The sequence below is a fragment of the Choloepus didactylus genome, chromosome 14 (genome assembly GCF_015220235.1).
Source record: "Choloepus didactylus isolate mChoDid1 chromosome 14, mChoDid1.pri, whole genome shotgun sequence".
NCBI classification, from domain to species: domain Eukaryota; kingdom Metazoa; phylum Chordata; class Mammalia; order Pilosa; family Megalonychidae; genus Choloepus; species Choloepus didactylus.
The window spans coordinates 34,606,897-34,728,792 of NC_051320.1; the positions used below are offsets into that span (position 1 = coordinate 34,606,897).

Here is a 121,896-nt window from a genome sequence, read left to right on the forward strand (position 1 = left end):
TATGCTATGACCGTTCGTGTGCATTTGCATGGACATGTGTTTTCATTTCTCTTGAGTAAATACCCATGAGTAGATTAACTTCATCAGATGGCTGATATATGTTTAACTTTTTAAGAAACTCACCAACTGTTTTCCCAAGTGGCTGTACCATTTTATATTTCCACAAGCAGCGTATGCGAGTTCCAGGTATTCTACATCCTCACAAACACTTGGTATGGCCAGACTTTTTTGTTTCAGTTTTTCAAATATTTGCATAGTGGTATTTCATCATAGTTTTAATTTGCAGTTCCCTAATAACTAATGATGTTGGCATATTTTCATGTGCAGTTTTGCCATCCATATATCTTAGGTGAAGTGTCTGCTCAAGTCTTTTGAACACTTTTTATCAGGTCATTTTCTTAGTATTGACTTTGAGTGTGTATATATATGTGTGTGTGTACATTTATATGTGCATGTGTGTGTCTATATACATATATACACATATATGTGCATGTAAAAATATATATGATAAAGGTCCCTTTTATAAGATATAAAATTTGAAAATATGTTCTTCCACAGGCAGTGATTTGTCTTTTCATGTTCTTCCAGTGTCTTTCAAAGTGAAAAATTTCTTAATTTTGAAGAAGTTCAATTTACATATTTTCCTTTTATGGAAAGTTCAATTTATATGCTATCCTTTTATGTTTTTGGTGTCTTATTAAGAAGTCTTTGCCTAGCCCGAAGTCACTTTCTCCTGTGTTTAGTCCCAGAAATTTTATGAATTTTGGTTTTACATTTAGGTCTAGGATCCATTTGGAGGTAATTTTTGAAAGGTATCAAAGTTCATTCTGTCACATATAGCACCATTTTGGTCTTATAAAATGGTCACTCAGGCACCTTTTTTTTTTTTTTTAAAGACTATACTTTCTCCACAAAATTGCCTTTGCAGCTGTATCAAATATCCTTGACTATATACACATGGGTCTATTTTTTGAATCTCTATTCTGTTTCACTGATGCTAATACCATATGGTCTTATTTGCCATGGCTTTTTAAGTCTTGAAGTCAGATAATATAAGTCTTCCAATTTTGTTCTTCTTTTTTCAAAATTCCTTTGCTATTCTAGGTCTTTTTTATTTCTAAATGCATTTTAGGATTTGTTTTTCAATTTCTAAGAAAAAAGTGCCCTCTCAGATTTTGATTGGAATTGAGTTGAATCTATAGATTAGTCTGGAAAGAACTGACATATTAACTATAGTTAGCCTTACTATCCATTAGCATGGTATATCTCTCCATTTATTTATATCCTTTGTCATTTATCTTAGCAATATTCTATAATTTTCAGATAAAATTCCTGTACAACTTTTGTCAGATTTATCTCTAAGAATTTTATATTTTCCATATGATTGAAATGATAATGTATTTTTAAATTGTTGAAATCTAATTACTCATTCCTTGAATCTTGTGTCTTGTATTCTGTAACTGTGCTGAAATTACTTTTCAATTTTTAAAACAAGTTAGTACCAAAGTAGAAACTCTAAATAGCAACAATATGCAGGATTCCAATGCTTGCATTGTAGCATGAATACAGTGTCTTGATAATGCGCACATTGTCATAGAATGAGAAGAGAGTGAGTATCCAAACCATTTGTCATCAAAATATAAACAGAAACAAACTTTCACATGATTGCTAAATAAATGAGGGGGTGAATCATGTGAAGATTAAGTGCAACAGCTGTGTTTTCAAATTGTGATAGTTCATTAATAGAAACTTACTCTCTAACCCAGTCAATTTGTCTATTGATTGGATATTGTTAAGATCTAGTATCTGAATCAAAATCAATAATGAGGGTAGATCACCTAAATAATATCCACTCTAAAATAATGATCTATTTAGTAATAATCTGCTTTGGTTAATCAGTCCAACTCTTACAAGCTTGGAAAGAAAGGGCAAACAAGAGATAGTAAAATCTTGGAGGGCTTGAAATAGTGCTACCAAGAGACATAAAATGAGGCAGAAAGGGGAGTGGAAAAATGACATGGAGATAGAAAGACAGAAAAAGTCCAACACTGACTAATTGATACGGGGGTGAGGAGGGGAGTGGCAACAGCAAGATCGAGAGTCCTAGTATGTTTAGCCGGAGGTAACAACTGTCCTGGGTAATAGACGCGCAGTTTCCCTGATTATGTCTTATCACACTGTTTCACAAGATCGTTATCTGTAACAAAGGAAGAATTTATCTTTCAATTACCTTGTGAGAGGAAAACACATAATCCTCCTAAAACTCAATCCTTAATTATATCTTTACCAGATGAAATACCATTTGACATGGTTTCAGTTTGGGAACATGAGATTATAGACAAGAAGAGAATATCATTTTTGGATTTCCCTAGCCAACCTGGATACAAAAGAACTTTATGTCAATTAAAAGGAAATACCACAAAATGACAAACATCACTTCAAATCTCCAATAAAATAAGATGTTTAGGATCATCACTATTTCTTCATAGCCTGATATTTCTCATTGTTTCCCCCCCTTTTTTAGAATCTAAGGTTTTGGGTTCTATGTTAATTTTAGGATTATTAAACCACAGGATACATACAATTTTTTGTAATATAACACTGATAAATTTTATTCAAAATCTGAAAATTGAGGAAACAAACAATGAAATTACAAACCACTCAACATGGTTTTCTAGACCAATATACTTTTTAACATTATAAAAAATGCATAAGAGATCTGAGAAAATGTCTGTTGAAAAGGGCATATACTATCGCTACAATATGTTACCATAAAGAAGTGATTATAAATATGGCAATGATAAATTTAAAACTGAATGATTTTGGTCATATATCTTAACAATTATTTTTAATAATCTATTAAAAACATAATCTTTTTTTAAAAAAAGAACAATGCCTACCACTAACTTTGAAGTTAATGGAAAATTAAAACATAAATGCTCATTAAATGTAGCACTTGCATAGACTCATAACACTGGAGTGGACTTCAAAGAGTAATTTTCTTCAAATCTCCCCACCTTTCAGTTTCATCAAATATCCCCCACAATGAGCTTTTGATGCCACTAGATCAGATGACTCAATCTGCTAGCTACACTTTAAGCAGAGAGTAGCTCTGGAATCTAAATGCTTTATCAGATATAAGTCACCTTTGGATGTGCTCCTCAAAAAGGAGTAAGTCCGCTATGGACCAATTGCAATTTAAAACTATTTCTTCTAACTCTACTCTCAGTGGAGGGTGGATTAACGGGAATCTGTTTCATCTAATATACCTCCCTTAAAGCAGCTTTAAAGGAACGTCAGTCCTTTCTTTCCTGAGAAAAACTCCATGGTCTCCATCAACTTTTAATCCAAGGAACCATTTTCTCCTATTTAGTTATGATGTCATTTTTTTTCCTTCTTCAGCACCCAGCTCAAGTCCCAACTTCAACATTATGTCTTCTCCTCCCATTTTAAACTTGTGGATAATTCTGTTTTGTGAATTGCCATATGTTCCAGTTTGCTAATGCTGCCATTATGCAAAATACCAGAAATGGATTGTCTTTTGTAAAGGGGGTTTATTTGGTTACAAAGTATAGTCTGAAGGCCATAAAAGTGTCCAAACTAAGGCATCAACAAGAGGATATCTTCACAGAAGAATAGTCAATGGCATTCAGAACACCTCTGTCAGCTGGGAAGGCACGCAGCTGGCGTCTGCTGGTCCTTTGCTCCCAGGTTCTGTTTCAAAATGGCTTTCTCCAAAATGTCTCTGGGCTTTTGTCACAGCTCCTGAGAGTCGTTGCTTCTGTTGCCCAGGACATTTCTCTCTAAAAGTCTAGGGGTCCTCTCTTAGCTTCTCCACAGAAAACTCTGGGCTTCATTTCTTGGCTTAGCATCTCCGAACGTCCTTCTGTCTGCATCTCCAAGCATCTCTAAGCACCAGCAAACATCTGGGTCTGTGTCAGCTCTTAGCTTCTCTCTTAAATATTCCAGTGAACTAATGAAGACCCACCCTGAATGGGCAGGGCCACCCCTCAATGGAAATAATCTAATCAGAAGTTCTGCCCTAATCAACAGACTAATCAGTCTGCCCCCACAAGATTGCATTAAAGAATATGACTTTTGGGGGGACATAATATATCCAAACCAGTATACCATAATACTTATTCTACCTCATATTGCTATCTAATCTTATAAATTTCTCCAGAAAAAAGATACTCAATTTTCCATTTCCCCCCATAACAAATAAAGGAATAGCAAGCATATAGTAGAGATTAATTATTTATTAAATTAAGAAAAACAGTTTATATTTTGGTAAACCCAAGACATTGGAAGTCTTCCATGTACATTGTAATAATCATGAATTCAATCCTTTCCATGCACATATTTCCTGTGCTCTTATTATCATCCTCTCCCAAACTCTCAAACCTGAACTCCGTCTACTTGACAAAGCATTATTCATCCTTCAAGGCTTCACTCAGTTGCTCAGTTACCAGCTCAAGAAAAGAAGTGGAAGGGCAGTCTAGAGTGGTAGTGGAAAAGGCAAAGACTTTGAGTTATCTAAGTCTGGTTCAAATCTTGGTTCTACTATTATACACAAATATGACTTTAGATGATCCACACTGATAGACTCAGTTATTTGTGAAAGGGGGAAAGCAATACTAACTTCATCATCATCATTATTTTAATAAAAATTTTTCAGTGTTTACACTAATAATTATTCCAAGACCTTTACATATATTATTCAATTCTCAAAATAATCCCATGAGTACATGCTAATGTCAACGTAATTTTATATATTAGGAAACTGAGGTACAAAAAGCAGCAAGTTACTTCACAGACTTGATATAAGTAGTACTAAGTATGCAAAATACTGAGTATATAGTAAAATTTCTAGTTCCACCCTCCTTGATATGCAATAGGCTGTCAAGGAAATTAAAACAGTAAGTATCTGTATCACCAAGAAAAGAACTGTTATGGCTAGCATTCTTTGCCAAGTCAAAATATTAACCTCTAAAAATAATTTTTCTTTACTTACAGAATACACAAATGAACATATCACATAATAGTGTTAGTTTTTAAGCAAACTGATAAAATAGAAGTAGGAGGGATTTGAGATTTTCTTCCATTTCCCATGATCCTAAACTTCAAAGTTTAACAGTGAGAAAATCCTTATCAGCTTACCTATCTACTATATTTCCTCCTAATGGTAATTGCTTTAAAAAAAATTGATGCCAATATTAGAATATCCCTACTTTACTTGTATACTTAACTGCTTCCATGCCAATTTACTGATTCAGAAGCAAAATACCCTAATGATTGCCAAAATAAAAAGAAGAAATGGGGGGGGCATTTTCTATTGAAAATGTTTATTTCAAAACATGCTTAAATTCAGGGCATTTTTTATACATCTAAGCAACTGCTTACCCCAAATTCTTTCCTTTAAATTTAGGATAGTCTCTTATATGCACTTCTTCAGCATAGTGGGTAGGAAATCAACTTCATAACCTAAATTAGAACTTCAGAACTTCTTGATCCTGCTTGCATATTAAAATTTCTAGGAAGCTTTCAAAATATACCCAGGCCCTGGCCTCACTTAATTGACTTAAAATATCTGGGTGTAGAGTCTAGTTGTAAGTGTTTTGTTTAAAAAAAAAAAATTAGCTGATTTTTATGTGCAATGATTAATTTAAATTTTCAAAATAAACAGCAGACACATAAAATTAAAAACACTCCTTTATAAGTAACTACATTGACATCTGTCAGTCAGAAGGAGAGACACTTAAAGAGATGTCAGTTTGCTTTAATACAGGTGTCAGGGTCTCTAGCAAATTCATGACTCACACAGGCTCTGATGGAAAGATGCTTTACTCACGGAGAAGATGCAGAACAAGGTCAGCTTCACTAGTGCACATTGGTTCCCCATAGAGGGCTACTCTCAATCCCTGGTTGATGCAGGAAGATGTTCTATGCACAGCATCCCTCTCTTGTGTTTTTGTGCTGCTGTAGTGGAGGAATCTCACTCCCTCCCCACCAGGGACAGATATACAATGGGGATGTGAGCTGGTTGTCATAAAACATGCCCACCAGTCTGTCTCGAATGAATATTTACAAATGCTCCAGATAACAGGGAAAAGAATGTACCAGCAGTCCCCTTATCTACTATGGAATTGTGTTTTATCCTGCCAGGCTGACATACCCAGGATGTATTTGTGGGTCCCAGGGAAAAGCAGTAGGCCACAGTAGGACTTCCTTCTACCATAACATCTATGACAAAGTACTTGTTTGCTTATGCCTACCCCTAAACCTTGGATTAAATAACAGATATAAAGAATGTAGCCTTTAATATATCCTATATATGTTTCCTCTTATAAAATCAGAGTCCTGATATAACAAGATCTGATATGGTGAAAATCGGATGAATATATGTAAAAATCTTGAACCCCAGATTCCCTTTAACTTTCTGAAATACTTTCCTACTTGCAATAGGAAAGCCGCCTCCTCTTTCCTAAACAAAATGTAAAGACCTCACATGCAATGAATGCCTTGCAATTTATGCTTGTTCTCTTCTTAAACCTTCCTACCTCCCTTCAGCGTGTTCAAATGAATACTTAAGACTGTAGCAGAGCCTGAGCAGCAAAATAATTTCCCTATTATGGGAAAAAGTAATTTACCCAACAAAGGAGTTCCATGACTCATCTAATATGTACTGGCAGAAACTAGGGGACATGAGAGATTGAGCATATTACAAGACTGAATAGTTGAAAGTTTATAGACATGGATATACTCTGTTATATCTCAGAATGTGACCTGAAGTTGATCATAATACAATGCTGGGATGGCCTCCTGAAGCTTGAACATGATAAGAGCCTATAGTAAATGACATGACATGGTAGTACTGCTTTAGCTACCTCTTTAGAGAAAAGATGGTTTCAGAAGACTCAGGATGGTGGAAAAATTAATATGTTATTACATGAGAAGAAAAGATCCACCACATGACCATGTCTATCAGAAAGGCGCAAAGCATGTTTCCTTCACTAAGACAATGAAGAGTTCACCAGTGAGAGGGACACAAGCATCACTGAGAAAATCAGCACAAGTTTATTATGCTAGAGTTAATTATACATGCTGCTGCTGTGTTACTAGGTCCTTAAAACAATGATACATTTTTGGAATAGTGAAGGCTAGGCAATAGCATGTAATTATCAGGGACAAAGTGGATATGATTACCTTAATAAGAAGCAAGGGCAGACTATATTTTGTCCTGAAGACTTCTTCCATGGTAGCTAATAAAACATGAGGTCTCTAGGTATGAGATAGATGTGAAACTTACTACAATATTTCATGATTTACAATAACAAAAAAATCAAGAATTAGTCTAGTAGAAGGATGGTGTCACCCAAATAAAACATTAAGGTCACTCACCCTATGTATTAGTCAGGGTTCTCTAGGAAAACAGATATCTCTTAGATAAATAAATATCATGAGGTTTTATAAGAATTGTCTCATGCAACTATGTGGATGCACATGCCCAAGCAAGCTAGTAACTCCAATGAGGGTCCTTGATGGATTCTCCAAGAGAAGCTGGCTGACTAAAGTAGAGATGGAAATTCTCTCTCCTGACTGCTGAAACCACCACATCTCCTTTAAAAGTCTTCAACTGCTTGGATGAGACTTCTCTCATTGTGGAAGGCAGCCTCCTCAGTTGACTGTAGATGTAATCATCCATAGATGCAGTCAACTTACTGATGATTTAAGTCCACAAGATGTCTCCACAGTAACACTTAGGCCAATGCTTGCTTGACCAAACAACTGGACACCACAACCTCACCAAGTAGACCCATGAACCTAACAAACACACCCCTTCCAGATCTGAGTCAGTCCTCACACCCCTGTGCACAATTGAAGGGGAATCTAGCTCCTCTTGAGAAAGGATTCTGTAAATCTGAAGCAAATATAAGCAACAATATAAACAATGGCATATACAATCTTCTTTTTCAAAGAGACCTGTGGTAGTTTACAGAGTAACTGCACTCTGGGAAAGGGGTATACCCTGTTCTTTTGCAACTTTTGGATATAACCTGTTCTAGTTTGTTAATGCTGCCAGAATGCTAAACACCAGAAATGGATTAGCTTTTAAAAGGGGGTTTATTTGGTTAGAAAGTTACAGTCTTAAGGCCATAAAGTGTCCATCAACAAGGAGTACCTTCACTGGAGAAAGGCCATTGGCATCCAGAAAACTTCTGTTAGCTGAGAAGGCACGGGGCTGGTGTCTGCTTGCTCCTAGGTTGCATTTCAAAATGGCGTTCTCCAAAATGCCTGCATCAGCTCCCAACAGCCATCTTCAAAATGTCTGTCTCAGCTCCAGCTCACTGTGAGCTCCTTCTGTCTGAGCTTAGATAGTGCTCCAGTAAACTAAACAAGGCCCACACTGAATGGGCGGGGCCACGCCTCCATGGAAATTATCCAATCAGAGTTATCACCTACAGTTGGGTTCACATCTCCATGGACACTGAACCAATAGGTTCCAACCCAATCCACACTAATACATCTGCCCCCACAAGAATGCATTAAAGAATATGGCTTTTTCTGGGGGACATAAATATACAAACTGGCACATAACTTCTGAGCTGACGCCGATGATAAAATAACTGAAATGTCACATGGTTGTCTGGTTAGAGTGTGGGTTTACAGAGACCAGATAATAAATGGATTCCTGACCCAAGTGCATCTCACAATATTACTTATTGGTTTGTGGACCTAATGTGTGGACATTTTTCTGGTTCCTGAGTTCATAAATGGGAGCTGTATACTTACCAGCTGACATACACCTCACATTGGATCTCAGATCCATGGATTAAGAGCTATTATATTAGAAATAGTATAAAGTCCATAAAATAGCATGGAAGTCCCTAAAACTACCCCTTGCTCAGGAAAAATGGTAAATCACAAACAATGTGGTATCTAAATTTGAGTAAAAATCTTAAGATTTAAAGGATTCTGGAGGTAATCATCACCTTCATGTGCTTTTTCAATTCAACTGACTATCCCCTGCAAAAAAAAAAACAAAAAAAAACAAAAAACAAAAACCAGATAGATTGAAGAGTAGTAGTGGGCCATTGTAGACCTGACTATGTGGAAGCTCTAATCGCAGTTGTTGAATAGATGTGTGTCATCTTTACTGGAATGAAAAAATACAGTCTCTGACACCTGCTATGTGACCAATAATCTAGTTAATGTGTTTTTTTCCCAATTCCCAAGAACAGGGATCAAAGCAGTTGGCATTCACATATGAGAGATAGCAAGTATACATTCACTGACTTGCCCTGAACCCAGGTTGACTCACCTGCTCTTTCTTTCAATATACTCTACAAGGCTTTAATTATCATGCTATGTCCTATTCCATATGTTATTAGAATTTTAAATAACCTAGTTACTTTATATAAGACAAAAATGATTTTGTAGCCCAAACATGTCCTTTGGGAATTCACAGCATAAAGCATGTATATTTCCGTAATGACAAATGTATAAAGCAGCAAGACTCAATATTCCAAGCATAACCCTATTCTTCACATTTCTCATCACCTCACTCATTACCACCATGGTCTAATCTACCTCCATCTCTTGCCCTGACTAATGGAATACCACCAACGAAACTAAATATTTCCACCCTTGAATCCAAACCTTCAAACGTGTGCCAGAGTGATCTTTGCAAAATGAAAATTAAAGTATAGCACTCTTTTATTCAAAACCCTCCAGTGATTCCCTATCCTTATTAGAATGCAATCTAAACAATTCAGCATGGCTCCAATGCCAAGCTTCTTTCCTGACTCAGTCTTCTCCAGTCATGTTATTGCTTCCCCCCAAAACACACCAAGCTAGTTCCAATCTCAGAGACAGTGCACTTCCTGTTCTCCTTGCCTGAAACCATCTTCCCCTAGATTTTATTCAATCGTTTTATTAGGCCTCTGCTCATATGCCAGCTCCACAGACAGGCTCTCCCTGACCCTAACCAAATTAGCCATTTCCATTTCCTTTCATACTTTTATCTTGTTTATTTTTACAGATCAGTTTTTTGGTATAATTTAATAGCATTAATTTAAAGAATAGCATCAGTTTAAATATGATTACATAAAGCATGGTGGAGAAAAGAAATTTTGCTTCATAAAAAGAAAAACCCACAATAAAATTGCCAAGAAAAGTAGTCAAAAATACCTATTTGGAAAATAAATACAGTCCATGCCAAAGTATGAAGCTAGAAGTCTCTTTCAAAAACAAAACATTCCTTTTCTTCCCAGTATTTTTTCACTTCATTATGGTTTCCTGAAATTGGTGAGACTCTCAAATTCAAGTAAGGATTGCTGAGCTGTTCTGATTGGCTCCTTTGGTGTCTGTTTTGTCACCACTATTGTCCTTGGACTTAACTTCGGTCCTCTGTTTTCCATCATGTCTTCTTTGGTTCTTTCTTACAATCCTTTCTTATGAGTAGCCAATTTCTACAACCTCCTCCTTTATCCTCAGAATCTGAGAATATTTTGTCAAAGCTATCCACTTGTCTGATGATGAAATAGAAATTCACTTATCTGTTCTTGTCTGTCTTCCTCTCTCCTGCCTTCAAGAACAGCGTCTTCTGGAATACCTAAATTTGGACATCAGCTGCATGAGACAACATGTGAAAATTTTCAAATAAGCACCATTTTAACTTTTCCAAATACTCTGAAGTGTTCTGGTTTGACCTGTTTGATGGACTAACATGCAGTTTGAAGTCTGGTCCAAAACAATGAAAGTACTCATTATATGGCAACTCATTAGGAATCTCACAATCAAGGGCAACTGTAGTCTCATGTGTTCAATCAACATCGAGCGAAATTATGGATTATGTATCCACCTCCCCCCAGCAGCACTAATGCTAATTTAAAAAGGTTTTTTTTTTTTTTTTTCACAACTTCTAGACTTCTAGCATGACCTTTGACTGCTAGATTGAAGCAACCAAGTCTATCACCAGAAAATGAGCCCACACCACACTGTAACAACACAGCACTAGGTTGATACATCCCTATCACTGTTGAGATAATAGGGATAAGTATCTGTCCCTATCACTCATCATCATCTATACCATTCTCAATGGAATATTGATACAGTATTTACCTTTTCCTGCACTAATATCTCTCAAGTATCCTGTGCCAGAAAAGTATTCTCCATATTTATGGAATGATATGGTCATTACAGGATCTGTTCTATAAAATTAGCTTCTGTCACACAATCACCATGATAGATATAAATATCATTATATAAGATTTTCTGATGACACTTTAATAATTCATGGATGGCAAGCACAATATCATTAACATCACAGAACCCTGATGCTTCTGATATCTTAATATGATATAACCCTCCAGTCCAGTTAAATGCCATATCAATTTGTTGTCAGTTTAACTTCATGGCCCCAGTAACTGAGCCACAATTTAAGACCTGATAAAATTGAAAGAGTACATAAAACACTGGACAGCCTTTTCCAACATTAAATCTATGCATTTGCTTACTATACACAGGCATGTTGTCTAGTCTTATTGAACATAGAGATTTTGCTGTATTCATCACTGTGGAGTTTTATCATTTATTCAGCAGTGGCTTCATGGTGCCTATATATTTCTGTTTTTCTGTATAAGCCATAATTTTGCAGCAAGTTGTATGTCATGCAGATTCTGTGAAGTTTCACAGGATGACCCTGTTCATAATAACAATTTCCAATGTCACCATCATAATACTAGCAGACTTTCACCTTTCCATCCCCTGACTGTACACCCTGGGCAACATAGTCACCTCCAGGCCGTGGCCCCTCCTTCTGCTGCTGCTGATGTCGCTGCAGCTCAGTAGGGAGAGAAAGAGCTGGGGTAGGGATGGCAGTTCCGCGGGAAGGGTAGGTCAGAGGGAGGATACTAGGGGGTATAGGGAGGGTTCGGTACTGCCCAGCTGAGAAGTCCAAAGCATGGAGCAAGATGTGACAGCAGTGCTTGCTCATGATACTTTTTTCACTTTTTATGCCCCGAACCCTGCGTTTATTTAATCAGATAAAACTATTGGATATTATATTATATATTTGTTTGTTCATTTGTTCTTTTCTTTTTTTAATTGAACCCACCTTTTAGAATGTGTGCTCCATGAAAGACATGGAGGTATTGTTGTTGCCATTCATTACTACATCTCTAGGGCCCAAGGTAATGCCTAGAGCAAAGGAGATAAATATTTGTTGAATAAGTAAATGATTAAGGTTATTATATAACAAAATGAACACAGTAGACTTAAACATTTACATCAGCTTATGTTCAAAGTATACTTGGAGAAAAAAATAGCTAATTCATTTTTTCTGATGAGTTTTGCTCTTTTCTATAAAGCGTCTTTTGATTATTATGATTATTAGGATTTCAGAATGGAAGTCACCCCTTTCTTCTGAGTTCCTTGTTGAAGAAAAAATACATGAGAATCATTGGTGAAACAGGGACCAAAGAATAAGATTCATTAATGACTTGAATGGGTATCACAAAATCTGTAACCAGAACTCTGAGAAAGCTTAACTTGGAGACAGAAATGGAGGTCTCTGATGCTATATCTTGGGATTTACATGTTCAGGTGTTTCCACATTATGATTGTGTTGGTAGAGCAAATAAAAGCCATAGACTTGGCTCACATACCTAATAACCAGCAGATCAAGGGAGCCTGGAAGTTCTGCCAAAGTAAGCTCTGCTGATTTCAAGCCTTTTGCTCTCTCTTTAAGCACTAACACCCCCAACTTCCATATTTCTTTTAGAAAACGACTCCACTTCCTTATTTATAGAGAAATAGAATCTATATGACAGAAACGCCATGAAATCTTTTTGCCAGACCTGCAACTTTTGCCACATCTACATGCATTTTCTTCACCCACCCCCTCCTTAAAACACAAAGTGCTCGTTCTAAAGTAAATTCCTCAGGCTGTGGTCAGAACCCTTCTCCCTTTTGTTTCCTCAGGAGACTTAACTCATCATTTAACCCTTTCGTGTTCTATATTTTCAGTTATGTCCTCTCTGCTATAACCTTTCCAAATCTAACATGTTCTCCAATATATGCAGGTCCACCGAATATTTTTCAAAAATTTAAATAAACTATCTTGCTCAATATTTCCTCTTCCAGACATCTCCCCATCCTATTTATTTTTACCTTCACAATAAATCTGCTAAACAGCTAATTTTATTCACCATCTCTAATTCTTTTTCCTCACTCCTCTACCTACTCAAATCTGGGGTCAACCTCTTCCACTGCATCAAGGGAGGTCTTGCTAAAATAACTGAATCCTATGGACTTTTGTAAATCCTCTAGCTCAGCAACTCTCATCACTGGTTTTTCTCTCATTTCTTGCAACCATCTTATCCTTTTCTTCTCTATACCAATTCTCCTGATTTCCACTGCCTCACTGCTTTGCCTTTATTCCAAACTCTAGCCTCCCCCTCTAGAAATGTCAGTTGTTCACAAAGAACAGATAAATTTCTACCAGTATGCCTGTACCTTTTTACTTTTCTGCTTTCTTTGCCAATTTCCTTGTTTTCCTACTGACTCTCTTACCTTATCCCTCCGAAATCTCCTTTCTCCAACTTTCTCTCTTTGTTCCTCTCTCCCATTGTTTCTCCTATTTCTTTTATGCATTTCACGTATTTTCTGTGTTCTCACCATATACAGTAAGAACTCAAATTCCAACCACAGTAGCAAAACCTTAGACTGGAGAAGAGAAAATCCCTGCAGCTGAGTCTTGTTTACTGAATGAGTTGGTGGCTTGATTTGACTTAGTAGGGAATCATCTCTGTGAATCTATTGTATTGTATATGATACTGAGTTTTAAGGTCACTAAACACTAGGATTGACCATAAACTGAACCAGACGTGAACTTCATTTTCCTTGACTTTTCAACCTCTTTTCTTTGTCCATATTCTATTTTTCGGTCCTTCCAACCACCTATCACCCTCATTTCTGTAACTTACTGCTTCAAAGGGCCCTCACCATAGCACTCCACTGAGCCTTTACCTCGGAATTTCATGTATTTGTCTCTGATGACTGGTTGGGCTATGATATAACTTTTGGCAATATTATGTAGCTTATCAAAAATTTCAAGGTACCTTCCCACATTGTATTTTAATTTTAACAATAGGCCTTTACAGAACAACCCAGTAACCTATCTAGAAAGTTAAATTGCCCTTACTGCACTCGCCAGTAAGGATTATACCAGATGGAGAAGAGAGGATGGCCTTCGGTATTGGGATCTGGAGGTAGGGACCAGAAATTTGCATTATTCATATGCATTCTAAAATTTTATAACTAATTGTAAAATTATATAACTATCACTATAACTATGTGGTAGATGTGATTAGGAAATCTGGTAGATGTGACTGGGAAAGCTGGTAGTGAAGCTCACACAAATCATCACATTGGATGATAGTAAGATTATGTGGATAAGAAACAATAAAACATGAACAGAATAAGGTAAATTTGGAAAATAGAGTTTTGCTTCAGGAAAAGGAAAGTTGTGTTGGGACCTGCTAAATATGACTTTTTTTCCCAAGAAATGAATAATTTAGGCTATCATAATGGAGGCAAATTGATTTTCACATGCATGCATGACCAGGATAATAGTTACCCTTCAGGGGAAGGTAGTGATTGGGAGGGAAGGCAACAGAAGTTTCTAGGGTCCTGGTAATATTCCATCTCTTGATCAGAGTGGAAGTTAAATGGATACAGTCATTCTGTGACTCAATTTAATTGAGCTGCACTTTATGATTTTTGTATACATACATACATATATATTTCAATTTTAATAGTTATTTTTAATGCGACAAGAATTTCAAAGTGGGATCTTGCTTTTTAATCAAGCTTGTTGGTTTCCCGTGAAGTTTTGCCTTATACATTCTAATTCCATATTCCTTTTATCCTTTGTTTTTCACTTGTGAGTTTTTTGCATTTATTCATTTCTGAGTGGACAGTCAGCTAGTTTAGCAGAATTGATGAATTGAAAAATCAGTAAAATACACAGTGGTAAACTTGTCTGGAGAGGATAAGTTAATAAAACATTGCAGCCTCTCTGCCCTAGGAGACAGTGATAAGCACTACATGTGCCTGAACACACACAAAAAACATTTTTACTGACTTTAAAAGCTCAAGCTCCTACTACTTCTTCCATCATATGGGGAGAGGGTGAAAACCAACAGCCACACAATTTTGTAAAAAATTATAATTTCAACATACTTAGATCAGTAACCCCAACCCTTTCACTTCATAAATGAGTAAACAGTAGCCAAGAAATAATGATGTTTAAGGACTCCCCCAATTAATAGTGATAGAAATGGAAACAGACCTCAAGTCTCCCAATTCTGAGGCTAGCCCACTTTCTTTCTCTGGTTTCCTCCCCAGAGAAAACACTTTCACACTCAAAGGTATTTCCTGATCTATAAGTTCAGTTTTCATTCATTCATTTGCCATAGAATCCTCTTCAATAATAAATAGCTTCATTTGCTGTGGAATTAATCACCCCCTCCCAATAACTCCCCTATAAATGCCTTAGTCATTTATGCTAATAGAATGTGTATGCCTTTGACTATGAAACAGTTGCTTCATTCATTTATTTGACTTTATTGAGAATCCACTCTATGCTTCAGTTGGTGTTCAATTTTATACGATGGGTATTCAGAAATAAACAAAGAAATGGTATTTGCTCTTGTGGTACCTTAGGTCAATTGAGAGGAACAAACCAATCTTAAGGTAATTATCACAAAAATAAATGCATGTAATAAAGAGTCTGACTCCTTTTTGATGTTTTACTGCTGACAGCTTTCAGGTCCCACCACTCTGCCTTCCCTCTCTGCTCCACATCTGGACAAGCTAACAAGAAATGCCCTTGGGAAGACTGTTGCTGCAAAGGAGAGGCTAGGCCTGCCGATAATTGTGCCTAAGAGCCTCCTCCCTAATGCCTCTTTGTTGCTCAGATGTGGCCCTCTCTCTCTCTAGCTAAGCCAACTTGGCAGGTAAAATCACTGCCCTCCCCTCTAACATGGGATCTGACACCCAGGAGAGTGAATCTCCCTGGCAATGTGCAATATGACTCCCGGGGAGGAATCTAGACCTGGCATTGTGGGATGGAGAACATCTTCTTGACCAAAAGGGGGATGTGAAAGGAAATGAAATAAGCTTCAGTGGCAGAGAGATTCCAAAAGGAGCCGAGAGGGCACTCTGGTGGGCACTCTCTTACAATATAGGCAACCTTTTTAGGTTCTAATGAATTGGAATAGCTAGCAGTAAATACCTGAAACTATCAAACTACAACCCAGAACCCATGAATCTTGAAGACGATTGTATAAAAATGTAGCTTTTGAGGGGTGACAATGTGATTGGAAAAGCCATGTGGACCATACTCCCCTTTGTCTAGTTTATGGATGGAAGAGTAGAAAAATGGGGAAAGAAAAAAAAAAAAAGGCACCTGGTGTTCTTTTTTACTTTAATTGTTCTTTTTCACTTTAATTTTCATTCTTGTCATTTTTGTGTGTGTGGTAATGAAAATGTCAAATATTAATTTAATTTGAATGCACAACTATATAATGATACTGTAAATAATTGAATGTACACTTTGTTTTGTATGACTGCATGGTTTGTGAATATATCTCAATAAAAATGAATTTAAAAAAAGATTGCATAGATACAGTTATAGATATAGATAAGACAAAGATAAGTCTACATATATGTATACACACACACAAGAAAAATGTCAATGAAAAAAATGGACTTCATTTTTAGCAACCACTGAATTATTCCAGAATCTTTGTTATTCTGGTACCTTCTTTGGGCTGAAGACAGTAGTAGGCATTAGCAATTAAAAACTGAACAGGATAGACATGGCCCCTACCCTCCTAGAACTTACAGAAAAGAAGAGGAAATAAAATGGGTAAGTATCATAACAAGTAAGTATGGGGATCCACGGGAGCTTATGACCAGGGTAACAAATCATGACTAGGGGATCATGGTAGGCTTCCTAGAAGAACTGACATTTAAACCTGGATGTGAAAGTTGAGAAGAAGTGGAAGGATAAGAGGGAAGTTAAAAAACCTCAATCTTCTCTTTCTCCCCCAAAAAGTTGATTTCTCCCTTACAATTCTGCAAAAGGAATTTGGCTACAGTAATGGGGAGAACTGCTTCCCTTGGAGGGAACAGAAAATCCTAGTGGACAATAAAGAAGAAACAGAAGGAGAATTAGAGGGCTCCCAGGTACAAAATATGACTTTAAAAGATGTGACATTGGGTTTATGGTTGTTCTAATTTGTAATGCTGTGGATGCAAAACACCAGAAATGGATTGGCTTTTACACACAGGGTTTATTTAGTTACACAGTTACAGTCTTAAGACCATCAAGTGTCCAAGGTAATGCATCAACAATTGGGTACCTTCACTGGAGGATGGCCAATGTTGTCCAGAAAACCTCTGTTAGCTGGGAAGGTATGTGGCTGGTGTCTGCTCCAAGTTCTGGTTTCAAAATGGCTTTCTCCCGGGACGTTCCTCTCTAGGCTGCAGCTCCTCTTCAAAATGTCATTCTCATTTGCTCTTGGGGTATTTGCCCTCTCTTAGCTTCTCCAGAGCAAGAATCTGCTTTCAACAGCCATCTTCAAACTGTCTCTTATCTGCAGCTACTCTCTCAGCTTCTGTGCATTCTTCGAAGTATCCCTCTTGGCTGTAGCAAGCTTGCTCCTTCTGTCTGAGCTTATATAGTGCTCTAGCAAACTAATCAAGGCCCATGCTGAATGGGCGGGGCCACACTTCCATGGAAATTATCCAATGAAAGATCTCGCCCACAGTTGAGTGATCGCATCTCCACCGAAACATCCAATTAAATTCTCCAACCCAATCAACACCAATATGTTTCCTGCCCACACAAGACTGCATCAATGACAATGGCATTTTGGATGTATTATGTATGTACAAAGATAATGGCATTTTGGATGTATTATGTATTTTGGAACAGTGAAGAGCATGTATCTATAAATTATAATATATTTGAAGAAAATCAAAATCAGCAAAATCATACTATTACTGTATAACTTATGTTTTGTGTGTATAATACATCCAAACCAGCACAATGGTTATGAGAAATGTACACTTACTTCCCTCTTTAAAGTCATAATTAGGGTAATGAATCCCTTTTCAAAATCTTCTACTTAGCTGAAAAATGCCTTTCCAGGGTACAGGAGTCCAAGTGTGACATATGAAGCATTTGAAACATAATATAAGTAAATTCTTGAAAAATTGTGTAAAGCATATCAGAGATGCCTAATCCAACAAAGGTTTACAGTTAAAATATGATGAAAGACATCTAGATCTTTGAGAATATTTCAACAAATAAGGTCTGAGAGCTGTCAAGACACTGGAAGCAATTTTTCAAAGTCCAATATTGTTCTTCCATTTAAAAATGGAATCAATATCCATATATGCTTTTTGAAATTATATTGTAAAAATCTATAATCAGATTAGTCCCCAAATATGTCCAAAAATGTGCTTAGCCAACACCCAGATACATTCCAAAGAGTGTTTGGCCAAATTGTCTCTATAAAAATAGCACTTATAAAACTTTTTACAAATATAGTTATCATTTGTTCCTTTGTTATAAATTGCAACAAATTATCTACATTTTATAATTTTAAATGTAAAAGTTTTATTTTTTAGTGCCTGCATCTCTTTTTAATTTTTTCCATTGTTTTTGCTCTTTTTAAAAAGATCCTAGACATAATTTCATACATTTGTAAAATCCATATATGTTAAATATTTCTTTTGAAGTAAACTTGTAGCTAAACAGTGAAGAGCATGTATCTATAAACTATAATATATTTGAAGAAAATTAAAATCAGCAAAATCATACTATTACTGCATAACTTATGTTTTGTGTGTATATTACTTACCTCTGTGTCTTGATGAGTTTTATTTATAACAAAGGCAATAAAGCTTTTTAAACCTATTCAAAAGGTCATTAAAAACATTTAAATTATGATAAAACTATTGATAATAAAAGGGATATTCAGAAGTTTGATAGTAAATTTAAACTCTTTTCTTTTGAATCAATCAAAATTTATGCAATTGTTTATTGTAGTGTTTTGACTTCGCTGTCCACTGATTTGGGCAGGAAAACAATGAACAAGATATTTTATTCAACCATCTATCAAGAGAGTAATGAACTCCTTATTGCTTTAGGATGTAAAATGTGTCTTGTGAAGGATTCATTGACAAATGCATTTATGCTTTTCTGCTTTATTGACAAGGTTTTAAACATAAAGTAAGGATTGATCTCTAAAATTGATATTCTGATTTGATAATTTGACATAGAAAAACAGTCTACACTCATTAAAATTTAAATGCATCTCTGATGCTTTTAAGCTAAGTGCACATATCCATCTAAATCAAATTGTGACTTCCCATTTGACTAGGTAGGAATAAAACCAATATATTCAAATATTCAAGTTAAATAAAATGTATATTCATAAACATAAGCATATTTTGAAACAGCACAATAAAAATAAAGGAACAATGGTAGATATTATTTGTCTATAATACTACTGTGAATTGATTTTTTCCTTAATGCTTTCATATCGAACAAGAAAATGTCCTTAGTGCTTGTTAAAAAGCAAGTCAGTACAAGAGTACAATCTTAATATAAAACCCCAGTGATACAATATAAATAATAAAATGTAAATATAATATAAACAAGTACAAAATGCATATAAATTTAACAACATATAAATATCATAATATAAACCCTGCCTGATACAGGATTTTCTTTAAAAAAGAAATTTTTAAAAGTATTGGAAGTGAAATACGGATTTGTATCTATCAGGGCATGTTGCCTGATAGGTTAATAAATTTCCCTTAACTTAGATTTCATCATCTATAAAACGGTTATAATCATTCCAATCTTAAAAGATTGTTAAGGTGATTAAATTATATAATGCATATCAAACACCAGACTGATAGTAGTGAACCAGTGGGGGTATGTTTTTATTCCATTAATTAGGACAGAGCATGACTCAATTTTTTTAAATTGAGAGCCCCGTCTCTCATGTATTCACAGTCATTCATTCCTTTTATCATGAACCTATAAATTATGTTTATTAATTCAGTAAGTATTTGTGAAGCACCTTCTCTGTGTCAAATCCTGTTAGGGAAATTGTGGAACACAGCAATGTAGAAATACATACAATAAAAATTTCATTGACATGTCCTAAATATGTCCTCCAAATCTCTCCAGAATCTCTCTAGAATTAGATAAAAGGAGGGGAAACTACAAAGAAATTATTTAGATGAATCCAAGATTGCAAGAAATGAGGTTATGTAATGTGTTTTTTTTCAATTTTTGAAAAAATATAACATAATGGTATAACCAATTTTAATGCTGTAGGAAATGCATAATATTAGCTGAAAATATGTAGGCAATATAATCTCATATATTTTAATGTACTTCTATATGAAATTTAGTATGATTTTTAGCCACAAATTATAGAACCCTCGACTCAAATTGTCTTAAATTATAAGGAAATTAGTTATTTCACCTAAGAGGAAATCCAAAAAATGGTAGGTGTGATGGCCAATATCATGTGTCACCTTGATAGTTTATGGTGCCCATTTGTTTGGTCAAGCATTCACTTGCCTGATTTTTATTGTGAAGGTATTTCACAGATGGATTTAAATCATTAGCCAGTCTGTGGCATCTATGACTGGTTCAATCCACAATCAACAAAGGAGCTCGCCCTCGTCTATGAGAGCAAGCACCTCCAGTCAGTTGGAGACCTGAAAAGGAGAACTGAGGACTGCAACAGTCAGAAAGAATTTCTGTCTTTACTACAGACAGACAGCTTCTTCTGGAGAATTCAGTCACATTCATGGAGTTTCCAACTTGCAGCCTGCCCTACAGAATTCAGATTTGTCAATCCCCATGGTATCCTCTGGAGAACTAAAATACAGTAGACTTCCAAGTTGATTGACATATTAGATTAGTAATGTCATCAAAGAACATAGTGATTTCCATTTGTCCCTCTGCTATTGAGTCAGCAATTTGTCAACTCTTAGCTCCATTCCTTCCCTCTGGTACTCTCCTCTGTGTCACAGGGGCCTGGAAACCTCAATTTACAGTTCCTAGGCTTCCATGCCAATGAAGATCTTGGTGAGAGATAGAAAAATGGGAAAAGAAAGAATCCATTTTGTTTCTTTTGGTGATGCTTTTTTACTGCAGCAGCATCAGTGGGTGACGTTGGGTATCTTTAGGCCAATGCAGAAAATGTCAGGGCTTTATTAATGTTTGGGGAGTTTTCAGCAACATGGTCAGGAGTGCAGACTCTTGTTTTACTGCTCCGTGGCACTGGCACTACCTTCAGCAGATGGCTGGCAAGTGCAAGGTCATGCTTGTGTAAGAAAATAAAGACAAAAAATAAATAAATTATCAGGGAAATAAGTTGTATGGGATGTTTGGGGTGTCCTTTTTTATTTTTATTTTTTGAAGTAATGAAAGTATTCAATAATTGTGATGAATGCACAAGTATATGATGATACCTTGAACCATTGATTGTACACTTTGAATGATTACCTGGTATGTGAATATATCTCAGTAAAATAATAGTAATAAAATTTTTTAAAAGATTAGTGCAGTTCTTCTGGTACTATTCAAGACAGTCTACTTCTGCTTTTTATGCAACCATCCCTAAGATGCAGTTCTAATTTTCATGATCCGGTGTGAAGCATATTGCCTGCTCCAGGATGGAAGAATTAGGGAGCAATGGGCATGATCCTCACTCTAAGAGTGAGCACATCGTTTCCACTTACATACCTTTGGACAGAAAATAAGCACTTGACCATATCTAAGAAGAGGTACAATGCAAGTTGTCTTGTTCTAAGAATAAGAAGAAATTAGGAATTCTCTTAAGGTATAAGAAGAGAAAAATAGATAATGTGGGAAAGCTATTAGTCCCATCAGTCTGCCCCTAGGCCATTCAAATATCAATGTGCACCCTTCTTTACATTTTCACTCTCTTCCTAAGGAAGGCAAACGCCAAGTCCCATCACATTAGTGCATACAGCAAGAAATCCATGACCAGATAGTGATTCAGTCTTCTCCACATTGTCCAAATGCAACTCCTCCTGGGCTTCCCCCTCAGTATGGATTACAGGTCTCAGACAGATAGCACCTTCTTTAACAGGGCAGTGTTCCCTTTCTTCTTTGTTCACAGGTTGGATAGCTCTATCCTGAGTTCATCTCTTTCCTGAAGAACTTTGCTGAGAGCAGCAAGAAGCAGCAATACACCTGCATTGTAAATATTTCCCACCATACTAGAAGTATGGGTTAAGTTGGCCTATTTTCTGCCTTTCAAAATGGGGGAAGCAATAGTTTTACCAAAAATTTTGCCAGAACATAGCAAATATCAACCCTCCTTGTAGTTGCTTGTGTTTCTTAGGGCAGGACCTCTGGATAAAGAGGTCTAAGGTCTGGAAGAGGAGGAATACCCAATGCAGGAGACCAGATGAAATGACTAGCAAGGTCAGAGGGAAACTAAGAGAAGGTGGTGGCATCAAAGCCACAGTCAGCAAGTGCTTCAAGGATGGAGAGACTGATTGTGTCAAATGCTTATAACTGGTCATAAAATGAGTTCTGAGAACTGACTAATGGGTTTGGCAATGAGATGACCATAAATGTCAGTCATGGGAAATGCTTCTTATGAAAGTATGTCCCCAGGCTCAGAGAGTGTCCACCAATCCCATGAAAAACTCCTACACAGTCTCAAAGAGTGTTTGCTCTTTAGTATAATGGAGAAGATTGGGGACAATAGCACTACTAACAAAATTAGTGAAAAATAGGCCAATGTACAAACCCAAAGACATTGTTTCCTCAACATACAATTTTAAAAGATTCATACATTTAAAATAAAACTACTAGAGAGAAAGAAGATGGTGGCATAGAGAGGAGTGGAAGTTAGTCAGTCCCCCTGAAACAACTAACAAACAGCCAGGAACAACTAGAAAATAATCTGGAATATCTGTGGGGGGACAAACATAACTGTCCACTCATCATACACCAACCTGAATTGGGAGGAATGCCCTGGATCTCAGCATAAAATCTGTAAGTAAAAACTGCGGACCCAAGCCGGGAGACCACTCCCCCCATGGCCCGAACTGCAAAGCCTCATGGCACTAGAGAGCATCTCTCTCCCAAACTGCAAAGCCTCATGGTGCTAGAGAGCAGCACTCTCCCAAACTGTAAAGCCCCACTGTGCTAGAGAGTAGCACTCTCTGAGCAAGCAAATACAGCTCAGCTGAACTCCAACTGGGGTTTTAATTAGCACACGCTCAATACAAGCTACGAATCCCCAACAAGCAGACAGGGGCTTTTGACAACTGATCTTGGAGAGCTGGAGGACCTCTCTGAGAGGGAGGGGGAGCCCAGAGGACCGGGTGCTGTCTCTGGTCGATGGGTGAAACTGAGGGGGGCTGCAGACTGACCCTGAAGGGGGGCTTTCTGTCCCTTTTACAGCTCAGTGGAGAAAGCCTCCGCTATTTTCAATTCCCAACACTCAGACCCAGACAAGGGTGGAGACAGCAGTGTCAGAGACAATTCAAATGCAAATGACCTCTCCCCAGGGGGTATATCTTCCCTAAGAGGAAAGAGGTGGTATCAAGCTCTACTACCTGCTTTCCATTCAGAACCAGACCCCAGAGTGTGGGGGAAAACAGCTATGGGCCACACCTCCTTACACAGTCTGGAGCTACAGGCTGACAGGCGCCACCTGCAAGGCAGAAAAGCACAGTGACTTGAGGTCTCACAGGGTGCACCAATCCTCTAAGACACTCTCAGGGAAATCTGAAACTATTGCCTCCTTCTAAGACCTGAGCTCGTTCTGGTCTAGGAAAACCTGATTGGGGTAACCAAGGAGGCCAGATGCCTGGACAACAGAAAACTACAACCTACACTAGGAGGGGTGAAGTTATGGCCCAGTCAAAGGAACAAACTTACACTTCAACTGAGATACAGGAATTTAAACAACAAGTGCTGGATCAATTCAGAAAGTTTAGGGAAGATATGACAAAAGAGATGAAGGGTATAATGAAAACACTGGGTATACATGAGGTAGAAATCAAAAGTTCAAAAAAACAACTGGCAGAATCTATGGAAATGAAAGGCACAACACACATGATGAAGGACACGATGGAGACATACAACAATAGATCACAAGGGGCAGAGGAAAACACTCAGGACTGGAGAACAAGGCACCTGAAAGCCTACACACAAAAGAACAAATAGAGAAAAGAATGGAAAAATATAAACAATGTCTCCAAACTTAAGGACAAAGCAAAATGCAGTAATGTACATGTCATTGGTATCCCAAAAGGAGAAGAGAAGGGAAAAGGGGCAGAAGCAATAATAGAAGAAATAATCAATGAAAATTTCCCATCTCTTATGAAAGACATAAAATTATGGATCCAAGAAGCACAGCATACCTCAAACAGAATAGATCTGAATAGGCCTATGCCAAGACACTTAATAATCAGATTATCAGACATCAAAGATAAAAAGACAATCCTGAAAGCAGCAAGAGAAAAGCCATCCATCACATACAAAGGAAGCTAAATAAGACTATGTGCAGATTTCTCAATAGAAACCATGGAGGCAAGAAGGAAGTGGGGTGATGTATTTAATATACTGAAAGAGAAAACCACCAACCAAGAATCCTATATCTAGCAAAACTGTCCTTCAAATATGAGAGAGAACTTAAAATATTCTCTGACAAACAGACAATGACAGAGTTTGTGAATAAGATACCTGCTCTACAGGTAACACTAAAGGGAACACTGTGGACAGAAAGGAAAAGACAGGAGTGAGAGGTTTGTAACACAATTTTAGGAGATAGTAGCACAGCAACATAAGTACACTGAACAAACATGACTGTGAGTATGGTTGAAAGAGGAAGGTTAGGAGCATGTGGGACACCAGAACGAAAGAGGAAAGATGAAGACTGGGACTGTATAACTCGGTGAAACCTAGGGTGCTCAACAATTGTGATAAAAGGTACAAATATATTTTTACATGGGGTAGAACAAATGAGTGTCAGCATTGCAAGGTGTTAAAAATGGGGTGAGATTGGGGGAAGAATACAATCAATGTAAACTAGAGACTGCAGTTAACAGAAGCATTGTGTTATACTTCCTTTAATGTAACATACGCAATATACCAAAGCTAAATGCATATGGGGATGGATGTAGGGGAAGGGTATGGGACTCCTGGCATTGGTGATGTTGTCTGACTCGTTATTCTACTTTAGTTTAATGCTTTTTTTCCTTTTGTTGCTTCCTAGCTGCCATGTTTTTTTTTTTCTTTTTTTCCTCTCTTTCTTTTTTTCTTTTTCCCCTGTCTCCCTAACTTCTTTGACTCTTCCTCCTCCTTTGTGGAAGAAATGGAGATGTCTTTATACAAACAGTGTCGATAGTGGTGAATACATAAATACATGAATATACAGGGAACCATCGGTTGTTTACTTAGGATGGAATGTATGGTGTTTAAACAAAACCATTTTTAAAAATGGGTTGATGGAGAAAGCTTGAGGGCACTATATTGAGTGAAATAAGACAGATATATAAGGACAAATATTGCAGGGTCTTACTGATATGAACTAATTATAATATATAATCTCATAGACATGAAATTTAAGTTATCAGGATATAGAACGAGGTTAAAGAATGGGGAGTGGTTGCTTATTATGAGCAGAATGTTCAATTAGGGTGAACTTAAACATTTGGAAATGGATAGAGGTAATGATAGCACATTTTGAGAATAACTAACAGTGCTGAATGCTGCGTGAATGTGGTGGAAAGGGTAAGCTCAGAGTCACGTATGTCACCAGAAGGAAAGTTGGAGGTTAAAAGATGGAAATGTATAAAACAGTGAATCTTGTTGTGGACAATGTCCATGATTAGCTGTATAAATATTAGAAACCTCTCTCATGAACTAGAACAAATGTATGACACTGTAACTAAAAGTTAATAATAGAGGGGTATATAGGGAAAAATATATACCTATTGCAAACTGTATACTACAGTTAGTAGTATTTTAACATTCTTTCATCAACAGTAACTATACCAAATGTACTATACCAAAACTATGAATCAGTAATGGAGGGGGGGTGGTTAGGGGTATGGGAGGATTTGAGTTTTCTTGTTTTGTGTGTCTTTATTTCTTTTCTGGAGTAATGAAAATGTTCCAAAAATTGAAAAAAAAAAATTAACTGTGGTGATGGATGCACAGCTGTATGACGGGACCATGGGCAAGTGATTGTACACTTTGGATCTTTGGATAATTTTATGGTATGTGAACAATCTCAATTAAAAAAAGGATTTAAAAATAAATAAATAAATAAAACTACTGCTTACTGAAACACTCTTTAAATCACATATTTGTCAATAATAGGAAAGAACATCAAGTTCTAATTCTTAAAATGATAAATTCATTAATATAGACTAGTTAAAGGTCACAGGAACCTAGACAATACTTAGCAAATAGAAGTTTTATTAATAAGTAATGTTAATGACTATAAAGAGAGTCAATGAGGAAAATGTGATCCTACATTTTGATTTTCTAATATTTCTCTAAGTATCTCAAGAGTATCGTAATGTTTACAATCAACTTTTTCACTTCAATTAAAAATAACCATCACTCAGCATTTGGAAATGAAGGGAAATACGATCACTATAAGGAGCCAAACTAAAGAAGTGTGGATGAGTTTCCTTGCTGATGTTTTATATACATATATTGATATATAAATATGTACATAAATCAGTCATGACAGACTGTGAACAGGACCCTTAAATGAGTATGATTCAGGCAGTTAGTAGAACTGCCTCACCATACGCAAATAATCCATTCGTACTCTCTACTTTTTTATGTGAAGGGCAGACCAGTTTTACCAAGGAGAATTCTAAACTCATTAAATACCTGGTATTCATTATAACTGGTTTCATTTAACACCACAACAAGGACTTGCTCACTGACTGTTTTACTATCTTCTTCCTCTCTAGATGATTAGCTAGATTCATTTTTAAATGTAAGCTATACTCTAGATACTTAAATGTAGGGCAACTATTTCTTTCAGCTCACAGAGAAAAGCATGCTTCAGTTTCCCTATGGAGCCATCTGGTACCTTACCCCCCTTTTGAAAGAGGTACTAATCCTGTTTTCCCTATTCTCCTTTGCCTTCCTCCTTTCTTCAGGATTGAATCTCTTAATTGTTTTCCAGAGAATTAAAAAATTCTCTTTAGAAGAGACTCTGATGTGAATAAAGCAGATCCGGTTAAGACTAGAACAAATTGGGCCAAAGGATAAAGGTTGAAACTGAGTGTGTGTTGAAACTTCAACTTCCATGTGAGCCCAAGGGAAGAGATGTTTATTTGGTGTAGGATCTATATTTTCTAAACAATATAACTTCTACAGTCAGTTTGTTCAAACACTACAATTACATGGAACTTTGAATAGGAAGTGAGCTATGGTAGGTCTATATGGATTAGAATGAAATAGCAACACATCCTAATGTAATTTGGCTGGTGAGTAAAAACATATATTCGGGGCTCCCCTGAAGAGCTGGAGGAGACTACAGAGGTGTTGGACTTCCTCACCTGGATTGTTGCTGATGTTCTTACAAACATTGGGGACTGATGGCTTGATGTGCTGAGCCCTCTGTCTTGGGGCTGGCCCCTGTGAAACTGGTTGCTGCAAGAAGAGGCTAAACCTGCTTATAATTGTGCCTAAGAGTCTCCCCCTGAGTGCCTCTTTGTTGCTCAGATGTGGCCCTGTCTCTCTAACTAAGCCACCTTGGCAGGTGATCTCACTGCCCTCCCCACTATGTGGGACCCGACTCCCAGGGGTGTAAATCTCCCTGGAAATGCAGGATATGACTCCCAGGGATGAATCTGGACCCGGCATCGTGGGATTGAGAATATCTTCTTGACCAAAAGGGGGATGCTGAGAGATGTCAAATGGAGTAGAAAGATTGCTCTGATGGACGTTCTTACACACAATATAGATAACACTTTTTAGGTTTTAATATATTGGAATAGCTAGAAGTAAATACCTGAAACTACCAAACCCCAACCCAGTAGCCTTGACTCTTGAAGACGATTGTAAAACAATGTAGCTTACAAGGGGTGACAGTACGATTGTGAAAACTTTGTGGATCGCGCTCCTTTTATCCAGTGTATGAATGGATGAGTAGAAAAATGCGGACAAAACCTAAATGAAAAATAGGGTGATTTGGGTGTTCTTTTTTATTTTTATTCTTTATTCTGATTCTGATTCTTTCTGGTGTAAGGAAAATGTTAAAAAATAGATTGGGGTGATGAATGCACAACTATATGATGGTGCTGTGAACAGCTGATTGTACACCATGGATGATTGTATAGTATGTGAATATATCTTGATAAAACCGAATTTAAATTTAAAAAAGCATATCAGATTGAAAATGTTACAAGACATGCAAGATAATGTTGATTGAGTAAATGAAGACCATCAGGGATGGTGCAAAAAAAACTGAAATTTTACAAAATGGAGAATTAGTACATCTATGTAAATATGATCAAAAGCAATGTAATACAATGGTCATAGAGGATGGATTTCAAACTAAAACAAATCAGGTGTTAAATAAAATGTGCACAGTTTGAAGCACTTAATAGAAGAATAGGCTTCCAAAATGTGAGGATAAATCCAATTGCTATTGTGTTGATGTGATAGTAAATCATGCAGTCACAGTCACCCTTGGGTGAGGACCATGTTTGTACATGGGAGTTTGTGTTCAGAGTGTCAGTTGGCTTCCTGGTAGCTCAACTCCCAGTTGCAAGTTATTAACCAACCTCAAAATCATGTTATCTTTATCAAAATCTCTGTTGCTGCTGTTCAACTGGTGAAATAAAAGTACATGACCCATGGGAAAAAAAAAAGAGAGAGAGAGACTCTGTCTCATTCCAGGCCATGCAAAATTTGCACTTTAGGAAGAATATGGAAAGAACTAATCTTTAATAATAAAAATAGAACATTTATGGCATTACTTCTTAAGCAGTATAAAATAATAATCTCTCATTACATCAAAAAATAGTCTTAGGGTTCAATGAAAGACAATAAACAAAAATCCACTAGTGACACATTGACAACTTAATAATAGGTTTTTATTCTTGTTGGTGAATATAAGGCATACACTTGTGGTAGGCAATGAAAATTAAATATTTTTCAAATATTTTAGATTGCCTTATTAATATTAGGCAAATAATTTAAAAACTTATCTATAGGTAAAAGGCACTTTTGCACTCTAAAATGAAAAAATCAAGGAAATACATATAACATTCCTATATGCCAAGAAAATATAATAATACTACTAACTAATATTAACTGGTCACTTTCTTAAGCTTCTGATACAGTACTAAGCACTCACATGCATTTTTCATTAACCCTTAGATATCAGTGCTTTTAATACCTCCATTTTTTAAATGAAGAAATTGAGGCACAGGGAAGTTAAATAATTGGCCAAAGGTCACAAAGCTTGTAAGAAGCAAGGTTAGACTAAAGCTAGATCTTTCTGGCTCTAATCCCCAAGCTTCTAACCACTGTGGCATATGCACATTATTAGAGTAGGGCTTGAATTTAAAAGCTCAGATTCATGTTTCTAATGAGAATTCATTTCCAAGAAAAAAAAAAAAAGGTATGAACTGCCATTAAGTTTACTACTACTTTAGAGAAATGTTCTGGAGGAAAAGGGTAGTATTTGAATTTATTGTTAAATTTTTTTTTTTTTTTTCTGCTTTGACTATCTTTCCTAACTTTCTCATGCTGGGATGCAAGGGAAAACAAAGACTAAACTAACAATACCAATTATGTATGTATGTTTATTAATATGAGAACACAGCCTACAAAAAAATGCAAGGTCCAGGTATGTATTTGTGGAAATAGTAAACTGCATGGAAATAGTGACACCCAAGTTAAACCTTGGGGTATAGTTAATAGTACAATAAATAAAAATGTGATTTCATCAGTTTCAATGAATGTTCTACATCAATGCAAGTTGCTAATAGTAGGGTGATATATTGGAATCTTGGAATTTATTCATGATTGTTCTGTAGACCCACAATTTCTCTAATTAAAAAATTAAAAAAAAAAAAAAAAAGGAAAGCCCACACTGATTGAGAAATCCAGGGAGAAAAAAAGGAGCAGTGACAGAAATGAACTGATCAGATTTCATGCTTGTTTCCCTTAGGTAGATGTTGAACAGTTACCCACTTTGAACTCCATAAAACACTGGTTTTAGAACCATTCAGGGGAGAATTTCTCCAACAGGGGGATATTGGTATATAGGGTAATCTAGCAAACAGGAGTTTCAGCTCATTTTGATGTAAAAAACAAAAGATACAAAACAGCAGTTCTCCCTCAATTTAGTGGAACACTTCAGAAAACTTACACAATTCTTTCACTAGTGTTTTGGTTTGGTAAAGCTGCTGGAATGCAATATACCAGAAATAGGTTAGCTTTTACAATGGGGATTTGCTAACTTACAATTTACTGTTACCAGAAATAGGTTAGCTCTTACAATGGGGATTTGCTAACTTACAATTTACTGTTCTTAGGCAGTTGAAAATGTCCAACACAAGGCATCAACAGATGCTACCTGGACTCTGAAGACAGGCTGCCAGCATCCAGAACACCTCTGTCACAGGTTTTGTTGCTTTCAGCTTCTGGCTTCAGTGGCTTCCTCTCTGTTTTCTGTGCATCCTCTCTTAACTTCACCAAGGCTTTTCTCTAAACTTCTCTGGGGCTTTATTCTTTCTTTTATCTTCTTATAAAGTATGCTAGTAAAAGTATTAAGACCCGCCTTGGATGAGGTAGATCACATCTCAATTGAAATAACCTAATCCAAAGGGTCACACTCACAATAAATCTACACCCATAAGGTAAATGAACATGATCTTTTCAGGGGTAACAACAGCTTCAAACTACCACAACTGGTATCATGTTTTTTCAACTTTTGCTAAATCCTGATACCAAAAAAAAAAAAAAAATTATTAATGTATATATATTTTTTTATTTACAAGTGTTGCTGTGAAAGAAACAAACTGAATTAGATAAACAATGATCAAAGGGGAGTGACCTATTTTAGGAAAAGGAGGTAAAATGATAGCTAAGACAAGAGGATGAGAAAAGGCAAGTCAAGTAAAGAGGAGGAATAAGAAAGTTACAAGAAAAGGAAACTACCTACTCAAAAGCTGTGCAACTGAAAATTTGGGTAAATTATAGAATACCAGCCTGGAGGAGATAGACATAAGATGCAGTTGGGCAGATGGATAGGCACCAAAATCTACAAGGCTAAACAATTTGATTTTATTTTAGATGCAAGAGAAAACCATTAAATTGTTTTAAGAAGATAGTTGAAATGATCAGATTCGTATGGGATAGGTAATAGGAGGCTGTTCAGGTAGAATAGGGGAGAAATGATTGTGACTGAGACCAAGATGGTGGTAAATGGATAAGGAAAGAAATGGAGAAAACTGCAGATATGATTGGACATAGACTCTAGAGAACTTACTGATAGACTTTATTTAGAAACTGAGGAAACATAAGGACCAATGATTATTCTTTACTTTTGCATTGAGTTAGTCAGTGTAGCATGGTGCCATTTATTGAAGAGAAGATTTGCAGGGTGGAACAGTTTTGAAGAAGGATCAATTGAGGCTTGCATTTTAAGCACAGTAATTTTGAAGATGTCAGCCAGTGTTTCTCAAAGTTCCCCAATGAAAAGAATCACCTGAGAGAACTTATTACACATATGGATTGCCTGTTTTTTCTGCTAGAAATTCTGATTCAGTAGGTCTGAGTTAAGTCCAAGGTACTGAGTTTTTAAGCACTCCTGGAATATTATGCAGCTATAAAAAAGAAAGTAGAAACTCTCTATCAACCAAAATATGATTTCTGCAATACATTTATGAACAAAGGAATATCTATGTATGCTACCTTTAATGTAAGAAAAAAAGATAATATAAGAAATGCACATGTATCTGCTCATCTGTGCAAAAAGAAATGCAGGAAAGGTAAGCCAGAAACTAATGCAATTTATTATCTACAGGAAGCATATGAAAATTTGGTGAAAAGAAAGGAAGAATGGGAATGGAGTCAAAAGGATGAGGAGGATCTAAGAATATGCCATTTTTACAGTTCTGATTTAAAACTGTGGACATGTTTCACATGCACAAGTAAATTAATAAGTCAAATCAAGCAGGATTTGGACAGAACCCAAAACAGATTACAAACAGGAACAAAAGAATCTAACTTTATTACAAACTAATAATAATACCACACTGAAAGAGGTGGGAAGAACTAAACTAAGTAATGTTGAAAACCAGCATTTTTATCACACACATAATATGTATTGTAGGGCTAAAGATATGAAGAACTGTATGAGAATATTATGTGAGCTATAGAATTTGTTTTTCACATGGGTAAGGGCTAGCAATTTTTAAACTATTCTAGGATTGAACAAATAGTAAACTATTCCAGGATTGAACAAATAAGTAAATATACTGTGGATAATGAGAGCAGATTTTTCAATGTGAAATAAAGGAGCTACAAATAAGGAAGGAGGGGAAACTATAATAAACCCTCTAGTTTTGGATTGGAATTGTGGTATCAGCTTGAACTCATATTTTAATACATATACACAGATAGATAAATATAAAAGTAGATAGGAATGTCTGTGTGTGTATGGTGTATGCATGTGTGTGTAAAAGAAATGGGGTAGCTGGAGTAGCGATGAGTACATCTCATGCCAAAATACTGGTTTCTAAATATCACTATTTAATAAAAGGATCAGAATTCCTTGGTGAAATGACTGAAACAGAGCTGGGACAGGGGAAGTAAAAGAAGGAGCTGGAGAATTTGGGGATGGCAGAAATAAGGTGGTACTCAAAAACGTGAGGGCCATGTAAAAAGACTAGAGTCACGTGAAAGAGGACCAATGACCAAATCTGGAACAATTTGAGCAACAAATCTAACATGATTCATATGTACCAAACAATAAGTAAAATGAAAAATCCTGAATTATTTCATTCTTAAAGAGAGACTGTAATATGTACCAATCTATAGTGTGCAGGCAATCTGTAATTTTTTTTCTATTCATTTTCCTGTGGTAGGGATAAGGGTGTGTGTAGGTGTGTGATAGTCTAACAATATGTATGTGATAGTCTGCTATGATCATATATTCAACAAGATTCTTTGCTCCCAATAGACAGACATAATACATTATTTCTCCATTCTTCATGTATTTATCATTTTTATTATTCATCCATGAATTCTTAAGCACATTCATGAAACTATAATAAACATCAAAGTAGACTACTTCACCTTACATTTTATGAGATCATTATACTTGTCAACTAACATTTGAGTGCTTACTATAAGCAAATAATCCTAGCCAGTAAAGAAGAGGTTCAAAGCAGAGAGTTAAATTTTTGCAGACCTCAATTTGGGCAAATTACTTAATTTCTCTAAGATTTCATTTCCTAATGTGTAAATTGAGAATAATTTCAATACTGAACTCATAAGATGGATGGCAGAAAACATTTAAGTACTATTTATAAGGAGCTTATTTGATTGCCTGGCAATAAATATTCATTCACTAATTTTTAGCATGATGATGACGACAATAATGATGATGATGTGGAAGCTATAAGCAGGTGTTCTTATTGTACCTGTAAGAGTGGGTGTATGTACTTCTGTGTGAGACCAAGGGAAGAGAGGTTTATTTGGTGTAGAATCTATATTTTCAGCAGCACACTAATAATTTAATTTGTACGGTCAGTTTATTCAAACACCATAATTACATTGAACTTTGAATAGGAAGTGAGATCTGGTATGTTTGTACAGGTTAGTGTGAAATCCTGATACATCCCAAAGTAATTTGGGCAGAGGATAAAAATTTATTTGCAGGCCCCCCCTGAGAATAAAACTGGGGAAAAATGCAGAAATGCTGGACTCCCCCACCTGGGTTATTACTGATATTCTCACAAACACTAAGGACTAACTATTTAGTAGGATGAGCCCTCAATCTTGGGGGCTTGGGCTTGTCCTAAAGAAGCTTGTAACTGCAAAGGAGGGGCTAAGCCTACTTATAATTGTGCCTAAGAGTCTCCCCCAGAGAACATCTTTGTTGCTCAGATGTGGCCTCTCTCTAGCTAAGCCAACTCGGCAAGTGAACTCACTGCCCTCCCTCATATGTGGGACATGACTCCAGGGGTATAAACCTCCCTGGCAACATGGAACATGACTCCTGGGTATGAAACTGGACCCAGAATCACAGAATTGAGAAAACCTTCTTGACCAAAAGGGGAAAGTGAAATGAAATAAAATAAAATTTTAGTGACTGTGAGATTTCAAATGGAGTTGAGAGGTCACTCTGGAGGACACTCTTATGCACTATATAGATATCCCTTTTTAGTTTTTAGTATATTGGAATAGCTAGCAGGAAATACCTGCAACTATTGAACTTCAACCCAGTAGCCTTGATTCTTCAAGATGATTGCATAACTATGTAGCTTACATGGTGTGACTGTGTGATTGTGAAAACCTTGTGGTTCACACTCCCTTTATCCAGTGTATGGACAGATGTGTAGAAAAATGGGGACAAAAACTCAGTGAAAAATAGAGTGGTGTGGGGGGGAGGGTGGAATGTTTTAGGTGTTCTTTTTTACTTTTATTTTTATTTTTTTTTATTTTTCATTCTTTTGGAGTAAGGAAAATGTTCAAAAATTGATTCTGGTGATGAATGCACGATATATGATGGTACTGTGAATAACTTATTGTACACTGTGGATGACTGTAGGGTATGTGAATATATCTCAATAAAACTGTATTTAAAAAAAAAGAGTGGGTAAATGTGCCATACTGCCATGCTTATGTACATTTGATTTCTCAGGCTAGACTGCCTTTGGCTTCGTGACCATAGCTCCCACTCCTCATTTGTTTAAAGATTTTCCAAGACAGTTCAGGTCCTCCCTTTTATGAAGTTTTTCTGATTCACTCCTCTAGATTGAACTTAAAACATGCTTCCTTTTCTATCATGGATAAATTTCTACAATGAAATTTATGACATTATTGCATATTTTTTGACTCCACATCAGACTGCAATTCCTTTGAAGAAAGAAACTGAGTGTTATTCCCAGAATCCAACACAGTACCAAGCACATAGTAAATGCTCAGTAGATTTTTTTTTATGAATGAAGGAATAAATAAAAGAAGGAACAATTGTTATAAGACTCTCCTTTCTCTCAAGAGTCAAGTCATAAATTCTTAGTGTTTTAAGTACATTGAAGTTATTTTTACTATGATATTATAGAAAACTTAATGAAAGGTCAGGCTTATTGATGTTTACCCAACTTCAAGAATGGACTTCCATTTTAAATGGCATAATTTGCAACCCTAGCAAGTGAAGATTAGTCAAAGGTAGGTTCCCCTTTATTTATATAATCTTAAGCTAAGTTAAGGAAAACCATCTCATCCTTCTCACTTAAGTTGCAAACATTAGGCCTGAAATAAGGGTGAGAAAAGCTCTCCTCCATAATTCTGTATTCTTGTATTTAAAAAGAATGTCAATTTTTAAAATTTCTTTAACATCTTCCCATTTCATTTAAAGTCCTTGACATAATCCCAAGGTTGAAACTAATAGAAGAGGGAAGGAAACATACATCCAATGATTTGAACCTCTTCTGGTCAGTCAGTCTCAACATTTCTCTAAAAATGATTCCCATTGACCATAATAGCTGTACTTTGGTCTTATTTTCTACTTAAAAAAAAAAATCATGGTGACAGTTCCAGGAACACACACAAGAGGGCAAGCACACATCATATGCATGATGGAGAGAAAGTTAGAAAAAAAGCTAGTTATATTGGAGAAGAAAAATGTAAGTGGAGCCAGGAATTATACAGGCTCATATTAGAAAGACAGCAATGCTAACGAAGTTCTTTGAAGCAAAGATGTGTATTTAATTTTTACTTTTTATTCCTATTTTCAATGCTGGAGGAAGCCCACCTGAAATTTGGAATCAGGTATAACAATGTTGTATAAATATCTCTTTAGGCAGAAAAGCAAAGCACTTGAGAACACTGCAAACTCTGATATGGTTGTGTCTATTCTGACAACTTTAAAATTGAAAAGTAGATTCATAACATGCATTTTGAAAGACATTATCAACAAGGCAGTACTCACCTAAGACGATGTCATTGACTTAAGGGTGAAGAAATAGCAGGCAGGAATTCAGCTAAAAGAAACTTGGAGAATTCCTGTATAACAGAACTATGGGGATTCTAGTTGCGTTTACTTTTAACAGATTATAAGATAGGGTTTTCACCACATGTGATCCAACAAAAAGTTAAAATCAATTGTAAGACTAGTGCTGACACACTAGCCCTCATTTCCCTCCTTATCCAAATCAGAGTCCATAGTTCAACATTAGAATCATTCCTCTTTGTACACTCTTAACTCCCTTATACCTCACTCTCACTTGTACTGGCTGTGCAAAATGCCAATTCTAGTGAAACAGAACCCTATGCCAACTCAGCAACAGAGCCAAAAAGCTAAACATGGCTGAAGAACAACCATCAATCTTGCTAACTGGTCTCATTTAAATTCATAATCATTAACCTTAAGTGAACCCGTAGTGTTTCCTAGAAATCTGACTACTAATCAATTCTCTCTCTGGCTGTCCTAGGCAACTATTTCCGAATCTCTCTGTCCTCAAATCTCCAACATCACTTCCTCTCTACAAATTCTCAGCTGTTTCTTATTTCATGTACACTACTGGTGAGATCAGAATAGAATTTTCGTGAGCTCCAAGCACCAAGTCTATCAACCTTCAGGGGTCTGCCTTCCCTTCTTCTTTGGCCAAGTATATATTCTCTGATCTAAAGGCAAACTCTCTACTCTGCACTGGACCCATCCCCTCTGGCCCATCCAAGGACTTCTCTTCTACAGCTGTCTCCTCTTTCCTGCATCAACAATGATTTGCTTTCCATTAGATCTTCCCATCAGCAAACAAATGTAATTCCTTCCATCTTAAAAAAAGTTCTTTGGTCCCATATCTCATTCTAATTAATTCACAGTTGCTCTGTTTCTTTTTAAACAAAACTCAAAAAGGATAGCTCTCTTTAATATTTCCGTTTCCCTTCCTCCCAATTACTTGTGTTTCCTTCTCCACTACAAAAAAAAAAAATTCTCATCAAGGTTATTGGTAATATTGCCAAATTCTGTACTAAATTTTATTTCTCATCCTACTCAATCTGTGAACAGCATGTAGCCATTATCCCTTTTCATTCTAACATCTTTTCAAATTGGCTTCTGAAACAGTTTTTCTTATCTCTTTGACCACCTATGCTGGATCCTCTAAATACTGGAGTGTCCCATGGCACAGTCCTCCAACACTGTTGATTCTGTATCTACACTTACTTTCACAGTGATTTCATACAGTGTAAAGACTTTACCACTATGATTCTCAAATTTGTATCTGCAATCATGATTTCTCTTTCTCCTGAGTTTCAGACTAGAATATAGTTGTCTACTTCACATCTTCACTGAGGACTAAAACAAATCCTAAACCCACAAAGCTCTGTCTTCAAGGCCCTGAATAATCTTTCACACACTGACCTTTCTGACCTTGTCTCCTAACAATTTCCCCTTTTGATCATTTTACTAAAGAAAAACTAGTGCTCAGTTTCTGGAACACATAAAGTACCCTCTCCCATCTCCTTACATATGCTACTCCTCTTCTTCAATGAATTCATATGGTTTGTGTCTGCACTTCCTTCAGCTTTCTGCCCAAATGTCTCCTGACCACCTTATATAAAATAGGACTGCCCCCATCCCTGCCCCCACACTCTGCTATAATTTCTTTATAGCCCTTAACATCAACTAACATGTCACATTTATTGGTCATCTCCTTCCACTAGAACATAAGATCTACGTGAGATGTTGTGATGGTTTGAAGCTGTCATATACCACAGAAAAGATCATGTTCTTTTAATCCATCCTTGTGAGTATAGACCTATTGTAGGTGGGACCTTTTCATTAGGTTATTTAAATTGAAATGTGATCCTCCTCATTCAAGGTGGGTCTTAATCCTCTTACTTGAAGCCCTTTATAAAAGTGAGAAAGAAGCTGACAGAAAAAGCCCCAGAAAAACTGAGAGAGGACACACAAAAAGCAGAAAGGAGGCCATCGAAGCCAGAAGCTGAAGCCATGGAACCCAAGAGAGAAGGACCAGCAGATGCCAGTCATGTGCACTGCCATGTGACAGAGGAATATCTAGACACCACCTGATGATGCCTTGATGTGGACATCTCATACTTCAGAACTGTAAACTTGTAAGTTAATAAATCCCCAACGTAAAAGCCAACTCATTTCTGGTATATTGCATTTTAGCAGCTTTAGCAAACCAAACCAGAAGGGTTTTTCTGCTGTATCTTCAGTGCCTAGAATAGTAGCAAAGTTGAGGCACTCCATAAATAACTGCTGAATGAATGAATATCAACTTGTGTGCTGGCCATAGTTCATTGAAACTTACTCTTAACCAAACTTAAATTTCCCTTCTTTTTTGATTAGGCTAAATCAGATTTAATAAGGAATTGAATATTCCTTTTTCATGTGGAAATGAATAATAGACACTGACATAATTCTTTGTCAATACTATTTAATAGTCTATTCATTGAAATAAAAAAGTTTTCATTAAAGTGTACTTTTCTGGATAGGAGATTAATTGTCTTCATCAGATTTTTTAAAAAGGCTTCAGATGAAAACAATATTAACAGCACTGTAACTGAGAAGTTAGTATTTAAGGGATGATTATGATTACTTCTTTTACTTTCTGGTATGTTAAAGTAGACAGAGGGAAATACCTGAAACCTCTGAACTGTAATCAAACTGCCTTGAACTCTGATAATAATTATATAACTATATAGCCTTTATCTTGTGATCTTGTGATTATAAAAACCTTGTGACTGACCCCCACTTGTACCCCTTTATCCAGTTTTTCAAATTTAGAGTCTTGTGATCACTAAAGACAGCCCCTAATGTTTATTAATGAAATGTCTTTAGTAAGCCCAGAACTAGCCCACCCCAATTCCAAATCATCTCCAACCTCGTCATCTCGAACCATTGTGCTCACTATCCTAAAACCTGCCCATTTTTTGATACTATAAAACTAAGAGAATTACTGCAGTTCCAAGAGACAGAGTTTTAGGCCCGTAGGCCATCTGATCTCCTGCTTCATGCCTAACAATAAACTCTTTCTCTCTTTGAAACCCCAGTGTTTCAGGAATTGGTCATTTGAGCACATCTGGCAGAGAACCCACCACTTTTGAGCGACATCAGCATTGCCTAAGTGGATTCTTTTACCTGAAAACTTCAAAATGAGGATAAAGAAAAAAGAGGTTTATTTGAGAATTACTTACACCTCATTATGGAATGTATCATGTGCCATTTACTAAGGATTTCACTTAAGTAAATAGGCATTTCACGATTAACACAAAGTTCCAACAAAGGTTAGTAATTGTATTATATAGATTCAGTAGTATACGTCAACTCCTTACAAGTAAAAAGAAGGTGAAATTCTTAGTAAATGTATAATGAAATAAGATGTTTGTTTCTAGTCTCTTCCTTGTCTTTTGTTGTCCTATTTCTGCTATATCTGCTGACACTATTCAATATCTGATACAAATCTTCATATGAACTGACGATGTTCTTGTATCAATGCTTTTATATCAATGCAGGAAATTCTTAGTCTATAAAATTACTTAAAGCCAAATCTATTTCTATTGCTCTAGCCTTGTTATCCCTGACTTACATTTGATTTGTACATATTTTAGATGATATATTTTCTGACCTCATTTAAAAAGTAGATGTTTTGTCATAAAATTGTAAGACTTGTATAGGGCATGATTCATCAACCTAAACCAAGCAGCCAGCCCCCAAAAGGAAATGTTACTATAGAAATCTTCTCTTACTCTTTCTCTTAAGTGAAAATTATGTAAAATATTAGGAATCTCCATGCACCAAGTACCCAATTCGTTCCTAGTAGACCAAGTTCCCAGCTTTGGGAAGACCCCCATGGAGTGATAAAAGCAGAAGACCAAGCAGTCAGTGGGGTGACAGATGCTGGGACCAAATCACTCTAACAATTCCTTTCAATAATAAATCTGAGAAGCTAAGCTCTGCTAAATTGTTAATGGCTGCTAATGAGACACACAGTCACCCTTATGACAGTGTATTTGCATTTAAATGAGCCCCTTTGGGAAGAAAACTCTTAAACCAAAAGAGTGGTTCTAATACTATCAACTCCAGGCATAGCGGACCCCGACTCTAGTTTCAGATTTCTTTTGCTAAGACCCATATTTTCATTAGGCCATTTGATCTTCAATTCCAAAAAAAGAAGTATTGCAGACCTAGAAGGTGTGGTCCAAAGATTAGTTTTTATCAAGGATTATGCAATGAAAATCCAGAGACCAAAGAATGATCTTTGTTACCCTACCCCATGTTCATTAAATTAAATTCTCTGGCTTACTGGCATACATCAACCTCTAAAACATATTCAAATTCCATATGTTGAAATAAGGTATTTCCTATTTCTTTTTCCTTTTATTTTGCTGTGCCTCTTGCCATGTTATCTGAAACAGTTAATCCTGTTGCCCATTTAACATCTTTAATTTGTCTTTTCCCCCATTATAAATACACTGATTCCTTTCTATGAGTAAAATCACATGGTAAGAGTACTTTGTTAGAAGAAAGAGCCTATTGAATCATGAGAAACTGTGCCTCAAGTGAGCCTGGCTTCACAGAATGGAACTACACCGTGGAGGACAATAAACCATGTCCTGGGACTATCCCAAATCACCACACCTACATCCCCACTGTCTTGCACAAGCTGGAGGAAGAGATCAAACATCTAGCATCCCTCTTAGTGATACTGATCAAAAGCAGTGGGTTCTCTACCCGATGTGCTCAAATAACCAACTCCTGAAACATCAGGGTTCAAAGAGTGCAAGAGTTTATTGCTAAGTGTGAAGCAGGAGATCAGGCAGCCTATTAGCCTAAAAATCATTGTGCCAAACTGCAGTAACTGATAGTTTTATAGTATCAAAGGGTGGGCAGGTTTTAGGATAATGAGCACAAAGGCTTGAGATAACAAGGTTAGAAATGATCTAATTATCGAGCATGCACACATTGATTACATGCTTAGTTACAGAATGTATATTAGAAAATGGCAGCCTTAATATGGCAATGGGTGTGATTTTTAGTATTATAATGAGGTATAGGTCAATTATAGGTTGAAGTTTAAGCTACTGTGCATGGCAAGAGGGCCAATTTTGGTTAGACCCAGCTTCATTTAGCAAGATAGTTTTGGAATTGGGGTGGGTTAGTTCTGGGCTGACTCAAGGCCCTTCATTAATAAATATCAGGGGCTGTCTTTAGTGGTCATAGGACTCGAAAGTTGAAAAACAGGGTAAGAGGGTACAAGTGGGGGTCAGTCACAAGGGTTTTACAATCACAAGGTAAAAGCTATATAAGTTATACAATCATCATCAGAGATCAAGGCAGCTAGATTACAGTTCAGAAATTTCAGGTATTTCCCTCTGGCTATTCTAATATACTAGAAACTAAAAAGAAATATCCATATAATGATCCAGAAATCATAATCATTTGTTAAATCCTAACTTCTTGATTATGTTAGGACCAGCCTATGTAAAGAGTCATGGTTCTCCCCTTTTCAAAAATGAGACAAAGTCAGGATGAGTGGAAGAATCCAAGCTCAAGTCTGTTCAGCTACAAAATACCTAACCTTCGGACTCATCTTGCCTTCTGGTTCCCATTCACCTTCCCATCCTCCCACCCCTTTACTTTATATGGACGTTTACTTCCAACACCGGATACCTAGCAAATCCTTCAATTAAATTGTAAACTACTAACCATAAGCTTTAGCATGTTCTGCCTTCCAGGGTATTTAGAACTTTAAAAAGAGATGGAAGTCTGTGCAAGATATTATCACTTATCAAGTGTGAGCACCTCCTAATGACTGCACTAAGAAATTTCACGTCATATAATTATATCCTCATAATAATCCTCTTTGGTGGGGATCTTAACCTTCTTTGTGCCATGGACCTCTTTTGCAATCTGGAAAAGCCTATGGGACACCTCTCAAAATAATGTTTTTAAATGCAAAAATATAATACCTAAAATTGCAAAGGAAACTAAAACACTGTACTTTGAAATGCAGTAATCACAATATTTAAGAAAACAAAATTGTGATAAATATATGGACACTTAAACTCGTTAAATAAGATGTAGCAGTGGTTCAATTAAGCATCATAATTCAAAAGTGGAGAAGTTGGAGGTACAGGTTGACAATTTTGATGCTGCTATGCATGTATACTGGAATTTAGCAATTCAGTAAATGGATGGCTGATGGTAGGATTCAAGTTTCTCATTTCGGAGTCGAAATTTACAGATAAATAACATTTCATGAGGTAATGGATTAGAGTTGGAGACATCAGTATGAATTCATGTTTGGCTTAATATACATACAAAATTATTTATAGATATGTATATATCCAGGAGTTAGTACATGCACATTTAGTTCTTTGCACACTCAGTTGAGAGGGCCTAAAAGGAATGATACCATATTAGCAATGAGCACACCTAGTGCCCAGATCTTGATTCTGGATGAAAGAAACCAGGGTTCTTTAGAGAAAAGGCTGATTCTAGAACTTGGGCAGGAAATGCACATGATGATCCTGAACCGTATTGTAATGCCAGAAAGTGAGGATATGTTCAACAAAACAAAACAAAACAAAATAAAAAAGCTCACAATAATGAGGAGTATGTCAAAAGAGCACAGGAGCCAACTGAAAGAGCCCTTAGTTGCCAAAGTTGGAACAATTTAAGCAATAAGTAACTTTACTGTGGAGAGATCTGACAAACCCTACTGCACACAGGTGATGCAGCCTTGATGTAATGTGATGATAATGGCCCTTTTCCTCTTTGGTTTTCCTCTCAATAACCCATAATCCAAGTCTTACTATAAGAAAAGCATCAAACAAATTCCAGTAATGGGACATCCTATGAAAGAACTGTCAAGGTCATCAAAACAAGGAAAATCTGAGAAGCTGCCACCTCCAAGAAAAGCTAAAGGAGCTATGACAACTAAATGTAATGTGGTATCCTGGATGGGATCCTGGAACAGAAAAAGGACATTAGGTAAAAACTAAGGAAATCTGAATAAAGCATAGACTTTAGTTAATTATAATGTATTGTTATTGGTTAATTAATTGTAACAAATGTACCATACTAGTGTAAGATTTCATTTTAAAGAGAAACTCGATGTGGGGTTTATGGAAACTCTCTGTAATATCTTCTCAATTTTTCTGTAAATCTAAAACTCTTCTAAAAAATAAAACTTAATAATACAAAAATTATTGGGTGATTTGCTTGTAATATCAGAGTAGTATTTTGACACTTGAGTAACCACATTAAGAAAATATTTTGAGATACGAAGTGATGTATGATTTTTTTTGAGATATGAAATGATGTATGTTTTTTTTTTGATGACAAAGTCACAGATACCGCTAATACCTTTTTAATATGTTACATTTGTAATTAAAGGAAATGCTAAATGGGGAATTTCAGTTAAAGTTTAATAAAACTAATGATGTAGTTTTCCCATCCAAATTCCATACCCCTGAATTCTATCCATGTACCCCTTAGATAAAGGTTAAGTAGCCCTGCTCTATGGTAATATTAATGGCCCAATTTTATGAAGGTGGGCTCAGAGAGATGAATTAATTATTCTAACTCTCAAAATTTATACATTCTAGGATCAGGAACTCTGAGCATGCCTGGACATCTTTTTGTTACACTATCTCCCAATTTTCGGATTAGAAATCAGAGAAATGGGAACATTTCATTGAGCAAGGGTGAATCCCTGGCCTTTGTGCATTGTTTAGAGACGACTCCACAGAGTAAAATTGGCCTGGACCTAGTGATGAGCAATTCCCAAGGCAAGGCAAGTTGAATGAGGGAGCACCACCCTCACAGAACCCTAGGTTCAAGGAACCTCCCTATTTAGAAATATCTCAAGGATTGGGGAAGAAACACAGCGGCTTGGCCACAGTAAAGTAAAGGGAGCAAATCCCTGATCTATTGCTCCCTTAAACCCCCAAATTGTTGTCGTTTGGGGAGGGAGCAAAGAACAGATGAGAGGGAGAATTAGAGAGAGAGAGGAAGAGAGAGAGAAGAGAGAGAGAGAATCTGACAACCTTGTTAGCTAGTGCTCCTGATTTAAAAAGGTCGATTCATATTTCATTGCTAAAACGAAGGAAAAAAGGGCTATGTTTCATCCTCAATTCTGTTGAATCCTTTGGGAAAGAAAGTGATACAGTAATCTGTTAATGCAGATTCAGCTTCTTAGATTCCAAATGCTGTAGCTGTCACCAGCGCAGTCCACCAAATTAGGCGGGGAGGGGGTAGCGAGAGGAAGGGGTTAGAGATAACATCTGTCCACTAGAGCACCACTAAACAGCAAAAACCCTTCGTTTCCTTGAATGCTCTCTCTGGTCTGTCCTACTTCTCCAGTCCTTGGGGAGTTTCCCGTTTCCATTACGTAGGCGAGAGGGTGAGAGGGCGAGAGGTCCCCAGCTTCAATAACTGAGGGGTTTGGCTGTGTGCGTGTACTTGTGTCTAAGTGTGGGGGACAGGGAGAGGTTGCGCGTGCGACAAGGGGCTTGGAAGCGTTGATTGCCAATTTAAATTATTTTCGGAGTGTTTGAATGTTTGTCTTAAAAGACAATCCCAGCTCTCAAATTCAGCGAAATGAACAATACTGATAAGCAAGATGTAGCGGGTGGGAAACCCACAGAGGCATGGAGCTATCCATCCAGCCGGAGTGACGGGGGAGCGCTAGGAGGAAAGACGCTATGCAGAGAAAGTCTCTCTGCGTCTTTTCTCTTGGTCCCCAGTCCGGCGACGCTTCATCTCTAAAAGCATTAATAGAAAGTACACCGGAATCCAGGCGGGGTAGCGGTGGTGCAGCGCAGTTCCCAGGAGCCCTTTCCCGCGTCCAAGAGAGTTCCCTCTCCCCCCGCGGCTGGGGCGGAATGTGGCGCTCCGGCCCGGGGCGGGGATGACTTCATGCGGCCGGAGCTCGGCGGCGGGAGCAGCTGCTGCAGCTGGCAGGTGGGTGGGGGCCGGCGGGCGCTGACCACGCACTCGGCCCCGCGCGGCGCGGGCTGCGGCCTCGGGGCAGCGGACGCGGGGGACATGCGCTGACTCGGTCCCGGGAAGGTAAGCGGCCCGGCTATTATTAGTCTCGGCCTCAGTGCGCGGTGCTTTCCGCTCGGTTAATAATGGGGTTTGCCAGACAGGAGGGAGAAGGGGGATAAGCCTGCTGCATTCTGCAGTGGGGAAAGGAGCAACAACTCGGAACGAAATGTTGATCAGCCTAGAGCCTGGGAATAGAGGAGCGATGTTCCTGGGCAAACAAAGGAGGCATTCCGCTTCTATACGCTTTTAAGGATAATCGACCATTTCAAAGCCATACTTGCTTAGACAATGAAGAGGATTCAAAATGTAAAATAATTTGGGTTGCTCTGTTACCTCTCCACCATCTACCTACCTTCAGTTTGTTATTTTCTGGTTGGAGCAGCAACCTGGGAGGAAGTAATTAGCAATCTTCCCTCTCTGCCCTCTCCCTTCCCAGTTATCAGAATGGGTCTGTGCTCACTCAATCACAAAGCACCAGCTTCAATACCGAACCTTTAGAAGATGTCTCTATTTGGAGCAAAAACTTCTCTTATCTCTTGGAGTTCAGCTTGTGTTAAGCAGCGCTTGACTTGCTTCTTTCACTTACCTTCTTTTCTGTCAATCATTTCATTGATCTTTTTTAGGGATGCTGTGATCATTCCAAGGCCAATTCTTGTGAGCTCTTATCTGCCTCTTCTCTTCTCTGACTGATTTTGTCAAGGGCATTGCTTTATGCTGGTTTCAGTATTCTTTCTGCTTACTGTTACCTGTGCTCTTTCCCCTAATTCCGTGGCATGAAAAATCCTGCTTTTAGCCCAGAGTCGACATGGTTTCCTATCACTCCCTTCACTGTAGTCACTTCAGCTACGAGAAGAGTTGAAAAGACAAGCAGAATTTTGTGAGGTGTGAGAGATGGAACCATACCTATATATTTTGCTTTGTGGGCATAGGCATAGTGGAAGCAGCAATGTGAATGTCAGTCTATCCAGTTTTTCTTGAAGCCATGTTGTGAGACACCTAGCTGTTAGGATTTGGTGCAAGTCCTCCCCTAAAAAGCAAGCAGTGTGTTAGCTCTAGGATTCCCCAATGGCCTCAAAAGAGTTTCCTAAGGCAGTTGGAAAGCTAATGTAGCTGCCCATATCTAAACCTCAGGTTGTTTGCGCTTTCCTTAAGTCGGTTTCCCCATTAACCTGTTCCTACCATGTGTCCTAGAATTTTCCCCACAGACCCTTTGCTGAGGAGCTCAAGTGCCTGTTCTTGTTGCCCACCTAGGGATGTACATTTGAATAATATGCTGTGAAATGGTTAAGATGGTTGTTATGGGAATTGCAAAATGTGCTGCTTTGCCAGCAGGGAACAGTTGCAATAAACCAGACTGTGGGGTGTCTGTGTGCCAATATTCTATCTAAAATGAGATCTGTTATCTTTAAACTTGAAATTAGAGACAATCTGACTCAACAGCCATGTTGTTTGATTTTAGCAAATGTTAACATAGTAGATTAGTGAAAAGAAGGGGCAGTGCTTATAGCTTAAAAATTTACCTCTCCTTACCTTCCTTTTTCATTATTGCTTTTAAACAAAGCTACTGGTTCTGAAAAAATCATGTTAACTTTGTTAAATATTACCATTGCTTTTCAGATTACAAATTCTCTTTCTATAAAATGCATTTTAGAAAAAATTGGATTTATTTCTTTGTCTCCACCATCAGTATATGAGGCAGAAGGAGTGCCCGGGGTTGGCAAAGCCCACTACAAAGTAGCCCACTCCAGGAACTATCTCCCGGGATCTTGAAAATCTTAGTGGGATGTGGTATTTTTTTGTTTGTTTATTTGTGCTTGTTGTTGTTGTTGTTTGTTGAGGTCAATTTGGATTTGAAATATTAAATTTTCAAGAATGTAGAATTTTTATTCTTAGGCACACCAACTAGAAGAGGGAACAAAGAATAAAATAAACAAAACCTTCTATTGTCCTCACCTTTCTTTCCTAATCTTAAAATAATTAACCATATAAATAATTATTCTGAAGAATGTGATGATGAAGTCACATAATAATTAATTTTAAAAAATTAGCCCAAGGTAGATGAAATATGGACTAATGCTATCTATCTTAGGAGTACAGTAAGAGTTTCTGTAATATTAAGAAGCATCTTTGTGATTCAAAGCGGTGCTGAGAAAATACTAATGATCAGTAGAAACAGAATGTGTCTATTGTTTGGATTCTGATGAAACTGAGCACTTTGGCAAAAAACAGGACCAAAGTCAGGGACCTGATGCTGTCTAAACTACCATAATATCAGTCAGTGATTTTATAGGTGAGATGAATTCCCAAAGTTATGGACTGGAGCTGGAGAAACTTGGTTGGGAATAAAGAAAACAAATCTGAAATTTTAATTTTCATTTAGATGCAATTGAGGAAGATAATTAAATTTAAGGGACTTTAGAACTTGGACAAATTTTATGTTTAAATAATTTCTGAGTTTCTAAATTCAGAGTCCAAAAAAGAAATATATTTATGAGCTTATGACTAAAACTGATTTATGACTTTATTTCCTTTTCTTTAAAGGTTTCCAGAGAAAGGTAAAATTAATGCTAAATGAACCACAGGTACTTTTGTAGGTTTGAAAAAATAGAATTGAAGTCAATCTATTGCTTTATTAGCACATAAAAATATATTTATTCTGGCAGGTGTCAGTGTTATCAGAAACTTAGTACAAATTTAGGAGTTAAAGTTGCCATCTCATAACAAAGGAGTATTCTCTGGTTCCCCATTACTGCCATTAGCTGCAATTGAAATAGCCACTTGAGATTTTTAAAAATAGAAAAGAAAATGAAGTATAGGAATAAGTCTGAAGAAGAAATGTCATTTGTATTCAACCACTGCTTCCACTAAGAATAGGTAGAAAAAATGCTATTTTAAAAGTTATCAATGACCTCTTAATTGCCAGGTTTCTGTTATATTTCACCCTGTTCATTATATCTTTATTTTTAAGTTCTCTCATATGCTCTTACGGTTATTAAACTTTTATTAGACACCAATTGCATGTCAGGCCCTGTGTTACATCTTTACCTAATTTCTTACTAGGCTTCTTAAAGTACCTCATGATCTAACTAAACCAAGTAGTCCTTATTTCCTATTTGTGCCCATGATGTTATTCTTACCTGCCTTCATTTGTTCCTTTCTCCCATCCTGCTACATGTTGAAACCTTGCCCACATCAGACCCTGCCTCTTCCATGAAGCCTTCCCTCAACGTAAATCTACCTTCCTGCCCCCACTTGGATTTGCTCTCTCCCTTTTCTAAATTCCTATAGCACTTTCTACCTTGGATTATTCTTATGTGTGAAAAGACGTCAGATGCTCTTTTAAACTAGGCCTTGAGAGCAGGATCTGTGACTTACAACCTTGTATTATTTGCAACCCAAAGCACAGTGCTTAACTACATAAATGCACAATAGATGCTCAGCACTTTGATTTTGGTGAATAAATAATTTACTATTTCCCAGAAGTATGTATCTATCTATCCTTGTCCAGCAACCAAGTCATGTTTTACAGTGTGGATACATTTAAATAATTGTGTTTAACAAATGGTATGGTGAACTTACATGCCCTTAAATGATTATTAGCTCATACATACAAAAGCATAACAAAACAAATCTTTAAAGAAGACATTGTACCTGCTTTCAGAATGCTTGCAATCTATTGAAAAAGATTAAGCAGAGAATGGGACCTTACATATACGAGCACCTATCTCGTTTCTAGACACCCTGCTAGGTACTTTCATCAATGGTATCTAATTTGATCCTCCCACTAAATGCTAATTTTACCATGAGGAGGATTGAGGCTCAGAGATGCCACGTAAATGGCAGACCCTTTCCACATTACCATGCTGCCCTTTAAAGTGTAACAGAGTGAAGGGAAGCAATATAAATACATGAGGTCAGAGCTGTTGGGGTACTTAAAAACTGTTTTGTGATCTTTTTGTCCTTCTCAATCTTATGGTTGTTATAATCCCTTTGATATTTCAATATGGCTAGATATCCTCTCTCAAGTACACACACAAACATACACACATAAATAATTTTGCATACAATTGCAGGTGTTTAAGGACCACTAAAACCCATCCTTGGGGAATGGTTTAAAAATGTGTATTCTGAACTCACTTAGACGATTTCTGTGTTCTTTATTAGCCCATACATTTCTGGCCTTGATAGGTTTTCCTTCTATTGTTTTCCCTGATTTAGGACCTGAAATGGAAACTCTTCACTTGCACTGGCACAGTGGCAGCTGAGGTCACTAAGAAGCAAGTGCCAGTGAGAACAGCAATTTAGAGAATGTTGATTCATGGAAAAGGAATCCCAGAAGGAGCTCTGAAAGTTACACATTCCAAGTGATTTATTTAGGGTTTTCCAATCAAAATCATTCTTACTAAAAAGAAAGAGTTCTCAGACTAAAAGTAGTGTCCTGCCAAATATGTAGAAGAACATTGCCAGCAGTGCAATAGCGCTTTCTACTTTGAGGTATACTCAGTTCTCTTAGGATGGAATTATGTCTGCCTCAAAGTTACTGTCTCTTTCTGGGTAGAGCTGTCTGCAGTAAAATAGATGGTTTTTCCAAGTTAAGGAAAGAATGACAAGTTACGGTCATCCATCCTAGGTTCTAAAACAATTGCCAGCTTAAAGGAGCCACACATCATCATATTAGATGCATAAAATTGCATTAAAATACTTAGCTGATAACTTAAGAGGGCCAGTGCTCGTAAGTTGCTGCTAATGCTAGTGTACAATGAAAGGTGTGACAAAAATGGCATTAATCTAGAAAAAACACAACAGGTGGCAATGGAGAAAAAGAAGACAAGAGGACAAAAAATTTAAGCTGTTGATCTGTTTACATTTCCCAAAATATCTTATTTTTACCTAAAACATGATAAACATTTAAGATCTGAAATTAAGTGAAATTTTAAGGAAACTTCATAATATACTCAATATAAGGTACGTTTGTTGTTTATTTTATAGTAGGTCTTTGTTATTATTTCTAGTTGCAAAACACTTTAGTTACATTGTCTTTCTGCTTACTTTACTAAAGATATCTAGCATATGATGGTACTATATTAACTTTAATAGACGCCTAATGACATATTTTGTGTACTATAATTTATTCAGTCAAAACATATTGACAAACATTGATTTAGTTCCAACTTGTTTTGTGATTTTAAGCTATGTGCGAAGGGACATAGTGGCACGTACATCTTTATATTTTGGTGCTTTTACTTTTGATGGAAAAATTCTTGGAGTACTGTTGTTGGGTCAAAGATTACACAAACACATTTATAATTTGAATACATACATTGATTATAAAAATCATAACCCTCTTCAACAGATATTATTTATGTATTTTATTAAACCATCTCTAAATGGCTTCAAAATGAATGCAAGTAATATAAGGAAATTCATTTAACATAGTCTGATCAAGGAAACATTCCCACTTTTTCATTTATAATTCATAATGAAAAAAATACTAAAGATAAGTATTGAAAAATTTCAGGTCTCTCAATCACACATTTTGTCATTTGAAAAAAATTACACTTTGAATCACAGATATCAGTCAAGGCTTAGAACAACAATGTAGAAAAGTAGAAACTTCTATGCATAGTTTTTAAAAAATTCCAGCAATGGGTCATTTGTATCCAACCTAATTAAAATTTTGTCTTTTTAGTTCAACTGTATGTACCTACCTTATAACTGTGAACCTTTTACCTATTATTATTTTTTCTTAGTTTCTCTTAATTGTATCTTTTTAAAATTCATCCTGGAACAGAATAAAGCCCAATGATGAGTGTCTTACTTAAGCTAAACTACAGATTAGTTGGAATATCTGAAGCATAAACAGAATTGGCCGGACTTTTAACTACCCTTCTCAGCAGAAGACTGTGTCCAGGACACTGTGATCTGCAGTGTCCAGGAGAGGGGAAGCAGAGGGCTTGCTGGGGATTGCATCATGCTCTAAAAGCCTAATTATTTTAACATGGTAAAGGGTAAGAATGAAGCAACATGTCTAATAACAGATGCTGAGACCCTACTTAAAACTAATGGGTTGCAAAGCTCTTTGGTTGGATAGGCACACTTCACAGCATAGGAGACCCTAGAAATACCACCACGATATTTTAAAGTATGTTTTTTCTTTGGGAGGTTAGGCAGAAGGGACAGCTAGAAGAATTTTCTCCTATTGTTTACTTTACCTTTTCCTTTCTTGTGGTCTGAGTAAACCCTCTTGAAAAGCAGATTTAAAACAAATAAGCATTCTCACCTCTGGGTGAATAACCAATAATACACCCACACCCTCTTTAATAATGTACTGCAGTGCCTTTGGGACTGAGGGTAGAAGTATGAGTTTTTTGGTCATTGCACTATGTCAGCAACACAAAATGATGCATTCCTTCTATTGTGTATTGCAAACTCTGACTGAATAAATGTTGAAAAGTCAGTAATATCTTTAATGCCATTTTGTGCATTCCTCTCCATGATGTTTCATGCTCATTTTCTCTGATAATTGAAATGCAGTGAAAAACAACCAGGACCTTGATGCCTTCTATCCATTTTCAAAACTTAATCCTTTTGGAACTTGCAGAAATAATATCAAATCTGAATCAGTGATCACTCAATGGAACCACTGAGATAACCTGTCAGACACGCCCAATTCAAATTCAGATTTAAGGACCATCAAATTTCAAAGAGTAACTATGGTAAAATATCAAAATTTTGGAAAAGTAAAATGATATGTATGTATTTCTAATTAATGTATCTCACAGAATAATACATTTTTAGAAGTATTCATACCAGCCAGACTGTATTAGCACTGGTTTACCCACTACCCTCAAAAACAAATTGTGACAAATCATTATTCATCCAAGTTAGATTCCCTTCTGGCTTTCAAGGCAGTCAGTAGTTTGGGGGAACTCTCCTTCATCAAATTTGTTCTTCCATACAGTGGGTCAAGCCGAGGTGAAATGGGGCTGACATACTTAACTATTCGTGACATACCCACATTTATAAGAATTAACCTTATGATCAGTATGGAAGGGATTTAGGATAAATGAAAATGTACCTATTTAGAATCTCCATTGATAAAAGTTAGCTAAGACATACGGCTGGTGATCCTAAAAAGGAAAAATCTAAATTACTCTTCTTTCATCTTCTACATATTAGAGAACAACCCAGAATTGCAAAGCAAGGCGTGAGATAGTAGCATTTAATGTATTTTATAAATGTTAAGAAATCTGTAGTGCTTATCAGTAATATATACTATGATAAACACTCCATAAGTGTAAACAGTTATTGTTTTATGGCAATAAAATATCAAGGGCATAAAAATGCCTACAAATCTGGTTGGTTAGTGTGGTACCTGGTTTATTTATTAGCATTTACAAAATACTGGTTGAATAACAGAATTAATACCATTTATTTTTTTAAAGTTGCCCTTCTAATACAAAACGGTATTCTATACAAATTCATTGTGATTATTTTTGTAGGTGTGGTGGGGGTGGATTGTGAAGGGACTGCCATTACCCCTATTTCTTGCCAGACCATACCCTCTTCACCCTGAGGTTTCATTAAGGTGGGAATTAGAGGTGATGCATATTAGAGTTAAAAGAAAGTTAGAAATAGATCTAGTAAGCAATTTTAGACACTAAACCAAACACAATCTATTTGCTCAGGACAGGGAAACATATGACACTACCCTTCCTTCTTCAGCTACAATAGATCTGGACTTATAGAAAATTCAAAATGCAAGATAAGATTTTAATTTAATAAGATTAAGTATTAGCCAGTGGTTCTTTTATCTCCATTTCTTTTTCAATCTCAATGAAAAACACAACCACAGAGAATGCAAAATCTCAGTCATTTGGAAAATCTGACCTATTTCTGTTCCATCTGCCTGCAGGCTTGACATAATGGACCTTAACATCCTCATGGGGCTTCGTGAAGTCACTGTTTCACCACAATTAAAGGTGACGTTAAAATGATCAATTTACTAGATGCAGTCCACTGAATAAGGAGATGAAAGCTGGCATCTTGGTCATCTGAAAAAAAAATCCCTAATCTGTTCAGGCAAAATACTTAAATGTTTCAATTTTCATTTAAAATATTGGAAATGAAATAAAGTGGCATTACAGTGTTAGACTGTTAAGCACTGTGAAAGCAAAGCAATTGGGTTGTTCTCAAAATGTTTGTCTATATAGTTAGTATATTTTTTATCAAATAATTTTAGTCTTAGGGCTCTCGGGAAGCTTTGGTAATTTTCAAGATCAATTAAAAAGTAGATCTAAACATCTTCAAAGCATCCTGATATATGCACCTCCTCTTCCCTGTCTCTGTTTATTTTATTTTTTACTTTTTGCTTTTTTTTTGGCATTAGCTCGCACTTATGCCAAAATCACATCTTTTACAAAATGAATTCAAGCTTTGGCTTTAGAACTCGTTTGAATCTCACCTTACCATTTACTAGCTATGCAACTCAACACTAAGTTACATAACCTTTGTAAGTTATATTCTGATCTGTGAAACAAGGATTATGGTAGTATCTAAATTACAGGGTTATTATGAAGATGAAAGAAGATAACATAGAAAGAGAATGTAGTGCAATTTCCAAAGCATAAGAAGGGTTAACAAATGTTTTCAAGTTTCAGTGTTTTTATTCTCATGGGCAATTTTCAACCAGACCTCATTAGTACATCTTTTGCCAAAGGTTTATGAACTCCTTTTTCTACATCTCCCCATGTATGTTTAACTAAGCCTTGAAATGACTGAATCTTTACTGGAAGAGGGCTCAGTGCACGCAATGGCAGCAGTGGCGGGAGAGGTTGAGGCCACTACAAGGCAAGCTTGTCAAGCTCTAATCTAGCAGTGGCTGTGAGAATGAGACTTGGCTTCTATATTTAACTCTGCAGTTGGTTGATTGGATGACCCGGGAAAAGTCAATCAGCAATTAATTCTGCACCTTTTTTTTTTTTCCTGAATCGTACCATCTGTCTAATTACTCTTTCCACTGAGTCATTATCAGAAATTCTATTAAGGTTGTTGAATAAGTATTTTGATTTCAGAAGCAAAGTGCCATAGAAAATGTGAATACTTCCTTACTTAGGAGCAACAGTTGGTGTTTTCTTTTTTTAATCGCAGTGTTGAAGAAGGTCTTGGGACAGGACAACTTTAATTTATAAAGAACTTTTAACTTTCACTGCCTTTAACAAAAATCTTTGAAAATTCTAATTAGTGATAACTCTCTGGCTAAATACCCAAATAGTTAAAAACAAAATGTGTAACTATGGAGAAGTTGCCTATTGCTAGTATCATTAAGTTGCTCAAAGAAGAAAATTAACATATAACTCCATTTTACATAATAAATGAAGGACTTTTTCTTTTATCTAAACCACGTTTCTATTGTTTTGAAGCCCAAAGGATTTAGAGAGACCACTGTAAGCATTTTAATACTCTGGCCCTTGTTCCTTACTAGGTACCACTAATTAGATTTGATCAGGAGCAATGCCTTTACACTGAAGTAAAAAAATAAAGCTTCCCTCTGTGAAAGTACCAGAAACACCTATCAGCCTATAAAAACTGCATTTTTAGTGCACACGTGCTGACAATTTTTGTTGGGTTTGAAAAGCACATAGTTTTACATATTTTTCTTATATGGCTTCCTAGTATCGATATGGGCCATTCTGATTTAAGGAAATAAGTACAAAAACTGCCTAGATGCATGTGCTTATTATGTAAATCACAGTTGTTCACAAGTGAGAATTTTGTGGTGATCAATAACTCCAGCCAAATTTGCAATACTTTATTGGGATTGGTAGAGTCTATTCATGTGTAATCTGTGAATAGAATAACTTTACTCTTTCAAGTAAAAAGTGTAAAATATAAGGGTAAGTTTGTCCTAAATTTCTAAACCCACATTATTAATTCCTATTTGAATACTGAATTTATTAGCTATTCACCAATGGCTTGGGGCTTAGATCTCTTGCAGAGTCTGGCTCTAAGATGAGAGGCCACAAGTAAGGAAAATACATATTTTAAATATATGTGTACATACATTTATATACTTGCATATTATAAATACATTTATATTTTATATGTATTATATAATTTTATCTAACCAATTACGTATTTATATATATTCACATTTCCTTCTACATCATGTATTTTATTACTTTAAAACTGGATTTAATTTAACATAAACAGACAAGTGCTTGGGGGAATATTCAAAGAATCTTTGTTTCCAAAGTCAAATTTTACAAAGAAAGCTTATTTTTTTTTACCGCCAATTTGGGTGGATGTGAGAAAAGTGGTATGGTTTGGGAAATGCACCTGTTTCATTAGATTATTTTTTAATGTATAAAGTTCTCCAGCCTCCTATCAGCTTTTCTGCTTTGAGAAGTACATCGTCTAAGGCATGACAAATTCTCTTGCACATCTCTTTCATGCTGTAATCTTCCAGTGCCTCAGGAATCCTAAATCAGAAGGTTCTGATTTGAATAGAGTGTTTCAAATAGAGACTGTCTCCTTGTGAATCTTCAACTCTGTTCATTGTTTATATGTTTGGAGAATGACAGTAGAGAAAGGAAGGAAACTGGTTTTTGCTATGGGGCATTCCAGTTCTTTTTCTACCCTTACATTAATAAAATGCTCTCTCAAAGTAAAACTGGAAATATGAGAATAGCAGTTACATAGCCCCAAGTTAGGACTTAGACCAAATACATGGTTATTTTTTCAAGTAAGAAAACAGTCTGGCATGCACTTCAGTCTTATTCACAACCCTAAACCTAATAGTATGCTATTAATTAGATTTTTAAAAATAGCCAGTTGCTGATTAAATATTTCTATTTTTGGTTTTGCTTCATTTTAACTTAGTTTCATGAAAAAGCCATACAGAGGCTTATGTTAACAAAATATGATGAGTTGCATTATTGGGTTTCCCCCTGGTTTTTTGTTTTTTTTTTCTGGACACTGTCCTCCTGCTTTTTATCTGATCAACTCAATGATAATAAGTGAAGTCTGGAGGTCTCAATTAGAAGATATAAGCACAATAAAGGCAATGTTATTAAAACTAATTCTGGAATATATTTCTTTTCATATTAGAGACATGGAATTTTTTATGTGTGTGTATATTTGAATGCCTTAGAACTAAAAGTAATATAATAGATCATGTATAGGCAGGAAGCCCTCGACAATAAAATGCACCTGATAATTCACTTTTGCAAATTCATTGTACCACGTACGTATCTTAATAATTGACAGATGACTATTAATGTTCAGTCATTATATATAACATGTTTTCTTAGTTTCCTGGCTGCTAGAACAACTCCATACAATGGGTTGGTTTTAACAATGGGAATTTACTGGCTCGTGTTTTTGAGGCTAAGAGAAATCGAAAATTAAGGTGTAAGCAAGGCGATGCTTTTTCCCTGAAGACTGTGGCATTCTGAAACTGGCTATTGGTGATCATTGATCCTTTTTTTCCATCACACAGCAATGGACAAGGTGTTGTCTTCTCCTTCCTCTCCTGGGTTCTGTTGACTTCCAGCTTCTCACTGTTCCCTGTGGCTTCTGTTTATTTGTCTAATTTCCTTTGCTTATAAGGACTTCAGCCCTATTGGATTAAGGCCCACCCTCATGGGCACACCTTAACTAATAACATCTTCAGAGGTCCTTTTTACAACCCAACCTTGGGGTTGGGTTCTGAACATGATTCAATCCTCCCACATAGGCCTTTAACCAGTTATAAAGAGATACACCGTAGGAGACAATTCTATAGTAATTGTTCAGATTTTTATTTAAACTCAATTGTGTTCTGTATATTTCTGTAGTGCTTTTTTATCCATCATCTCTCTCAAACTTAAGTTTTGAGACACTGTCACTCTTGTAGTACATTTATACAACATGGTGCCAGATAATGCCAGTATCACACAAAGCAGCAATTCTTGTTATCCACAAAGTTCAATGTGTGATGACTCTGGAATCCCCTCCTGAATCCAAAAATTAGAATAACAGGATACATAGTGACATTGGTATGGAAGGGGGCAAGATGTTATCTAATGATTTGAGTTTTCCACCTATAAATTACTGAGAGTTCCATTTAAAAGTAGAATTCCCATTGGAATTCTATTTGGGATGATAGAAAAATCAAATGTTTGGATTAAACTTCAAAGCTGGTCATTTTAAGGGTCTCTTTTCTGTAAGCATGCTTCATGTACACATCAAATAGAAAAGAATCTTACCTTTCTGATATAATTTCTAAGCTTTATGTAGGAATCACATGATGAATCACTCATCATTGGTTAATCACTCATGTTACTACATTTCTGGCTGCCTTACAGGGCTTGAAAATTGGTATGTGTGAAAGCATTTTCCAGTGTAATTTTGATACTAGACAATGAAAGAAAATGGAAAATAGAGACTAAGTGAATTTTGAGAGGTTGTCTCCTAACTGCTTTTATATAGAGTTCTTAGAGCCATTTAATTCAGTAGACTGATGAATACCAAGTTTTGTTTTGAAGGCAAATGAATGTTTTCAGTTTTATGAAGACTCATAATGTTTGCCAAGATATGCTAATCTGTTGCTAGAGTTGTCTCCCCAGCTGCTTTTAATATAAACTATTTTTCACAAATGATCAAGATTTTCCAGAGCCACTTCTTGTTTTCTAAATAGTAAATGGTGATTTTTGAGTTTATTGAATAAAGTAATTTTTCTCTAAAGGTATTACCCATATTAGTGGTTTTTAAAATTGCTTTGTCCGTTTCTCTTGTTCATTTAATTTGATGAAAACAATGCTAAAATATCTGTTCAAAATGTATGCTAATAAAAATCCATTCCTGTGGAATTTCATTTTTTAAACCTACTTTATATCCCCTCTAGGACAGATCAAATATGAATTGTTTTATTTAATGTTTAATTATATCTTTAGGGAGAAAAGCAAAATAGTAGGTTGGCCCATAAATAAATAAAAGGAGCTTTTCGGGAGGAACTTAAGATGGCAGCTAGGTGAGACAGAGCAAAAAAAAACATCTCTATGAAAAATACTAGATAAAAGCCAGAAAGGGACCCAGAGCACCAGTTCCAGTGATGCACCAGCCGGACAAGTTCTGCTAAATCCACAGGGAACGTGCATTGGGTGAAACCGGGAGTCTGCATTCTGAAATGAGTGAGTAAGCCGGCTGAAAGTCTTGCAGCCATGTTGCAGTGTGGGGAAACTGCAGGTTGGCTTTTGGAGCCCGGCTAGTTCTTTAAACAAACAAAACAAAACAAAACAAAAACCTGGGAGCGACTGCAGATATGGCAATGAGAACCGTGCAGTGAAGCAGGGCAGGAGCGGGCTGTAGCCAACCCTTTGGTGTCTGGCATGGAGAATAGCCCTCCCCACACCCGCTGCTGACTGTCTCGGGCCTGGGGGACAGAGGGGAGACAAAAGGAGAAAGAAACTGCACCTCTTGCAGACATCTCCCTGGCGGACTGGGACGCTCCCGCCCAGGGCCGGACCCACAGCCCAGAGCCATGCCAAGAAACCCAGTGTGAGGAGGAGTCTTTCCTGCAGCACCGCACACACGCCACAATATCAGCCATGGACAGTGGCCTTTCGTGCACCCACAGCTAATTGTCCCAGAGCTGGGAATGCGGAGCTGTGCGAAAAGGGGGAAATTAACACACCCCATTCAGCCATCTTTACAGCAGGCTGGAAATGCCCCTGCATGGCCCAGCGGCCCAGGGCTTCCCTGGAGGCCGGCGCACACTTGTGACATGGCACAGCCTTCCCTCAGCAGAGGTCCTGGAAGAGCACCGCTGGGATAGGGGCCATGCTCAGAAATCCCAGGGACCCTATACCAGTACCAGGGACTTGTGGGTCAGGGGCAGAGACAATCTGTGGCAAGACTGAAATGAAGGCTTAGACTCTTGTAACAGCCTTAAATCTCCAGGAACACCCAGGAGGTTTGATTATTAAAGCTGCCCTGCCTCCCTAACCATCCAGACACACGCCCCACATTCAGGGCGGACAGCACCAGCAACACACCCAAATTTAGTGCACAAATTGAACCCCACAAGAAGCAGATCCTCACACACCACAAAGACAAAGTCAGGGAGAAGTGACTTGAGGGGAATAGGTGACTCACGGACGCCATCTGCTGGTTAGTTAGAGAAAGTGTACACCACCAAGCTGTAGTTCTGACAAATTAGAGATCAAGTAAAGCAAATGCCAAGAGGCCAAAAAACAACAGAAAATCTTAAAGCATATGATAAAACCAGATGATATGGATAACCCAAACCCAAACACCCAAATCAAAAGATCAGAAGAGACACGGTACTTGGCGCAATTAATCAAAGATCTAAAATCAAACAATGAAAGCATGGCACAGGACATAAAGGACATGAAGAAGACCCTAGAAGAGCATAAAGAATAAATTGCAAGAGTAAATAAAAAAATAGAAGATCTTATGGAAATAAAAGAAACTGTTGGCCAAATTAAAAAGACTCTGGATACTCATAATACAAGATTAGAGGAAGTTGAACAACGACTCAGCGTCCTCGAGGACCACAGAACAGAAAACGAAAGAAAGAATGGGGAAAAAAATCGAAATGGATCTCAGGGACGATAGATAAAATAAAATGTCCAAATTTAAGACTCATTAATGTCCCAGAAGGGGAAGAGAAGGGTAAAGGTCTAGAAGGAGTATTCAAAGAAATTGTTGGGGAAAACTTCCTAAACCTTCTACACAATATAAATGCACAAAGCATAAATGCCCAGTGAACTCCAAGTAGAAAAATCCAAATAAACCTACTCCAAGACATATTCTGATCAGACTGTCAAATACTGAAGAGAAGGAACAAGTTCTGAAAGCAGGAAGAGAAAAGCAATTCACCACTTAGAAAGGAAACAACATAATACTAAGTGGTGACTACTCAGCGGCCACCATGGAGGCAAGAAGGCAGTGGCATGGCATATTTAAAATTCTGAAAGAGATAAATTTCCAACCAAGAATACTTTATCCAGCAAAACTCTCCTTCAAATTTGAGGGAGAGCTTAAATTTTTCACAGACAAACAAATGCTGAGGGATTTTGCTAATAAAAGACCTGTCCTACTTCAGATTCTAAAGGGAACCCTACCGACAGAGAAACAAAGAAAGGAGAGAGAGAGATATAGAAAAATTTGACAGACATATATAGAGCATTACATCCCAAATCACCAGGACACACATTTTTCTCTAGTGATCACGGATCTTTCTCCAGAATAAACCACATGCCAGGACATAAAACAAGCCTCAATAAATTTAAAAAAAAAAAAAAAAACCAATTGAATTTATTCAAAACACATTCTCTGACCACAATGGAATACAAATAGAAGTCACTAAATTTTTATTTGTAACTCCACTATTTACTTCCTACAGGATATAAAATACATAAACTCTAATGACAAATCAGTGGTTTTGGACTCAATGTAAAATATGTCATTTTTGATAAGAACTACATAAAGGTGGGGGAAATGGAGGAGTATAGGAACATAGTTTACAGGTCCTATTGAAGTTAATTTGGTATCAAAGAAAAACAAGGTTGTTATAGATTAAGAAGTTAAATTTAAGCCCCACAGTAAACACAAAGAAATTATCAGAGAATATGACCATAGAGATGAAAAGTAGAATATGGGTTATGAGAAGTGGGGGAAGGGGCAATGGAGAGTTAAGAAATGAGTGTAGGGTTGCTGTTTGGGGTGAAGGGAAATTTCTAGTAATGGATGGTGGGAAGTTGATGGCATTACAACATTCTAAATGTGATTAATCCCACTAATGGAATGCTAGGGAGGGGTTGGAATGGGAAGATTTAGGCTATATATATGTTTCCACAAGTGGAAAAAAAATAGAAAAAGTCTAAATAGGCAATGACAATTAAATGCCAAGGATGACCCTGGATGGGATCTGAGGATGGAGGAAAGGAGGCTCGAAGGGACACAGTGGGGACATTAAAAAAGAAAAAAAAAGGAAATTTAGAATGTAAGCTTTCTATCAATGTTGAATTTCCTGAACTTCTTAGCTGCACTTAATGGGATTGCATAAAAGAATATTCTTGTTCATGGGAATTGTGTATGTGAATAATATTGTTTGTTCAAGGATGTGTGCAGCTTGCTCTCATATGTTCAGAAGACAGAGTAATAGATGATGGATGATAGGGAGGGAGGGAGGGAGGAAAAGAAAGAAATAGCGGTGTGACAGGATGTTAAAGTTGGTGGATTGGGGTATCGGGGGAGGGGGGTTAGGGTATGCTGGAATTCTGTGTATGGGTTTTGTATTGTTTTTGCAACTGTTCCTGTAAGTTTGAATTTATTTCAAAATAAAATTTTAAAAAAAAAAGGAGCTTTTCTGGAGCTTTTATTTTGACTTTCAAGTGGCAGTCTTTTATGTAGTCTTTAAATAAATATATATATGGGAATAGTTTATGAAATATATGAAATAAACAATCAGACAAAAACATGGGGATATCCTAAAGCACATGGATTTCTAATATATTTACTTAGGTTATCTATGCTGAACTTCATTTTATTTGTTTACATCATAGCTCACAGACAACAGGTGTTGCTTTTGCTATTTTCTGAGTATTGTAAGATGCTTAGAGTAAAAAACAGTATAGAAGCTACTAAATTAAAGCTACCTTTTTTTGTGAAATTTTAAGTGAAAAAGCCAACTATTAAATAAATAAAGCATGTTACCATCTTTATTTCAAATATCACATTCAAAGAGGAAAAAAAGAAGTAATTTTCACAGGTTAACTCAAGAAATAGAGAATCAGAGTGATTTTTACTTCATCTCATTCTATAGTTCTACATTCATTCAATTTGTATATAATTACTTTTGGAACATTTTAATAATAAATGTGCAAATTGGCATGTGTTCTTTAGCATCTAAACATTGCTAAAATGTTCAATTTTTACATAAATTTCTGTAATATCTAGGTTTGCCATGAAACTACTGAATATATTTCAGGAAGGGAAGTTTGCCCTCATGCTGGAAATAACGATAAATTTTATTTAAAAAGCGCCATGTAATTCTCAAAGCACTGTTATATTCATCCCCTCCTTTGGCCATCCCAGCTCTCTAAAGTTAGTAGGGCAAGGATTATCCTCAGTTTGAGGGGAGGAAATTGACATTTATGAAATTTGGTCATTTGCCCTGTTCACTGCAGTTATTAAGTGGTAGGACCAGAATTCAACCCTGTTTCATGAGAAGGGCAGTCTAGTGCTTTCCTCTATGCTATAGAGAGGTGAGTATGTTTGAGAAGAGAGCATGAAAATAGAAATGAGCCTGGATCTGCTGCTAGTTAAAAATTCACCTGTAGACTTCACGGAGCCTGAACTAAGAAAATCTATATGGATTACTGTCATCAACTCAAAGAGATGGACTGGTAAACAGGTTCCTAGATTTAATAAAAATATAGTTTGTTTTTTCACCATATTCCAGATATAACTTAAGTGCCAAGTTTTGCTCAATTTTGGAACATTGTTTAGGTAATTTGCAAAATCTAATTACAATGCATGGTAGTCTAATCTATCATGTTAAAAAGTAGTAACTACAATTCACAGGAAATTTTCTTCTATGCTGGCATTGAACAATTTTTATGCACTTCTTCTAAATTTCTAAGAATAAAATTATTTAAAACAGGCCATTTATGAGATCTGGCTTAGCTTTTCATGCTTCTGAAATATCACCACTATAACCTGCTTTTAAAAATAGTCTGACACCTACTGAGTCCTCTTTCACCTCCTACAAGAAAGTAAGAAAAAGAAAGCATTTATGTTTTTAGTTTTAGTGAAGGGTTTTTGATTTAAAGCGTTAGTCATTTGCTGTCAGTTGAATTTTAAGTATGCTGTGAGTACTTGAGGTTCTTTCTGTATGTCTTTTCTTCAGTTTTCACTTATTTCACCATTAGTTTCACCTTTCACTTGGGATTAGCACAATCAAAAAGTTTATTTCCTACTATTTCCTGTTTCCCTTAATTTCAAATACCAAGAGTCTGCTCAAAAATAATCTTGTGGTTTTGGACTGTTTATCAATAAGATAATGCCAGGAAACAGTGATTCTGGTTTCAGTTCAAAAATCAAAGGAATAATTAACAGTAATTTTTTTCTCGAGCTAATCAGTTGTTCACACCACTGAATGTTAGAATTTGAGACTATGGACAGAAATATAATATGTTTTACACATTCAAAGGAGTGAAAATAATACATATTGTTTTGATCCTGTGTTAAGTGCTGTTGTAAAAACAAACGGATTCCCCTCACAACAATCCTAAGAGGTAGACACAATTATTAACTTTTTTACAGAGGGGTAGACTGAGGCACGGAGAACTTAAGTTGCCCATGGTCACACAGCTAGTAAGGCACAGAGACAAGATTTAAAGCCAGGCAATCTGTCATTGTGCGACATTCCTAACCCTTATAATGAATATAGGGATTTGTTATAGATCTATTTACTTGCTTTGTGGAAAGACAGGGAGGAAGGGAGGGAAAGAGAAGTGGAAAGGGAGAGAGCGAGGAGAGAATGAAAATGCTAAAATTCTGCCAGCTTGTTGGTATTGTATGCCACAATTTATAATGAAGTTTTAGGTCTTGTAGAGACTTTAATAGAATAAATACTTTTAAATTTATTAATCAAGAGAAGGCTCTGCTAATATTATCAGATGGTGACAGCTTGTGAATTTCTGTTTAATTATAGCCATAATTACAATTCTGTAGCAGTTTCATATTTGGAACAAGAAATTTCTGGTAATTTTTACAGCAATAGTTCCACTTTTTCTTAAAATTATTATATATTTTTTCACTCTCAACACTCCCAGCTTACTTAATTTTAGTACCTACCCTTTTTTAAAAAATCCACAATTTTTAGTATGGTTTTAAGTTAAACAAATAATAGGAAAATTGAAAAAAATTTAGATTTTGTAGCAGAAGGAAAACATCTTCCTACCCCAAGCATACCTCTGTCCGTTTCCATTATAAATTTTAATGGAAAACCATTACAATTATCCATTATAGCCACTCTACCCATAAAGCAGGAATTATCCTGATTGGTCATATTTAATTGAACATTCACTGAGCTACATTTTACTATTATGTAGGGTCACTGTGTATTCAGAGGTACTCAGAAATTGTTCCCACATTCTTCCCTGCCCACTGCCTGTTGTTAAGAGAGTGAGTGAGGAGAGTAAGGAGCCTTATTTATTGAACCTTGGACCTCAGTCTCTTCTCTCTCTTCCTTTCCTTGCAATAGGGTTGGACTTAATCCAGCAGAACCAATTGACTATTTTCTGTCTGTCGTCTTGCAGATGAGTAGAGCTCCATTCAGAGCCCAGCAATTCATGTATGCCCACTCCTCAACTTCTTTCTTTTCAGAAAATGGTAACATGCTCCAAGTAAGCGCTTCCCACAACTCCGAACTCAGAGTTATCTGAAATTAATTCCAAATCTCAGAGGTATACCTTATCATTTTCACCAATAAATAATAACTTGTACTTATGGTTAAGACTTAACAATGAATTATTCACATGTTCTTATGGACTTGGAACCTAGTTCTGTCTTTATGTGCTTAAAGGTAGGGTAGGTATGGACTTTTATCAAGGTAACTCAGAAATTTTTATTAAGAGTTTGTTATGTACTAGACACTGTTCTAGGTTCTGGGGATAGAGTGTTGAACAAAATGGAATGTAAAACAGCCCATATTCTAATTTTCAAACAATATTGTTAAGAAAAGTTACTACTTAGCATTAAAATTCAATCGGAACAAAGGTACAGAAATCACTGATAAAAAATTTTAGTTTAATATGCGTGGTTGGTATTTGGGGACTAGAAAAACCTAACCAAGCCAAAAAAAACTGATAGTAATTATCCAAATCTCTAGTCCCTTATTTAATATAGATAGGATACTTTGTGGTAACATTAATCTTTCGAGAAACTAATCTCAACATTTTAGAAATTAGGTTTTTTAGCTGATGAAAATTCTAAGATTTTCACATCAGTTTTATTACTGCCTCCAAAAATGAATTGAAGTTAAAAAAAAAACAACTGGCTTATGTTGATTTCCTTATGATTCATCATAAGAAAAAGTAGGCGAAGAGAACCCCCAGTTTGAAGGCATATCCAAATTCTAATTCTGAAATTCTTTTGACTGGTTGGTAGATGTTAGTATTGCAACATTTTATGCAGCAACAGAGGACATGGGCAAGTTGTTATCAGCATTCAGTCCAACACTCGGTTGAGAATTTAGTAGTTTTTTAACTCCTTTTGCTCCTCGTGCTCTATCACAGGATATCTCCAACTCTAAAAGTGTCTTTACTCATTCACACACCATACATTCAAGAAGTAGTTACTGAGCACATGCCGTGCTGAACTTGATACTGTGCTGGTCACCGGAGAGTCAGAGATGACTAAGGCTCAGACATAGCTCCAAGGAGACCCAAACTAGGCAACCAGAGGTAACAAGGAGATAAGTAGCATTCACACCACATTTTAATGTAGATTGGGTCAGATGATTTTTTAAAAATCAGCTTCAGTGAATGAAAGCACCAGAACATTCTTTGGGATTTGCCCTCAATGAGGATCATTATTCTTGAAATGTAATAATAGAAGTCAGTAAGTGATCCATCAAATAAAGCCTAATGGGAACCAAAATGAATGATACTTTTTTCTCCTTCAGTCATTGACTTTCCACAGACTTAGCCAAGGCACTTAAACTTTCCCTGTCAATAAATCACCAGTAAACAGCAATGACGGTAGGTGCGGGCTATCTACTGCCCTAGGATTGAGAAAGTTAGTAAACTGCCTTTGATAGCTTGTCAAACATTTTGACTTTGAGGGACAAAAAGGTGTTTTTTAAATGAGGAGTGTTTTGTGCTGAATTGCTGTTAGTCATCCCCATGAGGAAATCATCTCTCATGTAAGAGACTGGGGTAGAGGAGAGCTGTCTTGACATAAGATTGATTTCTGCTAAAGAGTCCTTAAAGGTACTACATGTTTCAATCAGTATTGCTTCCAGTCATATGTAAATTACCCACACTAAATACCCAATATTAGAAGCTACTGAAATGTCCTTTCCAGCGTACTCTCTTGGGCATTTTTTTTACTCTCTCTGACTTTCTTCCGGCCTGAAGGGAAGCAGTGGTTCTCATGCTTTAGTGTGCCTCATAGTTGCCTGGAAGGCTTGTAAACCCAAACACTACCTAATTCTTTAGTTCTGGGTAGAGCCTCTGAATTTGCATTTCTATTAAGTTCCCAGGAAATGCTTTCACTGTGGGTCTGAGGTCCATACTTCCAGAACCAGTGGTCAAGTACAGAGATTTGGGAAAGGAAATGGGAGTGCTATGGAAAGCTAAATCCAGCTCTGATCTTGCTAACAGAGCTACCCAACCTGTTGGGTAGATACTCGCTGCTGACCAAGGGTCCATTTAGAGTAAACAGCCCCCTTGTGAATGAGAGATTTGCCGGGTAGCAGGTAGAACATTCCTAACTGTCCCACTCTGAGGCACAGGTTCACAAATAATGAATCATTTAACCTCCCTCTGCTCCAGTTTTTCTCCACTTCAAAATAGCAATGGTAATTTCTGTTCTTTGTTATTAAAAATCAAAACAAACAAATTAAAAAAAACCCTGTAGATTGGTAAGGTAAGCTCTATGGCGTACTTTTAGCTTCAAAAAAAAACTCACTCTATTTAGATTTAAAATTCAGAGTGTGTCTTTTTCTATTTCAAACATGTAATAAGTATGATTGGCAATTGATAACCTGTTCCTTACCCAACATTTGTTATAAAGGAAAAGGCAATGCCAAACAAAAATAATGACAACAACAAAAACATCATAATTACATACTGTGAAATAAGTATATCTGCCTCAGGGACAATGAAAGGTCATTAAAATGCTGCAGGAAACCCTCATGGGTAGGGAAGATAAATTGCTTTGAAAGAAAAGAAATAAGAGGAATCTGATGCAGGTGGACAAACCAGTTTTGTTGCTATCTTTGCTTGTTGGAGATGGTCCATGTTCTAAAAATGTACAAATACTATAAGTGGTCTGAGGACATGGTGACAACTGCATCTAATTCTGAAACAGAAAAACTTCCAAGGAAGTTAGAAGAAACAATTGAATGAGAACTATTACCCATTAAATTACTCTTCCTCAAAATGCTGTGTTTCAAAACTTTTTAAAATTTGGAAAAGCATGAAGACTTTATGTGATCCCAAATATTACATATATTTGCCCAGAAATATTTGTGTATCTAGCTAGTGTAACTGGGTTGCAAAATACATTACAACTCTAATGTATATAGAGAAAATATGTCTTTATTAAATCTACAACTGATGTGGGCTACTGCCTACTGAGTAGTTGAAAACACACACATACACACACATGCACACATACACAAACACACACTTTTTTCCAATCCAAGCATCTCTGATTTCTAAATCTGAAGGGTTTTGTTAGGTACTGCTTCAGTCTCTAATTTTACCCCTTCTTCTCTAATGTAGTATCAGGTGGGAGGGACTTCTGAGCTAGACCTAGATGAAACTGAGGGTCTTGGGAACCAGTTGGGGAGATTTACAGGCCACTTCCCCACCCCCACCTTCAAGTGACCCTTCTCTTCCTTAAATTCCTCAGCATAAGAAGGTTCCATTTCTTTTACTTCTAATTTACATCCTCGTTCTTCCATGGCTTACCCAGATCTCAAAATGCAAACTTCTAGAACTCCACCACACTGACATTCAAGGCTAAATGAACTTATGTGAGATGATCAGAAATTAAAGTATTGTAGACGTCATTAACATAAAAGTCCAACAACTTTTTGCTGCAATGATTAATACTGAAATAGTAGTTTGTTTCTTTCCAACATTTATTATATCTCTACTAACTGCCAGGTTTCATTTTTCCCCCCACAAATAATGACTTTTCATTTGTTTTCCAAACACTGAATGACAACTCAGTAAAAAATGCTGCTGGATGCATCAAATACCAAGATGTTCCTCCTGCCCATTTCACCTCTTGTAGTGCCACTCACAACGTAATTTAGGACCGGTTTTTTTTCATCTCAATTTTTACTGTAGTCTCTTGTCTACTCCTTCCTGCCTCTATCCTTATGTTACAGTTCCTGAAACACAGTAATAACAGTTGTGAGGGATGATGTTCATAACTAGATGGTTATGAACACTTTGCAGAGTGACGGGCTGTTCATTTGGGGAAGGGCAGTCACCACCACTTGATGCCTAAGTCTCGGTATGGAACTTCCTTCCTCTCTCAGGAATGGTGAAATCCAGCACAGAACTGGCATGAGGAAGAATTATAAGGAAGCATGAACCTTATAATGTCTTCTCAGAAAATGTACATACACACATACATGTGCACAAAATTTTCAATGTAACTTCAAAGGGGTCCTCGGAACCCCTATGTGTCTTGAACACTAGGTTAAGACCCCTGGTTCCACATATTCTAAAATTTACTCTTAAATAATGTATCCCAGATGGCTGTGTCTTTGGGCCAAATTTCTTAGATCACTTATACTATTGCTTCTACTGAATTGCCCCCTCCTTATGCCTTTGGCTTGCACTGAGACACAACTGCAAGATGTCTTTTCTAACTATTGAAGTGATGCTATTGAGGTAATCCCAATAGCGTCCTTCATGCATAGACTACACAAATGCATACAGCATCTTACATATTGCTTCCCAAGGCTAAGAGAGATTCAGGAGTCCATCCTAAAGGTCCATGAACCCCAGCCTAAAACTCTTTTGTACATAACATACTAGTTTTTTGTAAACCAAACTGTTTATATATTTCTCATACTTTGTTTCCCAGTTATTCTCCCCTATTATTTCATAAATGTTTTTGATGTTTCAGCTATGTCATATGTACTAACATGAAATAGATTAAGATGTTGCTTTTGCATTGTTTTGCCCACACCTAGCCCAAAGTGGAAGCCTGGAAGCTGGCATGGTGGTGGCACTAATAATCCAGAAGAGAGAACCTTAAAGTGGCTTTGGTATTCCTCTTTCACCTACCTGGATTGTTTTCCAATGAGGAAACTGGGAAATTCAGAATTTTGCGTTAACTAAGTGAATAGGTTTTTCTTTATGATTTCATTTCCTCTAAAATTTTTGCCATCTCATTGCCCATTGAATAAATCCAATGTGTACTCCGTAGCCTGGAACTCAAGACATTTCTGGTGTTCTAACCTATCTCCAGTTCCATCATCTCCTTTTCTCTTTCACATAGCTCTTTGCTGCTGCCATATTGCACGAGACTTTCTTCTCTGGACAGCTAACGAGTGTTCTGATTTGGGTGCCTTTGTGCATGCCATTAACCATGCTAGGAATTTAAGTTCCTCAGATGCAATGCTAATATGCTTATATAACTAATAAATTGGACAAAAACTGTTAAATGGCACCAATAATAACTGTTTTGTTTAAGACTAGTACACATACATACTGTATTCTACCCTGTGGCAAACAAGTACCTTCATGATCTCATATCAGCTTACTTCTCCTGCCCCACATCTTTCAAATGCTTGGAATTTTCTCCTTCCTCCATACTTCACCTGTCTGCCTCCCTTTCCCCCTTGAAATGACACCTCTTTGGGGAAGGCTGGTTTCCACCCTTCCTATGGGTTTCATAGCCTCCCATTCTGAATCCTGTTACATCACACTGTATTATAACTCCTTGTTTATTGTTTTCTTTCATCATTGAATCCCCAATGCCTATACAGAACCTAGCATGTAGAGGGCACTGGTATGAATGATGGTGAAATTGAAATAAAGGTAATACTGGTTTTGAAGAGTTAAATGACAACAGTTATGGAAAGTCATAAAAGCATTCATACCTTTGCTCTAGTAATCCAGGGGTCAAAAACACAAATGCCTTCAGGGATCAAGCAGATAATGCAAATATGTAGCATGGCCTGGAGGAAGAAAATGGAGAGTACAGGCTACTCTATGCTACTCTACATGCTTAAACACAGTCAGAGTTATTTTTTTTAATAAACATTATCCATGCCCAATGAACCATAAACTCTGTCTCAGTAGTACTAATTAATTCTACAGAAACATTTCTTTAGAAGGAAAAAGATATATTCTTTAAAATGGTTGCCTGTGAATTCATCTGTAAGAAAGAAAATAAGTGAATACAACTCAATAGCTAGTAATAAGGGACTTATTAAATATAAATCCTATACACTAAATGTAACATATTCCTTAACATTAAAATAATTTCCCAAGTTGTAAAATATGGAAGAGGCTTTTACTATTCAAAATAGTGGCAGAATAAAGCAAAACTGTGTGTTTGCTGTAATTGCAGCCATGTAAAAAATATGCATGCTTATTAAAATAAATTTGAAGGGATTAAGCAAAATGAAAATAACTGTGTTAGGGTGGTCAGAACAGTAACGAATTTTTTAAAGTTCAACACTTAATAATGCTGTTGTTTTTGTGATCCTAATCTTTGGAGAAAATGTTAGGTATATCTTTCAGAATCTTAGAAGACAACTCCTAGCCAACAGAACCAGGTTACTTTGGGTAAGAGCTGAAGAATATGCATTGTGAGCTGAGATAGAAATACCATTGTCATAGCAACCACCAAAAGTTTCATAAAGGAATTGCTCGAATTTTTTTAATGGAGATGACTAACAATATTGAAATATTTATGATACAGTGAGGAGTTAGATATAAGAAGTTTGATAAAGGCTTTTCCTGGAAAATTGAGATAAACTTGGCATAACTTTAGGATCAGAAGTTAGCACATTTTTTGGACTGATTAGCTTTTATTGACATAATGCTGGTAAGATGCCAGGCTGTCTTTCTTGCATATAGTAATTATAACTTAACAATAAAATTATTTAACAATAAATAGTATAATAATTCTATAATCATAATCGTTGCTGTTATGATGAACAAAAAAGCTCAGTTCTCCCAGTCAGGGGAAATTTTATAGATTTTTCTGATTCTTTATGAAAATTCAATTATGTTTTTTCAAAATTCTTCAGTGGTATTATACATGACCTTCTTGAAACAGGCCTGTGGAAATACTGATAGCATCAATAAAAATTATTGTGATTTCTTCCTTGGAAAGAGCATGTTCCATCAGTCCCATTGTCTCACTTGTTAAGCTGACTTGCCATCTATCTGATAAATCTTTTCAGTCTCCATATTTCTTGCCAGGATTTATATATTTAATCCCATTACGTTTTGAGTTTAGAGAATGCTCCTTAGGTTATTTTAGAGCCCAGATTCGCTATAGTTTGCAAAATCTGGCACAGTCTGCAGGCATGTGTCAATTCAGTACATGGGCCGTGTGTTAATTCTCCTTAGACAATGCAGGTTTCCTGAATAGTGAATGACACCCATGGCTTTATCCAACACAACAACTAATGCAGTAAAACTGCTAATTTTGCAATCAAGCTGAAGCCATGAGTGGTTTCTTTGTTTCACTTAGAAAAGCTGCTTCTTTGCTGACATACTCCCATGGTGACAACTTTGCTATCTTGTATAAATAAGCAGCCTAGATATAGGATTATATGTTGAAGAGAAACAAACTGTCAGTAATTACATGTAAGAAGAAAATTCTAATTAGCGTTTTTTTTAAATTTGAGGTAAAAGCATGTAAATCTGGGTTTATCAAAAATAGCAGCACAGTATACAAAAGCGTATTTCTCATTCCACATACAACTTGTCTCTAGCTGTCGTTTCGTTCTATGTCAACATGGTAAGTTTCTATTTAAAATTAAAAAAATAAAACACAGTTGAATCACTATTACTGCAAAATAAGGGCCTCTACACCTGCGTCAAGAGGCATTATGAAGTAAGCCAAAATTAAACAAGGTATGGGATCTAGTTTGAGGCCAGCACAGTTCAGACCATCCCTCCAGTGGCCTCGTCTTTGTAAGTAACACCTAACTATTGTTAGCAGTAACCCCTTGTTCACTCAGCTCTCACACCAATTCTTCTAATCCATTCAGTATGTGTTTTCATTCAGTATGTGTCTCTTGTTTTCTGAAACCATGATAAAACTATTCTTTTTAACTAGCTACTGAGGACAGAAATCGTGTTATAAATCAAATGGGAGTATTGACATTCCATTTCTTTTTTAATCATCTAACCACAAAATTAAACTCTGGATTCTTAAAGAAGAATTCAGGCTTTATGAAAGTGTGTGAATCAGATCTGTTCACTCATTCATTTGAAACTTAACAGAACTATATATAAAAGACTGCACTAGTAGGTTAAAAATGTTCTTTGAGGGACTCACTGTCCAGTTAATCAGTACAACTAATCATCACTCTTGCTGAAGTTTTGAATCAGAAAAAAAATAAAGAATTGAACCAAACTGTGTTAAATATTGCACACAAATGCCATAGGGAGCAAAGAGGAAAGACATTTTTCCATTGGAAAACATATGATATCTCTATAATAAATTAGTATGTATCTTAAGCACCTTTGTTTCAAGAAATTAAGGAAATTATTAACCTCCCAAAATCATTCTGTAAGAAACCCCTGCCTCTTAACAGTGGTCTTAGTCATCCGGGTCATATGAAAACTTGTTGCTAATTTGAGGCTTTCTAAATTTAAAGTCATAGGATAAGTTGAGTAATTAACCTTGAATTGAAATTCAACTAGGAAAGTGACTGAGATGGACTAGTCAGAATGTTGTTACACTAATTTGATTTATATAATGCTGCCCTAGTCACTCTTTTACAAATCAGCTGAACAGTAAAAATTCTGCACCTTCAAATATTGATAAACTTCTTGATAAAGTTTTCAAGATTAATCTGAATGGATTTAAAATGTGATGAAAGAATAGGGGTAGATTTCTTTAACCCACTGATCAGCACCATACCTTGTCTAACTTCAGGATTTGCACATGCAGAATTTGAACCAGAAGAAATACTTTTATTAGTCCATTTCTTTTCCAAAATTCCAGGACTAAATAAAATATTAATAAAATATCTCCATAATGGAAGAGGGAAATTATATGAACAGTGTACTTTCTATGCAATATTTATGTAAACCTAAAACTGCTCTAAAAATAGTCTATTACTTAAAAAAATAATTTTTTAAAAACTCCATAATTATCTCACAAGTATGTTGAGATAAATAGCTATGAAATAACTGAAATTTCTAAAAAAAGTATAGCAATAACAGATTATTATTTACAAAAACATATCTCAGTTAAGAAGGATTAAACTGTGCAGGTATTAATGTTTAATGCTTTCTTGAAAGTAAAGAACTTGCTCATATAGAACATAAATATATAATACATTAATAACTTCATTATGGAGTTAAGATTCAACAGGAAACAATTAGGGGATATGTGAGTGGTTTTATTTTTTTCTTTGCCTCTATTACTGTGATATTTCCTGTCATGGTCTCTTAGTGTAATTGCATTTAAAGCGTTCCCTAACTATTTGTCCATTAAAGAAACTCAACATAAAGATCCAATCTGAGCTTGCTAAGTGATGTAAAATTAATAAAACCTGCAGTTCATTGGAATCTAGTGTGTAACAGGATTTTTGCACACCTGGCTCTTAAACTAATTTGTTTTGGATTCTGGACAAATTACTTGGTACCATGGTTAAGGGGCTTGCAGAGAAATTTTGATAAATACCTCCACTTCATAATGAGCTAATAGCTATGTGTATGCAAAATATTTTGTGGGAACGAAGAATTAAAGATCAAGGAACACTGGATTTCCCAAGGAGCACCGAACCATAATGTGTATATAAAGACTGGGAAATGACCATGAAGAAACATTCTCACCAATAAAAGCCAAATACCTGCAGCTTCCTTCTTTTGCTGAAAATCTGTCCTAGTATTTTCAAGTTAACTTATATATTAAAAGAATGTTTCATTTCCAATACTGCTGTTGTTACAATGCAGGGGATATGTTTCTGTCCAAAGACTCTTCATCCACAATATGTGATTAAAGCAAAGGTATAATTATATAGCATCACCCTTAACTCATTTGAATTGGTAAAGTATATTCTATGTCCCATATAATGGACAAATCTAAGACTGTAAGGTAGTTATAGGAGTCCCTGGTAGGATTGAAAAGGGTGTATTTACATCTTTTTTGATATTAAAGTCACATTGCTACTATGTCTTAAATAACTTCTTAAAATTAACACACTCACCATAATCATCATTTGTTTACCCCAATACAGGTTTTTTTTCCCAAACAAGAAAGGCATTTGTGTATGGGTGTTTCCGTGAATTAGAAGACTGGCATCTTTTTAAAAAGCTGTCTGAGGCGATCGTATAACTGTATAGCTTATATGGTGTGACCGTGTTATTGTGAAAACCTTGTGGCTCACACTCCCTTTATCCAGTGTACGGAAAAATGAGTAGAAAAAAGGGGGACAAAAAGTGGGTGAATAATAGGAGGGGAAAGGAGTATGGGATGTTTTGGGTGTTCTATTTTTACTTTTATTTTTACTTTTATTCTTATTTTTTGGAGAATTGAAAATTTTCAAAAAATTGATTGTGGTGATGAATGCACAGCTATGTAATGATACTGTGCACAAATGATTGTACACTTTGGATGATTTATGGTATATGAATATATCTCAATAAAATTGCATTTAATAAAAAGCTGTCTGAGGAAGTTTTCAGTGGTGCACTATTTTACAAATAAACTTCAGTGTAGCATAAAAAATAATCAAAGTCATTCTCTCATATTTCCTTAACTCCAGGGTGCCATATATTGTATGCTTTGCTCTCAAATTAATAACTTTTTGGATAGGAAAAAAAAGCCAGTACAAGATATGTATATTCAAATTAATAACTTTTTGGATAGGAAAAAAAAAAAAAAAAAAAAGCCAGTACAAGATATGTATATACCTGAAAGTAAATTCTGGTTTCATAAATTTAAAATCTAAAAAATAAAACAGTGTCAAATGGAGGAAATAATTTTTTTTACCTTAGAACTGAATTCAAATTTAAGTTCAACTTCTACAGCAACCTTTAGAAAATTTTACTGTGCAATCTGTCTTGAAGATGATTTATAATTTACTATGATTGTTTTGGAAAGTTTACATTAATTGTTAGGATCCAAAGTTGGAGCAAAACCTTCAAATACCTGAAATGCTCTCTCAATCCAGACCAGAATGAACTCAATTGATTCTATAATGAGTTTCATGGGAAGTACAGCAGGAAGTGTACTTATTGTATTGTATTTATTGAGTAAAAAATAAATGATGAACATGATGACTTGCTCCCAAGTATGCTCATGATTCTTGAAAACATTGAAATACCAAGAGAATGACCATAAAGCTGCTAGGAAAAGTGAATACTTTAGCCTACTCACAGTCTTTTTGAAGCAAAGGCTCTTTTCTGGGCATAAATGCAAAGAAATATATATTTGGAAAAATGATTCTAGTTACAGTTAGAAGATGAGGAACTCTGAGGTTTCATTTATTGCTGATGAAAGAGTTTTTGAGCCTTTGTATACTGTTCCGTTTAGACATTGGCATGCTGTGCTTATTTTCATTAGCAGTTGCAAAGATGGACAAAATTCTAGGCACAAACGAGTAGAATACTGGGTAAAGAAACAAAATACCTCCCCCCTTTGACAAAAGCTTGGTGCATTCAAACCTAGAACACAGATACAAATCTGTTTGCCAATGCTAGGGTAACATCTCAGAGGACAGGAGGCTCCCCTGAAATCTCTCATCCTCCTTAATGTGATTTAGATCATGTAATGGGTTCCAGGCACAGGCTTGCCAATATCACAGAATTTATCAGCCCATATTGTAATTTTTTTTCTGTTTACTACTCTTGACACTGGACTGTAGGCTTCAGGAGGACAGCAATCTATTCACATTTACATCTTAGGACCTATGCAATGCCTTTCACCTCATAGTCACTCAATTAATGCTTGCTAAAATTAAAACTGAATTTTTAAAAAATCACAGAAAGATTGTTGAAGTAGCAAATATAATGGTGGGAATGACAAAGGAATTGCGAGCATTTAGTTTGGTAAAATGAAGGTTGTAAAGGACTGTGATCAGAGACGATGTATTCCTGGAATGTATGAATGTTTCCAGTAAATCCTGGAAAACTAGAAGTGGGCCACACCTGGTAAAGGTAGAAAAGGGGCTTATATTTATTGTGCACTGTATGGTAAACATTATGTTAATCCTCAGTGTATGAGGAAAGCATTGTGATCACCACTTTAAAATTGAGAAAACAGACAGAGTGGCTTTATAGTTGCAACATACCGGAGCCAAGATTTAAACTCTCCCATATGGCCCAAGTCACAAAGCCATCAAACCTGGCTGCCTTAAATTGTAATACTTTTATTTTAAGATGGGGAAAAAGAATCAGAACTTTTAATTTTGCATATTAGATGATACCCTAATCGTGGATCACCCCAAAATTATAAACAGATTCAATACAGTATTATATTTATCTAAAAATGCTATAGTCAAGGAAGGTTATCAAAACAGGTTATATTTTGGGGTATGTTCCAAAACCTTTGTAGGTGGTGTCAATAAGGAGACTCTGTTCCTTGTTAGCACCAACAGTGGGCCATACTGGATTGGATGGACATGAGTCTGATGTTAGTGGGACTCTTCTCTTGTACTTAGAACATGCTCTGTAATTCTTTGGCGATGAAATATCTCTTTGTCTCTTTGATTCCGTTATCATTGAAAATGATTCTTTAAGGGAACAACAGTTTTGTTTTTCCAATATGCATTGAGAATGCTACTTGTTAACTCCCATTATATGCTGGAGAGTTGTCGATAGTCCCCTTATACATCCCTGTCTATCCAGACAGAAAATAGTAAATTGATCCCAGTCACTTCTGTCTAAACAAACTGTTTAAAGGAGGACATCAGGATCTGAACTGAGGAGAGGTATTTCAGAGAAGAGCAAACAGTGTAGAGAGAATTTACTCTGGAAGCCCCATAAAATGCAAATACCCATGCCAGGCCCATATGGAACTTAACGTTTTCAAAGTAATATAGCTTGACAACTTTTCTTTAGAATTTGGGATGAGTAGAAGAAAAAAAAAATCTGGTCAATAAATGTATGTGATGGTTAGGTTTATGTGTCAACTTGGCCACCTGATGATGTCCAGGTGTCTGGTCAAGCAAGCACTGTCCTAACCATTCCTGCAAGCACATTAGTGGCTGGTTAAGAAACCAGAAGGCTGGTTTATTAAATCATCGGTCAATTGACTGTAGCTGTGACTGATTTTATCAATGAAGGGCATGTCTTCTGCAATGAGAGAATCCAATCAGCTGGATTTAATCCAGTCAGTTGAAGACTTTTAAGGAAGAGACAGAGAGGACCTTCACTTCTTTGGCTAGCCAGCAAAGTGTTTCCTGAGGAGTTCATCAACACCTTCTTCGGAGTTGCCAATTCACTGCCTGCCCTACAGAATTTGGACTCGTGCATCCCCACAGTTGCATGAGACAATTTTATAAAATCTTGCATTTACAAATATCTCTTGTTTATTCTGTTTCCCTAGAGAACCCTAACTAATACAATGGACTATGTATTTTTTCCTCACATTTCTTTGAAATCCTTTGGGAGAACTCCCTGACTTGTCATCTGACTGGTTTTAAACTTTGCCAGAAAAAAACACACTGGGAAGAAGTAAGACCTAGTTCTTCTCTGGTGTACTGTTGGCATTCCTCCAACTCTTCTGGAAAACACCATTCTATTATTTATATTCCTACAGAAATAGGGGTTGAAGTGAAAGGTCCTGTATAGCCTCTTAGACAAAAGAATCAGGATATTCTTAAAGAGACCATATCCTAACAGGCTTATTGAAAATCAGTATTAGTTCATCATCGTGTCCCAACAAGATTGCAAGGTTGTCTAGCAACAGAATCAGGCGACCTTAACAGGAACACACATGGGAACAATGAAGAAAAGTCATCAAAACCTAAAAAAGGCAGATTCTTTTAACTAAATCTTTGTGGAAAGACAGCACGTCATGGGAAGAATGAGTTATTTAACCTAAGAATTCTTTTCTTCTACTGGTACAGTATTACATTATAGCTAAATATGAACTGTTTTCCATAAAATATAAATCACAATGGTACTTTAAATCTTTATATAATTTAGGACACTTAAAAGGGTTTATCAGGATTAGCTCAAAAATTCATAGGACACCTCTATGCTGCCCCATTAGTTATCTTTAAAACTGTAGAGATTGATAAAGAAAGAAAAGTACACACTATATCATACCATACATATATATGGCAGTACTGCCAATACCCTGACTGAGAAGCTGGTTAACATTGAACTTGAAATATTTAATGTGTACACAAAACTGTTTTGGCACTGCAGACAACTGAGTGCATTGTGGGTGATGGAACCCTTGATAAAACGTGTCTCCTGATAATCTTACACAACAAACACATTCCCATCTGAATACGTACCAACTGTTTTTGACAACTGTGCAGTCACAGTTATGTTTGGTGGAGAGCTGTATACTCTCGGACATTTTCATACTGCAGAGCAAGAGGATGATGACAGATTGTGACCACTGAGTTATCTATAACAGAAGTATTTCTAGTCTGTTTCCCATCCGTCTCTCTGTCCTCATTTGAAAATGTAGAAGAGAAGTGGGTACCTGAAATAAGTCACCACTGTCCAAAGACTCCTTTCTTTTGCTTGTTGGGATCCAAGTTGATCTCAGAGGTGACCCCTCTACTATTGACAAATTTGCCCGGAACAAACGCTATCACTCCAGAGACTGCTGAAAAGCTGGCCTGTGACCTGAAGGCTGTCAGATATGTGGAATGTTCTGCACTCACACAGAAAGGCCTGAAGAATGTATTTGATGAAGTAACATTGGACAGCTGGATCCTCCAGAACTGAAGAGGAGCCACAGGCATGTGCTGCTATGAACTTCTCTCCAGAGCACTTTCTGCACAGCTGTTGTTAGCGTCATACTAAAAGCAATGTTTAAATTAAACACATGATTAAAACAAAATTTCTTTTTGTAATAATGACAAAATGCCCTGCATTTTCCCATGTGCACTCATGTGAGACAAGGCCCATAGGTATGGCTCCCTGTCCACCTCCCAGTACTAGTAAGTTTTGAATAATTGTGTATGTCAGAAAAGTGATTAGTACTAGTTTTTATTTTGTTGTTTCAAAATAATTTTTGGTAAATAAATAAATACAATTATATTTGATTAATTAGAAGGGTTCTACTTTCATGTCATCGCATATAATTAGACAATCAAAAATTGTATGCTTATCTTTTCAATTCAAACAGCATATAATTATAAATATACCTATTATCCTTCTATCATATATCTGTCTTTCTATCTAATTCCCATTTCCAGTAAAAATCCCTACAATGCACTATCTCTCTGAGAGTACTAAATTGACTTTTTTTTTTTTACTGTTTTGACAGAATGGGTTGATTTTATACTGCAATATCTATAAACTCTTGAGGAAAAGCACCAATTTGCTTCTCTTAATAACAGTAGAAATAGATCTGTTACATGAGGGCACAGACATCTAAAAAATTCGGTCAAAGAATCAGCTCAGGGTCCTGGATGGGGAGGCAGAAAACCCCGGTTCTGCTCCTAGTTCTGTCTCTGGCTTGGACAAGTCACTTAAATGATCTAGATCTCATATACCTCATCTATAAAATGAGACCTCCAAGACCCTTTTGAGTCTAATACTTTTGAAGTCCATGTCCATCAACTCTAAGCACTACTATTTTTTTTTCTCCTGGAAGAGTTGTTTGTTTTACTGAATTGGGTAGTTGGCCACTATCTTTAGGTGGGTGTTGGAAGTAGCAGGACTGTTAACCAATATTGTTCACACATCAGGCAGAATAATTTCAATTTTTTTTTTTTTTTACTTTTCTTCTTCTGATTTTATGTTGTAGAACTGATTTTTGTTCTCTGGGAGCAGAAATCAAGCAGGTGCAGATGTGATATGTTGCAGCCCTTTCTATCCTACCTTTTGTTGTTTTAACAATTGGCTTTTTAAAAAGTCTTTAGAAGATTAGATTAGCACTTGTTTCTATTTTTCTTGAGAAGTTTTATAATTTCACAAGAAGGTCATTCTTAAGTAGACATGATCAATAACAAAATCTTGAAAAACAACCAGTCTACCAACAAATTTATACATTTTAAGATTAAATAGGTTGCAGAACCCAGGGAAGGGGGAGAAATACTTTAAGAGATACAAAGACAGAGCTTCCAGAGATGCTCCCATGACTTGGTACTGCTGGGAACCAACATTAACAAATGAACTTGACCCTCAGTAATTGGTGAATGGTGTATTTATCACGATGTTGGAAGCAACAATCCTAAGGTCATAAGTCAGAGAACCAGAATCATGCCATGCCCACACTGTTCTATATGTTACTTTTTAACACAGGGAAAAATTGCTATAAACATTTAAATTGCAAGGAAGTGAAAAAGTGGTTTTTAAACCAAGCATTTAATTCCAGACTAGGTTTTTGATCATGCAACCCAAGATGTACCCCTAAAGTAATACTGACAGTAATACTAAAGTAATACTAAGTTTTGGGGAAGACGTTCCTATTTTCCCATCAAAATACCACTTTTCCCACTAATAAATCTTTGGCATTTAAGAGAGAACATGTTGGAAGAGAGCCATAGATATTTAAATCCAGGAACTTAATATTGACTTAAGAAACAAGCAGGCTTAGGAAGAGAGAAAGCTACAGATATCATTGATGAAGACTTTGCACTTTTGAGTAAGAAATTATGAATAGAAATGGAGAATTCTCTTTAATTCATATTTTATCTGTGATTCAAGGAAGTGGACTATTAGAAGTTTATCAGGATGTTTGAGAATGAAAAGTAACCTGCTGGAGAACACAGGTGCCAGTGATGTAGAAACAAAGACTGAAAGACAGAGACACATTGTTGTAGTTAAGGATTTCACCAGCATCGTAGGAGATGTTTTTATAGTTGACACCATAATCTATTGTAGTTACACTAATACAAATTTTAAATTATGGAAGACACAAATATAATATATAGGGGAAATGTTCAATAAACTGTACATAAAGTATTGCAACAGTAAATATTAAGTTTTTTTCAATGAATTAATTTACTGTCTTTTGTGGTCTTTTTAATGAGCCTAGTTTAAAAAGAAAGTTTCAGTTAGGGAACAAGGAGTTTAAAATAACAAGAACCCAATTTCTACAATCTGGTTTCTGATGCTTAAAATGGGCAGACTATGAAATGGTGCATGGCTGAGGCCTGTGGAAATGTATGTGCTCTTTGGTTGAATCATATTATATTCTGTAACATGCAGGAATACTCATAATTTATGCTTTTCAAGCAGATTTTTAGAGTAATAGTAGTTGCCTTCAGAACCTGCTTTTCTAACTAATTAGGATAGGCCTTGGGCAAAACTGTGATGATTGCTTAAGTTTCCTCAAGCTCTGCTTTCTGAGTTCCTTTCCCATTTGAGTATATTTATTACTTTATCCTCTCTGTTACCTAATACCCTCTGCAAAACCTTATGTCCCCAAGTTTTTCTTCCTCCTCCACACCATCAAAACTTGCTTTCAGATCATTCAAGCTGAGCTAAAAATGACTAAGACTAAAGTATTTGAATTTCAATGGGAAAGAAAGATTTAAGCTAATGGGATGAGGTTCTGAGCTAAAGAGATGAAAGCAGACTGTCAAGCATCAGTTAGTAGCTAGAGAAGAAATGTTTGGGCATCAGGACTTTTCCGCTCCCCTCTATGGTAAGACTAGTTCTCAAGCCATATAGTTCGATGCAAGTAATTGTACAAAAGGCTCAAGAGATCAGAAAACAAAAACAAAAATCATTTCTTCTGAGTTCATAAATAGGATACAGGTTTAATAAAAAGAACATTAAAATTGCTCCCTGTTCCCTGAACCCAAACCAATGGGGAAAAGGGGTTGAATAAAGTTGCTTTGATGTTAGTGAATGGCCAGAAAAATTCAGTCTAGAGTTACAAAGGAAAGTGAATATAAAGATGATGTATGTGTGTGTGAGAATGTGCATTTGTATAGAACTTATTTCTGTCATCTAGGAAAACACTTTAAACCTGCTAAAGTTATTAATGCACTGAAATGAAACTATAAACTTCAAAATCATTTTATTGCTAAATTGGGTCATAGTTGAGGGATGAATCAATAGAGATGACTTCCTTGAAAGGTCTCCCAAAGCTATTAATTTTTTTTATGGCATTGCTATGGAAGGGGTTTGTTTTGAGAAGACATAGAGAATACTATTTCCCAAGTATTTTAGCAATAGTTGAGCAAAAATAAAATATGATAGAAAGTACAGTTGTTTTTCTTTGTCTCATATACAAGTTAAAATGAAAAAATGAAAAAGGCTTACATTTTATGATTCTTATATTTAGCAGTTATGGAAATTAAAACAAACTGATCTTACTATTCAATATGTTTTTTCAGTTACCAAAAGAACACTTGCTTTGAAAATGATTTCTGACTGGGTACATTTGTTTAACAGAAGCAGACAGCAAAAGCAGCATTGTGTGCAAAAGTGAAAAGTACATAGGACAGTAGTTAGTAGTTATTGATCATTTTTCATGGAAATTGGTAAATTAGTTTTCTAGCATTCCATCACTCACATTTTTTAACAAAAGTGGCATTTTTTTCTTACCAGATTTTCTGTTATTCAATAGGAAGTGAGGAAAAAAGCACTTACTGTTTCTAAGCCAGTTAGCTTCCTGACTTGCCTGAAGATTATGAATATGAATAGAGGCTTTCTCTACAATACAGTAGGTCTTAATAAAAACAAAAAGACTGGCGGTAACGTATTCTACAAAGGAAAGTGTGCCAAGACATAGTCAGCAGTCTCTTGTAATTTTTTGAGGTTTGAATTTTATGTTTCTCCTAAATTTTTACTGTAGAATTTATGATGCTATAATACTAAATTTAAGAAGAAAGTGTACAGGCTTCACATATCTCTAGATTGTACATTGATAACATTTAAACTTGAACATTAAATTGTCATTTCATAAACTAGTAAAGAATTGCTGTGATATCAAGCAGAAGAAGCTGGCAGGAATAAGAGATTTTCCACCCATTGATTTCAGTTGTTTGTGAGCATAATTGACTCGAGTTGGCCAATTAGTGGCAACACATGACAAAATTTTTCTTGACTACTAATTAATCGACTCCAATTTCACTAGCTTTGTTACTGCCAAAGCTTCTGCTAATCCTATGTGGAAATATCTTACCCTGCTATCCCTTCTTTTCCTCTTTGATCTTACTAATATTGAGATACAATTGCTCATAGTCCAGGTCACTAACTTGGAGTCAGATGACAATCAAGGAAAAAGCAAGGAAGAATAAATGCAATGCTGACCAGTGTTAAAAATTAATTAGAAGCAACCTTTCCAGGGTATTAAAACAAAGTAGGGGTAGGAATGATAATAGAATAGTCTTTAGTTTTAGGAAAGCCATAGTACATAAATAGAACCAAAAATGACACCACAGAGAATTTTCTGGGACTTACATAGGTATACAAATCCAATTTGTGCCCATGGATAAAAAAGTAACTGGTAGCGAAAGCAGGTCAAATAATGACCGTTTTGTCCAAATTGGGCTATCCAAATGAAATAATAATTAGCCCTGTTTATTCTCAATAGTTTCTTTGGCTTTGTTTATTTATTTTGTGAGAATTTACATGAGATTTTCTGAGTGAAAGCACTATGATGATTTCTGCATTGTGGGATATGAAACCAAAAGAAAACTCAGAGAAGGGAAGGAAATGGGTAAAGAAAAGGGGGAAAAGAGAAAGGAAAATGCTGAAAGATTTATTACTTGGCTGTCAGGTGCTAAGTGAGTTTATTTATGTATTTTTTTAATTCTCAGTATGCTTTTGTCAAAACGGCATTAATGTACTCATTTACCCATTTTACAGAAAAATGACTGAGGCTTTTCAACTGTAGGTTGCTCTTGGTTACCTGGCAGTTTTGTTTTTTTGTTTGTTTGTTTGTTTTTTATGCTTGTGATGGGGCAGTCATGTCAGGAACTTCAATCCCAATCAAACCAAGACCTGGTGGAGACACTACTATGGAAGCACATAAGAATACCCTCTTTTTTACCAGATTAAAATGTTCTTTGTCTTTCTCCAGGCATGCAGTCTCTTTTTCAAGAAAAGCTATAATTTCTCCCCCTGACCATTTTTCTGAGTATTTGTGCCAACTAAGGACTTGGATTGGCTTTAAATTAGCAAAACCCTGCACAATTCTGTTATCAGATTCTCAAACCTACATCAAATTATCTAATATTTTACAATAAATGATATACTGAATGCCTCTTCTGGATCTAAACACCATTTTAATTATTTATAATCCTTACAATGTCCCTGAAATGATCTGTTACCTCCTATTAACAGTAAGGAGACTGAGGAGTAAAGAGACCCAAGTTAAGTGACTGGGCCGGGATTCAAACTTAGCACGTCTGAATTTTGAGAGCCACTAATTCTATACCCTAAGCTGCCTTTCACTGTAGATAATCAATAATTGTTCATTTATTTCCCTTACCCTACTTGGGAACAAAGTACACAGATTTGTGAAAGAAATCTAGAATCAGAAAATAATACCTGAACCAGTACAGATTAGTTTAATGTAAATTATAAAACATGAGTTAGCAGATACTGGATTTTCATGTTGTGTTCGGAGCTAAGCACTAGGCACCTTCCAGGCATTCTTTTATTTAGATCTGTATACTACCTACCCTAGGAAGTAGGTTGTATAAATGTGGTAAGATAAACAAAATAACCCAATCAGGTATCAGCCCTGAAACTGGGAAAAAGTTCCTCGGCCAATGGTTGAACTTTATCAGGAGTTCAGATAGAGAAGGGTCAGTGGGGAGACTGAAAGCTATTCATAGGAGGGGAAAGCACCAGTGTGAGCATTGAAAGAACTGTGGGCCCTGCTAACCCCAAAGGTGTGGTAACGATGAAAACCAAAGGGCAGCTGTTTCCTGCAGTTTGTGAAAAATTAGACCAGTTTCTATTCATCCCTTTATGTTTGATCACGACTTTGTCTGTGGCTGTTTTAAAATGGCTGATCTCAAGCTCTCTTTCAAATCTGGAATAAATGTCAATCTAATGGAGGTAGAGTCCATGCAGCAGCTCTCGCAACTCCATAGATACATAACTACTCCCCCTGCCCCCTTTTTTAGTGTTTTACACTATGGGGAAAAAAATAAACAAAACACTTAGTTATTTTTTTCTGTATTTATTATTAATATAGCCAAGAAAACACAATTTGATATATTTATGCAAAGTTATAAGTGAAATCTACATTCATTTGATTAGTCTTTCCTGTAAAATTTTATGCATTCCTATTACATAGTATCATGTAAAGATTTTTGGTAGTATTTTAGGATCAATGTGATAACAAAGATCACCTGACTTCTGCATTTTCCATTTAAATAAAATGTCACTCAAATCTTTCAGAAGGGATATTAGAATTAATTCTCCAAGGTGATGTATAATTCTACAGGCTCAGCTTTCACACGTTTGACATCATTTTGGCTTTCAGTATTCTTCATTGTGTTTGCAGCCTTTTGTTAAAATAGTTGGTACACATATCATTTCCTGATTGCCATAATCTAGGATACTGATTATATTTGCATTTTAGACCTAGGCTTTAAACTAGAAAAGAGTCTAGGGGCTTTTGCAGGAAAACAGTGCTTCCTTTTGGCCCTTTCAGAAAAGGCCATTTGTAAATTTACATTGCTCATTGAAGAAAATCTGATTTAATTATCATTTGGAGTTTGTGTAACACTTCCTTTTAAACCAATTATAAACATACAAATTAGACCAACTATAAGCTGTTTGGTGTTTTTTGTTGTTGTTGTTGTTGTTGTTTCCCCCACCAGAGCAAATAACAAAAGCATTTTGCACAAAAAGAAGTGTTTTATCTGGCCACATATTGAATCACTGTTCCCCTCCTCTTTGGTAGGTGTTCTCATTAAAATATTTATATGTCATTAAAATCTTTGACAAAGCCTGTTTAGCTGTCCCTTTCAGTAATGATTTATCTCACATTGAGATATCTTAAACATATAAAACAGTAATAACTAAAGTGATAAATATCACTAATATTAGGCTAGATTCATCAAGAATAAAGTAGAAAAGCAGATGAACTGTGAATAATCAAGAATCATTTCTAACTAAGCATTCCCTTGATATTCAGACAACCGACTAAAAAAGATTGTGAAGAATGTGAGAACAGGTTTCATTCATTTCAAGAAAACAGATTATTTGCAGCTCACTTAACATTTACTGAGCATGTTCTAAAAGTCTGGACAGATATACATATGTGTCATTTAATTTAACTGCATCTCTTTATGATAAATTCTAAAAACTCAGAGTTTCCCAAGTAGTCAGTTTGATCAGTCAATCGTAGGGTCAGTTGTACTCATCATGTATCATTTTAACTTCTTGAACAGGGTCCATGCAGTCAGTCAAGCACACTGTTAATTGAGTCGGTGCTAAAATTAGATCTGGGTACAAATCCTGCTATATGACTGACTATCTGTGTAACCTTGTGGAAACCACCTAAACCCTTTAAATGCATCAGATTTTTCAACTGGGAAATGGAATAATGAGTATACCTACTTCATAAAACTAATGTGTAAATAAATATAATATGAAACAATGCATGTTAAGCACGAAAACATTGCCTGGCTCTTATTAGTAACAGCTGCTCTTATTAATTGAGCATGCCTCTGTATCCTGGGGGTACCATTTGTACCTCTAGTTGAAGCAAATATTTACTGTATTGAATTAGGTCTGAAATCTAAGCCATGTGTCAATAGCCATGTAGTCACCTGTCCACTCCACCCCATGCTTTCCCCCATAGAAAGAGAGAATAGACAGAAGAAGCCAACCGTCATACCCTCATTTCTTACCCTAACCTCTTCTTCCAGCCCTCAGTAAGAAACATTCCTGAACCCCAAACAAGTTTGGGAATTTTAAAAAGCATGCTAATTTGAAAATAATAGAGTTTCCCTGATCTAATATGTCCCAGGACCCCAAGAGTCACCAAGCTTGTATTAAGGCAGTCTAGTTGGGTATAATAGTGACACTTAGTGTTCCGGTTTGCTAATGCTGCCAGAATGCAGAACACCAGAAGTGGATTGGCTTTTATAAAAGGTGGTTTATTTGGTTACACAGTTACAGTCTTAAGACCATAAAGTGTCCAAGGTAATGCATCAACAATCAGGAACCTTCACTGGGGGATGGCCAATGGCGTCCAGAAAACCTCTGTTAGCTGGGAAGCCATGTGAATGGCGTCTGCTTGCTCCCGGGTTGCATTTCAGAATGGCTTTCGCCAAAATGTCTGCATCAGCTTCCAATGGCCGTCTTCACAATGTCTGTCTCAGCTACAGTAGTGAGCAACTTAGTCTGAGCTTATATAAGGCTCTAGCAACCTAATCAAGGCCCACACTGAATGGTTGGGGCCATGCCTCCATGGAAATTATCCAATCAAAGTTATTACCTACAGTTGGGTGGGTCACATTTCCATGGAAACACTCAAAGAATGACAATCTAATCAACACTGATATGTCTGCCCACACGAGATTGCATCAAAGATAATGGTGTTTTGGGGACATAATACATTCAAACTGGCACACTTAGTAAGACCACTTATTTATAAGCTCTTTGAGCTTTTAAAAAGAATTATACTATACTATACTCTTTAGAGGCATAGCTATTTTATTTTTGTAGGACACTCAACAGTCTAAGTAATCTTTTAAAAAGCACAAATCAAATGAAACCTGCTTGAAGCTTCTGAAGGTTATCTGCTGTAAAGAGAATAAAATTGCAAGCTACTTACCAAGGCTTGGAAGCATCATTGTGCTCTGAGCACCTCCTACATTCCCTCCCCAACCCTTTTCATGTTTCTAGGCACATTTGCCTTTTTAAGGCCCTCACATACAACAGGCTTGTTGCTAGCTCAGGGCTTCGCATTTGCTGATCCTTCTGTCTAGACCAGTTTCCCTCTGCCCATTTAGGTTTCAGTTCACATGCCACCATAACTGCCTTGGCCAAAGAGTTCTGCCTCCTCAGTGCCTTTCCATCCCATTATTCTTTCATCATATAAAATCTGTTTACATGTTTATCTGTCCCCCTCCTCATCCCTGGAACATTTGCTTGAGAGTTAGGACTTTGCTTATTGTTCACTGAACCTTCCAAGGTTTTTCACAGAGACTGATGTATGGTGAGTGCTCAGAAAATGTGTGTTGAATAAACATTATGTGAATGAATGAAAAAAATGAGAAACGTTACAACAAGACTCTCTTTAGAAAGAACGGAGTAATGAGAAATAATTTCATTCAATATGAATCAATCATATATAGTTATTAAATCATATGACTTAGTTCACATTCAATGCAAAATGTTGTTATTGCTTTCTGGTGCTTTACAAGTGATTAAAGTTTGCTCAACATAAAGCCAAATTCTGTGAGACATTATTTAACTTACCTCCTCTAAATTTCCATCATTAACTCAGCCAGGAGCATCACCAATTACAAGTTGTGTGACCTTGTCTTTTAGTTTCTTGGCTACTAAAACAAATACCACACAATGGGTTGGCTCAAACAGCAGGGATTTATTGACTCAAAACATTGAGGCTAAGAGAAGTCCAATTTCGGGGCGTCAGCAAGTTGGTGCTTTCTCCCTGAAGACTATGGCTTTCTGGGACTGGCTGACGGTGATCGTTGGTCCTTGGCTTTTCTGTCACATGGTGATGCACAGGGAGATGTCTTCTCCTTTCTCCTCCAGGTTCCTTTGACTTCCAGCTTCTTCCTGTGGCTTCTCTCTCTATGTCTAAAATTCATTCTGCTTCTAAAGAACTCCAGTAATCTGGATTAAAACCCAACCTGTTTTATTTGGGCCACATCTTAACGGAAGTAACATCTTCAAAAGGTCCCATTTTTTTTCCAATTTTATTAAGATATATTCACATACCACACAAACCATCCAAAATATACAATCACTGGCTCACAGTAACATCACATAGTTGTGTATACATCCCCTGATCCCACCAGAATGAGGACCAAGCCCAAGAACATATTCAAACTGGAATACACAATTGAATCCACCACACCTTGGGTAAATTAACTTCTGGAGCCTCAATTTTCTTCCTTGTTGTATGGGATTAATAATAAGACCCATTTTACATGTTTATGAGGAGGATAAACAAATTAATGCATAAAAAGTTCTTAGAATTGTTTATGGCACATGATAAACATAGAGCTGTTGATACTATTCTTATTATAGTTATTATGAGAACTAAATGTTGAGAGTAACCTTCCATATAGTTTTATATTCCATTGAAAGTAAATGAGACTAATGAAATATTTAGAAATCAGATTAAAGGAGGGGAGCCAGAAATAGTTACTGAAGACATTTCTAAATTATGCATATCTGAAAATGATTTTGCTTTAAGCCTCAAGAAAAATGAAAGCTTATTTAACTACTACTATGTGCTGTCAGTATACCATATATTCTACTATGCCAGGAATTAATTTTTTTTAAGAAGGAAAGATTCTGGAAATATGAAGACAAAACTATATGTTGGTTGTAGTGACATGAAGGTCACTGGTGGCCTTCACAAGTGAAATTTCAGGGCAGTGGGTAAAGGGATTTGAGTGGGGAAAGCCAGATGGAAATAAATTATACAGTGAATGAAAAGTGAGAGGCTCAGCTATGAACTGGATAAAGAAAATACGTGAGGGTCAAGGAAGGATTTTGTGCTATATGTATACATTTTTAAATTTTTTGTATGTAGGAGTTGCTAATTTAGAATAAATTTGAATTTTGATGGGGATAATCCACACAGGGGAGGAGGGTTGAAGAGAATGCAGTATTGTGAAGTCCTTGATGTGAGAAAATGGAATATCCACCATATGTGATGCAAATGGCCTTTTAGTTTTAACTCCTATAATAAAAGGAAATAAAAAGCTCAGTGTAGATGCTAATGAGTTAATGGATTTGGTAGTGGGCCACTTACTGATTTCTATTTTCTTGATGAGATATGAGGTAACTCATCAGCCAGGAGCAAGGGAAGTAGGGAGGAATGTGGGAAGTTTGAAGAGAGCAGGGAAGGCTTGTTTTTAAGAAGTAGTCCTTAAGGAGAATGACAAAGGACTTACTGGAGAATCAGAGCAATATTTCCAGTCTTGAAAACCCATTTAAAGTTTGCAATCAATTTATTGCAGTGTCAGTTTGCCCTATCACATGATTTTCTCCAGCTACGTGGGATTAAGTTACAGAGAGGCAGAAAAGAGGGGGAAAAGACAATTAACCAAGCGAAAATACACTTAGTATTAGATATATTATGTTCAATCTCAACAGTTAGCAAACAATTCAAAACAATGGAACAGCTTATTAATTTAGCAAAATAATTTATAGCATAATATGATATATTGATATAATAACTGATATATAAAAGATATGATATATACTGGTAAAGTTCTTTGAAATTTGTATTGGTTTGATCTTCTGTAAATTAATTTGGCAATATCTAGCAAGATAAAATGTTCATTTTTTATACATTAATTCTAATATTGGACCTGTAATAATCTAATTAGATAATTATCATCTTAATAAGGTATTCATTGTCACAACATTTACAATAACAAAAAATTGGAAACAATTGTCAATAATAAGAAAAATGGTTTAATAAATTATATCTACTTAGTAGAAAATTTTGCATTCATTAAAATTCTAATTAAAAGAAAATGCAGCAAAATATAATAATGCTTAATGAAGAAAGATGATTTCAAAATTGTGTCTTCCTTGTAACAACTATATAATCATATGAATATTGATTTAAAAATAAACTAAACTAAAATTTAAAAGCTGTGTAGAGGTAATGAAGATCATTTTCTTTGTTTCAAAACATTCCTTAATATGTTTTTTTTATAATTTTGTTTTTTTAAGAGGAGAATTAAGGAAGTTTTTTGCCCCCTTTTTGAGACTTTTTGATTACTACATCATTATATCTCATACTTTCAAATAATGTCTAAGATTGTATTATCAGAGAAAATTAGATTTATTTGCCAGTTCCTCATGCCTCCAAGTTATTTGGTACAAAAGACCATATCTACTTGTAACTATTTTAAAAAAATCATTTCAAAGTGTTTTTTTGTTTTATTTTGTTTTCTGCTATCTTTCTCAATACAGAGATTAAGCAAACTACTGAAAATTGCTAGCCATTCTTTTCCACTCTTCTCATTTTTATACACTTATCTTGCCCTTCACAGAAATGATAACAAATGAGTCTGTAGGTGTATCTACCAATTTCTCGAGCTCCCTAATATCCACATTATGAAACTGTGCTGATAGGAACACACCAGATCTTAAGTCTGTTCAGTTATTGAATTATTATTTGGGCTACTAGTATAAAGATCTTCTGTAAGTATAAAATTTGGACTCAGCTTCTGGAAGCCTTTTATCTCTTAGTTCAAAATGGAGAGATCCTTAATTCAGTCCTGTGACTAACAATTTACATAGTTAGAAGATCCTCAATTATTTCTCAGAAGTTTTCTATTAATTTCCCTCTTTCTCTCTGCCTCTCTCTCTCACACACACATATACACACAAACACATGTACAGATACATTGTTAAAAGAACAGTTTCTGGAATCAGAAAGTCCAAGGTTCTAATTCCAGTTCTGCCATTGCTGGACCATTTTACATTAGTCAACTAATTTAATATCTCGGAGCCTTGTTATTTTCATCTGTAAAATGGGGATTCCAAATTCTCATTAGGGTTGTTTTGAGGACAAGTTAGATATTCTATAGATAGTATTTTTGTTAATTTATTGTTATATCTTGGTTTCTCTGAGTTTTTGAATCCTCATAATGAAATGCAGTGTCCTTTGAGTAACACCTGTTATCAGTGAAGATTTTAATTGAGCTTATTACTTTCCAGTGCAACAGAGATTGATGTTCTGCCTTCTGTGTTTGCCTTACATAGGTGTTCAGTAAAGATATATTTATTTAATAAGTAAATCAATAAATGAATGCATGAATGAATGGTTACATGCTACTCTTTGAGACAGTAGAACAAATATAATAGAGTAGAACAGATAAGAAAAGGGTCCAGGGAGAAAAATGACCAATTAACTTATATGCCCAGGATCAGCTAGGAAGAGTTAACTCCATTTTGAAAAACACAAAGGAAAAAATGTGTTGAATAACTTATTTTTAAAGTTTTTAGAAATTACACACACAATTCCCTGATGATAGCCATGTTTGTCATCAATAAAAATAACATGGGATTAGCCATATTCAAGGTAGAATGTCTGCCTACAATTGCATTAAATTGCATAGCCTAAATTTTTTGTGGAATGTTTCTGAGTTGGCTAAAAAAAAGTAATATGGGCAGTGACCTTTGAGTAGCAAAGGCCAAGAGAGAAATGGCCTTTTCTACATTCTATTATACCTCAGAATAAAATGTTTGTAATCTAGCCACAAAGCTTATAAGTCATATGGCTCTTAGACACCTGCTGTGTCAAAGATTTCCCTGAGGAGATCAGGTTTTGCCATGGAAGGTATTTGTAAGAGTACCACATGTGCCAATATCAGTGGCAAGCACAGGTGCCAACAAACCGAGCCTCCAGTTTTTATTGATGATAGAATTTTCTTGGCAGTTTTTTGGGAAAAGGGGGTAAGAAGTGTATAAAAGTGAAGCTTTTATAGAGTATGAGAACATTACATCATTTTTAAATATAAAATGTGTTAGCTAAAGGTATAATAACTTTTATTAATATTTCACTATATTAGACATTGCCTACAATCAATATTTATGATAATCTCTGCCCACTAAAGTGGAATCATGCCCATGGTACACATTATTCATATAAAAGATCAAACAATGAAAATAAGTGCAGCATTTAAAGACAGTTTGCTTTGATTTATTCAGTGGATTCTTCCAAAAAGATGATCCCAAGAATTATTGCTTCTTGAATTGGAGCTACCAACCTGTTCAGAGTTATTTAGTTCCTTCCTTCAATATCAATATCAGTGAAAGTGAGACAGATTTATATACTCATTTAAAAATTCAGACATAATAATAAAATAAGAAAACACATTTTTAATATTCTTTATTTTTCAGAAAACTTTTAGCTTTATGGAAAAATCGAGACGATAATACATAGACTTCCCATGTACCCCATACTTTGTTTTCCCTATTACGTTACATTTGTTTCCAATAATGAACCAATATTTAAACATTATTATTAAATAAATCCATAATTTAGTTAGATTTTACCTAATTCCCCTTTTCCGTTTCAGAATCCCATCCAGGATGCCACATTACATTTAGTTGTCACGTCCCCTTAGAGTCCTCCTGGCTGTGACAGTTTCTCAGACTTTCCTTGTTTTTGATGCCCTTAACAATTTTGAGCAGTACTGACAAGTCTTTTGTAGGATGGCCCTTTTTTGGAATTTGATGATTAGACTGTCTCATGATCAGATTGGCATTATGTGTTTTGCAGATGAAGATCACAGAGGTAAAGTGTCATTTTGTCACATCACATTAAAGGTACATAATTTGTGACTGCTGATGTCTACCTTGATCACATGGCTAAAGTAGGGTTGGTCCCTTTCCTATTTATGTATTTATTCAGTCATTTATTTGTATTGGTATGAACTCATGGATATTTACTTTGTATTTTGAGTTATAATCCAATACTACCGTATTTATTTTATTGCTCAAATTGGTCTTTGACCATTGTGTACTCTTTCAGTTGGTTCCCTTGCCTATTTGACATACTCCCATCAATATGCTGTTTTTGTTTTTGTTTTTAGCACTTTCTGGGACTATACCATGGCCCAGGATTATCTTATATATTTCCTGACTCAGTCATAGAATAGCCATTTTTCCAAGGACTTCATTGGAGAATGGTATTAGAATCCAAGATCTGGGCACTAGCTGTGTTTGTTGTAATGGTGGTTCATTGCTTCTAAGCCTTCTTAGCTGGCTGAGCAAGGAGATATAGTGTATATACTAACCCATGTATATATACATATCTATAGAAAATTTTATATGTAACCACTTATATCTATATTAAGCCAAACATGACTTCATAATGATGTCTCCAACTCTAATCCTTTACCACATGGGACATTCTAGTCTCCTTCCCTTTGTTATCTGTAAATTTCAACTCCAAAGAACACCTATTTTCTAACAGAGCAAACATCAAATAGTAACGCTTATAACTCTTGAGAAACCACATTATCTAGCAGAATAATTCTGAAAGGTCATAGTGTACATTGTCAAACTTCAGTTTACAGCCAAGAGCCCTTTATAAAATTAGTAAACCTCCAGACTTCCAATTCCATCAAAACAGAAAAGGCTCATTCCTCTCAGGTCCTCCTACTTACAACTTAAACCCTATACATAACTCGACAAGCAAGCATAGGAAGACTCTGAAAGGTGGAAAGAAGGCAGACTTACTATGAATCTTGGGAACTGCCAATCACAAATTCTATATTTGCTTTCTTGTTTGACTTATATTAATGAACCACTAACTAATACTTCTGTATCCAGGCTTGCCACCACCCTTCTCCAAAAATCCAGCCACACTATTTCTATAGTGATCTTTCCAAAACCAAAACAAACAAAAACAAAGTAGAAAAGCAAAAATACCCAATCATGTTAAATAAATCAACTTTTCTCTCTTATTCTCTTCTACCTGCAACTTTCCTGTTAAAATCTTCAATAGCTTCCCATCTTCCTTAGGATAAAATCTCACATACTTAAACCATACATATTCATGATGTGGCTTCTAACACCCTCTCCTTTGTCCTCTTTATTTATACCCTAAGAACATTCTCTATATCAGTTGTTATATGGAGGAGCTCCTTTCTGTTTCATTCCTGAGTCATTCCTTTTCTTGCCACCATGAATTTGTTTGTTTCTTTGCCAGAAACATTCACCCCCTCCTTCACACTACAGATCCATTTCTGGCATTGCCTTCTACAGGAAATCCTGCTGGTATTTCTAATTTATCACTACCCCCAGCATAAATTAAGGTACTGCCTGTGTCTTCCTTTAGCCCTCTGTAATGGTTTGTACTGTAATCATGCAATTACTTATCTGGTTATCCCAGTAGATTGAATTCTAGATGATAAGACAATGATTTTAACAATGATATCACTGGAGCCTAGTTTTATGCCTGGCATATATTAGGTGTTCAGTAAATATTGGATGAATGAATGGTCACCTTGAAATTGTATTAATTTAACTTTTTTTTTTTTTTTTACTACAGTTCTGTCAAAGATACCCACAATTTTTCCAGGAGATTAAGAATTTAGGATCCTAGACTTTATTTAATAGAGGAAATTATTACTGATGCATCAGAACTTAAATACCTCAAAGTAAAATCTTTAACTCAGAACTTAAAGTTATCCATTTGGGCTTGCAAGCCAATCATTAATAACCCATGACCACTCTATCAGATGCTGTTAGTGCCCCCCTGCCCCACATGTCCCCAGCACTCATCATTCCAGGACATATTGATAAAATCATTCTACCGTCTACAATTATGTATGCTAGGGCAAGCCAGAAGTGTCTGGGAGCTCACATATTTGGGAGATGCTCTCAGCCAATGACAGGTTGGAATTGGAAGATAAGTACTTCAACTTTCTCACTCCTAGTTTGGGGCATGTTCTCTGAGGCATGTTCTAGGAGTCTCACTGAACTCCTCTGCAGGATTGAGCCTCAGATCCCCCTCATAGCAATCTATTAGTGAAGCACCTCTAGTGGTTTCCTTCCATTCCCTGTCCCACTTCTCCATGCCACTCCTGAATTTCCTGGTATCACATCCCAGATAAACAATTTGCATTCAAATTCTTTTCTTAGGGTCTTCTTTTGGGGGAACTCAGCCTAAGACAATCTCAAACTCTTTCCACCCCCCTAACAATTCAGTGCTACTTGCAGGGCCCTCATAGGTCCAGGTACCAAGTTACATTTGGTGTCACACATCCTAGATTTTGACATTTGCAAACAGATGGGAAAAAGCATGACCAGAGAGAAGGAAAGAATTTATATGAGACTTTCCAATGGTTGGAGAGAAGGAGAGATACTGCCATTTGCTTTCCATTAATGATAGTGTGGAATTTATGGGCAGATGGTCTGTAGCAGGTGTGACTACAACTGAAGGACACTGCTACTCTTTAGCTACTCAGGAAAACTGCTACTATGATTTTAGATTCACAACCTCAGGACCTTATTGCTTCATTTGTTGTTGCCTTTTCCTTTATCTTAATGTCTGTCTCTCTGAATCACTGACTAGTTACCAAAAGATGTCATCTACTCCCACCAACAAAAAGAGCTAAATATTCATACACACATACACACACACACACAGAAAGAAGAAAGTTCACTGAGCATGCAGTGGATATTCTACATTAAAGTCTCTATGTAATATCCTATAAATTCCTATGTTTCTGTTTATTTAATGAATAAATTTAATCAAATCAATAATGTCCTGAAGATCTTATTTAACTAGGTGATGACTGAAGAAAGGAAGTGAATTTTAAAGAAAGATACAGAAAATTCTCCATTTTAGCTCTTGCCTTTTGTTTTAGTTTAAAAAGTATAACTGGGCCTCTTTCTGAAGTGTTTGCTTGATTTGAAGGCTCAGAATGCAACCTGTTCTCTTGTCATAAATTGATCTCTTTGTAACTACTCAAACTTACAAACCATAACTTTCTCTTAAGTTACTATACTGTTTGGAAGGCTTATGTTTAAGCATTTAAAACTTAAAAGTGAAAACTGTATGTACATATAATTTCCCTTTCTCTTGCTGTGTCCATTTCAGTTTTCAGAGTTTCTGGGAAGGCCTGGTTTCCCTAAAGGAGTGATTTGCTGTAGAAGTTTGAAGCACTCATCATCTAAAGGGGAAAAATCCAGTATAGCCAATGAATTAAGGACAAGAAGCTTTCCAGTCAGGTAGGAACATTTAATCTCATTCATCAAATCACCCTAAATACAGTACACTGCTAGTTGGACATGACGTGACTGAAAAAAGATGGATATCTAATATCAACTACCCTACTAGGAAACTGCTCACAATTCCCTTGGAGGTTGTGGTGTTTATCAGAGAATACCTCGGAGGGAAAAGAATACAACAACAGTATGATGCTTTTTTCCATTTTTAACTCACTGTTACCAAGTACACTTAGTGATTCTCAGTGCCTGTGGTTTAATCCCTGGTGGTTAAGCATGTGAAGCAGCAAATTAATGCTTTTGGTATTTTCTCCTAAGATGAATATTTTCATGGGTTGCCTCTAAGATTCTCTGGATGCTTATCAGAATTAAGGGCCATGACAGCATTAAGTGTTTGCAGTGAGGAACAGCCTAAGTTCAGTGGTGCAAGGAAATCAGCTTGTTTCTTGTTGGGACACATCTAGGCTTAGCTTGGCACAATCAAAAGTGTGCGCACATAGCACATAAGGAATTAGAATGAAGGAGAATGGAGCGTGTGCAAGAGGGCCCTGGTTCCGTTTACCTTTGCATGTCAGAACTTCACTGACCATTTTATTCTCATTCCCAATTTGAGATCAAAACATGGAGGAAAGGGAATAATGAAGACACTCCATTATATGGCAAGAAAAAGAAAGTTGCTATATGAAAATCAGATGCTTTGGTCTCATTTGCAGTTAAATACCCAGTTTTTAGCATAGCACTTGACACACAGTGGTAATCAAGACGAAGACATATGTTGAATGAATGAATGAAAAAAATTAATACGGTAGAAAAGGTGTTTGTCCTTGTGTTGCCGTGTTTGTTAACATCTATTATTTTCAGACCCTAGTGCTGTACTTGACACATAGTATGTAAGCGATAAAATTTGTCAAATGAATGAATGAGTTCCTTTGATGCTAAGGACATCTTTAATACAGACACAGTCCCCAAATTTGCCAATGTCTATGGCAGATGAAAGCCTTGATCTTAGGCTACTGGTATAGCTGACAGAATTTATCTAGTCTTGAGACAGACTTTGAATCATTTACATTTAATCCCTTTCATTTAGGCAGAGTACCTACATTAGACTCACTATGAAATGACTTGAATAAGGGTAAAAAGCACCCTGGTAAAAGCTTCCTTGCCATATTATTTGCAAAGTATGTTCTTAGAGCATTTTTATAATGATACAGTTAAGGGTAATTTCAGAAACACCAGCTGCTAAAATTGTTATTTACACTTCTTCTGCAGGTAGTACAGTCATAGCGCTGCCGCAGCTGTTTCTCTACAGTCTGCAGCTGCTATCTCCTGCACTTCCAAAGGAGAACAAAAGCCATTTCATTAAAGAAAGAAACGGAATGTTTAGCATAATGCAGTTAACAAAAAACAAGCCACACACATGCTATCCCAGATATGAAAGTGAAGTAATGATCCAAAATAGTACCCTGGAACTTATGTGTAATTTAGAGGAAATCTACTCATATTTTATTATTTTATTTCTTTATTAATGTGTGATATTGATATTCAGCTGTACTTATTAAAAACAATTGTGAGTTGCTAGATAGGGAATTAGCTACGCATCTTTTGTGTCTGTGTAAGCATGTGCATATGTAAGTATGAGATTGCCTGCCTCCCTTACCCTTTTTCTATATTCTCCTGGGGGGCAGGAGATGGAGCGTTCAGTTGTTTTTAAAAATGTCTGAACAGCCAAAGGAAGAATATCATCTAAATACAGATGGCAAATTGTCCCAAAATAGGAGGCTTCATTGTGGGGCATCTGTAAAAGATCTTTAAATATCAGGAATCTCCTAGGAGAATGTTTGCTCCTCCATAAAAGTCCTCATTTGAAAGGGGAAGAATTTCGGAGCTGAAGGTATCTGATTACAAAATATTTATGAAAGTAAATATTTGTGGACCGTCTTTCCATAATCAGTGTCTAAAGATTATCATTGGTATCTAGAAGATTTTGATTTGTAAAATATTATGTAGTATTTGACACATACAAAAGTATATATGTAAGTGATGATACATAATAATAAAATGGCAAACCTACCACCACTAGAACAAAACTGCTAAATCTTCCTGCATGCTCTGGCCTCATCCCATCTTCCTGTCTTCACCAAAGAAGCACCTCTCATCTTGGTTTTATATTTATCATTTACTTAATTCATATGTATTTTTTACCTTATGTGTGGTTTTTTTTCAGTTAGAGAAGTGGGTTGCAGAACAATCATGCAGAAAATACAAGATTCTCATGCACTACCCCATTATTAACAACTTGCATTGGTTTGGAACATTTTTTACAATTGACACTAGCGTATTTTTGTAATTGAACTATTAACTGTAGTCTGTTGTTTAACTTAGGGTTCATTGTGTTGTACAGTTCCATGGATTTTTTAAAAACTTTTATTCTAGTACCATATATACAACCTACAGTTTCCCCTTTTAACCACATTCAAATATATAAATCTGAAATTTGAAGGGCAAACTAGAGAAACAGGAACACTCCACCCTAAAGTAATCTATGCAGTCAATGAGATGTCTCTATTTTTTAGATCTTTTAAACACTCACTTCATTGTAAGATCTTCATCAGGTAAGTTGTTTTTAATGTTCAAAACCAATGTTTAATACCTTAAATAGCTTCTTGAATATTCCTGTGAATGGAATACTCATAATGATAATTTCCCCTATTTTTAATAAATTGTAAAGATGATTAATATTGATAGTAAAATTACTTTGATAAATCATAAGGTTTTCCAGATAATAGTTTGTCTTTTCTCTTGGCCAAAATTAATACACTTATTATTTATATTCTTAATGAATAAAAATTTTATTTTATTAATATCATGATTTTAACACATTTTAATTCATATTTAAGGTATTTCATTTTGAAACTATCTATCAACTTATAAATCCGTTATGTATGAGTATATAGATATATTTCTTAATAGCTGAATTAATACTTTGTTAATTATTTTTAATTTGTTTAATTCACACTGCTGCTCTTCAGCATTTCCTCTCTGGAACATACCCTCCTGACTTAAGAAAGTCTTTGAAATGGTCTGAAGAGCCCATTTAAACTGAATGTATGGAATATCCTTAAAATAACATTAAATGCTGTCAGGGCAGAAGAAGATTACATATTGTGTTAAAGAGCATTCCATCAATAAAAAGCTTAATTAATGATTCTAACTATGAGGCATATAATAAATGATGAAAAGCATTAATTATAATACTAAGCAATGGCATTTCAGTAGAAAATGGAAATACTAAATATTATATAGAAAACTAGCATCTGCAAAGCAAATAAATTGACATTGGTTATACATATATTTGAAACATGTTGAAATATAGTCATAGCAACTGTTTTTTGTTTTGTTTTGGTTTGGTTTGGTTTGGTTTGGTTGAAAGGGGGCATATTGGTGTGTTTAAGCGCCATTTCTATTGGAATAGATATTTAGACATCATGCAGAAAATACTTGAATGTAGAAAAGCAGAAATTAACATGTGTGTGAATGTGTGTGTTTAATCAATGCATTTTCACCCATTCAGACAGGAAAAGATTGCAGAATTAAATTTAAATATAGTAAGCGATAGGTTAAAGTGCTGGTTGTAGACTTTAATGTTGCTGTTCTTTTGCATTCACCAAATGGCACCATCCTATTTTTCCAAGTTACAAACCTGGAAACAGTCCCAGGATTCTCATCCACAGATCCCCTTCCCTCATCCTCCCCATTCAATCAAATACTGAATCCTGGCTCCCCTATACCAGCCTGCTCTCTCCAATGCTCAGCTCTCTTCCACTCCCAGCCAACCTCTGCCTCAGCCTGCCTATCAGAGCCCACTGTTATGTAATTCATTTTGAGCAGGGCCATTTTTAAAACTTCCTCAGTCCTGGGCAATTTACTTTTAGAAACCCTACACCACAACTTATCAAATATATTAAAATGCGTTAAAATATACCTAAATCATATTTAAAATATTTTGTAGGTAATTTTCTGAGAGCTGAGTGAAAATACTAAATAAATATGTTTTATCTCAATATTGCAGGGTTTTTTTTCATGTTTTGGAACCATTTTCCAGGTGTCAAGTATTTTGTAGGTCTTTTTCAATTCCTCAGACATAGAGAGAGCGCTTTTACTGTCAGGTTGCTGGATGGCCATGACAATGAGACATTGGCATATGAGGACCGTCACCTTGGATGATTAGACCAGCCATGGGGGAGTTGGATTAGGAAGTGTTTATAGAACAAAGAACAAATAGACAAATGGGATCTCCTCAAAATCAAACACTTTTGTACATCAAAGGACTTTGTTAGAAAAGTAAAAAATCAGCCTACACAAGGGGAGACAATATTTGGAAACCACATATCAGATAAGGGTTTAACATTCCGAATATATAAACAGAAAGACAAAGAACTCAATTGAAAAATGGGCAAAAGACATGGACAGACACTTTTCCAAAGAGGAAATACAAATGGCACAAAAACATATGAAAAAATACTCAACTTCATGGCTATTAGGGAAATGCAAATCAAAACCACAATGAGATATCCTCTCACACCTACCAGAATGACCATTATCCAAAAAAACAGAAAATTACAAGTGCTGGAGAAGATGTGGAGAAAGAGGCACAATTATTCATTGCTGCTGGGAATGTAGAATGGTGCAACCACTCTGGAAGAAACTGTGGAGGTTCCTCAGAAATCGAGGAAGAGGTGGCGGTGCCAATTGATTTTCCATGTATCAGACGATTATATTAAAAAGTCAGGTTTTGTGACATGTCAATAAAATATCACCCTAAAGAGTAATGTTTCAAAATAGTATGTGAACTGCTTACTTATGAAAAAAAGAAATATTGATGAAAAACCACTGACACAAAATGAAGTAAATTTAGTATGTTCCAAAACAAATGTTGGAAAATGGTAAGTGGTTAAATCATCTATTAGCTTCATAACTAAAGGTTTCTAAAACTTTGTTATTTCATCTTTAAAACCAAGATTATAAGAATGCCTATTTAGTGGAGTTGTCAGGAAAGATAAATTATGTAATTCACATAAACTGATTAGTGTTGTACCTGGGACAAATTTGATGTTTTTTGTTATTGTTAAAGCACCAATAAACAATAACTCTTGTGTTATTATTATGGTCATCATTATACCTTGGAGCAGGCCAAAAATAAGCTACTGAGTTTAACCCTTCATTGTGACTATAAAGAAAGAAAAGTTAATATTGATTTATTTTGAGAAATGTGTTAATATACTTACATTATTTCAAGAGTTAAATGGTATAGAAAATAAATATATTTGATATAGTAAATAAAGCTTAATTTAAGGAGAAGTGTACATTTTAAAGTGTCTTTCATCCTTGGACTCATAAAGAGCCAGAAAAGGAGGAAATAAGACAGAGGTTTAGAAAGTATATGTAACATAGACACTACCAACCCAAGCTCTTAATGCTTTTGTGATTTTGATCTAAATAAACCAAGAAACCTATTCTAACTTCAATACTGCCACTGACTGTGTGAGACATTGGTCAAGTCAATTAACCTCTCTCTACTTTAGTCTCTTCATTTGTAATATGCAAGTAATACTACTTGTCACTTGCCAACCAGCAGTACTCCTTCAGCTAATTGACTGTCTCAGTAGGGGTGTTGCAAAGATTAGCTGATAAATGATTTTGAAATATTAAATAAGTGATGTAAAAAGCCCTAACAAGAGGACAGGACAAATTATTCCAAGCATTAATTTGCTACTTTAGTCCTATGTATTTGATGAAAACCTTGAAAGAGGAATCCCTCAATAATGTGAAAACAGGATAGATTACTAGGAATTCCAGAGTGCTTTCTGTTGCTGTTGTTACTTTTTTAAATCCTCTGTTATAATTGAAGATATACACAAGTGTACTAGAAGAAGCGAGTATAATACGTTTCCTTAAATTGGTGAAATCTCTTTTTACTAGAGAATAAAAGGAACTAAATAAGGAAATATGCTTTCTCAGCCTAATTTCATTGCTGACAAATGTATGACCTTGACAACATTTCTTAACCAATGAGAACCTTGAGTTAAATGATCCAGAACAAATCTACAAAATACATTTTGTGGATGTAAGAATAATATACAAAATTCTCTGTGACACATTGTGAGAGATTAAAAAATCAGAGACATGAATCTCAAGGAAAACATAATGTAAGGAGTAGAACAAGGTGAAAATAATTAATTCTCACATCCTGCAGAATTAAATAAACACTAGAATGAAATCATTCATCTTTCCTGGCCCTAGGGATACATATGGCTTATGAGCTGAACTTAAAAGTTAAGAACTTTCGTTCTCATTGATTGGAGAAGAGCATTCCAGGTTTTAAGACAGCATGAGAAAACCAACAGAACACCAGGGATATTACAATATTAGCTATGACTGGACTTTAGTATGCATGTGAGAAATATTGTGGATACACAGAGTCCAGTAAAGTAGGTTGGTTCCAGACGATACTGGCCCATGCAAATATTTTGAACTCTATTTTGTGCATTCCTAAGAAGCCATTGAGGATTTTTCAGTACTGTTTATGTTTTATAAAGTCAATTCTGGTGATAGTGTAAAAGGTAAGTTGGAGAAGGAAGGTTTTAGGTAAGTGTGAGTAGTTAGCCTAGAATTCCAATATTCAAGAAAGAGATGAAGAAGGTAGTAGCCAGAATAAGAATGGACATGAATATTTAATGGACATTGAAGGGATGGAATTAAAACAATGAAGTTTGATAACTAATTGGATGTGAAAAATTAGTGGGATGGAATAATTGAAGACAATTCTGAGATCTCAGGATAGGTGACTTAGAGAATGGTCATAACATAAACTAAAATAATTAGGAAAATGAATTGTTTTGAGGGTGGAGGTAGAGATGCAGAGAGCAAGAAACTCCATTATGAACTTACTGAATTTGAGTTTTTAAGGACATCCATAGTGTAATATCCAAAAGGCAGTAAAAATATCCATCCATAGTGTAATATCTAAAAGGCATAAAAACATCAGGCCCCAAAATTATAGAGTTGAATGTCATCAGGATACAGTTGGCAGTTAAGGCTATTAGAATAAATGAGATTACTAAACAGAACATAAAGAATAAAAGAGAATTTTCTTTAAGAGGTTTAGAGGGGGGAAAGGCAAGAAGTAAATGAAGAAGATTATAGGGGACCAAGAGTACAGTCTCTATAGTAGTTAAGGGAAAAGAATGTTTCACAAAGAAAGAAATACAATGTAAAATGCTATATGCAGTTTGATATGGATGACAATTGTGAAAACACTGTTGAATTTGGCAATTAATCTATAATGATTTTTCTTTGAGAAAGCAATTCCAGTGAATTGATAGAAATGTAAGTCAAATTGCAAAGGAATGGAAAATAAAACAATGGAGAGGAAGTTGGAAAAATTAGTATCCATCTCTTTTTTCCTGTAAATTCAGGAGTAAATGAAAGAAAAAGATTTGAGTATCTTAAGAAACATGCAGAATTACAGGATGAAAGAATTTCATAATAGGGAGATGTTAGCAATTTTACAGGCATTGGAGAAGTAGCTAGAGAAAAGCAGAGACTCTAGAAAAGAAGAGGCAGAACTGAAGGAACAAAAATGAGGGAGAGTAAGGTATGAGGAATAGCAGACAGCGAGTAATGTTAGACAACAGCACTCTTGAATACAGAGATAGGCGACTTTTTATGTGAGGTTAAAAAGAGGGGAATTGAAGAAATTTATGTAGGATGATCTTTGATCTTCTCTAAAAAGATTAAACATAGAAAAAGAAATAAATTGCTATGGTTCAGAATGGTAAAGGAGTCAGCAGATTTATTAGCAGTTTGAGGTCACTTTTATTGCCCAATTAGACAGTAAAATTATTTCCTAATGGAAGATAGCCTGTGCTTCTGGTTTTATAAACATTTGCAGGAATAGATTTCTCATTTCAAAGTTTCAATTTGCTAAGCATTGTGGGGAGAGAGAAAAAAGAATTTGAGTCTGACTCAAGAAAATTTCAGAGAAGAAATTAAATAATGATACAATTGGCCAGGTCATGAATTTACAAAAACAGTATGAAAATGTGCTCATATCAAAAAATATATATTTATATAGCATCCTGAACCAAGACATAAGAATGACAATTATCAAGCCATCTGGGGATCAGAGATAGAATGATCAACAGGGAAAAGCTTGAGAGGAATAATCATTATTGCCAAGTATCGGAACTTTTTAAAATTTTAGTATTTTTATTTTACACTGAAAATAGGGGAGGAGGTGAAAAATTACCCCCCTACCAAAGGTAGATGGGATATTAGCTCTAACATTTTTAGTCAAAAATATATCATGAAAACCATCAAAGGAGAATCCAATTTCTTCCTGTATTGAATAAAATTTAATTTAGAAATATTTTGTGATAAAAGGCTTGATGCCTCAGATTTAGAATTTAAAAAGGGTTTGACTTGACTTAGCTAATATATGTTAGCATCTCTCTATGATATTGCTCAGTACATATTTTCTTTTTAATACTTTTTGATACAACATTAACCAAACTCTTCCAAATTGCAATATGGGTCCCCAGTATACCTAACACTATTCTAAGGTATGTGTTTATAATGGTTTAGGTATTATAATTATACATTAACCATGTAGATTTTGTGGCAATTTTCAAATTAATTTGTTGCTATTATTAGGGCTGTGGTTTCTTGATTTCCTCTATGCTGTCATTTATTCCACAATGTGACTAAGAGATATTCCAATTCAAGGAAAAAGGAAATTAGGTACTATCAAGTTCTAGAACTCCATTCTGAGATCATGAGATATATCTTGAAGACCTCTGATTTATAAGCTCTTGATTTCTTTCTTCTTTTTTTTTAAGAAATAAACTACCAGAATGTTTTTAACCTAAATTAGATAAATATGTAGTATCCTCACACAGTAAAATAAAAGAGAAAAAGATGGAGAGTAATTTGCATGGAAATAGATCAGCTTATATTTCTGGAATACTTTAGGAATCAAAACTTAGTTAAATTCTTTCAAAAAGGGTTCCCTTCTGTAGTCTATGTTTATCTTATTATGCTTATTGATAATGTTTATATAGTTTTCTATTAGTATGTGTATCAGCAGTTCTCAAAATTTGATCCCAGACTTCTAGTTTCCCCAAGACCATTGCAGTCTGTTTCTAACCAACTTTTAGTTGGTTTTCAAGTTCAAAATAATTTTCATAATAATACCAAGATGCTACTTCCTTGTTTTCACTTGGCTGACATTCACACTGATGATGCAAAAACTTGGGGGTCAATCAATCTGCTGCTGCCTTAACCCTTATCACGTCAGTGGCACCAAACTGCACTAGTAGCCCTTGTGTTCTTCACCACCACACACTCACAGTTATTGTTTTTAAATGCTAGGCTTATGTAAGAGTGTACTTAATAAAGCAGTAAAAAAAAAAAAATTAATATTGTTAAACCTCGACCCTTGAGTGCATGTCTTTTTAATATCCCATGTGATAAAATGAATGTCACATAAAGCACTTCTGCTGTGCCAGAGTACATAATGATTGTCTCAAGGAAAAGTACTTGTGCAGTTGTTTCAGTTGAGAGCTGAACTGGCCACTTTTTTCATGGATCACCATTTTTATTTGAAAGAACAACTGATGGATAAACTGTAGTTTTTCAGTCTTGGGCATTTGGCAGAGAGTTTCATGAAAATAAATAAAGTGAGCCTGTCACTTCAAGGGAAAAACCCAACAGTTCTTGTTGCCAAAGATAAAATTTGAGCTTTCAAACAAAAATTAAAATTTTAGAAAACTTTTCTGCTCCTGTGAAACTGGCAGCTACCAAATATTTAAAAACTTTTCTGATGAGATAGGTCACATTGTTAACAAATGCAATATTGTATGATGAAATATGTTACCATTTGGAAGATTTGCATAACCCAATGAACCAATATTTTACAAATGACCAATGCATGATGTTATAAAACCATGCATGGGTAAAAGATCTATTCAAAGTGAAATGAATTTTAATGTACTGAAAGCATATTGATGTGTTTTAGATTTCACATGGCTAAAGTAAATCCACAATTATCTGAAAAGGCTATGAAAATTCTCCTCCATTTTTTAACTTAAATCTGTGTGAGGCCAGATTTTCTTCATATACTTCAACTAGAACAGCATATTGAGACAGATTGAATGCACAAGCAGCTGAATGAAATGTCTTCCATTAAACCAGACATTTGCAAAAATTAAGCAAAGATTTTTAAAAATGTAAAACGATGCAGTTTTTCCCACTTTTTGCTTTGGAAAATAGATTTCATTTTCATGAAAAATATCTTTATGTAAATATGTAATTGATGTATTATTGGTATTTTAAGTGAATTAATAAATATTGAATTTTTTCAGTTTTAATTGCTCATATGGCAAATATTGGCAGATAAAACTCACATAAAAAAGCTCATTGGGGTTCTCAATAATTTTTGAGACTTAAGCATTTATGAGACCAAAAGCTTGAAAAACAGTAATGTAGACCAAGTACTCAACACATAGTAAATTACTCAAAGGCTTTTAACACATTTCACATAATTTCATAAAATAACAGTTGAGAAGTTATACAATTACATTTGGAATGGTGGGATAGGAAGACTTTCGGTTTTTGTTTTTTTTTTTTTTTTTTTTTGCTTTTAAAACTTAAGTCATACCATTTCTATGAGAGACAAGTCTTCGGTGCATGCTGATGACATTCTCTCCATTCTTCCTTCCAAGTCTGCAAGTCTCATTCCCTGTGTCCCCATTTACAGGAGTAAAATTAGCATGTTATTTAGTCACCATTTGGCTCATGATTCAGTGTCACTATAAAAATCATTTTAGCAGCTTCATAGGCCCAACTTCTTCTAGAATACATCTACGTGGAACTTTTCTTTCTGTTTAATGTAGGAGACGTAAGTACATATTTTTCCTAGCCTATAAATTCTGTCTAAATATGAAAATTCTACTAGTGTAAAACCTTCTGATTTACTTTCTCAAATAATTTGTGTGTATGATATTAGAAATGGTAAAGGGCATAAACAGAGAAAAGATCAACGGGAATCATGAATCTGAGTTCAAAAATCAACTGTACAAAGGAAGAATTCTCAAAGCAGCGGTATAATGCTGCTTTTGTTAAAGAGTGAGAAAGTGGGGCTTTTTAAAGAATGAGAAAAAGAAAGAACAAGCTTATTTCATGTTCATAATTTTTTATTGAATTTTTAGATGTCACTTTTTAGAGATTTATGCTTCAAAATTTAATCTAACTTTAAATATGTTCAGGACTTAGATAATAAAATGCCTTTTCCCTCTCCCATCAGACTTTGAGTATTAGTATAATTGGATCTTTGTATAACTGTACGTGAAGAAATAACACCATATTATTTTGTCTTTATGCAATACTACCATTTTGTCGTGACTAGAGAATTCTAATTATAGCAACATAGACAGGAAACTAATGAAGAAAGCAAAGTCCACTTTAGGTAAAACTTCCAAGTTTTTTGTTTCCTATTGGTTTCTTTCTGTAAGGTCAGAACATGTGCTAATTGCTAGTCTACCAAACCTCTATTAGCTACTGATATTTATTTGACTTTGTGGATTTTTGTCATTTTGGGGTGATATTGTCAGACATAGTCATTTGGCAGCAATTTTGAAGCAAACATATGTATGAGTCATCCATACAGTGGCATATTTGGTGTAAAAGATATTTCTAGGTCTCTGGTAGTATTATAACTAAATAGAAACCTGTATCTAAAGGCTTACCTGGAAGAAAAATGGCATGCACTGATGAAATAAGTATTTTTGAGCACCTAAACAAAACTTAATAAATGGACTGCAATCATGGAGAGAGGGAGAAAAATATCAAGTTCATAGCATCTATACATTTTGTTACAAAATGTAATTGTGTGCATTCCTTTATTCCTATATTCATTACATGCTATTTGTCAATTATTTTTCTTTGTACTGGAAAAGAAATCTATTGTCTGGATGGAGAAAGAAAAGGGTAAAAACTAAATACTACCTTGATAATAAGAACAATAACAACAATGATAATAATGGTTAACATAATTGAACATTTAGTATTTCATTTGTTTGTTATTTTAAAGGGTCAGATTTGGACATGCACAACAATTTAGCAAATATATTTCATAAATATTTATGGGGAGGTGAAGTCACCAAGAATAAGCTCTTCTCACAATCATTGTTACTGTCTTTCACCTAATCCAAATAAAGCTATACATAAACATTTTAAAGGGTCAGAGTGCAGCATACATTTACAACTTTCATACCGCTGTTTCTTCCTCCATATACTCATTATTTAGTGCACTAAGTGAAAATTCAAATTAAGTTATTGGTGCTCCTTTTATAAGTAGAATTGCCACCAGGATCTTTTAACATTCCACAGCATACAAATCATGACACAGGACATCATCTTTTAATTCGTATCCATTCGTGGAAAATGTCACCACTTTTCTCTGCCTCTCTCTTGGTATTTCATGTTTCCTTAAAACTATTAATAGCAAAGTGAATTAGATGTAAACCTCCACATTCACATGCATTACTGTCACAGTTTGCATATAAAAATGACAATGGCAAAGAACAAGGACCTTTATTGCAAAGTACAATGCCCTTTACACAAAACCCATACACCTGGGTTTAATATCCTGTTTCTTTGAAGTGTATTTTTTAGCCATCACTTAAAATCTCTGAGATGCATCTTCTTCATCTGAACAAATGAGGAAATTTTTACCTAATTCATAGCATTGTTATCAGATGAGAAATAAAAGCAGTTGCTTGTGTGTGTGTGTTTAAATGTATGTTTTAAAAAGCCATAAGAAGACTTGAGAGTGAAAGACAGTAACAATAAGAGCTTATTTGTATAACTCCATCTCCCCTTAAACAGTTATGAGATATGTTTTCTAGAGTGATATGTATCTATGATACTAAACTTTGAAGTAACTTAGAAACTAAATACTATGTTGGTTGATGGTAGTGGAGAAGGTAATGAAAATACCTTTATAACTAACAGCATTGAATTACTTCAAGGTCAAAAATGTTATCAAAAGCCTAACTTACTTTGTACAGGCAACCTCAAATAGTGGAAAGAGTATGCTGGAAATTTGCAGACCTAAGTTCCAGGGACATAATTAATTAACTGTGTGAAGATTGACAGGTCTCGAACTATCTGGTCCTCAGATTCTTCACCTGTGAAAACTTCTGGATTGGAATGGATGAATTTTTAGGATTTGGAAATTTAGTGTAACCAGGGAGAAGGGAATTTCTCTGTTGTTACTGATGAAAGGTGACTAATGTACTTCTTCCTAATTGGTCAATCTTATTCAACATACTTTTTTAAAAAATAATTAATGGCAAGGGGTTGAAGCAAGGGGCCGCAGCTGCTGGCTGTCTTTTCCTGTGGCATGGGTGGCCTTGCCACCCTGGAGAGGGGATGGCTATGGAGTGAAGAATGGAGGTGGCTGTGAGAGCTGCGGGGCAAAGGACAGACAGGGCCAGGGACCCGGGGGGCGTAAGGGAGGTTCTTCCAGCTGGTGACCAGGAATGTCAAGTGGCACTTGGGTCTTCTCACAGGGAGGTGGTTGCCTCCTAACCCAGAGTTCCAAGGGAGGGGAGTATTCCCTCAGTCACATAGCTAATTAGGGTATTCAACACACTTTTATTTAGGACTAATTATGTGCAAGGGACTCTTAGGAATTCTATGTGATTGAAACAGAAACGAAATCCATAGCTGTCCTGCCAGAGTTATAATCTAATGAGACAGACAGATAATCATAATGCTAGTTCAAATTTAAGTGCACTGCACAGACACAAATAAAGGTGTGTGGGAGTTCTGGCTAAAGAGATCAGGAAAAGAGGTCAAAGAGAAGATGGCATTTGGCTGAATTCTGAAGGCTAAATCCATTTCACCTAGCAAATTTGTTGGGAAAGGTATTTCAAGTGGAGTAACAGGCTTGTGCGAAAGCACCAGCAGAGAAATTAAGAAAAACTATTTTGCTTTATTCTGCCACATACCAATCATGAGAGCAAGTGGTTGACATGAAAGCAGCAAAAGTGGGTTCTTTTCAGATTGTGGAAGACCTTAAATGAAATGCTGAGAAATTCAGATTTTGTTTTTTTAGACAATGGGGTGGGCTTTGAAGACTTTCAGAAAGGTCAAAAGATGACTCTGGTGGCAACATTTGGGACACACTGAGACATGGAGAAACCTAGAGAATGGAAACACTCAGTAGTTGTCCTGGTGCACGTTTTTCCGTTTTAATGGGAATAAATGTGTGACATCAAATAAAAACTAGTATGTCTTGGCAAGCAACTGGTCATGGATATCAAGAGAGAGAAATAATAAGAATGCCTTGGCATGGTGTGTCAGTTTACTGGGAAGGAAGATTGAAAAATATGCAGGTTAGGTTTGAGCTATGATGAGGAGGCCAGTTTTCTCTGTTGGTGTGTTTGTTGCAATCTTATTTTGTTTTATTGGATTTGAAATGCTCGTGCAAAATTAAGAGGAAATACCTATTTGGCAAGCAATTAGCCATGTGAGTGAGGAGCCTGGGAGAGCAGTCTAAACTGGAGTTACTCTTATGAAGAATCAGGAGCCATGGGGTTAGATGAGGTGTTCAAGTTAGGAAGAAAAGAGGGTCAAGGACTGACCCTAAATTCTGACAGAATGTGCCCTTATTTAAACAGGTAACCCTAGGAAGAGAAATCTGGGAATACAAAAGCAAAAAAAAAAAAAAAAAAGAATGGAACCAGGATTGTGAGATGTCATAGAATTTAAGAAAGGATAGCTGCTTTTTATTCAGCACCTACCCTACATTTGCCAATTAATGTAAGGCTTTTTACATACATAATCTCAATAAATTCTCCGAGCCACCTTGAAACCTGGAATATTTATCACAATTTATAGATGAACAACCTGAGTTCAGAAAATAATATACATAATAAGTGCAAGTCTAGATTCATGTACAGATAGGCCTGATTCCAAAGCCAATAATGTAACCTCCATGACTTGTTGTACGTGCTAGGGGAAAGTTCCAAGGAGAATGTAACTGGCAGTGTCAAGTGCTGTGGAAAGATTAAACAGGATAGACACTCACAAGAAACCTGAACTCTAAGCAGTTATATATCAGCTATGTATAAAAAAATAGCCTTCATAAAATATACTATACAAAAGCCACTGGATTATAAAAAATTCCGAAGGTTTTTTCCTAAGGAAAAGTAGAGAAAATACAAGTAGATAACCCACTTTGAGAAGTTTAATGAAGGAAAGAAATTGTAGCACAAAGATGTATGAAGGTTGAGGAAAGGATTTTGTTTGGATAGTTGGTTCATTTTTTTAAGGATGACTGGACAATGCTTGTAAACTTAAGGGAAAAATCCAGAGGGGAAAGAAAACTCAAATTATTAGGGAAAAAAATAATGGATGGAGTTAAGTCCTAAAGGACGCAGGAGGGAACAGAATCAAGAGCATGCCTTAAAAAGAAAAAGGCTAATTCAGAAAAGAAAGAATAGTGATAATAGAGAGAAATGTTGTTTAGTAGAGAAAGAAATTTAAGGAAAATTACAGCAGATGCCCTATGTTTTCTCAAAGGAAGGACTTCTGCAAAGTCATCTCTGAAGGCAATGGTTAGGGTCTGGATGTGTAGATTAGAACTGGTTTGAAATATTTCTCACCAAGGAAGGCATACAAAGAGTCAGTGAGAGGTGAACAAAAGGATTTATGAACAACTGTAAATGTATACTAATAATAGAGTCAAAAAAAATGTCTACCTGAGCCAATTGGCGCAATTTCGTAACTTTTTTCTGGTAACACTTGGCTATCCAGTAACAAGACCAGAGAAAGTGCACCACAGTGTTTTCCCAGTATTAAGACTTAGGAAGGCAGAGATGACAATAGATCAAAGGGACTGCTTGATACTAATAAGAAGCTACATGAAATGTTGGGCAACTGATCCAGGCTGGACCTATAGGAAATTCAAAAAGTGTTAAAGAATTAAAGAGGGGATCAGTATGAAGAATAGGAAAATAGGTTGTTAATGGCCAGAGAAGGGAATTTAAAATTCAAGAGTTTGGAGATGAGGTGATTTTGAGTAATCATTGTATTTACCCTTTCACTGAAAGTGCCATTAATGATCATGTTATCCAGCCCATCCCACATATTAGAAAATGTAAGACTAAGGAGGTCAAGTGATATTCCATGTCAGTCCATGACTCAGTGGCAGGTCAAGGACTAAAACCAGGATCTTCTGAGGAGCAGTTTGAAAATTTAAATAAAATGTTAACAACCATCAAATCATATTCCCAGAAAAAAAAAAAAAGATAGGTAGATATAGTCAAGTAAACGGAAGCCAATGTTACTCAAAATATTATAGTTACAGTGGAGCATGCAGTATACACATATTTCCTATTTCAAAACTTGTATTATACTATCCTCCCTTTTTCCTGTTTCAGTTTCCCCTAATCTTCTCCAGATGAAATTAACAGCTGCCTCCTCGGTGTGCATTGAGAGAAGAATTGAGACTAGGCTTAAAGGAATATGCTTCTGGCCGTCATCCTAAACTGTAGTGTAAATAGCATCAAGTAATTTCGGAGTACACTCTGTGTATCCATGATGATGTATTGGCTCCACCAATTTGGCCTCCTCTATAGTTCTTATATTTTGAAAAGACACCTTTCTTTTGTGATTGTTATGAGTTTTTCATTTTAAGCTATAATGAAATGTAATTGGAATGATTAGGAATAAGAGGGAAATCTTTTCGTTTTAAAGGTCTGTTTAAATGAATTATCCCTATAGAAATCATCATTATTTCAAATTTTAGTATTCATCTCTCTTTTGACCTTCAGGGAAAGCTATAAATTTAAATGCAGAAAAATAATTTAAGGATTTGTATTTCATGGTCTTTTGTTAATACACATCTCATATTTTACCTTGAAAGTAGTCTTCTTTTAACACTTTAATTATGTGCATCCCTAAATTTGTATGGGAACACTTACTTTCACTGGCTTCCATGGAAATTTAAATAACCACTTTGATTGTATTTCAAAGATTCAGTCAAGAGAAATTATTATTCCTCTCAAGCATACCAAGATGGGCACGAGGAAGCTGTCCTCCTGGACTGGGAGCAGTTCTTGATCACTGACATTGTTTAGCATTGCTGGTGCTCATGGTGATAAAAACAAACTGGATCCTGGTCAATTTCATTATTTTTCTAAGATTGTCTACAGACAATCACTGCTTACCTCTAGAAGGACACTCCCACTTGACCTCCATCTTGGTATGCTAGTGATCTCGAGTTCTCCTCTCTGGATTTAGACTGATGAAAATGGTGCCAGAGAAGGAGAATTTTATGGTCTAAACCAGGTGTTAACAAACTATGGCATGTGGGGCACATCTGGCCCTCTGCCTGTGTTTGTACATAAATTTTTATTAGAACACAGCCTTCCCCGTTCATTTAACTTATTTCTGTGGCTACTTTTGCACTACAACAGCAAAATGGACAGTAGTTGGGGCAGAGAGCATATGGCCCACGAAGTCTAAAATATTTACTGTCTGGCCCTTTATTGAAAAGTTTCCACTCCCTTGATCTAAATAATCAGGACAAGAATCAAAGCACTACTTGCTTTGTGGACATGTAAACAAAACAGTTACTTCACATTCATACTTTCAAGCGCCTTTGCTAATGTTTACCTTTGACTGACATTACATTTACCCATTTATGTTTGTCTCTTTTGTAGTCCCTGCTATGTGGATATTTGTTAGCAATGACTGATGTGGAAACTACATATGCAGATTTTATTGCTTCAGGAAGAACAGGTAGAAGAAATGCAATACATGATATCCTGGTCTCCTCTGCAAGTGGCAACAGCAATGAATTAGCCTTGAAATTAGCAGGTCTTGATATCAACAAGACAGGTAAGAAGTCGTTCAACACATATCGCTATATGAACATAGAATGATGTGCTGCATTTCACTGAACATGATTAAAGCATGAAAAGCACCTTTGAAAATAACCTAATAGAGTTATAAACAGTCTAAAGCAAGATAAAAGTCTGGGACTAATCATTTAATAAAACAGCTCAGCAACATGACCTTAAAATACATAGGAGTAGCATTTTATTCGGTGGGGAAAGGTCAGAAGGTCACAGATTGATGTTTTCAAATTCTGATTGATAAAACTTTGACAGCATCATCATGGAATATATAGATCTAAGTTTATTTAAGGTTTCATTGTTTCTCTGTTAAAACCAGTAGTTACTTCTTAAAACAGCTCTTCTCAGGTGAAAGGGGATTAATCAAATTTGGTGGCATGGGGTGGATAAATACACTTTTCCTGCAGTGTCTTTGAGAATTCAATACTTTTGTTCATAAGATTTACATTTTTTTACATGAATATGATATTTTAAATAATCTGCAGAATGCACTAATTTTAACCACCCTTATTATTAGGATGTTTTTATTCATAGTACAATTTAATTTCTTCTTTTTCTGTTTTCACTGAAATTGAGACTTTTTCGCCACTTTCATTATGCAAAATAATATATTAAATTATTATTTAATTTTATTAAGTCAAGATTATTCAGATATTTTTATGCTTCCAAATGTCTTCTTTTCTAACATTTCTGCACGTTCATTGTATTTTTCAAGGCCCTTGCAAAATTTTGTTTTTCCTTCCAATCATAAAGTCCAGAACTAGGCAAAATATAAACAGCACTGCCTTTATTTATTATTCTAAGTACAAAGAACTAAAAGTTAAAATTGTATAGTATAAAAACTTAAAATATAAAAAATGACAACTATATAATGACAAATGAAACATCATTGACTGAAAATTGTGAGGGATGTCCTTTTTAATTCCTGAGAGTTTCAGTCTCACTTTATTTCATAACAACTTTGCTGTCCATAGTACCCTTAATTTGTTAACACAAAACACAGAGTTGGCCACAGCTCTGTGCAGTCAGCATTATGCTAATCCCTGAGAAGTGTCCCCAGACACCCAGAAAGACCCAAGCCCCATGGGAGTCAAGTTTCTCTATTTGTGCAGTCACTTTCATCCTTAAATATTCTACTGTCTTGCATCTGTCCTCATATGACTTCATTCCTTTGGTTACCAAGAGCGTCTCTCATTTATTGCATTTTTGTTGCATGCAATCTCCACATCTCAGATACCAGCCATCTGCACATCTTGAGATCCTGTTCATTACTTTCATAATGAAAGTAGTGCATGAAAAAATTATATATCATGTTTAGTCATATAGTCAGAAATCCTTAAGAACAGAGTATGATTTTTATCTGGAGGAACTGCTACTAATTTCCTTAAAGACTTAATATCATTGGAATATGGGGAGATATTTCATGTGTACTTGTTAAGAGTGAAAGAGAAACTGCCTTTCAACATTACAGTCCAAAAAATGGACCATCCCACCTACCTCCATCCATTTAAATTATAACAAACTCTTAGCAAATATTGATATAATTTATATTATCACAACTCCCAATTTATTTTGTCCACCAAGCCATATTGGTTGCCTAGTAACCAAGTAACACATGCAAATATTTGAATATTTGAGTCAACGATTGCCTACAGCTAGCACTCATGTAAAGTGACTTAATATGGAATGAAAGCATTGTTCATAGTGTTTCTATGTTGCTGAGATTGCTGTTGAGGATGCAGTTAAAAGGATGGTTTTATTGGAATTGTGCATGTGCTCTCTAAGGTCAGGCCAGAGGCTATCCTAACCCTCCAAGTGACTGACCAGCTGACAAGAACAAATGTCCTTTCATTTTCCACTCTTGCTTTTAATTTAAACTAATGAAGCCTGTAGGATAACAGCTGGGCTTTATCATCACATGCTATAATGCTATATAAATCATGGAAAATGAAATTTTTTAATATTTCTTAAAATAAGAGTCAATTGTGAAAAAGAGAAAAAAGAAAGAAAGAAAAAAAGTAAACTTGCTTCCCATTTCTCATTTCTACCTATAGATTACAACCTGTGAAATGATATTTAAGTGCCCATGACCTGGCTGTCAGTTTTCCTAGTCATTGATCCAAAGCATAAATGATCACTCGCCACTCTGAAAATTCAATTATTATTTTGTTTTGGGACCATACTGTCCCAAATTTACAGAACCATTAGCCAGCCCTTGAAACATTTAAGCTATTTTCCTTGATATTGGTCTGCTTACCAAGACAATATATATGTCTCTGAGGATTGATTTTATACTTCTTGAGCATATCTGAAGTTTCCAGTATGATATACTGAGTCAGTAAATGAAAGCAATAATTTTTGTTTTGCCTTTTTTCGTTTTTCATTGTCTCTTACAGAAGGTGAAGAAGATGCACAGCGAAATTCGACAGAACAAAGTGGAGAAGCCCAGGGGGAAGCAGCAAAATCTGAAAGCTAACACCCCACTCTGACCTTCAGCAACACCTGACAATGTCTCAAATCTCCAGGCCTGGCTGGAAAACATTTGTTTCCATGAGTGCAAAGGGGCAAAAGAAAATGGCTGTGCTGCAATGCAGGCACCTGCTCATTATTACGTTAAAAATGGGGGCAGAGGCTGTGGCTGCAGACAGACTTTTCCCTACCTCTGTCATTAGCAATGGTTGAAAATCATGTGGCTTGTGTTTGGCCATCGTTTTTATATGGATCCTTTCACTTGACCATATGATGAAATGCTTGTAGAGAGTAGCACCGACACTAGATGATGATTCTTCCTGTAGCTCTGGCCCCTCACAATGTCAGAGGATTTAATTGTGTCTAATCGCAAAGGGTTGATTGAACCCCAGAGTTTAAAGATCTCTGGTGCAAGTATTCACCCAGTAAAAGAACCATCCAGAAAGCAGTTTTTAGAATTATGTATCTGTGTGTTACTGCTGTGTTCTTCACACTGTTTTGTATTGTACAATATAGATGCTCAGCACTGCCTCCTACTTTAATTGCTTATGAAAAACAAAAATGATGTATGTTACTGTGAATTTTTATACCACTCATTTTTGAAAGGGCTGTCTTTTTTTTTCCTTTTCCATGCTGTGGTGGTGTACACAGGATAGAATACACTTTTTTTAACTCAATCTTACCCCTCAATCCTTCTATGTGGTGAATTAAGTCTGACATCTTTATCAAGACCCCTTTAATTTCTTATACAAGCATTAAGAAATAGCCGTAAATGTGAATATTATCTGAATATTAACAAACAATCTGAATTCAGTCTGTTTGAAATCTGCACAGACAAGAATTCAACTGTCAATTTTGTTTTATTCCCATGTGGAGAGCTTTCCCCAACTGATATTTTCATTTTAATCATGAGAATTTTGGGGGAATGGGTAGGTGGGAAAGAGAAACCAAGATAATCCTGTACTAAGGACTGGAAGTACTTAGTTCTTATGGAATCAAATTTCTCACAATGATGCATGCTATTATTTAAATGTGGAGCTTACCTCCTAAGGCTGCAAAAGATGGAAAAAATTATCTTATAATCATGTGGACACCAATCACAAAAGTAAAGTACTTGTATTGTGTTTTTCATATCTTTTCTCAGCCCTATCAGATCCAAATGTTATTATGCACTTTTTAATGTTTGTAAACTTTTACTAAAATTAGTGTGAATTGCATTCTGATACAATAATAATCATCATTAGAAGCTGACAAAATCTTTCTTAATACTGTTGATGGCCTCTGCTGTGTTTTGACATCATGGTACTTATTACATGGACATGTTCTGTGAGCTGTGTAATCCCTCTGGTCAGTATTGCAACATCATTTATCAGTGGTAATAAATAAGGACTGGTAATACACCAATGGTTCATGAATGCCTGGACAAACATCAGACAACAAGAAGCCCCTTTATGATAAAAGAGCCCATTTTATCTGTCCTCGAAGTCTTAGATACAGTCCTGGATGAAGTAGGTAGAGCAGCTAGCTCTTCAGCAGGCCATCTATGCAGACCTACCAGAAACTCAGTCCCACTCTGTAGTCTCATACAGATGAAAGATAAGTATGCCCACATCTCCCTTCTCAGTACTTTCCAACTGACTGGGATAAGAGCATGGGTCTCATGTAATCCTCAATCAGATACGACTAGAAAAACATGTTAAGGACAGTGTGGGTCTTGCAGAGAATAGAAAGAGGAAGTATAACATTTTAGAGTACTTCCTTCTGTCTGACCCATTAGGGGCCAGAATGTCCAGTTAAAATTGAAGAATTTCATCTATTCAGGCCTATGTTACAGGTGTGAAAAGAGTTGCATGGGCCATTTTAGACTATTTCTGGTAGTTGACTGAAAGCATATAATTGGTTTTTCAAAATCCTCATTTACTATCCTCATAGCTTTCTTGTGAATCTAGGTAAACTTCTCATTCTTAAAGTTGTGGAATTCCAAACTGATCTCATGTGATTTTGTAAAGTTTAGGATCAGTGCTGAGAATATGTGGAGGTTTTATATTCTTAAGTGATATATTATTATTAATGCATGTGGTGTCATGCTTGTCTTTCAATATACAGTAGTGCTAAATTGCAAAGTCATATGGAGCCTTTGAGTTAGTCTGACCTCCTACTGCTACTTTGTCTGCTTTATGCAAACCCAGAGGCATTCCTAACATGGCAAGATAAAAACATATACTTTCCAAGAAATCTGCATTCTACAAATTTTGCTCCACAAAAGTTCACAGTACCTTCCAAATTTTATTCTAATTTCCTTTATTTGCAAGTCAATACTGCACACAGATCTGAATTTTTAAGGAGACAAGGAAAAGGTCGGAAACCAAGGCATCCAAAGCCTATTAACCAATAGACATTGTGCTATTAACTTTGCAGCACATATTCTCCCATTTAATTCTCAAACAATTCTGTTAGAGAGGTATCACTATCCCATCTCACAAGTCAGGAAATTAGAGTTCAATACAGTACAACTTTTACTGAGCTTAAAATTCGAATATGAGTGAATTAAGATTTAAGTCCTTGTTGTCTGTCTCCAAGGATCTTTCTACTGCACTTGCAGTAGAAAAATTAGAGTAATAAAATTAAAGGCAATTACAGAACCTATTTAACTGGAAAGGAATTAGGAAATGAACTGATCCACCCTCTACACTTTAGAGAAGGAAACTGCATCCCCCAAATAGGGGAATTGTCTTGCCCAAGGTCACCTAAATGGGTATTGATACAGATATTATTAGATCATAGAAAGTGTACTTTTTTTTTTTAGAAATTCAACTATAATTTATATTTTATGGTATACTTCCAAGAATATACTTTCCTGGCATATAATCTGTAACTTCAGCATAGTTTTGATATTTTTATGTTCCATGCTACTCATTTTTTAAAAATTAACTAGAAACCTGTAGCTTTTAGTGTTTGAACTGATTTGCAACAAGTGTGATCTTGTCAAATTCATACCTTTTTATCAATCATAAGCATCCTATGCCAACATATTACCACAACTCCTTATAAATGTTTTTCTAACAGATTACAGATCACTCAGCCCCCAGTTTTCAGGCAACAAGCTCAGAGCTGCACACTGTAACTGCCCTACATCAGAGTCTTACCCAGGCATAGTGGCAATGCACCATTTTATAGGAAGAATGATGTTTTACCATAAAGGGTAAAGAAATGTAACTGTGGAGCAATTAAGCTTCTGAGTGAAATCTGTAGTAAGGGGGAGAAAAATGCACTAGTCATCAAGGGAAAACAGAAAAGAATTTATGATTTATGTGTAGTTGGCCCGAAATCATTCTTTAATTAGAAGGGTGGCAGTCTCTGAGGTCACTTGTGAGCTTGTATGACTTCTGTATTTAGCAATGTTGCATGCTCACATAATTGATATTAAAAGTAACACATTTTTCTGAAATGTACAGTCTACTAAGAGTATTTATTGAACACACACTATGTACTCGGCACTAGAGAAAGTGCTGTGGGTGATAAAGGAGAAATTCAAAGCCTCAGCCATCTGGTATTGTGGGCACCCAGCATTTTAGCCTCCCTCTTTCCTGGCCTTTACTCCAGTAATTTTCTCCAGCATTCCACTCTAGTAGCTCACTTCTTGAACTTTATCAACTACAAAAATCATCATGCCTCCCAGATCTTAAACTCCAATATCATATCTGCAGTTCTTACCTGCTTACCTGCACAGCAGTGGTTTTCAGTCAGGAGAAGGAAAGGTGTAGATCAGATGCCCCTAAAACTTTTTACAGCAGCCCCTCCCTTGAAATACACCTGCACAAACACACAGATATGCTTCAACACACCTCCTTGAAAAAACTCCCCACACGACTTTTTATATCTTCTTTCCCTCCCACTCCCTCCAACTTGAGAACCCCGATCCAGAAGAAGTGCAAAGCTTCATAATGCACTCGCCATGTTTACTCCACTCCAAAGCTTCAAACTGAGTCAACAACAAAAGGCAGTCCTCAGGACACATTCTGGGGTAGAGGAACAAAAAGAGCTTAATCTCTTTTTTCTTGATGTTGCTTT

The 121,896-nt window shown here is 35.8% G+C and overlaps 1 protein-coding gene and 2 pseudogenes across 3 annotated transcripts; 2 read left to right on the forward strand and 1 right to left on the reverse strand.

Moving 5' to 3' along the window:
• Positions 1–10,231: 10,231 nt before the first annotated feature.
• Positions 10,232–11,998, reverse strand: LOC119508815 (annotated as a pseudogene).
• Positions 11,999–45,010: 33,012 nt separating this feature from the next.
• On the forward strand, positions 45,011–121,273 carry PKIA (cAMP-dependent protein kinase inhibitor alpha). 3 transcript variants are annotated; one of them, XM_037803147.1, is made up of 4 exons: positions 45,059–45,413; positions 97,242–97,372; positions 115,162–115,339; positions 117,753–121,273. In XM_037803147.1, the coding sequence occupies exons 3-4, from the start codon at positions 115,189–115,191 to the stop codon at positions 117,830–117,832; spliced, it is 231 nt and encodes a 76-aa protein (XP_037659075.1). In that variant the 5' UTR covers positions 45,059–45,413; positions 97,242–97,372; positions 115,162–115,188; the 3' UTR covers positions 117,833–121,273. The 3 variants fall into 3 exon arrangements, with proteins under 3 accessions (XP_037659077.1, XP_037659075.1, XP_037659076.1); XM_037803148.1 differs by having other exon boundaries at positions 45,059–45,305; XM_037803149.1 differs by lacking the exon at positions 97,242–97,372 and having other exon boundaries at positions 45,011–45,413.
• LOC119508816 lies at positions 66,161–79,290 on the forward strand (annotated as a pseudogene).
• Positions 121,274–121,896: the final 623 nt, after the last annotated feature.

What these genes read in the sequence shown, in the direction of transcription:
- PKIA (XM_037803149.1), top strand. Translation starts at nt 115,189, where the DNA reads ATGACTGATGTGGAAACTACATATGCAGATTTTATTGCTTCAGGAAGA. An exon ending in TCTTGATATCAACAAGACAG is followed by an intron (nt 115,340 to 117,752) that starts GTAAGAAGTCGT and finishes TGTCTCTTACAG; the next exon opens with AAGGTGAAGAAGATGCACAG.